General features: G+C 29.1%; 4 protein-coding genes across 5 annotated transcripts; 3 read left to right on the forward strand and 1 right to left on the reverse strand.

Annotated features, from left to right (window-relative positions):
* The first annotated feature begins 22,926 nt into the window (after positions 1-22,926).
* On the forward strand, positions 22,927-51,883 carry LOC129916457 (uncharacterized). The gene is made up of 6 exons (XM_055996432.1): positions 22,927-23,143; positions 44,559-45,270; positions 45,332-45,445; positions 50,973-51,098; positions 51,167-51,554; positions 51,630-51,883. The coding sequence occupies exons 2-6, from the start codon at positions 44,607-44,609 to the stop codon at positions 51,841-51,843; spliced, it is 1,506 nt and encodes a 501-aa protein (XP_055852407.1). The 5' UTR covers positions 22,927-23,143; positions 44,559-44,606; the 3' UTR covers positions 51,844-51,883.
* Positions 51,884-64,701: 12,818 nt separating this feature from the next.
* On the forward strand, positions 64,702-92,379 carry LOC129914945 (uncharacterized). The gene is made up of 5 exons (XM_055994396.1): positions 64,702-65,014; positions 84,183-84,588; positions 84,651-84,797; positions 91,657-91,790; positions 91,871-92,379. The coding sequence occupies exons 1-5, from the start codon at positions 64,702-64,704 to the stop codon at positions 92,356-92,358; spliced, it is 1,488 nt and encodes a 495-aa protein (XP_055850371.1). The 3' UTR covers positions 92,359-92,379.
* A 7,864-nt stretch (positions 92,380-100,243) lies between these two features.
* Positions 100,244-107,069, forward strand: LOC129916458 (uncharacterized). 2 transcript variants are annotated; one of them, XM_055996433.1, is made up of 3 exons: positions 100,244-100,411; positions 106,005-106,180; positions 106,255-107,069. In XM_055996433.1, the coding sequence occupies exons 1-3, from the start codon at positions 100,340-100,342 to the stop codon at positions 106,811-106,813; spliced, it is 807 nt and encodes a 268-aa protein (XP_055852408.1). In that variant the 5' UTR covers positions 100,244-100,339; the 3' UTR covers positions 106,814-107,069. The 2 variants fall into 2 exon arrangements, with proteins under 2 accessions (XP_055852408.1, XP_055852409.1); XM_055996434.1 differs by lacking the exon at positions 100,244-100,411 and adding an exon at positions 105,595-105,710 and having other exon boundaries at positions 106,255-107,067.
* A 6,230-nt stretch (positions 107,070-113,299) lies between these two features.
* On the reverse strand, positions 113,300-114,460 carry LOC129914947 (uncharacterized). Its single transcript, XM_055994397.1, has 3 exons — positions 114,030-114,460; positions 113,705-113,950; positions 113,300-113,618 (listed from the first exon to the last, which is right to left on the reverse strand). Exons 1-3 carry the CDS (start codon positions 114,458-114,460, stop codon positions 113,300-113,302), a joined length of 996 nt encoding a protein of 331 aa, XP_055850372.1.
* Between the last annotated feature and the right edge of the window lie 29,719 nt (positions 114,461-144,179).

Below are 144,179 nucleotides of genomic sequence, written 5' to 3' on the forward strand. Positions count from 1 at the left end.
AAGAAAATCGTCAAGTTGCTCGATTTGATTCGGTTAAACTTCTGCTTTTTTAATACAACAGACAGAATTTTGGAACCAATTCTTCATGCTTGGCTGTTTTCTGAAGTTCGATTTACCAAAGAAACCCTAAAAATCCACGAAACATGAGAGATTTTTTGTACACCCTTTTGTACCTAATATGAGATTTGAATAAGTGCTTAGCCCCAATTGTAGGAAATTTAAAATTATTTCTCATTTATGGTACCATATCTATCAAAAAGCAGAAAGAAAGCAATTTAATTGAAACGGGGAAAACACACTTTTAATGGGATTTTTTTTTCAAACTTCAAAGTCTTATGAAACCAAAAGTAGCCATTATTATAATCTGTCAATAAAGTGTTAATTAAAATACCACCAAGCTACTAAAAATTAATTAGCGAATATATTCGGTATTGCATTTGCATAATATCTCCAACGATGCTGGATTAGTATTTGGCTTTGAGCCAAGTATGTTGATGTAGCTGACAAAGGAATTCAGGTCTAAGGAAATCATTAGAAGCTCACGTGTTAATTCGAAGAACTAATACCCAAAAGGATATCGGTTCTTGGAATTGCTAAAATTTCTAACAAATAGTTTTTTGTAGATTTGGTTAAATAGAAAACCAAATCAAAATCAAAGACCAGTTGAATTTGATATTGATTAGATTAGTTCTGATTGAAGGCGTTAAGATTTCGTGAAAATGTGATTCAATTGTTAAGGGTTTAAGGAAATTGGTTTCAGTTATGTCAAATAAAACCTAAGGTTAAAATGTAATAGTCGAACAGGTGACCGTTACGTTGCTTAGATCATAAGGTCAAAGGTGGTAAATGAAAGGTAAGTTGAAACTGTAGATGAAAAAAAAATAAGGTTGCCACTTAACTACTATATGGCAACCCTATTTAAAAGAGTCTAATGATTATTTTTTCATACTTTGTAATTTAATCATGCAATTAAATTATTAAAATACCACGAAAAAAAATTCTAAAAAGTGCAAATTAATAAGAAAATGTAGGCCTCCAAATAAGGCAACCCTATTCAAATAAGAAAAACAAAAAAACGCTACAAAAAATATTTTTTTCGACAAATTTTTATTGTTTACTTAAATTTATTTTTTGTGCAAGTGCCAAACTTAAGCTGATCTAAAAAAATATATCTAAAAAATGTCATATGCCTTTCTTTAAAATATAAGCAAGTATGCTCGGGAACCCTAGTCAAAAACTAAAATATAATTGTTTTTAGCATTTGAATAAGGTCGAACTCAATGTTCATATTGTGCCTAGTAAAAAAATCCAAGAAATAGCCTGTTTTCACTATTTGAAAATTAAGCAGAAATAATCGAGATGTTATTGTTGCGACAAAAACAAAATGCACGACTGGGTCGTACGTGCTTCCCCTTATGGGAAAAGTTGCTTAAAATTGTTAAAATTTCGTATGCAAAAATCATAAAAGATTCATTTTAATTTTATTAATTTAAAACAAGTAACCTAACCTTGTATACTAAGGAACTTGATTTTTTTTTTGAAAATTGTTAAAACGGTCTTTTTAAAATATTTTACTATTATATAAAATCCTTTAGGTATTTAAAAAAATTAGAATGACATTCTTAAGAAATTATTTTTCGACACTTTTAAATAAAATTGAAAAAAAAAATGACTGGCCTATTTTCGAAAATTGATTTTTCAAAAAAAAAAAACAAAAAAAAAATGCAAGAATTTTGTTTAAGTGTTTTTAAATTCTAATATTCCAGCTACTCAAAATTTTACAGAAATTTTCGTTGAAATCAAATAAGTCATTTTGGAAAAAGTCAAAAATCAAGACAACAGGTGATATCATCTGGAAGCGTCCAGATTCAGAGGCCTTCTGAAAGCGTTTTTTTTTTCACAAATACATGACAGCTACAACGCTTCTCAGAAGAAAAATTCTCTAATCGATTTCAAATAAGAATCGACTCAAAATCACTACGTAGAAACTGAAAGTCAAACAAAATTTTCTCGTGCAAAATTAAATAATTTTTATTTGATTATTATTCACTAACACCGATACAAACTTTCAGAATTGAGTGGAAACGATTCAAACTGTTTCATTGGATTTCAAAATGAGTGAATCCTTGAGTGAAACCAATCGAAAACGACATTCATTTTGGCACAAAAAATATGTGTCATAATTAAAATTGTATTTAGATAATTTAATGTGCAAAAAAAAATTAAATGCACGACTGTGGTCGCACGTACTTGCTCTTATGGTAAAAGTAACTTTAATAATAAAGTTTTTTATTGAACAAAATTAGTTTTTATAATTAATTAAACACCTTTTTAAATGATCTTTTAAACAAAACCAAGTATGCCATTTGATTTCTTGTATATAAGAGAGTTTTAAGAAAAAAATTTCGAAAATCGTTAGAGCCGTTTTTTTTAAATAATTTTGTATAATATAAAAATTTAAAAAAAATTGAAATATTTTTTTAAAAATCCAAAAATGTGTTTTTTGAAATTTTTTCAAATTTTTCCTATAACGGTTATTTTAACGTCTGTGTATAAAAATTTTGTCCTCTAGGGAATTACTACCAAGTTTGAAGTTAATCGCTGCAGTAGTTTAGGCCGTAGCTCGAGATACAGACATAATAGCCGGATCCATCTTTTTGGCATTCTCCATCATCGTAATGTCATCTAAAGTTGTTATCTCGAGTTCGATTTTTTTTATCGAATCCTAAACTTGTACCTATATCGCAAGTAAAAACACAATACAAAAAGAAGATTTTTTTGTTCAAAAAATGAGCGTATCAGTGAACGAAAATTGTTGCTATTGATTGTAATGATTTTTCTCACTATATCAAGGGACACGGTAGTGCCCAGCCAAGTTCTCTAGCAACTTTGGCACTACACCCTTATTTACAGGAAACAACTCAGGCCATTTTCGACCCCCCTCTAACTTCTACACCAAAGATGCTAGAAATTTCAAACTCACTACATTTGTTGAGCTGGTCGAAACCAAACACCTCACAAAATTTCAGCCTCCTACGATGAGTAGTTACTGAGATATAGGGCTTCAAAAATCGCAAAAACCGTAACTGACTCACTGACTCACCGATTCACTGACTCACTGACAGATCATCAAAATTATGGAGTACTTCCCGATGTCGTAGAAACTTGAAATTTTACACGGTGATAGGACTTGTGGTGTATACAAAGGAAAAAATCGAAAATTTGAGATTTTCAATTCAGGGGGCGTGGCATCCGCCCATTTCCGCTGAATTTTCACCAAATATTATAGAGCACTTCTGATAGTCGTAGAATCTTGAAACTTGGTAGAATGGTAGAGCTGGTAGTTTATACAAAGGAAAAAATTTAAAATTTGAGAATTTCAGCCAGGGGGCGTGGCAATCGCCCATTTCCGCTGAATTTTCATAAATTATTATAGAGCACTTCTGATTGTCGTAGAATCTTGAAATTTGGTAGAATAGTAGAGCTGGTAGTTTATACAAAGGAAAAAATTTAAAACTTGAGAATTTCAGCCAGGGGGCGTGGCATCCGCCCATTTCCGCTGAATTTTCACCAAATATTATAGAGCACTTCTGATTGTCGTAGAATCTTGAAATTTGGTAGAATAGTAGAGCTGGTAGTTTATACAAAGGAAAAAATTTAAAATTTGAGAATTTCAGCCAGGGGGCGTGGCATCCGCCCATTTCCGCTGAATTTTCACCAAATATTATAGAGCACTTCTGATAGTCGTAGAATCTTGAAACTTGGTAGAATGGTAGAGCTGGTAGTTTATACAAAGGAAAAAATTTAAAATTTGAGAATTTCAGCCAGGGGGCGTGGCAACCGCCCATTTCCGCTGAATTTTCAAAAATTATTATAGAGCACTTCTGATTGTCGTAGAATCTTGAAATTTGGTAGAATAGTAGAGCTGGTAGTTTATACAAAGGAATATATTTAAAATTTGAGAATTTCAGCCAGGGGGTGTGGCAACCGCCCATTTCCGCTGAATTTTCATAAATTATTATAGAGCACTTCTGATTGTCGTAGAATCTTGAAATTTGGTAGAATGTTGGAGCTGGTAGTTTATACAAAGGAAAAAATTTTAAATTTGAGAATTTCAGCCAGGGGGTGTGGCAACCGCCCATTTCCGCTGAATTTTCATAAATTATTATAGAGCACTTCTGATTGTCGTAGAATCTTGAAATTTGGTAGAATGTTGGAGCTGGTAGTTTACACAAAGGAAAAAATTTAAAGTTTGAGAATTTCAGGCAGGGGGCGTGGCAACCACCCATTTTCACTGAATTTTCATCAAATATAGAGATTTTATATTCTACAGCCATACCTTGCAAAAAGTAGTGAAATCACAACAAAAACATTACTGTTAAAAAAAGAGCCAAGTTCTCCTATGTTGAAATTATGCTGGCACAAAAAGTACTGAGATGTAAAAGTGTACTAAGTTCTAAAGTTTGGGTTCAAATTCGTATCAATAAAATTTTGATTGTTTACTTGGCAATTTTTGAAATAACTTTAAAAATCGATAATTAAGAAAAATTGTCAAGAGAACAATCAAAATTTTATTGATACGAATTTGAACCCAAACTTTAGAACTTGGTACACTTTTACATCTCAGTACTTTTTGTGCCAGCATAATTTCAACATAGGAGAACTTGGCTCTTTTTTTAACAGTAATGTTTTTGTTGTGATTTTATTAATTCTGAAAAAGGTTTTTAGAGTTTCTATGTTTATAACATAAATTTTCTTAAAAAAAACTCAAAAAATCGAATTTTTTTGATTTTTTTCTTATGTTTGTTTTGACTGTTTTGGTAAGGAAATTTTTTTTATCAATTTCTTAAAAAAACATTTTTGTTATGGAAAATTTAATTCTCTACAAAATGTGTTAAGTGCAATATCTCAAAATTTTGCTTTGTTTACGAGATGTATTGAAAAAATAAAAAAAAGGGCTTTTGCTCCCCTATCTTCGATTTCCATCCTCTCATTTAATAGCACTACGCGGTTTTATCTTCTATTATAACCCATTGAACGATTCCTGCAATAAAAACCCGTGAACGTCTTAGTTCCTTTCTGAAAGACATAATCAATAGCCTTTAAGTCGATTTGTTTATTTTAAGTACACCTTGACGTATACGTAACTAAAAATATATAATACAATTTTCATTACCATGAAAAATTAAAAAAAAGAAATTTTCTTACTTTTCAAATAGTGGTATACTATATAATATACCATTTATATTTTTATTCAATATAAATAATTCATTGCATTAAAACAACACAATATCTCCAACTATAAATTCGTGAACAACAATAAATTCCTCTTCTTCCAAATGCAGTTTAATTCCTGTTTTGGAATTATTAAAAGGGTTAAAAACCATCTTTTATGGATTCCCCGAAAATATTAATCAACTCACGACATTACCAAGATTGCGTGTCTAAGCAGAACTTTCATTGTCAATAACGCCACAGCACATCTTGTGTGAAAGTGTTTTATTTGCCATCCTCACGCTAAGTGGTGGCTTTTTATTTTTATTTGTCAACGCATCATAATGAGACGTTACACAGCTACATAAGTGGCTGTCTTGTCTAAGACGGTCTTCAAGCTGATGGTGTGTGGCATGTAAATTATTGTTTATTTAAATTTTTATTTTTGGTGACTGTGTCGCTCCCACCGCAGTGTTTTTTTTTTTAATTTAATTTTTTTTCTAAGAAATTTTTTTTTTACTTTCTATCTCCATAATCGTATGAGATGTAAAGAAATAAAAATTTTGGTGATGCTTTCACTTGCAATAGTTTTTTCGTGACGATTTGACGAAGACATGTTAATTAAGGGTAGTGCGGGATTTTTTGCTTGTGTTTGTTCAAGCAACGACAAAACGCTATGCAAGGTTGGGCACATACTTTTTTAGCCATATTTAGATCAAATATAACTTTTTTCTGTTGTAGTTGTTTTTCTTTTTATTTGTTTATGGAAATAAGTTTCACTTTTATTTGATTTTTGTTTGAATTTTATGTTATGCAATAAATTTTGAATGGCGAAAATGAAATATGACATTTTTTGTTGATGTGACAAAGATTATACTTAGTCAGATAAAATTTATTATTGCATAACTGACAACTTCCTTAACAAGCTTGTTAGTTGGTTGTGATGATTTAGTTCATGCGTCGGATAATCATCATAATTTGCGTAGTTAGATTAACATCTAAATGTTTGTTGTTTTATTATTTTGTCATAAAAGTGTTAAGTTAAACTATAAATGGTCAACAAGTTTACACTCGGATTTTGAAGAATAAATTGAGGAATCAAAAGATAACTATATTTTGATGTGAATCAAGTTGTAAGTTGAATTACCTTAAATGGGGAAACAACTTAATTTAAAGTTCAAGGAAAATTATATTGCGTCAAAAGTTAACACATTATTTTTGTACGCTCTTTGAAAATTCATATTGCGTAGTTTTTGTTTAGAAATTAAATAGCAATTTAATAAAAGAGCGGAATTAACTATTGTTACTGATTATATAATTGAGGATGGATATCTGTTAATAGCATAACATTTTTAGTTGATTAAGACTAAATTCACTGCTAATAATTAAAAAAAAAAAATTATCAGCCGCATAATCAGTCATAAAGGACCTCTTATCGAAAAAAAGTTGAATACACAAGATGTAGATAGTAATAAAATCTACAACTTTTACTCGAATACACAGTAAAAAAGTAAATGTCAGTTTTTTAAAATGCAATGATTAAACAATGTTCTATAATCCCCCTTCAAACTAAAAATAAAAAATAGTTAGACGGTTACACCTTTTTTTCATTTCTTAATAGCCATTCAAAGTCAATATATAAAAAAAAGTACAGTAAAAAATTGTGGACAATATTAAATTATTATGGATATTAAAGGAGAAGGTTAATACTTCCTAAAAACATAAATTAAATTTTTAAATAACATTATAAGGCTTCTTGTAATAAGGCTCGTAAACGAAACAATTGCAATCATTTTTATTTAGCTTAATTTCCAGTAAATTGGAGATTCAGTTGATTCTTCGAGTGCCTTCAACAATTTAAGTTCTCAAATAAGGAACACTGTCCTACCTTTCGAAATAATAGCGCAGTTTTTTCCCCTTTTCGAGTAATACGAGTTTAAATGACCCTATACTGAAAAAAAAAAAATTCAACTTAAAACTAAAAGATTGCCTTATTGGCACTATTATTTTTATAAAAGACTGACCTAGAGGGTAAGGTGCACGACTGACAGTCAGGTTCGATTCCCGGCATTAACCATTTTTTTTTTATATTTTATTTTTACTTGCTCTATAGGGCAAGTATTGGTTTCGTGTCAAAAAAATAATTCGAGGTTTTAATCAAAACTAACATTACGATAATGGAGAAGTCTGAAAAAGTGGTTTTCGTCATGACGTCCGTCGGTCTGTGCGTCTGTGCGTCTGTGCGTCGTCAAAAAAAGGTGTACAAGAAGCTGCAGCCTAAACAGGTGGACGAATTTTCTTGAAATTTGGCACAGATGATTATTTCGTAATTTCCAAGGTTGTTTTTTTTTTTGTTTTTTAATATCTCGCCTAGAACGTATACCTCCCATACAAACTTTTCGAGGTATTGCAATTTTCTCGAAAACGGCTCTAACGATTTTGATTAAATTTGACACAAGTAATGCTGTACGTATATCTAATATAACTGCGTTTTTAGTTTTTCTCAAAAAATACGGATAGTGGAAATATGACAATTTCTTTTTCGCTAATGTCGGCTCTTCCCGTGTATCGTTAATGAGTTATTGCAATTTTCTCGAAAACGACTCTAACGATTTCGATTAAATTTGGTATTCTTTGTAGTCTTAATGAGTCTAACAAAACTGCGTTATTATTTTTTCACAAAAATTTCCTAGAACGGTATGGCGTTGCCGTTTTCTGCCAAATTGATGCATTTTTTAGTTAATGTCGTATATTTCATCAAAGGCTAAGCCAATTTTATTCAAAATTTGCAGACAGATATTTCTTGTCATTTAGAAGTGTAAAATGTAAAAAAAATCTAAAATGTTTTGAAAAAAAAAGTTTAAATGGAATTTTTTTACTTTTATTTTTTTTTTTTTTAATTTAACGAAAATCTTTATTTTCCAATAGTTATCTAAGATATAGATACTTTGAACTACAAGAGCAAGTACGTGCGGCCCCAGTCGTACATTTTATTTTTTTTCAAAATAACAAAAAATTAAAAAAATTGACTTGATGTATTATTTTGCAATAATAAATCATATAAAGTCATAATACAGGCGTTTCATTAAACAAAAATGTTCATTATATTTTTGACCGCACTTTGTATGGGAGGGTACCCACTGTGGAATAGTAAATCTCCTATAAAGGAGAATGGGCCAAGAACGATTTTATTATTTTTTGATGTAGTTAAGTCTTACATATATTGTGCAGAAGTTTTATCCTTTTAACGTTCTTCACAAACCGATAAAATGCATTTTTGTATTTAAAAGTAAATGCAAATTGTCTCAATGTTTAAAATTGAACGTGTATTTTAAGTGCAAGATATGATAATCTGTCATTTTCCCTGAGCCTGAAGACCTTTATCTTGGATATCCAACCAATAGAACCCAAAATATTGGCTTTTTAAAACATTAATTTCGAGTCTACTTTAAGACTTTTTTCTCAATTTTTTATTTGTTTTTTCCTTTTGAAAACTCAAAAACAAAATCTTGAAGTGGTTGGCTTAAAAAGCTTATATTTTGAGTTCCTTTGGTCAAGATTGAGGTTTTAAATCATAGAAAAAATGACATAAAATCATATTTCATAATTTAATTAAAATAGTAATTCAATTTGCCCTTCGCATATTGCTCGATGCATTAACAACACTAATATTGCAATATCTTCCATTCCAAATGCAATACAACGAAACGGCGATAGTAAAAATTTTTCCTACGTTATAGTTCTTTCATTTGATACCAATTTCATTACTGGCCGCCAAACTCCAATATGCCCATACTCCTTTTTTAACATTTAAAAAAAAAAAGTTGGTAGCTAGATATGCCATTTTGAAGAATAAATTTATTGACAAAATTTCAAAATTTTTCAACAACCCATTTTAAAAAAATTGATTTTTCAAAAAAAAAAAAAATTAAAATAAATATTTTTTAAAAATCGAAAATGCATTTTTTGAAAATTTTCTAAAATTTTAATATTACCTTTAACTTAATGCTTTTGTATAAAACTTTTTGTTGAAATCGGGTTAATGTTGTACGAGATATTCAAAAAAAAAAAAAAAAACGTTTTATGGCAAGTACCGTTAATAACGGTACAAATTTTTTTGTTTTTAATTTCAAAAGTCGGCTTTTATGTGTAATACTATACACAAAAATTTTAATCAAAATCGTTAGAGTTGTTTTTGAAAAAAAAACAAAATAACTTTTCTATTTCCGTTATATGGCAGGTATACCGTTAGTTTTGGCCATACAAAAAAATTTCAATTTTTCCTGTAGGGAATCACACAAAGCTGCTAACTGCCAAGTTTGAAGAAAATCACTTCACCCGTAAAGCTGTAGTAGCACAGTCGAATTAAACATTTCAAATGGAAAAAATTAGATCGTTCAATTTTTTTCATAGGACGGTAGAGGGAATCACTGAGAGCTTAAAATCGACTTTGAGTCAAAGCCTTGAGTCTTGGATTAAAGGTAAATAATTCGCCCATTTTTGATTTCTTACAAAAATTATATGAGTAAAACTTATACAAAAATTTTCTATAAATTTAATATTAATAAATTTTTCTATAATATGACCCATATTTTTCGAGTGGGTTGGTGATGAATGACCAAAACCCATAATCCCAAAGAGAAAATCCCCAAAGCCAAAACTGGGTATAGACAAAATCTCCAGGAAAAAATCTCAAAAAAAAATCTCCGAGCGAAAATCCCAAAATTTCAGATGCGCAAGTTGTGTATCAAGCAATCAAATCACGCGCGCGATTTTTGGGGATTTGGAGAAAATGGGAGAAAAAATTATTTATTGGAGATTTTGTCCATTGGATGCCTTTCCCCATGGAGATTTTGTCCATGGGGTCAAAAATTTTCTGGAGATTTTATCCGATTGAGATTTTATTTTTTGGAGATAGTGTAGGTTTCCCTTTTCGAGTTAATTTGAAAAACTATACCCCTACTCAGCTTAAACTTTATAACCGATTTGGTTTATAGATATTAAGATCAAAGCAATATGGGAGTGTTTTTATATGTTTTTGGGCATGATAAATCTAGCTGCAATGTTAGTTTTTGCAAATGTCTGAAATTTTATAAACAAAAGGAACTATCTCAAAATCGGTAAGTGTTATTTTAAACAAAATGAGTAAATATTATAATTGATGTCTATCAAGACAATATGACCAATTGTTTATAATAAAATATTAAAAGAGAGAGTAAGTTATAAACAATTGGTCATATCTCAGGCATTAATGAAGCGATTCTTGTGAACCGAGACTAAGGGTTTCGCCTCTTTCATGTTAATGAGAGAACAACTCCGGAAGTAATTACACATTTGTGTACTGTTACTGTTTCTATTATTGATGTGCTGTATCTAAATTAAGAATAATTTTCGCGAATTTTTGTAGAATTTATAAATAGGATTCACTGACAGAAAATTCCTCTCCTCTTTCATCTATTTTATTTCAATACAATTACGAACAGAATCGGAAGTTGTAATTTCTATTTTTAGAATTTTACCAAGCCTCTGTAATTAATCCTTTCTTTTTCCTGATCAAAATTTTGTAGAATTCAAATGTTTCATTTGTTTGCTTCTGGCATATATTTTGTTTATTTTTCAATTTACCAGGAGCTTAGTGCTTTTATGAAAAGAGAATTTAGTATTTCGTGGAAAATAATAATAAATCGTTGTGATATTAGTTGTTGATGAATTTGATATGTTAATGTGTAAACGTTGATGTTGGAGAGATAAAGAGATAAGAGTTTATATTACTTTTCCCTATAAATTGGGCATAAGGGCAGCATATAATAAAAATAATCCCGAAACTGTAGATAGTTTTTGGAAATTTAATCTTTTAAGTTCCAATAAAGTTGATAGAGCACTTTGAACAAATATTAGATTTATCAGCATGAGAAAGCCAAAAGCCAGCTAAAGAGAAAGAAAGTAACTATTTAATAATAAATGTTATTACTTCATTGGAAATCTCCTTAAATTTTATTCCTGGATAAATAGACCTAAAAGTCAATTTCATATTTCATAGGAATGACTTCAAGTTGAGACCAAAAGTTAGAAAACAAAGTTTTAGAATTTTATTAAAATTTTTCCATTCCATGCTTATTTCCTTATGAGTAATAAATTTCAAATTCTTGAGTTTTTAAGGTTTTAAAAAATTGTTGAGAATGAGACCGATAAATTCGATCCTTATAATTGCTATAAATACTATTTTTCCAGAAACAGGAATATCACATTTTTAAAATAATAAAAAACAAATTAAGAAATTTTCAAAATATATATTCAATTCTTTAATAGATAATAATAGGTAATTTTTTATTAATTAAAAAACTAAAATAAAAATATTATACATTTAGGTACAGCTTTTCTTATTTTTGTTTTCATTATTGTATTTTTTTGTTTAAAATTTGAATTCTATTTTGTAATCTCTTTTTTTTATACTTTTTCCTTATTTTAATTTTTTATTTCAGCAAAATAATAAGCTTTGGATTTTTGAAGAATTTAATTTGAAAAGTTAACGAAAATTTTTTACTTTGAAAAAATTATAGGTACATAATTTGGCTTCTATGGCAAAATCTGATTTACAAATGTTACTGTCATTTAAGACGAATAAATTGAAAAAAAAATCTTTTTTTTTTCAACTTTTTCCAATATTTTCTGAAAAAAGTTTACTTTTCTAAATATTATTAAATAAAAGGTTTTAATCTTAAACACGGCATCCCAAAGTTTTCGAAATCAAAAATTTTGTCAGTAAACTTTTTGATTTAAAAATTAAATAATAAATAAAAAAAAATTTGTCAAAAATCCAAAAATTAATATTTTGGTGAAAAAAAAAATTAAAAATAAGTAAGAACCTAAAAAGTAATTTTAACCAAATTTTGCTAAAATCCAACAATTTTTTTGAAAGATATACCTAAATAAAAAAAATCCGTTTTTTTTTTTTAAATATTTTTGAGGATATATAAAAAATTATACATTTGATCAGAACCTTTTTTCGATAGAGGGTCTACTTTTAACAGAAATCGTATAAATGTTTGTCACCCACTCAACTTTTTGCCCGTCCACCTTTCCCTACTAACAATTTTGCAGCAACAATTGCATCTGTAAAGCTTTATAGAACCTAAATTGTTGCTAATTTCTTATTATTATTATTTTATTTATTTTTTTTTTTTTCAAAAATTATTGGCAGTGGTCTAGAAAATATTACCTCAAAGGTTTTTCGACTTAAAAAACCCATGGTTCTCGTCTGTGGGTGTGAATATGAAACACCCTGTATATTAATTGTTTTATCAAAAATCCAATAAAAAGTGCACCTGAAAAACGAGAATATTTGAACTGTTTTTATTCACAACACTCAGAAACGATTGCATGTATCTTTACTTTTTTTCACTGAAATTGGTGGTAAGTTTTGGTTAAAAAGAGTTTCTTTTTCCGAATCTGTTGATTTTGGGCTATATTGCACCATTTTAAGTATAGCAAAAAATAGTTCACATCACTTGATATCTTTTATAAGTAGCTTACTCTATTTTCCATTTCCTTGTAACTACTATAAGAAGTTGTTTTTTTTTTATTAAAAAAGTATAACCTGACCTTGACAGCATTTCACTTCTTGTTTCTATTTACTTACGCTTAAATCAATTTGATGAAGTTTTTTGTCTTCAAATCCCCAAGTGAAACTCATTAAGATGTATCGAACTTATAATAAACCCTTTTGAATCACAGCGAATACAAAAGAAGTTTAACTTTTAAGACAACCTATTCGAGCCGAGAGTATATATAAAAAATAAAATATCATATTCACACCGCTGCACATCTGGGTGATGGCTTTATTACCATTCGCTCATCATCAGCACAATATCACTGTCACTATCCGCAAATCATTGTCATCTTCATCCATCACAATCACAACATGTGCATCAACATTATTTATAACAAGCACGCATGTTGACGTTTTGGTCTTGGTATATGACAGGAATTACCAACCGAAGCGAATTCAATACACAGACACACGCACACGAACCGATAATAAAGTCACCTTTATGAAAATAACAAAAAAAAAACATAAAAAAAAATAGGAGAAATTCTCTTGCTCCAGTTCCAGTTTGTTGTCCAATTTGTATGGACATCAAAAAAGCACATATATCTGGCTGTCAATTAACCATAGCAAAGCCTGTCCACATGCAGTCAGTCAGCCACACGCATATTAAAGTCAAAAAGGAAAACAATAGAGGGCAGCTACTACCAACAATTATTGATTAATTTGAATTTATTCGAAATAATAAAATAGTAACTCTTTTGACCTCGTCAACTAACTTTCAGTAACAGACACAATTATCGCCAAAACACAGTACAATTCCCAAATAAGTCACATTATTTCCAAAGTTTCGAACTTTTACACACTTTTTGATATCATGTCGATTTTGAACAAGTGATATGGGTTTCATACGGTCATGGACAAAAGTGTGCCTTTTTGAGAATTGAAAATCACTATTCACAGCTCGTGCAGCGAGACATTGACAGGAAACAAAAGCTGTTTCGATGCCTCGAGCTCATCGTCATCAGAATAATGAATAAAGAAAAAAAAAAAAAAACTAAACATTATATTGATCTGTTTATAATGAATTTTTCGCTAAAAGAAAATGAGAACATAATAACTAACGAACCTTGATATCAAGTTGCTATTATTTGCTTTATATTCGTAGTTTGTTTCGGTCTTATGGTCGTGGTTTCGATCTCTTTGTCGGTATCAGACAGTAAAAATGCGGAAATTAAATTGATATCAATTACTAACTACGGTTGAATAAATTAGGACTTGAATAATCATTGATGCGAAAAAAAAATAATTCAAACGCATTTTGTTTTATTATTTTTTGTGAAGGAAGTTTTTTCAAGATGATTGAATATGTACTATAAAACACTATTTTTAAAAAATAATCTTGGTCCCTGTGAAATCGATAGGTATAACTCCAGAATCTACACATTTTATCAAATATTATAGATCAATAATTTAGTATCTTACAATTCTCTTATTTTTTTTTTAATATAATAAAAATATTTAAATTTTTAAACAAACTTTTAAACTGGTTTGTCAAAATATCAAATTAATTATATAATCGCTAAAAAGGCTCTCAAAGATTAATTATTATTTTTTAATTTTTATAATTTTAAGAGAATAAATTGATTTTTTAAAATTAAAACAAAATGCTAATCAATACGGCATTTTTCTGAATAAAATGATGGTAACGCATATACGAATAAAAAAAAACAGATTACGAGAAAACTATTAGATGAAGAGGGAAAATGGTATGAGACAAGTTTAAAATGTAATTAGTTCTTATTCGAGAAATAAGTTGCAGTTTAGGAAGAGCTTTTGCCATTAAATCAACCCAAAAAATATAAAAACTAGGAACTCGAAAACGAAGCTCAAACGGAAAAACTACCTCGTAAGTTTTTCGACTTACAATTTCCTGTAAAAATTTTATTTAAAAATAAAAATAATATGAATTTCGGTTTAAAGTTGAAGTTACAAAAACATCTTTTTAAGTGTTTTTGACCTCCAAAAGTTTAGAAAAAAAATTGATATGCCATTTTAAAGGAAATATGAAATGACACAAACTTTCAACAAAATTCATTCTGCGTTTTGAAAAACAAAAAAGCTCGATTTTTTTTGTAAATGCAGTTAAGGGCAAATTTATAAAAAAAATTCGTGTCAGATCAATTCATTACTTTAACAAAAAAAAAGTATTAATAACCTTTTTTATTTATAGCCATATAAAAAAAGTTGTAAAGTTGTAGAGCGAATTTTAAAGTGAACAATCTTTTTTCGGAAGGTTTTTTCATAATTTTGATAAAAAGTGTTCAAAACTTTAAAATTGTCATTTTTTTTTTTGTTTTTTCTTTTTACTTTTTTGGCTTGTAACTTGTTTAATATTCAGAATATCGAAAAAGTTTTCTTAATAGGTATAAAAGACGCGAAATTTAATTTTCTACGTTTTTTGTATGAACAACTTTTATGGAGGATAAATAGAAATCGAGATTTTTAATAAAAACTAAAATCCAACATGGCGGCCGAAAGGTGAATTTCACAAGTGCGAAAAATCAGGGTAATGATATTCAGCCAATGCTCTATCGAATGAGCAAAAAAAATTTGGGAGTGCCCATATATGAACATCATAAATGCACTGGACTATTTGATCTTATGCTACTTGGATATGGATTTAATGAATATCAATTGGGTGTAGCAGAGCATTTCAAATGTCCTGTGGTCGTGTCTTGGGTTTTGCATTAATGGATCCAAAACCAATGGATTTCACTCGAAGAGTTATAGGTTTCTTAGCCAATATTGTTGAAAGAATATTTTCTGAAATATTTGGTATTTTGATTGAGCGGGCTTACAAGTGAGTTTTTGAATGAAAATTATGTAAATGCATTTGAATAATTGTGTGTGTCCTTTTTGGTGAAATCTATCCTTCTGACAAGTATCCGCCTCTGTCAGAACTACAAAAAAAAAACAGAAAAATAGAAAATAAGAAGAACATTTCGCTGATCCTCTTCAATCATCACTTTAGTGAAGGCCCCGTTAGACCTCTTGTTCCAGGAATGGTCGATATCGGAGAGATTCAAATCAAAGACAAGCCAGATCCATTTCCTGATGTAAGTTTTTGAAATAATCCACAAAATCTCTCAAAATACTATTAATTCTTGCAGGATGTTCAAAAGTTCTTCGAAAATTCATCCAAATATACAATATTTTTCAGTCTTAAATTAAAGGCTGATCATTAAGATCCAAACTTTGTACCAATTGTTTACAAAACATTGTCAACCCTATCGAGATCGTCCTCTTACAGCGAGGCAGAATGCTGTTTATTGGATTGAATATGTAATAAGACATAAAGGAGTTCAACAGTCTTATTAGAACATTTAAGACTTTTATCTTAAAAGTGCATTGCGTATATCTCGAAATATTTACATTTAAATGCAAACATGTCAAACAAATTTTTGTTTAATTTTTCTATGAGAGGTTTTTTCAAATCTCATTTTCTCCGCTTTTTTTTCAAAATATGTTTGGAAAATTTAAATTATTGCTTTGACGCTCCCGTCCCATACAATTTTTTTCTTGCCTTGACTCAACCTATACGCTCTAGCTTTTTATTACGTTCCTCCCATATATCCTTCATCTCAATGGTTGCCAACCCAAAAACCACGTTGCAAAGCTTTGGTGTTCATAACTCTGGTTTTTCAAAACTTTGGTTTTTCGTAACTTCGGTGTTTCATAACTTCGGTCTTTCATAACTTCGGTTTTTCGTAACTTCGGTTTTGCGTAACTCCGTTACTATTTCATTCTGTGAAATTTACTCATGTTGTGCGGTTCAGAACGTACGGTTTAACGAAAGTAAATGAATTGCGCATAAAATGTACGATATGGTAATTTTTTGAGAATTGTGTGTGCTTCAGCACTAGTAGTAGCAATATGGAACTTGCAGGGTTGCTACAAAGCTCAAAAGTTAGCTGAGCTCAGCTCACAGCTCAGCTCAAATTTTGAGCTAGCTCACTTTTGAGGTATGTACCATAGCTCACCTCATTTGAGCTGAGCTGAAAGTGAGCTTAGCTGATGGTTGAGCTGAGCTATTGGGTGAGCTAAGGTAAAGTGAGCTGAGCTGAGCTGTGATGGGTGAGGGGATACATTGATTTTTATTTGGAAAGTATAATGAAATATGAAGATATTTTAAACTTTTATAAACACCATAGCTTAAGATGTTTGGTTCTAGTTATTAATGGAATTATTTTAACACATGATCTTTTTTCTTGGTTTTTTTTATAGTAAATATATGTCTATTTTTTTACTAAAATATTTCTTTTTTTATTATACAAAAAAATTCCGGTACAATCCGGTTTTTCGATTTTTTGCAAAATTCCGAGAAAATCGCGTTTGAAAGTTGGGGTAAATTTTTTTTTTCGAAAAATCCCCGAATCTTTGAACGCTCCTGGAAGCTAAACCGCTTGAGAGCAATTTTTGGGAGTGATGCCAAATGATAGCTTGTGTCATGGGCCTACGCTTTGCACATTATCAGATTTTTAAAAAATCGCCTTCCATGTTAAACCGCCACATCATGCCTATTTATTCAGAATCGTGCCTACTTTTTTTTTTACTTTTAAGTTCTCCCGGTTTGAGAACGCGTGGACCTACATTGATGAGAGTTGTACCCAAATGTAGGTTAGAGTCCCCGCTACCTTTTGGCATCAAAAATTTTTTTTTTCATTTTCTTCAAAATTTCGAGATATAGGCGTTGGAAGTTGGGGCGCTCACTTTCAGCTCAGCTCACTTTCAGCTCAGCTCAAATGAGCTGAGCTATGGTACCTAGCTCAAAAGTGAGCTAGCTCAAATTTGAGCTGAGCTGTGAGCTGAGCTGAAATGTGAGCTTTTTGCAACCCTGGCAACTTGCCACATGGAAATTACCACATGCAACTTGTCACATGCAACTTCCCACATGCAACTTGCCACACGCAACTTGCCACATGCAACTTACCACACGCAACTTGACACATACAACTTGCCACACGCAACTTGCCACATGCAGCTTGCCACATGCAACTTGCCACAAGCAACTTGCCACATACAACTTGCCACATGCAACTTGCCACATGAAACATGTAACTTGCAACGTGTTGTGTGTTTTATGTTTGCCGTACTGCGGCGTACTGCATTTTTAAATACTAAAGTACTGCCTACTCTAAAGGTGAAACGACAGCCCTGCTACCCAGGGTGATCGCGTCATAATCCCTTTGACATTCTTGTCAAAAAGTAAATTTTCATACTCACCCTCCCATAAGAAGTATAACTTCAAAAATGTCAGGTTTTATCTCTTGAATAAGGCAACCCTATCTAAATGTTACACCAAAAACAATTATTTTTAAGCCAAAGTGTATAAAACTTGAAAGAGCATAGAGTATGTATATTTTTTAAAGTATTCGCAGTAATATTTGCGATAGTGAAAATAACAAAGAGTAATGCAATAGGGAGCCTTATTTTTCAAGCCTAGATTTTTCAACAAGTTTTATCACTGGCCAATTTCAAAACACTGAATTCTTGAAATTTTGCGGAAGAATTTTTTTTCGAAAGGAATTATCATTACATTAAATGATTAATGATAATAATGATAATATGTTTTCGTTTTCAATAAGATTACAAATCTTTTCACCATGAAATAATATCCAACTTAACATTTTTCGTACCATATATTTTTGATATATGCACAGCACACTTAAGAAAAATGGGGAGAACAATTTAAATTTAGAACTTCCATACGTTGGTTTTTGTATAAGGTAAAAAAAAATAAACTTTTTTAAGAGTTAAAAAAAAAAATTGCAAGAACTCAATACATCCTGATTCCGACCCTCCCAAATGAAAAGAAAACTATGCAAATTATTTTTCTGCGAGTATTTAAATGTAAAAATGACAAAGGTATTATACCATACCTATCAGTGAAAAAAAATAATTAAAAGTTCTACGAAATACGCAATGAGTTGAATTAAATGAAAACAACTTGTATGTGAAATTAATATCAATTCACATTATAATAAGGATGTGCACTGCAACTTATTGTAGCAATTATTATGTATAAATTTCCTTGAAAAGCTCCATTTAATGACTTACCTTTAACGATTTATTGAGCATTTAAAAAAGAAAATATGTTATTATTTCCTTTGCAACCTTATGAGGTTTCTTGTATTTATTTATTGTATGAAACTTTTTTGATGTTTTTGTTTCAATGTTAACTAACTGTTTGATACTTGGAACCAGAAACGTTAATTTTTTTAAAGTTTTTAACTCGAATAAAAATAACATCGTACTGAGAATAAGCTTTTGAAAATTAGTTTATTCATCGTCATCACCATCTTTGTAGGTAGGAGAAAAAGTGATTTACTTTTCAGCAAACTGGTGGATCAGATTGTAAGGGTTTTAGCAAGAAAGCATTTTTTTAAAAGTAAAAGTTGAAGGAAAATTGATAGGGATATAAGACAGCCTAATTTAATTTGATAAAAGTGTTAATAGTGTTGTTAACAACTACGTTTTGAATCATTGAAATTTCAATGTGAAAATGTAAGTTATGGTGTCAAATCTTTTCCGCACATAAACTATCCGCAAAAAAAAAACATATTTTCATTGTTATAGCAAATGTAGAGTTCTAGCTATATTTTATGACTATGATATGTTTTAAACAACTAAATGCAAACTAAAACACATAAATTGATATTATGACTGTGTTCTATTTCAACGAATTTTTAAAGTGGCAAAAGTGCATACTTGAAGGAAACTACACCTAATTCCCAAAATAAAATTAATTTTTTTGTGTTAGTTTCTAAATTTGTAATGGATTGCAAGGATAAACTGGAATGTTTAATGCTGGTCTAATTACACTAACAGAATTTTGTGAAATAGAGAAATATAAAACTAGTGTTGTTGTCTTCAAGTATGATATAGGTATTAATACACACTTTGTATTGCATATGAATTTCAAAATATGGTCACTGTGGTGTATGTGTACTTTTTTGGTTTAGATTTTATTTTATATTAATGTATTTTTAATTTGAAACAGAGTATTGCACCAAGCAATATTGCATTATAAATGAGGCTATTTGATGTTTTAATTTCCAATACGTACTATAAGACACTGCTTCTGAGCAGGGTTGTAAAAATTAATTTTTTAATGCATTTTTTCCATTACAAATTTAAAAAATATATTTATTGCAAATATAATATTTTTGCATTAAAAAAAAAATTTATTGCAACTGAAAAAAAATTTCTTTAAAAAAAAAATTTGTATTGCAACTAAGAAATATTTGCATTAAAAAAAAATATTATTGCAAATGAAAAAAATTTGCATTAAAAAAAATTATTGCAACTGCAAAATAATACCTACATTAAAAAAAATCAATGCAAAATTTGTGCATTAAATAATTTTTTTTAATATTCCCGAATTTCTTACATTTTTGGCTGCCTGGCCATACATTATATTTGAAATAACTTATTAATGGTCAAATCTCCAAAATTGTAAGACAGTTGCAATAATTTTTTTTACTCTAATGCAATTTTTTACAGTAGCAACAAAAAATATATTTTGTAATGCAATTTTTTTATTTGCAAAAAATAATATTCTTTTTACTTGCGGTATAAAAAAAGTTGAGATAACATATTTCCATGACATTACGATGATAGAGAATGCAAAAAAGTGGGTCCCGGAAGTCCGTCTATCTGTCTGTCTATAAACGAAGCTACAGCCTAACGGATGGACCGATTGATATCAAACTTGGTATGTAGCGTTATTTGGTGACTCTCCAGAGGGATTTTTATAATTAATTTTTTTGGACCAAAAATAACGGTACTTGTCATATACCGATTTAAGTAAAGTTGAAATTGCTCAAAAACGGCTCCAACGATTTTGTTTAAAAAATTCAAATGTTAGTTTCAAGACAAGGTCTATCTTTGAATGAAAATTTTTTTGTTTTTGAAAATCATTATTAACCGTACCTGCCATAGAACCGTTTTTTTTTTTTTTAAATGCGATTTTCTCCGAAAGTACTTATACAATTTCAACGAAACTTTTTGTGAAGAAGAATTTATATAATTTTAATATAAGCCAAGAATAAAATTTCAAAAAAAAATAATTTTTGGATTTTTTTAAAAAATTTGGAAATTTTTTTTTTGAAAAATCAAAAACATATCAATTTTATTTTTAAAATTTTTTTCAAAAAAATTATTTATAAAAAATTAGTTTTTTATAATTGATATTTTTAAAACCCTGCTTCTGAGATTGGTTTTCAATAGAGACATTTATTGTAGCTCGTAGCTCCTTGTTTCGCTTTTGGAACAAAGATAGCCTACATGAGTTCAAGATTGTGTGTTCGTTGGAGTTAAATGATGTCTTTGGTTAAAAATAAGTAGGTTAACTGAAAAGTTTTCCAGAAGTTTTGAAAATTGGTGACTTTCCGGATTTCAACTTTGCCATCTCATGTGAAATTCGCTTGCACCGACATATTGGAAAAATTGAGTCTTAAGAAGTTTTTTCACCAATTCTGACTAATTTAAATGCAAAAATTCTTAGTGATAAAACTTGAAAAAATTCTCTACAAACTATTTGTCATAGGTAACCATTTGTTTGTAAAACAATAGTTTTTGTAAATGGGTACTGCAAAGTTCATGGTCTTATCCAAAAGTTTTTGGAACCCCCTTGAAAGTTGCCATAGGAAAATTCAACTGGAAGGTAGCATCTTGATTTCTTCAAGTTACAAATTTTGTTCAAAAATTAGGTGTAAAAGATGTATTCTCTCATGTATTTTTTACGTAAGAAATATTTTTCTTAAACTTTGTTACATAATTTATCAAAACATTCATTATTTAAATTTTTCTATATCCAAAGAACAATAATTCCTTAACCATGCTTTGCCTTATATTTCTTTAGTTGATCTTGATTAATGACTATTTTGGTTATGGTAACATCTTGAACTAACTGAACCTACTTCTTTTGTTATATAACCAACAGAACAGATGGCACCTAACACCCAACTCTAAACAACAAACTATTAAGTCTGACCCCAAGCAACTCCAAAGTTATTGGTCAATTCCTAAAAAAAAGCAAAACAAAAAACCTTTTATAAACCGTAACTGGCCATAAAGTCTACCAAACCACCATGTGTTACAATTTCGTTAGATAAAAGAAAAGAAACCTTGAAAGAATCTTAAGACCAGTCTTTCAAGTATAGGTAAAATCACCATGCGTTTGTGTCTTACGATCTACCATTTACGATATTACAATCAAGTTCCACAAAAACCTCGAAGTAAACAATACAAATTTTCTATGCGCCTTCTCTTCTTCATTCGAAGAAATTGAGAGAGTAGGCTTATACAAACAATCCACATCAACACAAATTCGAAGAAGAAGTTTGATACAAAATGAAAAGAAAAAAAAAAGAAAAGACATAAAAATACCAGTAACCCAGTCCACCATCATCGACTACGGCAGCAAACGGTAAGACAAGCCAAGCAATGCCAAACCAAGGCATCCACTTCAATGTCACACTCAAAGAATCCCAGATACATCCGATTCCCCCAGAAAAGATTTAGTTCGAGCGACCAACTACCATCATCAGTACCTGGCATCAAGCCATCGCCAGCTCACAACAATTTCTGCTCTTGATATTAAAAATCGTTTTTCTTTTCCCCATATTACAACAATTTTGTATTACCTATCGCTCGCTACCAACAACAACAACATTTATCTGTTTTGTATCTGAGTATCTTTTTTTTTTTTTGTTTTTAATGAATTTTATTTTTTTATGAAACCGATCACGTACCTACTACCACCATTCGTGCATATGTGCGCTTTCGCTAAACTCTGTAATGATTGCCTTTACTACCTGCTGATTTTCATTTTTCGTCATTTCGGTCGGTTAGCCATATAGAAAGATTGTAAGACAGTCTTGCGGAAATGCTAAGATACTTTGGTTGATTTTGTTCATTCAATTAAATATTTAAGAAATTTACTCATCAATCGAAAAGAAAACAAAAAAAAAATTCAATTTCGAAAATTCCAAAGTATCTTAAAGATACAAACCGCGCCTTTCATTTTTTTTTTTTGTAACACGAAGAGATAACGCGGGATACATTTGTTTGTTTTATTTTTTCGATAGCTTCGGGCTAAGTGAAGTTTAAAATACAAATAAAACCAGTTTAGTGTGAAAGAGATAGAAAATGGTTGTATGATGTGATGGCAAAATATTAAAAATCAGTGAAAGGATTCAACGAAAAATTTCCTTAGAAACAAGTGTGAAAGTCATCAATCAATACAAAAGCAGACTGCTGCCGGATTAACATCTTTTTTTCAATATTATTGTGGATTATTTAAAAAGAAATTTTACAGTGAGTATCTATTTACATTATTGTGGTTTGTAATATTTATTTGTCTGGTGAAACATTTGTTTTGGATTTTCTCTTAAAAGGCAAATTCAATGGAAAATTGTCTATATACACAGTCCTTCCAAGAAATACAAACAAAATATTTGAATAGATAAACAATATTTTTGAGTTTAAAGCACCGATTCAGATGAAGTTAAAAGCTTTGAAGGATTACTCATTAGGTTAGCATAAGTATTATATATTTATTTGTGCATTCGGAAATAGAGGTTAAGAACAATAAAACATGGCCTTATAATAGGCAATACAAAAAAAAGTGTTTGTCTGTATTAGAATTCCGTTAATTTCAAACTTGACATGTAATATCGGTTTCGGAGGTTGTGCAAAGAGTATTTTAAATTATTTTTTTAAGGACAAAAACAACGGTAGGTACCTGTCATACCTATACCAATTTTAGACAAATATCCTTTTTTTTGTACAACAACCTATAATAAATTTTATACCACCTGAAAGCTTATTTCTTTAGCTCAAAACATATATATCAATCATATTTATTAGACATCTACAAAAAGAGCTAGAATTTTTTGAACTCGATCAATTTTCATCAAAAAAGCAACAAAAAAAAAACATATAATTTTATCTTCTCACGCTATTGAATCAATTTTTTTCAATGACAACCTGTACAATATTTAATATCATGTGAAAGCTCATTATTTCACCTTTCATTTGGCGTTTCAATCTTATTTCTGCGATGCCTAGAAAAAAAAAAAGAATTTTTAAGGCCAACCATGTCGAAATTCCAAACTGAGATTACGGTACTTCCCACACTGGTGGCTGTTCATGATCAACAGATCTACACAGGTGTTTTGAGGTATTGATTCAAATTTTGCACAGATAAAGTCCTGTCTATTATCTATCTACAATATAAATTTCGTTCATTTATTTGTTGAAGAAAAAAAAATAAAAATAAAAATAAAAAACTATTAAAAACGGTCAGCAACTTGGGGCAAAAAACTTTTTTTTTCCCGCTATTCGGTCAAAAATCATTTCAAAAAATAAATTTTTGCACATGTATGCGCACGGTCATAGACTACATGTTCTATAAGTTTTCTGAAAGCTACGAAAAATTTAAAAAAATAAAAAATCACCCAAAAATACTCCAAAATCAGTAGGTGTTTTTCAAAAATTCATATTTCGAAACGCAGAGACTTAAAAAATAATCCGTATTAGACCCCTAACTTTTTTTTATTATTATCTTTCGAATGACGTTTTTCAAATTGTGAACAAAAAAAAAATTTCCCCTACCTATAATCACTACTTTGTCAAAGGTCTACTTCATGTTTTAGTTTTAGAAAAGCATTTATTACTTGGTTTTGAAATTTTTTAGAATTTTTTTCAATACCATTGTAAGTCTTGCAATGAATTTATCTATCGATTAAAAAAAAAATTAACTCTTTACATTTTCGGGTCTAGAAAATACCCAATTTTTTTGCAATTTTGTTTTACCTCTATTTATCCTATTAAATGGCTGAATTTTTAAAAATCCTTCATTTGTATTAAGCTTTAGGTAATTATCTTTTAAATAAGCTATACAAAAATATTAGTATCTCTAATAGTTTATTTTTAATTTTTAATTTTTAATTGAAATTTTTGCCGCAATGGCGTCACTTTTTTGTGGTGGCTGCCATGATTCATCGATTTATAAGACGTTGAAAAATTTCAACATTTTTTTATGAAAAATCAAATTTCCGAAAATGGGTTTGAGTTTTTTATAACATTGGTTTATGTTTTGAGCAATATGGGATCGGGTCAAAATTCTGGCTTCAAAATTCTGCTTTTCAAAATTCTGCTTTTTCAGCGAAAATTCTGTTTTTCAAAATTCTGCTTTTTTTCTATTCTGTTTTTTAAAATTCTGCTTTTTAAAATTCTGCTTTTCAAAATTCTGCCAGCATTATATTTGAACAAAAAAATTCTGCTAATTCTGTTTTTTTTTTATAGCATATGCGCTGGCTAAAGAAAAATACACCTCATTAATGTAATTCAACATTGGTACTTTCCTAAATTTTTTTATTTAAGTGTCGCAAATATTTTTTGAAATGCATATACTGACTTTCTTTCAAATAAAATATGTATACTAATTGGAACCGATGTTGTACATTCCTTTTCTTATTCAAAATTTGAATATTCATCTTTATTTGATAAATTAATAAATTTTTAGTTATTTTCGGAAATGTTTAATATTAAAAACCTTTTCTTAATATTTTCAAAATTATTCATTTATAAAACAAAAATTAATTCGCATTTAAAAAATGACAAATTATGTAGGTAAGTAATCAAATAAGCAGATAATTTTTCAAAAAGATGTTTTTACAGAATTCTGCAAAAAATTAAAAAAGGGTTTGGAAAATGTTAAAAAGCGCGCGCTTTTTAACATTTTCCAAACCCTTTATTAATTTTTTGCAGAATTTTGAAAAGCAGAATTATGAAAAGCAGAATTTTGAAAAACAGAATTTTGAAAAACAGAATTTTGAAAAGCAGAATTTTGAAAGCAGAATTTTGTAAAGCAGAATTTTGAAAGCAGAATTTTGACCCCGGCAGAATTTTGACCCCAACCCGAGCAATATTAACTACAACATGAAATAATAATTAATTTTTTTTTTAATACATATGTGTACAGTCGACTTCCTCTAAGTCGAATTTTCACGGAACACGAAAATTGGTTCGAGTTAGAAGGAAATTCGATTTAGAGATACTAAGTTAATGTTTTTGCTTTCAACTTTTTCTTTAAAAAATGCTAAAAAAAAGTTGGAGTTAGAGAGAAATTCGTCTTATATGAAGTTTGACCTAGAGGAAGTCAACTGATTTTATGAAAAAATTGATTTTGAATTTAATTTTTCTAAAATCTTAATAAAAGAAATCAAATCGCATATTTTTTCTAGCTAAATTTTTTTATGGTATTGTTTCATATTTTATCATTAATTCTTTACAATTTATAATTTAATCTAAGAAAAAGTCAGAAAAAGCCAGAAAAGAAAGCAATAGAGCTCTTCTTTGTAACCTTAGAATTTTTCAGCTATTCTTCTGAGTGTGACTCACTTTACAAGTAAATCATTATTGACCCAGCTATAAATCAACTTGGATAAAAGGTATAAAAAAAGTTTAGTACGGATTCACAAGTGATATTTGTCTTAAGTACGGTGCTTTATACTTTATATATATAGCTGAAAAAATCCAAACCGAATTTTGAGCATGTGTCATATAGCCGCCATTTTGTTTTTAACATTATATAGCAAACTTGTAGCAAATTTAATTCCCCACAAAAAACATTAAGTATTTGCTAGCAGTTCAGTGCATTTTCTTAAAAAAAAAATAAGGATTCATTTTGTTCTATTCTATAAATAGGTAGCTCTTGCAGATTCTGAAATTTACTCTCATTTTTAAAAATACACTGAACTCTCTCAAAACCTGGTTTATACTATATGAAGTGGACTAAAAACGGTTCAATATTAAAGAGTTAATCAATAAAATACTGAAACAGAAGTTAAACTGAAACTACAGTGCCCAAACTCGATTTTGGCTTTTTAGCCCAATAATTTTGTGTGTGTTTTAGACTGCGTTTTCCAATTATTTCTTTTGGGAAAAAATATTTTTTGTTTGATTTTGCATGGAAAACTAACGGTTTTGAAAAATATACAAATATCTATGGCTTTTTCAAAACATTCTATGAATTACTTCTTCATTTTTTTCCGATATTTAACTCAAGACAAAGATTTGGCCCAATAATTTCGTGACTGACTGTACTTCAATATTTTTTTCTCAGCCAATTTTCAACCGATTTAAATAATGTAAATAACAATAAAGAGGGAAATTTTAGTCAAAAAGTCATATTGTGGTCCACTGTTACCATCCACATATAATTGTTTTCATTTGCTGTATGTCTTCGTAACCCTATCGGATTCAATACGTAGTAATTCAGACATCCACTTAATATTCAGCTCATTCATAACTCGCTTAGTTTGTTAGGTCCAAGAAATATTTGGTGCGTTCTTGTGCAAAGTCTTACGTACTGTATATTTGAAGCAGTTGTAACTAAGTGAAAGAATTCCATTCAACTCCTCGCTGATAATGATGATATTGACATCACTAGAAGAACAGATATGGTAAAATTTTCTATGCATAACCAATTACTAAAAAGGTTGTGTTGTTATTTCCTTGTCAAGAAGAGAAATTGAGCAAAATTCACAATAGACTTAAAAACGCATCACTATAATCCCCTTAAAATTAATTTGACATAAGCCTGGTCAAAAAGCTGATTAAAAAACCTTATTCTCTGAAATGAAATTGAAAATGACAGAACAACGGAAATGTGTCTCCTGTCCTGTTGTCTTGACAGCAGAAAAATACCTATGCTGTATGCTGTAATCATCGTAAATACTATTTGCTTTTCCTGCTAGCAAAAATACCCATACTGTATGCCCTTGATACCCATGTTATACTCAAGTTTAAATTACATTCCGTATTAGTGAAACAGAAGTAATTCTCCTCAACTCTCCAGTGAGATGTGAAAGTTATCGCTGCAGCAGCAGTCAAGTTGCCTAGCAATTAAGAAACTCAGAATAGTTATTATTCTCACTTCCTTTGGTAGTTTTTCTTTCATTCCAATTATAAATATAAACAAAAGTGTTGTATATAGTCGTACAAAGTTGTATTTTGAAAAGGAACAACAGACTTTTAAGTCTCTAATGAAGATGTGGACCTAAACATAATGACTTGCTCAAGAGAATTATACATCGAAATGTATTCATTATCGTCTTCTTCGTTTGTTGTCGTTGATTGCATGATGGTATGGTGTCAGCTTAATTAAGGGTACTTAATTAGCTCATTTTGTTCACATTATTTTTTAGTTGTAGTGCTAAATGATAATGATTACGTTCATGATAAATGAATCGTTAGAACCATATGACAAAGATAAAAGGCGATAATGTTAGAGTCATAAACATTGTTTTGTTGGTCATTTAGTGATTTTGTTCTCATTAGTCTAATGATTGATTTTTGGTATTGAATTTAGAGGTAACAGTTAATAGAGTTTTTTTTAATCTGTTAAGTTGTTCGGCAAATAATGACTTTTTTAAATTCATAAAATGCAATGGCATATCTACAATGTTCCAACATAATCCCGAATAATTTCGTTAATTCAAAAAACTAAGAACATAGGTACCTAATAAGAGTTTTTTCAAAATCAGGTGTTTTTTTTTCTCGTTTTTTTTTTTACAAAACAACGACATTCGACTATTGAGTTATCAATTTTGTATTGGATTAAGATTCATTTAATGAAATTATCTTAAGCAGATCATACAATTGGAAAATAAAAAAAAGAGTCACTATGGCGTATACGTAACATTTTTCTATAGAAAAACTTGAAAAGTTAACATGCATACAATTTCTATTGCTGATCACATAATTTAACCATTTTATTTGTTTATTGATAATTTTCTTATAAATTCATTGGATACTTGAAAACAGACAATGTGATGTAGAAGTACTATTGAAATGGTTACTACCTGCCAAAAAAAAAAAAAAATCTCCAAATTAAAAATCTCCGTGGGGAAATCATAAAAAGAAGGTTTATAAAGCAATTAAAAAGAGCGTGCAACATTTTTTAGAGGAATGAAAAAAACATACAATAAGATAGTGTGAGAAAAAAATTGTTTCTTGTCCTTTGGGCGACTATCTCCCTACAGATTTTATGTTTATTTCCCAAATTGAAAAGACTTAGTTAAACAAAATTGCATTGTTTAACTGACCACCTCTTGAGTTTTTAAGTTAAAAATAAAGTGGTTCAAGTTGTTTTAGAGCAGTTTTCATGAGAGCAATTTAGATTTAGAAAAATAAAAAAGTATTTAAGGGAAGAGTTAAAATTAAAGAAAATAATTAAAATTAAACAGTCGCACTCGAAAATCATATATTTCATTTTAAGCCTTTTCACTTTTTCTCTTCTGTATTTAAAAATTTACTAAAGTCACAAGTAAATACTCTCAAATCTTCTTAGTTTTTTGCTAGGAACGTGTGCAAAATTAGTAGATATCCAAACAGTGTAACTTTTTTTAAGATTTTACAGTAAGAAATTGAGTTTTGTTTTTGAACTTGACACTGTTAATTATTAATTTGCAGCAAAAAATGAAATACAAAATATTGTTTTTCTTTTTTTATAAAAAGGTTTTAGAGAAAGAATTATAAAAAAAAAAACAAAAATCAATTATGGGTGGAGGAAGCAAAACACTATTGCAAAAAGTAACGATTTTTCGAAATTACACAAGACCTTCATTTAATCGAAAACCGCAAAGATTTAGGATGAACAAGTTACCAAATTCTGAGTTAGCCTTTCAGCATATTTTGTTTGACACCCTGTATAAATAGATTAGATTCGATTAGATTCTTCCTTTATTCATTAGATAAATTAAAATTTTTTTTTCTATTGGAAATACGGACATGACAATGCTGCCGTCTGCCGGAAATGACATTTCAGTAAAAGAAATAAAATTATATAAAGAGAAGATGTATCAAAAAGATTAACAATAAATTTGAAATAATAAATTACATAAATAAATATTACACAAAATATTAGACAAAAGTTTATATTAACATAGATATGAGGAATAAATTTGTATATAATTTTAAATTTTAAGTATTAAATATTAAATTTTAAAATTTTAAATTTTTTAAATTTTCAATTATTTTAAATTTTTAATATTTTTTAAAATTTTTAAAATTTTTTAAGTTTTTTTTTATATTAAGAATTTTTTTTTTTTTTTAATTAAATTAAATTATGGGAGAGCGAGAAACGTTTGAGCAATTTTAATGATTTGCAACATAAAAACTAGTAATTTTAATGATTTAAAACATAAAAAAAAAATAAAAAGAATATCAATTTTAATGATTTGAAACTTAAAGATTTGATTAAAAGCAATAATTTGCAGCTCTTAAATTGAATAGAGACTTGTTGTAAGAACTAATTTAACAAAAAACTATTACGATAAGTCATAGCATGATTGCAATATTTATACAAGGTGAGCCAACCACGGGCGCCATTTAATATTTCGTAAAGACTATTTACGGACAGAAAACTTTCTTGGAAATGTAATCTTCGGATTTCTTGTAGAATTGGGCATACAGCAATGAAGTGGTAAATATTTTCAGACTCTCTCCTGTTGCATAGATCACAAGTTTGCTGAAGATCGACTCTATGTGGCATGAAATTCAAATTTAATAATTTAACTAAATTTTGACGAAAATTTTGTGTTAAAATAGCATTCAATGGTTAACATTTGGTGGTTAAGGTTGCGGTAAATAAATCTGGAAGGTGAAATAGATATTCCTTGTGAACATTGAGAATTCAATTCATTAAAAAAAAAAAACAGTAAAAAATTGTTTTAATTTTAAGTTTTTTCTCATTTTTCTTAGCACAATTTAATGAAAGAATAAAATTTTAAACTTTTACTTAATATACAAGCAATTTGAGGAACAAGACCAAATATAAAGGCTTGACCACACCGAAGGGTATATGTGGTAGCGGTACGGGTTGTTGTTGCAGTCTGGAATTTTTTTTCATACAATTACCCGTACCGTACGCATATACCCTTCGGTGTGGTCAAGCCTTAATACATGTGACCTAGTAAAGCTTATTTTTTAAGGCTTTCATAAATCTGAAATAATTGTTTCTCAGAAATCGTTTTAAAAATCGTTGCTTTTTAATGATATAATTCAAGTTAATGCACTTTTAACTGAATTTTTAATTAGCAAATTGTTCGCGGTAGAGCTAACTTTCAACTTGGTTCAAGGGTGCCTTTACGGCTTTTACGCCGTAAATTCCTTTGTGCATATTATTATACTCAGCTGCTGATAAGAGCAAATTAAAAATTTAATGCAGTTTATTGACGTCCAGTAAAAACATAACAATTAACATGACTGATGTGAAAGAGAATTTAATTTTCATTTATGAACAACAGCACCTACTATACTGTTATTATTTTGATGAATTTCCATATAAATAAAATGCACGACTGGGTCGCACGAACTTGCTCTTAGTGTTGAAGTTGCTTAAATTATTAAGACTTTTTATACCTATAGAAGTTTTGAAAAGTAGGTACATACATTATAGAAATCACTAATAAACATCTAAAAACAAAATTTCAAAAGAATACAATGTCCCGTTTTCGAAAATTTTTTTAAAAATTCAAAAATTATTTTTTTCAAAATTTTATTTTTGGCTTATATTTTTTGAGTTATATAAGTGCTTCTGCACAAAATGTTTCGTTGAAATCGAATAAGCCGTTCCCTAGAATATCGGATTTAAGAAAATACGGTTCTATGGCAGGTACCGTTAATAATGATTTTCAAAAAAAAATTTCATTAAAAGATAGACCTTGTTTCAAAACATACATTTGAATTTTTTAAACAAAATCGATGGAGCCGTTTCTGAGCAATTTCAACTTTACTTAAATCGTTATATGACAAGTACCGTTATTTTTGGTCCAAAAAAATTATACCTATATCGCAAGTAAAAATATGCATATGGGAGGAACAAAAAGATATTACATAAAATATGTTGACGTTTGCAATGTTTTTTTCCATCTTTAATTCCCATCATAAATACAGTTCAAACACCAACATTGATGTTAAAAGTTAAAAAATCATAATGAATGCTTGAGTTTTAAAATAGAGATTTTTTTTTTTTTTTTTTTGTTAACCTTTTAAAAATTTTAATTACAGAGCAAACAGTGTGAGGATTTTATGAAATATGTAGTTATGTAATTAAAGTCAGCAAATTGAATTGTAGGCATAGGGAAATGTTTATATTTCCCAGCAGTTCACTTCAAGCAACTAAATATTCCAAGAGGCGACCGTCGAGTTACTTATTGAAAATTATAGTGAAAATAAAAATATTGATATAAAAATGGGAATTTCTATGTGGCAACCTGACTAAATTTGTCATATCTTTCGAGTTTATTCAAATGAGGAAATATTTAATATGCCAAACAAGAGTCTTAACAATGACAAAAACTAGTTAATAGTTTAAGGAAACTGCAAACATATCTTCTTAACAAAAAAGTATGAATTTTTATAGGGGAAGTGGGTGCAAAAGCGCCTGTTTAGTGTTTTACCGTCTTAAAAAAAAAAAAAAAAAAAAAAAAAACAATAAAAAAACATCCTTTGATTTAAATAAAGTCTTTATTTATTAATTTTAATATTTTTTGTAGGAAATCACATCATCAAAAATAAATAAATGCTTAACAAAAGATAATACGTTTAGACAATACGACAATACACCCTATCAACTTCTTTTGATAATAAATCCGTTTCAATCTTAAAATGTGTTTTTTTTTGCAATAATCACAAACGTATGTTTTATTTTCATCGGTTTCTTACTTTTTTTTACAAAAAAAAGAATTAGTTAAAACTTTTAAATATTTCATTTAAAAAAGTACAAGGACGATTTGATGAAAAATCATAAAATTTACTATAACTTTTCGGGATTTCAACCAAAGTTGCTCATACTTACAAACATAATCAATCTTACCAGAAGCCATTTATTTTATATTACAAGTCCTGTTAATTGAATTTTTTTTCATACAACATAGTACAAAAACGGTCTTGCCCCACTTCCCCTTTTCATTCATCTAAAAAAAAATATCGGGATTTTACTCTGAAATACGAGCAAGTGCTAGGCAACCCTACTTAACTGCTGAAAAAAAAAACACCAAAACACTTTTTTTTTTTTAGCCAAAATGATAGTTGATAGAGTTAAAAGCTAAAACATACATATGTACATACTCGGAAACCCTATTCAAACGTTTAAAAAACACCAAAAACACTTATTTTTTAGCCAAAATGTATGATATTTAAGGGAGTTTAAGGCTGTTTTAGATGAGACCCTTTTCTACCTAAAAATGTTGAGTACCAACTCAAAAATACAAACAAGTACTCGGCAACCCTACTCAAATGCTAAAAATACTAAAAAGACTTATTTTTAAATTGAACAACCGACAGTTTTTAGACAATTTTTGTTCGAAAAAGATTTTTTGTAGTTTTTTTTTTTCATTCAACTATAATTATATGAATTATTTAAGACAAAAAGAAGTGCTTTAATGAAATGTGTTTTTTTTTTCACCCAAAAACAAACATTAAAACTTAGACCTTAGTAGGTACACTTTCTAAGAAATAAGTCTACATCTATACATTTTAGATAAGGTAATAAGAATTTCCAGACAGTCATTGCTAGTCTTTCTCTCAATCAAAAGTACCAACCTCCGAGAATTTTTTTTTTTTTTTTTTTGCATTTTCTTAAAAGAATAGAGTCTTTATTAAATTTGATTGGAATTTTTTATTTCGTTTTTTTTTTTTTTAAGTCGCATTCGTAACATAACAATTTTTATATTTCGATAAACATGCCTTTTTACTCTTTTTTATGTTGTATATATTTATGCGCACGAATTGGTTTTCAAGTATGTTTATTAATTGGGTTCCTAGAAATAAAAATGTATTTTTCCTTGCGACGACGTACGAGTAGGTACACTGACAAAATGAGTGAATTTTTGTATGAATATGGAACAACGATGTGACTTGAGAACATTCAATATTGCAATTTCGGTTTTCTCAGAATTTCTCTGAACTGAACTGAATGATATAATATTACATTAAATATTCTTATACCAAGTAAAAAAATACTTCCAATATTAACAAAATAACTTGTAAAATAAAATGCATGACTGAGTTGCACCTTGCACGTACTTGGCTCTTGTAATTTAAGGTAGCTTTATATTTGCTTGCCATTGGAGCTTTTGGGAAAGTTTTAAGAAGAAAAGTAAGAAAAAAGAAACAATATCGATACTAAAAAAATATTTTGTTGCACCACTAAGATTCTTTTTTAAATGTTAAAAGAAAAAGGATATTACACCAATATTCTACCTTTAGAATTTAACACAAAACAGAATTAGATAATAAATAACTATTCAACGAAATAGACTTACTTATTTATAAATGCAAATTCCTATTAATCCTTTTATTTATCTTACATATTCCTTATTTACGCCCTTGATTTTCTTTCTTTTATTTTTTGATTTTCAAAAACTCATCGAATGTTAAAAAGGAACAAAATAAATAAGATTTTAAATTGAAAATTGATACTCGTCATATAGTTGAGTGCTTTTTAATAATTAAAATAATAAACGGTTTTTACTTTTCGTACTAATTTGCTATAAATATGCACAAGAAAATAAAATGAAATTGAATTTGAACTGAAATTCTGATAAAGTTGCAATTATAATTATTTCAGTTGCAGATTTCAAGGAAATTTGTATTAAACAAGTTAATGCGTTCACTTAAAATTATCCCCTTTTACCAGAATTGAAAAACCGAAATCAGGTTGAAATTTTAACAGTTTCATGCATAAATATGTGCCATTTATAACAGAATCATCGTTACCATAATTTTCAAAATGAGGTTTTTTAATCGAAGCCAACATTAATATTAAAAAGAGTTGTTTTCGTTATGCCTTCCTTCGGTCTTCAAAGAATCATATAATTACTGTTGAAGTACGTTTTAACTACGTTTCAACTACGTAAAAAATGTATCAAAAAAGAAAACGCAAAGTGTAATCGCATTAAGGGCATTGTGTTTGCACCTTGCATTTTCCGATTCAATTCGGCCTGTTGCATGTTTCATTCACTCAGATTCCATCATTTAATCATTTGCACTTTAACTTTGCAAATTCTTTTGCACCAAACTCCAATTTGCAAAGAGGAAATTATTTTTTTGAAAAGTAAAACAAAAATTCCTTCTTTGCAAATTTTGTTGCACCAACCACAAATTTGCAAAGCACAAAGTACTTTTCTGAAAAGTGCAAAGTTTTGCCAATTTGCAGAGAATTCTTCGATTTCGTTGCACCAACCAAAAAAACTTTGCACTTTCCATATCAAATTCTGCAAAGTTTTGCAATAATATGCAAAGACAAAATTTTATTTGCGGATGGCAAATAATTTAAAAGAATCGTTTTGAACGACTTTTTGAAGATGAAGACGAAGAGTATAGTAATAGGTACGTGAGTGATGTAAAATTAAGAATGAATTTTGAAATTAGGAATAATTAAATATTGGGAATATTAATCTATGGTTAGTATTTGTGAAAAGAAGTTGAAGTGGCATTATTAGAATTTGTTGTGTTCTTTTTAAAAATCATTTAGGAACGATTTGTTGTTAGATAATATTAAACTGTCAAACGACCAATTTTTTTTTAGAATAATTCCAATTCCTTTATTATAAATAATAACATTTTTTGAATTGTCATAAAAACCAAACATCTTATTTCTTAGATCAACAACTCACTAAACTCGTATCATGGAAGTGAGTTGGAAATAGTTAAGTATCGTGACTATTTGACACTATTTGACAAAGGAGTCTAGGAACGATGTCAAATAGTTACAAAATTTAACTAAACAATAGACCATTTAGTTCGATATTATAAACATAAGTAAACTATGGTAAAATAAAGAACGCTCCTCTGCCCTCGCTTCATGGCCATATAGCCTCCTCTAGAAATGCCAACCACCTTATTAAAAATTATCCGTCATTCAAAGAATGATTGCAATTTAAAGTTAAAATAATGATATTATATTGATATAAAAAATTCTATTATTTTCTTCTTAAAATAAATTACAGAAAAGCAACAGTCTAAGGAACCATAACCAACCAAAATAACCAAAATAACAAATGATAGAGTAAAGTACAACAAAATTTCAAAAGATATCGTTGTTTGAGTAAAAGCAGAAGATTTCAACCTTTTTTAACAACGAAAAAAAGTTGAAACTATTTATTGCTTTACTTTGCAAATTTTCAAATTACGCAAAGTTCCATTTTAAGTTGGTGCAAAGTCTGCACTTTTTGCTTTGCAAAAAAACATCAAAAATTGCAAAGTGCAAAGTGGGGAAGTTTTAATTTTTGGTGCAAAACTTTGCACTTTTACTTTGCAGAAAAGTATTGTTTTGCAAAGTTGCAAAATGCAAAGTGCAAAGTGGTTGGTGCAATAGGGCCCTGGCCTTTTATAAAATAGTGTTGATTCGGGACCAAGCTAATTTCGCAATATCTGATAATCTGGCTATATTTGTATAACTTTGAAGTTTCCCTTTCCTGTTTTTTTTTATGAAGAGAAATTATTATAAATAATAGAAAAATACGAGTTCAGCACTTTTACATCAATTTGTAAAAAGTGATAAGAAATTACTTTCAAATTTTCTGAAATATTTGTGTAGTATATTACGACCATAAAACTTCGCGCAGGATAGTGATTTTTTTCTATGTTAAACAAACTTTTGGTAGGCAAATTATAAAAAAAATTTCATTTGCTCTTAAGTCAAAAACTGCATTTTTTTTTAACTTCTTCGACAAACCGAAGTTTTTGTAAAATATTTCATGACAAAGAATGACAACCCAATTTTCTCCTTTTATCAATTCTGTTAACATTTTTTGCAAAGCACATGTGCCAAGTGATGACCGCAAAAGTAAGAACTACTAACTCTTGAATCACTGAAACAAATCCAAAAAGAAAGCAGGATATCGTGTTGAGGTCACTTATTTTTTTTATATTTTAATTTAATTTCATTCGTTCTGCTTTTAATTCTTTTTCTTCTTCTTTTACTATAACATTGAACTAGATTAAGATCGATAATATCACACAAGTAGAAAACCATTGCTATAGTTTGCCTAAGAACTCGCAGACTTCACATATTGTCATCGATTAGCATTGGTAATTGTCTTTGCTTAACATATTCACACGCAACTATAGAAAGCTGCGAGACATTCAACTCACCCAATGAATGAATAAATACAAAAAAAAAAACAAATATAGTATTTGTTAACCGGTTTTGATTGATTAAAAAACTTCTTGACTATAAGCTTGCTAACTTGCGTAATAGAATTACAAAGTTCATTCAATCATCAAACTATAAAAAAGTGAAACCAATATTAAAAGCGCAAATTTATAAGTTTTTTTTTTACTTTCACTTAAAAGTCTCTAGATTTAAAACTTAATTTAGTGGGATTGAATTATATCACCAAAACTGCTTCTCTGCGTGGTCTCAAACACGAGACTTGATGTGTGTCTGCATGCGTAGGTGAATCATATAGAGACTTAAAGTCTATCTAAAAAAAAAGCCTTTTTAAGAGAACCTGATCCAAAGACATGCATTTCCAGTTATACAAACTTGGTTATACTATATCCAGCTTACTAATGCGAAGTGTTTTGGTTTTAATTTTTATTGCGCTTGTCGCTGCATTTCTGCAATAACTACAAGTGTAAGCCACACATATTTTTCTTAGTCATAATGTCGAATGGCGTGGCACAACATAGCGAAAAGTTGATTTTTTAATTTAATATATAAAACGAAACGTTTACCATTCAATGCTTTCACCTGAATTATTTTACTCCAGCGTTGCCAATTAAGGAGAAATAAAATTGATAAAAAAATGGTTATAATTTTACAATGGTATTAAAATTTTTGCAAAAGCGAATCCTTTTTAAAATTTGTTCCAAATTTCATAGAAAAAACAAAAAAAAATACACCTAATAATTTAATCAACGGCAACGCTGAAATTAGTATTTCATATAAAATGTGTAGAATTAAAAATATATAACATATTTTAACCAATTCACTCCATTAAAACAATTACTGATTTTTATTAATAGACAATTGAAGTCAATTTATATTAAAGTAGAGTACCTGTTGCAGGTACTTGACCATCAAGAGAAATGTTAATAAATACAAAATTATTTAAGTGGGTAATCTTCTCATATTTTTTTATTATTTCCAATTTAATCAATTGCCGGTTAAAATAATATACTTTCCAAGTTTAAAAATTTTTTTAACAATTTTGTGTTCTTGCTATGAGAGAGGAATTATATTGGATTTCACTTAATTTATTATTCAACAAAAAAGGTGAAGCACTTTATTGTTATTTGTAAAAACTGAAGGTCGTTAAGCGATGAGCTAATTAAAAGGAGATTTTTTTTTTTTGCAATAAAAAAAAGAGAAACATTTTTTTTTTCGGAGAATGAAAGTTTGAAAAAAAAAGGTTTTGCTTTACTTTCACTTTAAAGGTTAAGCTTGAATGGGTGTGTTTTTTTTTTTTTTTTTATTTAGTGTGATTTGATTGAATTGATGATAAAAATTGTGACTTCCTTGTAGATTTTAATTTGTTATTGCTTTTTTTTTGTTATTAGGTACCGAAAAAAAAAACAAATTATATTGCTAGTTGAACAAAATTAAATGAATTGTACTTAGGTTCTTTTCACTTAGTTAAATCGGAAAGTTTATTCAGTAAACATTGAAAGTATAACCTTTTGATTAAATGGAGTTTTCAAAAGGAATGTGAAAATAAGCCATAGTGAAAAATAATTTTGTTGTAAGATTTCGTTAAATTTTTCCTTAAAAATATATATATTATATTTTTTTTTTTTTTTTGTGAATTTTTGAAAGTATTTTGTTGTTTCATAGTTATTAGAGGGTGATTTTAGAGTTATCTTTTATTTTGTTTCAAAAAATGATTTTGTACAAAGTTGGTTTTAACAACCATAATTGATCAAGTGCTTTGAATTTGAGTTGTAACATTTTTTTGTTTTAAACATAAGTTGTTAAGTAAATCAATTTGATTTTCAAAAGTTAAACAGGGAACCATTTATGAGACTCAATCCACACAGGACGGACCGTGACTTAGATATTCCATATTTTACAGACGTTGAAAAAGAAGAAATAAAAAAAAATTCGTAAACAAATTTATAATACATAATTTATTCCTTAAAGCAAGGCTTTGAAAGGTTTTAAATTAAGGAGAGCTTATAAGTATAAAGTTTTTATTGTTGTTGAATGCATTTTTTTTTTTTTTTTTTTTTTTTTGATTAAAATTATTATTTATTAATGTAACCTTTTTATTTAAATAAATTGTTTTTTTTTGTAGGCTTTTAGTCAATGAAAGGAATGGTTATTCCCTTCATCAGGCCTTAAATATGATGGTTAAAATAATATTTATAGTTTTTTAGCTAAAGTACAAATTTTACTCTAAATTTATAAGGTGTTTTAAAAATTTTTAAAAATGTTTGATTTATTTTTCAATTTCAATTTTTAAAAAAACTTTTAAATCATTAATTTATTTTGTATTAAATTAAGTATATATAATATCTCGTTTAGGTTATTAAATGTTATATTTAATTTAATAAAAAAAAAAAAAACAATTTATTTAAAATAATTATGTTTTAAAAGTTTTTTGGTGGTTTTATCGGAAACAACTCAGGCCATTTTTGACCCCCCTTTTAGAAATAAGATAAAATAAATATTAAAGATGAGCTTTGTTTGTTCATCTAGCACAAAATTTCAGCTACTTAGGATGCTTTTAGTTTCTGATATATAGGGCTGGAAAAATTGATTGACTTACTCATCACTGACCTGACCAATCATCAAGCACTTATACATATATAAAAGTGTACTTTACAATTTATATCAACTTAGTAAAAAAAATGTGCCAAGTTTGGTAAAGCCGGTTATAAGTTAATCATCGAGTAGGCAAAATGTTTGGTATAATGAATCACCCACGACCCACCTCCATTTTAAAAAATGTCAAAGTGCCGAAAATATTTGTTTTTCAAATTTAACTCTTGAACCGGCATTACATTGGAGAAACAATAACAATATAACGATAGATTTGAAGACACAGGAATTCATTACAAAAAACTATAGCAAACAGTGTTGTGTTCTAGGTTGCATCCTTAAAAAAAAACACTTGTCAAAAAACAGTAAAAATTAAAAATGATTTCTTTGTATTTCATTCACATAACTTGGTTTAAAAAAAAAAAAAAAAAAAAAACACATTTTCAGGATATTAATCCTGGTTAAAAGTTTTAACATATAGATATTTAATCTACAAACATAAAACTTAAAACATGTTCAAGAATCTGGTTTTTGAATCTTATGTCATAAAAGGATAAATGCTTACAAGATATTTATGGCTTTGCTCAAAAATTTTTTAATTTTTATCCCCAGCATTATCCATTTTAAAAATTGTTGGGAACTTAAGAATTTACCAGATGCAAAAATAACGGATTTGCGGAAATGTTGAAAAAAAAAATAATTGGGGTGCTTTTGGTATTCAAAACGCATAAGTCCTGAGCGTCAATTCTATTCTGTTTTAGCTTCATTTCAAACAAACAAAACGCGCTACAACAAAGTACGACATTTTACAAAAAATGCTTTTACAGTACCTTGCCATATTATTAGGGACAAACGAGCTTATTTAAGAACGTCACTTTATTCCTCGATTAAAATATTTTAGGAACACACCGGACTAATAATTCTCTCTGAAAGTTGAGCCACATAATAGAGCTGTAGCAAATCGTATGTATTCGTTACTAAAATGCGGGTATTCACTTCAGTAACGATTAACGAAACGTTACTTTCTAAACAGTATCGTTACTCGTATGTTCGTTACTGGGTACTGAAGTAACGAAACATACGAAACGTACGAGATACGAAACATACGAGTAACGACGCGATTCCAGTTTCAATACTAAATCCGATGTAAGAGATACGAAATGAAGTGATACACTCAATTTGTCGCATTTCGCATCTCGTGTCGGTATCGTAACCATAGTCAGAATGCTAACTGCAGATAATTATCTGGAGTTTACTTTTGTCTCGATTAAAACAGTAGTGCCAAGGTTCAATAATCATTGTGTTATCGATAATTTATACAGAAATATCAAAAGAGACGTTTTTGTATTTTCTCTATTTGGCCGAAATATGTATATCCACGACGCAACCAATCTGTTTATGGCCTTGGTGTTAATGGTATTGATATTTAGCTTAAGAATGTACAAAAGTTTTTTGGTTTTTCAAAAAATTAGTTAATTTTCTGTGCAAAATTTTCAACACAAACAAAAAGCAGAGAAAACGAGGTTTGAAAATCACTCTCAATAGAAAAAATAAATGAAAAATTGTTCGACATGGTTGTATTGAAGTGTTAATATTTCGAGATCTGCGCGTTGCACTTTTGAAATAAAAGTCTCTAAAGAATTGTGATAAGATTACTGAAAGAATATAAACAAAAAATTACCAAAGTTTTGTCTAAAAATTTGGAAAAAAATCAAAAAAGTTTCCACGTTTCATTAAAAAAAAACGAAAAATATTCAATACAGCTACCTTTAAACTCTTATTACTTGAGAATGCCGCAACTAATTTTAATGTTTATGACCTTAAAATGTAGCTTAGATTATAGAAATTGTTTTTGGTTTTTTTCAAAAAAAAAATTTTTACACCCTTATACACAGAGAAAAATATGACCCACTAAAAACTAACAGATTGGCATATTGTTTTACCATATGAAAACCATAGAGAAATCTTATTGTTTTTGTTCTATTTTATGTGGTCTATTTTTCTCTGTGTACCAATGTAGGAAACATACTTAAAATACCAAACATACGAAACGTATCAAATACATGAAATATACGAAATGTACGAAACACACGAAGCATGCGAAAGTAACGAAAGTAACGGAACATGCGAAACACACGAAACATACTAAATATGCGAAAAATGCGAAACGTACGAAAGTAACGAGTAACGATATTATTGATGCGGGTACTAGTATCAAAAGTAACGTATACATACATGCGGGTACTCATTTTGTCGTTACTTTTACAGCCCTACCACATAAACCAAACTGATATGCATTTTTTCCACTTGGGCCATGTGAATTGGTGGACATGTTAATAACTTTGTCTTTTAAATAATTAAAAAATTATTCCATTAAAATTAAATGAATCGTTTATTTCAGAAACAGCATAAGTCCACTTTTTCCAAAAAATTTTTTTTTGAAAATTTCTCATTTATGTATAGTTATTCATCTTCTGGAAAAAAATTAAGTATGTCAGACCCCCCAAAATACGAAAACTGAAAGAAAAGGGTTCAAAATATATGGAAAATTTTCACCCGGTGACAACATTTTTGACTGTTAAATACATGACTTGTTCCCAGTTTTAAATTATTTTGGCAGCAATCTTGACACGCATCCCCTTTTGTTATATATCTATAAAAAGGTAAAGAATTACTCTATCTATATCTATTAAATTCATTAAAATTGTACTCAGGATTCAAAAGTTATAGCCAGATTTCTGGTGGTGGCAGCATTTTTAACTCTTGAATAATATGACATTTTACCAGTTTTAAATTATTTTGGCAAACATCATGACACGCAAGCCTTTAAGTTATACATCTATAAAAAAGGTAAAGATTTACCCTATCTTCCGCTATTTAATTTATTAAAATCGAAAGTACGGTTCAAAAACTATAGCTAAATAAAAACAAAAGGTTTACCAAAAAAATTTCGTTTATTTCAGAAACGACATAAGTCCACCGACTTTAAATGCTTAAAAACCCGCAAAGACCATCTTAGGCTAGATTTTAACTCGGCATACTCTAAATTTGAAGTGTTGTGGAGTTTTAAGTAAAAAACAGTTGTTTGTAGCTCCTGAAAAGTTCATGCTCATGGACTTATGTCGTTTCTGAAATAAACGATTCAAATATGAAATTATTTAATATTCTTTTTAAGCTCAAAGTAATTGAAAATGCTTTCCATACAATTTTTCATACCTTTATATCACTCCTCTTGGTTTCTGAAAACCCGAGTAAAAATAGAAAAAAAATCTTGACCGCCGCACCACCCACCGCCGGCCGCACCACGACTGCAGCACTTCCGCACTATTTCATTATGTATGAAAAAAATTGGTACAGCGATTTTTTTACTTGCGATATAGGTACTATATATCAAGTTATGCATTCGTACAAAAAAAAAAAAGTTGAGATAACATTTTTCCATGACATTACGATGATAGACAATGCCAAAAAAGTGGGTCCCGGAAGTCCGTCTGTCCGTCTGTCTGTCAGTCTGTCAGTCTGTCAGTCTGTCAGTCTGTCAGTCTGTCAGTCTGTCAGTCTGTCAGTCTGTCAGTCTGTCAGTCTGTCAGTCTGTCAGTCTGTCAGTCTGTCTGTCTGTCTGTATAAGGAGCTAGAGCCTAAACGGATGGACCGATTGCCTTCAAACTTGCTATGTAGCAGTTTTTGGTGACTCTCCAGAGGGGTTTTTGGAATTAATTTTTTTGGACCAAAAATAACGGTACCTGCCATATAAAAATTTCGGAAAAGTTTGATTTCTCGAAAACGGCTCCAACGATTTTGTTAAAAATCGTTAGTTTTTAGTTTTTAAATAAGGTCTATCTTTTGATGAAGAAATTTTTTTTGGAAAATCATTATTAACGGTACCTGCCATAGGACCGCTTTTTTCAAATCTGATTTTCTGCCAAACTGCTTATTGTATTTCAACGAAATTTTTTAAACAAAAGCATTTATATAATTTAAATATAAGCCAAAAATAAAATTTTGAAAAAAAATAATTTTTGGATTTTAAAAAAAATTTTGAAAATTTTTTTTTGAAAAATCAAATTTTCGAAAACGGGACATTGAATTTTTTTGAAATTTTGTTTTTAGATGTTGATTAGTTATTTCTAAAAAATGGCATACCAATTTTATTTTTAAACTTTTTTTTCAAAAAATTATTTAAGAAAAATTAGTTTTTTAAAAAACGGCTCTAACGATTTTGAAAATTTTTTTCTAAAAATGCACCTTAATATATCAAATAAAACTGCATACCTGTTTTGTGGGGCGATTTGATTTCAGATATTGTTTTATTTTTTTGAAAAATTAATTTTTTTTTTTTATATACCTACATTTCCCAAGTTTCTATATAAAAAGTCTTAAAAATTTAAGCAACTTGAACTCTAAGAGCAAGTTCGTGCTACCCAGTCGTGCATTTTATTTTTTCATATTTTTCATTTTTTCAAAATGAAACGGTGCGGACGTGCTGCAGCGGTGCGTGGTGCAGCGGTGCGTGGTGCAGCGGTGCGTGGTGCAGCGCAATAGAAATTTCTGATAATAGTGCGGACGTGATGCAGCGTAGGTGCGGCGGTCATAAAGTGCTGCGGCCGTGGTGCAGCGGTGTTACAGCGGAATTCCATTTTTACTCGGGAAATAGTTAAAATGTATAAACGTGCTTTTTATTTCTAAATTCTCACTAAACGTAGTTTCTATAACAAAATTTTTGAACGATACCTTACCTATAATTATTAATTGTATAAGGAATTTGTATCATTGTTCAACGTATTCTCATAAATGCCAAATGATGATAAAAAAAACGAGATTCTATTAATTTTTAGGAAATATAAAAAATGGTTCCATTTGTTCAATTGAAATTTAGAAAAACAATTCCATATTTTGCCTCTAACTTGATTTCAAATAAATTGTAATATCAATTTTTTGTTCAATTTTCAGTGTCACTACAACAGAACCAATAGTAAAAGACCAAACTATTATGCAAATATGCTTCAAATAAGAAGAAAAAAACCAATGATGAAACTCGACTACAGAAACTGTGATATAAAATGGACAAGGAAGGTGATAGGAATTTTAGTTATATTTTGTAGTTTTAATTTAGCAATAAGTAGCAGTAGCAGCCATAGTGCAAAATATAGTGCACCTTTAAATAATAATTCGGAAGATGACTTCAAACCAATAATCTTCACACATATGGATTCAGAGCTAATAGCGAGTCAACAATTTACAAAAACTGGACAATATCGAATATTTGAACCTATCGAAAGTGATTTACGGCTAAATCGTAAAGAATTTACTAGAGAAAATGAAACTGACAGTAATTCAATTAGTTCTGAAGCAAGAAAAGAGACACATCCTTTTGACGAAAAAAAGAATAAATTTAATAATATGCTTGATAGTACATTAAATGCAGGATTAAAACATATCGAAGATCGTCTTTCATCTTATTTGGATGAATTTTTCGCTCGAAAAGAAATTGAAAAATTTGGCATTGCTGTTAAAGTAAATGGCAATTCTATTGAGGATAAAAATCAAGAGTTGACAAATGAAAACAAACTGGGAAGGAATTTAAAAAGACTTGTCAGAAATACTGTTGTTAATGTACCTCTTCCTCGAGCTGCTGAAACTGGAAGATTTTTCTTATTTGCTGGTAAGTAGCTGAAGTTAAATTAAAAAATTAAAAATTTATATGAATTTCCTTTTTTTTTTAGGTTTGAAAAAAATACTGTGGCCACTATTTATTGGGGTACAAATCATCAAATCATTGATTTTTGCATTATTTTTACCAAGTATCATTGGGTCGATTGGAAAAATTGCTACACAAGGTGAGATATTGACAAAAATACTTTACTTTAAAAATTGATGGATTTAGACAAACTTTAGCCTAACAAAAAGGGGGTAAAATATGACGCAATGGAATGAGTAGAATCACCTTGGTCCTTCATTTCTTTACTACTCTAGAACTGGCCGTTTGTTCATGCTACTTGATGGTGTTTCTAAAGTTTAAAAAGGCTTTATCAAAAAATTCCACTAAAACCCCGATTCTTCTCTACATTAAAAACTTTTGAAAGTCACACTAACTTGCTTTTGTCTTTTAAACCTGTAAACGAATTTATGCCGCTTCCATTTAGATGCTCACAAAATCGTCAAATTGTGTTTTTTCGATTATTTCAGTATTGTCGGTATATCAAAGCAGCTTGACGGACTTTTGAAAGATGTTGCCTCTCGTGTTGGCACTAGAGTTCTGTATTTTTCTTTCAATAATGATGTTAAAAAAGTCAAATGACATCGTCTTATCTGTTATATATATTTTTTTTTTTTCATCAAAGGTATCGTGCCTTGAAAAACTTGGCAGTATTGCCAAAACTAGACATGGCTCTTTACAGCTCATCTCTGTCAACACTGTCATACACGGCCTTCAAATCGATGAAAAGGTGATGGGTATCTATTTGATGATCCTAGGTTTTTCCATATAAGATCGCGCGCACTTTTTTACATTATCAAACCGATATTTTTTACAGCATTTATACAGAATTTTGAAATACAGATATATTTAAAAGAGGGTTTACTATGAATTTCTAAAAGATCAACTTAATAAAGAGTCAAGCTTCTAATGCTGATTAATCTAGGTACTTTATTAGGAGCTACGGAAAAAATAGAGAGAAAACTGAACTACACTTATTTAAAAAAAACAATCTGAATTAAAAGACGTTGCATACCTAAAACGGATTGAAAAAAAAATTAAATTTTTATTGATTTTGACATTTTTTTTTGTAAAATGTATTTTGTATGTTTAAGAAAAGTTTGATTTGTGTTCCTAGAAGGATTTACTTTTTTACTTTAATAGTTATGTTTGTATAAAATTACAACTTTATTATTAATAATTATATTTAAAGCTAGTATTTAGTGTTTTTTTATCAAAGGAAATTTCTTTAAAAATACTGTATTGAAAATACATTATTTTGCCGTACAGAATTTTACAAAACAGAATTTTGCAAGTCAGTATTTTGTTCATACAGTAATTTGACGTACAGAATTTTGTATTTACAGTATAATGACGTACAGAATTATGGTCTTACAGTATTTCGACCCCACAGAAGTTTGACATGCAGAATTATGACCCGCTCCCAATTTGTTCTTTTGTTTTTGTTGTAACTTTTTTGATAAAATTGTTTATAACAGCCATACTTAGATAGGATACTGAGTAAAAATACCGAAAAATGCAAAATTATGAGTGTAAGACTACATTATTTATTCAGATTCTAAGAGCGTTCCCGGAAATGACGTTTTGACCTTACCTAATTTATTTTTATTTTTTATGTAACAAAGTAAAACGAAATATTTTTGAGATTATATTTTAGTGGCATAGATTTTTGATCATAATATCACCAAAAAATTAAAATTTCAATCTAGCTATACCCCAAAACAAGCGTTCACGGAATGACGGTTAATTGATGTACGCTACTTAAAAATGAAACTTAAACTAGTTTCTTACATACATTTTATATATTTATCGATAAAAAACGGTGTGGAATGATAAATCTATATAAAATTAACTTTAAAAACTGCTTGCAGCACCCTTTTGTACATTAAATGATTAAAATATTGATATATTAATAAATGTTGGTATTATGCGTCATTTTTCTTGGGACTTTTATCAATCTATAAAAAATAACAAAACTTAATTTTTTACTTGCTCAATAGGGCAAGTAATGGTTTCGTGGAAAAAAAATGATGAGCAAATGAGTGAATAGAAAAATAAAACCACGACATATTCTTATAGGTAATTTAATTCTCTACAAAAAAGGTCTCATAGTAATTTTCCCTAAATTGAGTTCTGAAGAAGTTATTCACGATTTAAATCGAGCAAAAAATTAAAAAAATCAATTTTTAAATCGTGAATAACTTCTTCAGAACTCAATTTAGGGAAAATTACTAGGAGACCTTTTTTGTAGAGAATTAAATTTCCTATAAGAATATGTCGTGGTTTTATTTTTCTATTCACTTATTTGCTCATCACAAAATTCCAAAGTGAAACAGTCAAATTGAAAAAACACTTCGATTTAAAAAGCTTAGTTACTCGGATACGGCTCGTCTGACGAAAATTTTCAATCAGATCTTTTTTGTAGGAAATTTAATTTTATATAAGAAAAAATGAACAGAAATTTTTTTTACTTTGATCGTCTAGCAGTTCTGTTGTAACACATCATATCATGTATAAAAATAAAAACCACCGATGATAGACCTCTTAAAATTATTTTTAACGGCTCAAATTTTCACAAAATTTTTTTTTCATCATCCTGAACAAGATTTTCGAAGTAACTTTCAAAAAAAAAAAAAATATTTTATTTTTTTGGCCCAGTCTAATGGAAATATGACTTTACATTTTTTTTAATCTTTGATGTCGGCTCTTCCCGTTCACCGTTAATGAGTTATTACAATTTTCTAGACTAAATTTGCTAATTGCGTTTTTTTGTTTTTGTCAAAAAAACACGAGTGACAAAAATATGGCGTAAGAAAAACTAAAAAAAAATAATTTCGTATTTATGCATTTCTTATGAAATTCCTTAAAAAAAATCAAATTTTAACTAATTCAAAATATTTTTTTTTAAATCTTTGACATAAAAGCTACTTTTATCATAAGAGCAAGTGAATCGGTGATTGTTAAAACAACATAAGTAACATTTTAATTTTTTTTCAGGAGAGACAAAAAACTGTGTATTTTTGACGACGCGGCCGCATTGACAATTTTAGCTTTAAATTCGGTTTAGAGGCCTTGTTGGGAGTTGAAACTAACTAAAAGTTCTAAAAAAATATCTTTATCAAAGAAGATTTAACAAAAAATAAAGATTTTTTATATGTTGTTTTAACACCTAACGTTTTGTTGGGAGTCAAAACCACTTAATTACTTGGAAATAATGCTGTTTTGACACTTATTTTACATCCAAAGTATTAGCAAATTTAATGGGAATGAATAATAGACCATCATAATTCAGCAATTTTATTAATACATACATTAAAAAACAAGAACATTAAACAAATAGGCGAAAATGGACGTTCCACGGCCAGCAATGAATTTGTTATTTTTTGAGGTAGTTAAGTCTTACTAATATTGTGCAAAAGTTTTATCCTTGTGACGTAGGTACTTCAAAATATTTGTTATTTTCCCTGAGTTTGATTTTGAATATCAAACCAATAGAACCCAAACTAGAAGTCTTTAAGACAAGATTTACGAATTTTCTTTTAGTTTGCATTTTCAATTCTTTGCTGGTATTAATAGCTTGAAAACTCTAGAACAAAATGTCAAAGTTAATGGCTCAGGGAAAATAACAGAGCATTATATTTTATATTCAAAATAAAAATTAAATTCAATATGTCCTTCACAAATTGCAAGATGCATTACCAATACTAATATTGCAATATCTTACATTCTTAATCCAAATGTAGAGAAAAATTCATAGTAAAACTTTTTCCTAATAGTAAAACTTTTTCCTAATAGTTTTTTTCATTTGGTACCAATTTAATTTATTAACAAGAACATTTTGAAAGATGCAATTCCTTTCGAATCACCGCGAACAACTGACTGACACTAAATCATCGAAAAACTGTAAGAAACAACAGTTTACTTACTTCGTTTTTCCAGCGTTGAATGTAAAAAAACAAATTAATATGAAGTACTTAAGGTGTTTTAACACTCAATTTCAAAATTGTCAGAAGAGATATGTTGTTTTAGCACTAAATGCGTATTTTAACCTCGAAATTTTATATGATCCAAATATCAAATCATGTTGGTTTTGCTCTCAACGCTAGCTCTACCCATAAGCAATGCAAAACAGTTATAAAAGTGGTTTCAAAAAATTTGTCACTTATGTTGTTTTAACAATCACCGATTCAAGTACGTGCGGCCCCAGTCGTGCATTTTATTTGTAAGAGATTTACCAATTAATAAAGAGTATTGTGTATATGTAGTGTTAAGAAAAGAAATACTCAAAAATAACTAACTTTTATGTGATTTTAACTTTTAAGCCATTTGATCCTCAGTTTTTCAGTTATGGACATGTCCGGGAACGCTTTTTTTTTGGGTATATTAGATGCAATAAAGAAATGGAAACTTTTCTAACCGAAACAAATAGGTATATTCTTAGATGCTTGCCAACTATTTAAATTGTTAAATGAGAAAAAAGCTTTAAATAAATGTTATTTTGATTAAAAAAAAAAATGCCTGGAAATCAAATTTTCGACCTCCATAATATTGACCCATATCTTATTCTGGCGAATTCAACCATGAATTCAACCATGATGATGAGCAGTTAAATCTCAAAAATATTTTGCGTGAGTCTGCCTCCAACGACAAGTTCCAAATTTTAACTGTTGGTTGTAGTTGTCGTAGTGCATGCCATGGATATTTAATTTTCACTTGCCCAACCGAAATTGATTCGAGATTTCAAATCTGTCATCTTTAAGGCCTACCAAATGTGTTTAACTTCAAAACTATTAGAATAAGTCATCCTGATGTTGGAAAAGGAAATGTTAGCTGTTTGCTAGTTCATCCTAACTGGAATTAAAAACGCTTGATTTCTTATAGGAAATTCATTCACCTGGCCTGGTTGGCAGAAAAATTCTTTTAGTGAAAATAGTTCAGGAGTTTTGCCTCCATAAAAAATTAGACATATTGCAATTTGTGTTAAACTGTTTGAATTTTTATTCACTTGAAATCATGTATTATTTTAATGATGCATCAAAAATTTCAATTGCTTTATTCGCTTACTCATGTTATTTAAAAAACCCTGCCACCAAAAACCATAACATAAAAATTTTTTATTATTAGATTGGATTCAGGTAGATAATAACAATTTTTGTTCATGGAATTTAATTTATTCTTACATTTTGTTTTGATTCTAGGTTAGGTTAGCTTCAAATTATTCGAAATGCACTCATCTGTAAAAATTTTACTTGACATTAGTTCATAATTTCCATGTTTTTTTTAATCGCAGATGTTGTTGCAATTCGTAGAACTTTCAAGTTCAATTTCTGAAAAAAAAAAAAAAATAAAATAACAAAGTTTTTAGTGAATTTTCAATTTAATCGCGTCAAATAGAGTAGGTAAAAATTAATTTAGTTTTTCTGAAAAAGTTTATCAACATGAAAGTTCTAAGAATTTCAACGCTCTTCCCTCTGAAAGGTCCTTCTTTGGATATTTTCACGATTTGAAATCATACAATCAAAAAAAAAATCTTTGAAAAGTGGTTATTCCATTGACTCAAATTTTAATCTTTTTCGAATCCTTTCAAAATAAACTTGATTTGTTTTGTTTATTTTTACATATCGACTTTTTATTTTCTCTCATTTCAGGATCTTCATCGATAGCTGGTTTCAACAAACCATCAGAAACGGTCAACGATTTGAATTTCAAGGATAATTTTGAAGATGATAACAAATATATGGTGGATAATGCTGGTTACGCTTATAATCAACCAGGTTTGCTATTTTAAATAATTTAAAAATAAAAAAAAATTATAATTTATTTATTTAATTTCCTTTTTTAGAACCCTCAACAAATCACTTTTCAACACAACTTTATGACTCAGCTGCACTCAATAATAACGCCCTATCAAGATTTGGCATCAACAACAATCGAAATAACTATTTGAATACTTTTGGTTATGATGAGAATAAAAAAGCCAATTTGAATCCTGATTCACCATCATTAGCACAGCTTTATCAGTCTTTTAAGAAACTACCATCGTCTTCATTGGTTCTATCGAATTATGATCCTTTCTATAGTCCTTTGCTATCTCGATTAGATGCGATATTTGAACAATTGGGACTTAAATCGAAAGATGAAAATTGCAGAGAAAAACTTATATGTTTTATGTATGCTGACCCCCAAAAGTATGCACCTTATAGTAATTTGGTATCGGCACAGTTAAGCAGGTAAGAGAAATTGGTTTTTCCTAAATTTAATGGAACACTGAGATTTTTAATTTAATTGATTTATTTCAATTCTAGGGAACTTGATGAGCTGAAAAAGCCTACATCTGAGAATCCAGAAATTCTTAGATTCTTTAGATACATGAAAGCTGCCAAAGATGGTCAAGATGGCGATAAGTGTGACGAAACTTACTCGATGTGTGAGAATTTCAAAGATTTTGATAATCCAGCAATGATAAATGCATTCCATGATATCAACAAATTAGTCGAAGCACGAAAACTTCTTAAATAATAAATTTTTGTCAGTTTTATTAATATAAATAACGATAGAACTCAATTATTGTAAATGGGCCCAAGAAAAAAAAAAAGTGATTTTGCATTATACTTCTGAATCTGATGTTATTTATAAAATGTGCGATGTGCTATGTTGGCACAATCTGAAACCACAAATTCATATTTTGGCGGATATGAATATTTAAGTTAATTAAGATGTAAAAACTAAAATTTTGTAAGTTAGATTCATATTATTATATAAGACTTATTTTAGGTATTGGTATTTATTTATTTAATTTATTTAAATTATTTTTATTTATTAAACAAAATTCAAAATAAAAGTAATTGTCTCAATTTTATATCCAAAGCACACCTGTAATTTTTCGAAATACCAAATTGAAGAACAATCAAATTTGGTCCTGCTTTATTTTCAAGGGACAGAAAATGTGGGCTTATTGCCAAAATAAAAAGTGTCTATAAAAATATCAAGGCTGAAAAGGTATTTTATGTATTGAAATATTTTTTAAACTGTCATTAACGGTACCTACCAGGATTCTATTGCAGTTTACTTTATTTCCGACTTTCTCGTAAACGTTCACTCAATTTTTTTTTTTTGAAAACGGACCTGGTTTGTTTTAATTTTTCTTTTCATGTTTCAGTTAATATTTTCTTTTAATAACATTCCAAATTTCATTTTGAAATATTTTTGAAAATTTGTATTTATACAAATTTTCTTTTAAAAAATTACTGGTTCGTAGTGGAAATTTGGACCAAAATCCAAAAATACTTGCCTAGGCCTTTTGATTTCATATAGCTATTACAAAGAATTTTCGGAAAACAAATTTAAATCTTTACAAATAATAGCTTTTTATGTTTTATATGTATTAGGGTGCTTCTTATATGGTCGAAAAAATCTTTTTTTCGATTTTTTAATGGGACACCCCTTCATTATGTTCTACCATATAAGTATATTTTTTTCGGATTTTAATATTAAAATTTAGGGGTCGCTACCATTCACTAAAGATTTAAGTAAAAAAAAAAGATCAATTTCAACAAATTTTTTGTTACAATACAGAGTACGTTTAAGACCCAATTTTTCAATCTTCTAATAAACAGTCAGTTAACTGTCTGTCGAATAAAGATATTAGGCTCATAAACAATCAGATAAAATCATTGAATTTTTCAATTAAGCTTTTCTACAGAATAACACAAAAAAATGTCAAATTCAAAAATATTCAAAATTAAACTTCATTTTTATTCCGGTGTATTTTTATCAAAACTTCTTTCAAAACAGTTAAAGATTTAATGTAAAGTACTTAATTCTGATTACAAATTTTTAAATTTTCTGAGAAAAAAAAACAAAATTTGGTGTATTTTTCAAAACTTTGAGTTGTGGTAGCGACCCCTAGAACGTGTTTAAACTGGACCAAATTTTACCCAATTTATATTTAAGGCAGGAAGAACAAAATGATAGGGTGTCCAATTAAAATTTCGAAAATTGATTTTTAAGAAGCACAATAATATGTATTGTATAAGTAATACAAAAAAATAGAATTACATACTTTCTGAAGATATTATTTATTAATTTACTCACAAAAAGAAAAACTTATTTACAAAAACATTTTTACGAACATTTTTCCTTGTATTGTATTTCCATTGCAATTAAATTGAATTATTTTGTTAAGGTTCATTTTGCTCTTTGTTCAATTTAGCTTCAGACTATTTCGTCTCCAGTTTTATGAATCAATTTGGTTTTTGGATAAGTTTGGTGGAAATTAAAGCAATTCTTTTAAATTTAGAAAATGTATTGCATTGAATTATACTTATTTCGATTTTTAGGCTTTTGACATCCACAAAAAAGGAAAAAAATGATTGCGAAATAATTTAAAAAAAAAAAAAATGAACAAAAACGAAAACCAAAAACGAAGTTACATATTATTAGAAGCGATTTGTGAAAATAAAAAATGAAAAATTAAAAAAAAATATAAATAAATGAAAACACAAACAATAAAAATACAAATAACAAAATAACGAAACGACTGAGGTGAAAAAATAAAAAAAAAATGGGGATTAGAAAAAGGAGACAAACCGCATGCATCGTAAAAACAATGCAGTTGTTCTTTACATTACTCCTTTAATATCTTTTAATATACGAGTAAATATCTGGTTCATGTGTTAACCTAAGCCTGACAAGTCTCTAAAATTCCAGTTTCTTACAGTGAACAATTTCAACTGTAGGTACTTCAATAATATTAACTGTCAGAAAATGATCCACATAAATTGAATGGTTTTTCTGTTTGTTTGGAAAAAAAATTTCTAAAACGAAAAATAGGGTAAAAAATATTCCACATACACCAGAGTGTCCCCTTACTTTAAAATTTTGAAAATTGGTCCTACACTCTTTTGAAAAATAAGAGAATGACTATAATTTTGTTTGAAGGCAATTGAAGAAAGACAAAGCATTTAAATAGAATAGTCTTCATTTTTATAAAGTAGGAGACTGTGGTTCCATCCAAGATATTTATTGTCATCCATAGGTAAAGGAAAAAAAGGCAACAATTATAGCGATTTTTTTGAAAAAGGAAAATTGTATATCTAATCTATTACTACCACCAACCGTCACGTGAGTTCTTATTTGTCCTACACACCATTTATTCCGAAAATGACTTATATTTCTGCAATCAAAATCGTCCTATCTCTTTTAGTTTTTGAGATAAAATAAAATTCACGACTGGGTCGCACGTACTTGCTCTTGAAGTTCACAGTATCTTTATCTTAAATATCTAGAAATTTAAGATTTTATTTAGTGTGAAGAAAAAAAAATCAAAAAAGAAAATCGAAAGTTTAAAAATTAAATTAAAAATTTTTTTTTTTTTTCAAAAATGTTTAGGTATAAAATTTTTTTTTTACATTTTATACTTCAAAATGATGTATGTTAATTTTAAATAAAATTGACTTATGTATGCTTTGATGAAATATATGAACTTAAAAAATATGTCAATTTTTGAAAAACGACAACGCCATATTTCCGTTCTCCGAATTCTATGAGAAAAACGCAGTTTTGTTAGAATCAATAAGTCTATTACGTATACCAAATTTAATCGAAATCATTTGAGCCGTTTTCGAATAAATTGCAATACCTCGAAAACAAATTAAAAAAAAAACGGGTCTAGGGAATAACGTCATCATCATCATCATAAATCCTCTGTACCAAGTTTCAAGCAAATCCATCCATTCGTTTAGGACCTAGCTCGATGTACAGATGGACGCACATGACGACGGACGACATGACGGAAACCACTTTTTTGATCTTCTCAATACCTGCCCTATAGAGCAAGTAAAAAAATGATTTTGTCCTTTAGACCAAATTTGTTCGATGAATTTTATTATATTTTTGTATGCATTAGAACAAATTTTATACTGGCTTTAGATATAATTATGCAAAATTTGTCCTTAAATATCTTATATCCAATGAAGTTATATTTTTCACACAAAATAACTGTGCGTAAGTTCAGTTGCGCACAGTTTTTTGTTATTATTACTATTATACAAAAATAATCAGAACCTGGTCATTCTATGATACAAGAGATTGATGCTGTCCAGAGCACAATAGAAAGGCATTTGCGAAATGTAAAATAATACAGTCCAGTATCTTTAATTGAAAAGTAACTGTCCATGGACTACGAAAACGTTAATTTGAAGGTATTAAAGTTCCTGAAGGACGACCTCAAAAATTATAACCAAGCAAGTTTAAATTTAAACTTTGTAGAAATCAAGTACAGTCAAGCAAAATTAATTATCTACAACTCCAGTAATCTTACAAGCGTTAAATAGAAAACTGATTATGGAGAGTATGCTGACTAAATAACAGTCGCCATATCAGCTCCTTCTAGGAAGAGGCGAAATACTTAAGTTTTGAAGTCATTACCATAAGTATCGTTGCTTAATGCTAATGTAACCATTCAGTATAAATGAAAAAATGAAGGATATCAGGACAGCGAAGATGTCCAATTTTACAAGCCTATTTTAAAAATTTACTCAAAAATAATATTAGACAAAAGACAATAAACATAAATATAAGAGTTGCGAGAAAAAAGTAGGTAGGTACCTAACTTTTATTTATTTTTACTTTATAAACACGTTAACTAATAATAATATTTTCTATTTTATTTGTTTTTTTATGTTGAGCTTTATAATTATTTTATTTATTACCTTCTTTGTTTTGCTTCTTTTAGTTCAGATAAAATTAAAAACGCATCTTTTTATTTTAGAAAATTATTTATTTCTGGCCTATATATTTCAAGGTCTTACTTGCCTCATCTTCAGGGTCTAAAAAATTACAATATATGTACGTTTTAATAAATTATATAAACAAATAATTTGAATTAAAAAATAAATTACCATTGAAATATTTTTAAAAAAGATGAACAATTTTCAAAAAATATTATAGAAAGTTTGAATTTAGTTACTTTAAACATTTCTTTTAACTATAAGATTATAATAAGTGTTTGTATAATCCTTTTTATCTGTTTTATAATTACATACGATTTGTTCATTTTTAATAATTTGGTTTACTTCTTGAATTTGTAATTTAAATTTATTTCTTTCAAACTTTAGAATTCTTGACCCATCAAAATCAAACGAATGTCCATATTGTTTCACATGTTCAGCCAAAGCAGCAACATTTTTTGTATTTGAATTTGAACCCTCTATAACTTTTTTGCATTCATTTTTGTGTTGGTCAATTCTCGAGCCTAATTTCTGGATAGTCTCTCCAACATATAATTTAGTGCAATCATTGCATTTGATAGAGTAAACTAATCCACTATTATCAATTTTGTTAATTTTCTTTTTAGTATTGACGAAAAATTTTGAATTTTGGTTTTACTCCAGTCAAAGCGTCATTTGACCTTGCGATGAGAGGCACTGTCTGTTTTTATTTCATGGATCGATGGGGGTATATTTAAAAGGCTTAAACCCCATTTCTCACCACCCGATCATTCTTTTTAGCGGAGTTGTTCACAAAAATGCATTTTTTGGGATATTTTACTTCTAAGCTAATATCTTTGCTCCAGATAATCGTAGATCAAAAAATAAACATACATTCTCTTCCTTATAATATTTTCTATCGTTGTATGTAATTTCATTGTATTTGAGTGAGTAAATATAAAATGGCAGCCATTTAAAGTCAAATTCTTGTTGTTAAAAAACACATTTTTGTCATTATTTCGAAAAAAGCTTATATTATGATTGACATTTTTCTAACCTATTTTGTAGCCCTGTTCATTTTCTGCATTTTACAGAAAAAATGAGCTCTTTATCACCAAAGATGGCCGAGCTATTGATAAATGAACGCATGCAAAACCGGTGCGAAAACACCCAAAAATATCGTTTTTTGGGAATAACTCGACTTCAGAATGTCCTACGACAAAAAATAAAGCAATGAATTGTTCGTTACAACATTTTCTATCAATTTAGTGCACAATCTTTTTGTTGAAACAAATAAAAAATAAGTAATATTAAGTCAAAGTCGTTTTTTTGTTTAGCAAACTCTTGCCTTATTATTTTGCAAACGGTGCGAGTATTGGCTAAAAAAATAAAATATTATTGTAGTCCTTTAAATTATCTACAATTTAAAAAAAAATTAGCTCTCTACGACCCACACGAGCCGAGAAATTAATTTTTTAAAAAAGGTCCAAATGACCAACGAAAAAACATAAGACAAATTCTCTTATAACAAGAAACAATGAAAACAACCCTCTCACTGAGAACTAGTATTCGAATCATAAACAAGGGAAATTTTTTTGAATTTTCGTACGGATTAATGCTTTCTTAAAATTATAATAACTCGGCTCCCGTGGGTCGTAGAAAGCCAAATTTTTTTTTTAAATGTAGATAATTTAAAGGACTACAATAATATTTTATTTTCTTAGCCAATATTCGCACCGTTTGCAAAATAATAAGGCAAGAGTTTGCTAAACAAAAAAACGACTTTGACTTAATATTACTTATTTTTTATTTGTTTCAACAAAAAGATTGTGCACTAAATTGATAGAAAATGTTGTAACGAACAATTCATTGCTTTATTTTTTGCCGTAGGACATTCTAGTGCAAGTGCTTTGAATTAGCCGGCTTCCAATTTGGAGTGAGATACCTTACACTCCTCGCTTACTGGGTCATCAAGGAGTGAGTCATCTATGCCTATCTGCCTACCTACCACTACATGAAAAATTAATTTTTTTTTTAGAAAGGACGTTATATTTAATGAGTGATTTTGTCTTCTTTTAAATTATGTTTTTCTTTATTGTTATGGTATATTTTTTGACCAAATCATCACTATGAATTTTTTAAATAATAGGTAATAAATGATTATGAATCTTACGCCATTCCCAGTTAATGATTTTAATTCTTTAAGAATATCAATGAGAAGACAGAATCCCTCAAAACCTAGCTTTTTCGTCATCATATCACACATATGTGTGATATTATTTTCATTTTTTGTTTATTTCAACAAAATATTTGTTTTTAACGATTGATTGAATAAGTTATTTGCTCAGTATGAGTAACACCAAAACTTACTTAACTTTTATCGCAACAAAAAACTTAAACGAAATAAGATTTTGTTTGACTAAGATCTTCAATCCCATCCAAAGCTTTTATTGATTACTTAAACAATATCAAGCTTATAACAAAAAAAAACGTACAATATACAGCTTCTTATGAAATAACGGAGTTATAATTTTTTTTTCTTGGCACAATCCAATCTCAAACCATAATAACACAAACCTTCAGTAAATAGTCGCAATAAAAGCCAGTTAAATGGGCAATAATATCGAATTTACTCCAGCATCTACTCACCTTCAAGAGTTCGTTCTTTCTTCTTTTGAATGAATGAAAGAAAGTGAAAGTAAACAAAATAAAAAAAAAAAACGCAATTCAATACATCGTCGTCGTCGTTGTAGATTGTGATACTGATGGTGTTTACTGCTTACCTTTTACCTTATTTCATTGTTGTGGGTAGGTAATAAATGACAAGATATTTTTCTTTTTCTTTTTTTTGTTTACTTTTTCTTACATATATTATTATTATTTTTATTTGCTTAATGCTATAATAGTATTGTAAATGTCTAAGGAATTGGATTTTATTGCAATCTTGTTGTGTCGTTTGATGTCTTTTGGAGACATACATACATACTTTTAAAACTCTGTAGACGAAACTAAATATTTGTATTGAATTTGGATCTTATTTTAGTATCACGTACTTAAAAGATCGTGATAGAAGTAGGTAGTTGTTAAAAACAAAACGAAAACACCTGTCAGACGGAGAACTGATTAAAAAGGAAGAATTAAACATTAACTTGAACCTATTCTTTTATGTAAATATACTTTTGGCTGTATTGAATGAACTAAGGCCATGTGTAAATTGGGCTCAATATATTTTTAGCCAAGGATAAATTGTTGACACTATCCTGCTGTGAGAGCATGTTCTTTAGAGGAAATATTTTTGATACAAGTTTTTGTGTCTTTTTTTTTAATTAATAGCCAAAAACTGAAAATTAAGAAATAAATTTGAAAATCAATACAAAATTATGATTTTTTAAAACATTTTTTCTTAGAGTCCTAAAGGAGCGTGTACACGTGAAACGTCCACACAAAAGATAAGTATATAGCCAACGAAGAAGATAAAATTTATTTAGTCCTATCGAAAATATGAAAGATGTACAAAATGTGCTAATTTAATCGAAAAATCCAAGAAATAGCATAAAAAGGGTATACAAGTGTTTTTTACTACTTTGGTTTGTTTTGGTCTTTGTTTTAAATTTTTTTAATTTTGTTTTTCATTAAATATGAACAGTTCTAAACAAATCCAAGAGCGAACATCTTTTCGATTTCGAAAATTCTATGACCGCTTATTCTGTCCGCCATTTTGGAACCACCATTTTGAAAAAATAAAATTTGGAAGATTTTTCGTATTTCTCATAGTAATATGCTTCAGTGTCCCAAATTTCATGACTTTTCGTCAAGAAATGGCCGTGTAAATGATTTTTGACGCCATAAAGCACCACTGTGCGACGAGGAGAAAGATACATAGTCAAATCCCTCTTGACCGACAGATTTTCAAATCTTTAACGAGTTCATAGCATTCACTGACAGGGGCGGATCCAGGATTTTTTTCTGGGGGGGGCACAAGGGACGGATTGGCAAAAAAAACAGCAATAACAGTTAGAAATAAAGTGAAGTACCATACGACTGACTAACAAGCAGAAAATTTTAACGACCCACAGTGGTCTAAAACCTGGCCAAAAATATTTAGGCACATTTCCCACATCAAATAGGTACCAAATGACCAAAAAGTTATTCGGAAGGAAAAATTTTCATTTTCTTGTTACAGTAAAAGCCACTTAAGTGCTAACCCTCTTACTCCTGGATTAGTCGGAAGAAAAAAAATATGAAAAATCAGAAAATGCACGTACAATTCTGTGCTATATTAAAGTTAGTAATCTATTATTTGTTTAATTTTTTGACTTAAGTTGTTTCAATAAATAGATTTTGAGAAATTAAGTTTTAAAGATGAAATTTTGAAAAAAAAAATGTTTACGTTTATTAATTGATTTTGTATAAAATTTTGCAATATTATGGACATAATTATACCATTAGTTAATGACCTAGTAGTTTTTAGTCAAATACTAAAGACTTCATTCTAATAAATATTAAAGTTCCTGAGAATAATAACAAAAAAAACTGAATCCTACTTTTTTGCCGGGAAACCCAGTTTTTTTTTTTTTTATTTGCATTAACCTTTTGTAACCCAAGGTCGTAAATTTAAAAATTAATAAGTCAATCGATTGGCCTTTATCTTTAATAAAACACGTATTTTTTAAAAATTCAACAAAGTCATTATTTACTTAGTTATTTCGATATTTTGGGAGTAAAAAAAAAGTTTAAATAATTTATTTTTATATAAAAATTCAAAAATTCAAGCAAAAAACTATCTAATATTAATTTTTAGGCACTTTCCTAAAATCCAAAAATAAAACCCAGTGGGGTTTACTAACAAAAAGTATTTTTTTTCTGAATTTCGTAGTTTTTATACAAATTTGCTTATTTTCAAAAAAAGCCCAACTTTCAACATTAACTGTCAATTAAAAACTATTGGTGCTATTTATTAGAAATTTGAAGTACTATTTCGATAAAGCAATACTTAAAGATTATAATATTAGAAGCTTCAAAAGAAAAAAAAAATAGTTTGTAGAGTTTTTATGCAATCTTTTTCGGTTTGTTACAGAAATGTCACATGGGGCTACAAGGGGTTAAATTGTTTTATACCTCAAGAATATTGTGTTCAAATCGTAGGTCTCTTGGAGCCAAATTGACCAAGTTATAAGTATTTTAATACTACCCTTAGGAACGTTTTAGTCTTTTAGTCCAGAGTTCAAAACTTTAAATCGTTATCCTCACAACTAATGTTTTCAACGCCGGTGCTCCTCATAACTTCAAAACTACTGCACCGATTCTTTTGAAATTTAGAACACTATTATTTTTACATGTTTTTAGAGGTATCCTTGGAGAAATTTTCTCAATAAAATAATATTTATAAAAATCTATAAGTAAGGGTCGCTTTTGAGGAGTTTTTTTTCAAGGGGTCTTTATTTTCGGGGTGCAAACTTGGGCAAATTTCCGAAATGCAAGTTTGTTCTACATATATAGCAGTTCTATAATGTATAGTTTATGCAATTTTGTGACGTGTTCCGCTATTTTAAAAACACTAATGTTGAAAAAAAAACAACGAAAAAAGTGCAAATTTTTTAACCCCTCTGTATGAAAAAATAGAGTTGCATATACAATTATTTTTTTTATATCATTCAATGTCATTCGATGTCCATATCAAAATTTTTCACCAAAATCACTTTGAAAATTCACTTTTTTTTGAATCGAAAAATCGTTTATTTATTTGTGAGGTGGAGCTTTTCATGGGAAAGGGATGAAACAATCAACAAAATTCGCATTTTCAGCCAGAAATAGACAAGAATTTCACTCAAGTTCTTTCTGTTATTATTCATATATTTTTAAAACTCTTATAGTTTGATTTCCTTTAAGTATGAACTTTAAGTTCTGGGGGGGGCACGTGTCCCCGTGCCCCCCCCTGAATCCGCCTATGTTCACTGATTGTGCCAACTTCATTTTTACTTCAAATTTGGTAAAAATAATAATTTACCAAATAGTCTAAACCATTAAAAAAAATTCGTAAAAATAGGAATTTTGCCATATTTCTACTTAGTATTTAGCTAATACAAAGGTTTTCCAAAGCTATTTTATTAAAAAAGAAAAAGATGTTAGGGGTTTTAAATTTTTTTTTGTAAAAATACCATTTTTTTAATGGCTTTAGAGCCGATGCGCGGATTGAAGATATTAACCGATTTTTATTATTTTTTAACCCCTTCTTTGTCTTCACCATTCACAACTTTTCCGCGCTATAACGATTTGAAATTCGAAAAAAACACAAAACGACCCACCTTACTGATTATGTATTAAGGGAATATAAATATTTTTTTCACTTTCCTTATGAAGAAAATATTTGTTGTGAATTGTAACCAAAGATAAAAATACACAGGGCAACGCGTATTTAAAGTACTTTTGTATACACTAATTCTTTGTTTTGCTGCTTAAATAAAATTTTTAACCATGTCAAAAATGTATCCAAATTCACAGAGCTAAATTTCATGTTAAAGCTTTTTACTGAACAAAATTAGAGAAAATTTAATATAATATGATATTTTGAAGGAAATTTTTAAAATAAAAAAAAAAAATGTCTAAAATCGATAGAGCCGTTTTTTGAAAAAATAATTTTTTTTTTTATAAAAATTTTCTAACATTTTTCAAAAAAAAAAAAGTTGGTAAGAAAATTCAGCATGCAAAAACATTCAATATACAAAAACGAAATTTCGATAAAATTCATCAACCCATTTTTTTATTTTTTTTTAAATCCAAAAATGTGTTTTTTTCCAATTTTTAAATTTTTTTATATAATGTTTATTTAAACGATTCTGTATAAAAAAGGCAGAGATCTGCTTTGTCGCTTACGAGAAATTCGTAAATAAAAAACAAAAACCGTTCTATGACAGGTAGGTACCTACCGTTAAAATGGTACAAAAAATATTTTTTCTTATTTGAAAAGGAAAGCTAACTTTCCGAAATATCGTAGTGGGGTCATGTAAATTTTTTGAGTACTTAGAGTTTGGCAAAAAAGTGATATTTGCTTTAAAACTGATGCAGCTGAGTTAAAATTTTTGAATGCACTTGTTAGCAGGGTTAAAGGTTCGGTAGCAAAAGAAAAAATGAGAAAACTTAATATTTGTAGTTACGGCACATGTAAGACCGTCACAGGGTGACCATTTGTTCGATTTTTTTTTTCGAATGCCCATAACTTCTAAAATATATGGCTGCGATTTTTTTTATTATTTTTCTGATAACAGTCACCACCTACCCTATCTACTGTTTTCGTTTCGACGTTGACTTTTGAGACACCCTGTATATGTCAAGAAAAATATAAGATAGTAGTTTTTCATAAACTTTAGAAAAATCAGATAGTATAGAAATCGCACTTTATTAACATTTTATTAACTTATTTATGCTACTAAGGAAGTTTAAAAGAAAAACTCCTTCTTTTACACAATAATAAATATAGCAAAGAATATCTGAAAAATATAAAAAGCAATAAATTTAAAAAGAAAACTTGAAACACACTTGAACATTAAAGTGGGAAATAACTTAATAATGATCCCACCTTAAGTTTACAAAATAAATGTGTGAAGTCGCCGAATTTTGGAACACGAGAAAAGTAAGGTAAATTTAGTCAGTATATACCTCTTCTTCAACACCACTAAAAAAAATTTTCAATAGCCAGATAAACTCCCAGTTAAAGCCTAGTACATACAATTTTTTTGTTTTCAATTTTCAAATTCATTTTGTTCAAAAAAAAAATATAGAGGGGAGAATCTTCACGAGTGAAAGAGCTTCCCGTATATTTTGCACGTCAACTACTTCACTTCTCCAATTTTTTTTTTTTTTTTTTTCAAACGAAAAGGTCTACAAAAACTTTCACGAGTGACCAAAAAAAAAAAAAATATATGGATTTGCTTCACCAAATATGTACTATAGGCTTAAGGCTTATTCCTACGAATAAAAGTTGTTTTTTTATATTGGCATTTATTCTTCTGATAGTGTAACTGACGATTGACTATGTATCTGCTTTTATTTAATACAATGCATCAAAAAAAAAAAAACATGAAGAATATCCTACAACAGCTTTCATACAAATACGGGTCACTGTGGTGTATGCGTAATATTTTTTTCTATAGAAAATGTTGTTTTAACTTGTTTAATTTTTCAAGCTCAAAAGAACTGAGGACTTTGAAACACTTGCTCTTTTATAAAAATAAAGAGTACATGTAAGTAAGCCAACTCTTTCTTTTATAATGTTCCTAAAACATTTCTTCTAATTATTTTTAAAGTTTCTTCAAAATAACTTTTTTATTTATGAATTCTTGTGACCCAAATCGACACCAACGCAATGAACCTAATTTTGTTGCACGCGAGTTTATATTGATTATATAATTTTTAGAGCATATTCGAATGAGTAGGTGAGTTAGCAAAGTTTTATTTTGTTGTTTTTTTTTTTTTTTTATTTTAATTAAGTTACCAAAAATGATGAATTTAAACATATTTATATGTTTTTTTTTACTTGTAGACACAAACGTACAAAAATATTTGCATAATAAAACATGCACGTAGCAGACGCAACGAGCCTCACAACTCTTCTTTCATTGAGATGTACTTTTTGTTTACATTTAAGTGCAAAAACCTTTATGCAAAAACAATGCGTCATCCTCATCGTCATCACTCACAACATACAATAAAATCGACCGGCTCGGTGTCGGTATTACCAACAAAAAAAAGTTATGCAACAAACGCATTAATACCGGAGACCGGACTTGCTAATGGCCAACATGTTTTCTTAAAAAATAATAATATTAAAGCCCTCGAACGTGGAATTGTTGGAGAGTGCTTTTACTGCCTCAAACTATCACATCACAATATCATGATGATGGGGTCGTCATCGTCGTATTGTAATAATGTGAATGTAGTTGAACAAACTTTGACTTTGCACTTTGAAAATATGGTTCGGTTCGGTAATAGTATCTTATGGATTTAATTTTGTTGTAACAACAACTTTTGATATTGTGATGTCGTCGTCTTTGCCTGCGGATGGAGTATGTCTCAAAATGTATGTCTCTCGCTCTCCTTGCATAAGTTTTTGATTTTTTTTTCTTAGGAAGCACCGACCAAAGTCGGTCGATGGTGAGTGTTTTTTCGAAGGATTGCCCAACTTTGGGTTAATCCGCAAATGACAATGATTCAGACTTTTTGTTGGGCTTGCATTGGTTTGAGGAGCGAAAAATTCAATTCGAGAGAGATGTTATATAGAGGAGCTAAACAAAATAAAAAATAAAAATAAAAAAAAAACTGGCAACGTAAAAGTAATCTCAAGGCTTAACTGGGGTTTTCTCAAGGTGTTGGTTTTGGATGGATGCAAAAATAATAGTGGTAGGGTTGGATTTTAACTTGGGTTGTTTTTGGCTTCTTTCTTTGTGTAATTATTATCTTATTTCTTATAAATTGTTGGACCACTCAGCTAGGGCACCCAGTAAGAGATTTGAATTTAGGTGAAGAAGTGTGTGAACGACTCCAGCTGTGAGATAATTTGTGTTAAATTTAAAAGGACACACGCAATCGGCTGAGGTAAATTTTAAATGCAGATTAAATATAATTTTATGGACGAATTTTGATCTTTGAAAGTTTCAAGTGAAATAATGTGATTTAATAATAATAAATATGAAATTTAAACAAAAAAACTGCACAAAAATTTGGTTAACGAAATGTGTAACAATCTAGTTTACTAGAGATAGTGGACCAAGAAAAAAGTGACAAAAACCTCAAAATAGTGTGAATTTGAGAATTTAAACATTATGTATAACAATTTGTGATTTCGTGATTTAAGAACAGTTTTCGGGGGAAGTCTAAATGTCCATGTAAATTGATAAAGATTTTCGAGGCATAGAAATTTTATTTTTTTTTTGAGCAAATAATGATAAAAAACAGGATATCCTTAATTTTGTCTTATCAAGAGATACAGTCCAAATTAATTTTTGGAAAACGGATTGTGATAAAATTTTCAAAAAATACAATTTTTTGGATTCATAAAGAATAAAAATGTTTTTGAAAAATTAATTTTTTTGTAAAGAGCCCATACATTTTTTTGAAACTTTGATTCGTGTTCCCAAATTTAAGATGTTGAAATGATTGTTGTTCTACTTTTCAACATTGCATTTTTCCAAATTAAAATCCAATAAAATCTGATTGAAGCATATAAAAGGTACCAAAATTTTTAATAACATGGTTGTCTTCTCAAGACTTACAAACCTATTAAAATTTTCTCGAGTTTTCATAACGATGAAGATGTTTTTAAATTTTTGAGCCTGTCAATAACAAAGTTGTAAAAAAGTTTCAAAGTAAAACCGACTACCTTTAACCTGGATAAACATGCATAATCGCTTATTAATTGAACATAAACAAAAAGTTATAACAATCCATACCTTAAAACAAAATTCCTTTAACAATTTTATTTTCTTTTTTCTTTTCAACTCTGAGTATGCCTTACAAGGAAAACAACAAACAAAATTCTGTTTATGGTTAGGGTTTAAAAAGTTCCACATCAAATATCAATGCAGATGTTTCAATCTTCTTGATGTACTTATACTCTTTTTATTATACTTTCTTATGGTTTATTGAGTGGCTATTATATGAAATATGAATTCCATTTTCAATTTCAAAAAAAAAAAACTTGTGATTTTAAAGAAGGATAGACATAACTAAAAATTTTAAATTAATTTATAATGTAAACTAAAATGGATCAGCATTTCCATTTCAAGATTTCAGCATGGTTTTTTGACAAGAAGTATTAAATTAAACGGACAGATCTTCTTAATTTTTTTAGTATTTTTATTTAAAAGAATCCATTTATTTAAAATAACAAAACCATTATATGTTAAGATGTCAAATCAGGCTAATTTATGTGAAGACATTTTAATGTAAAGTTAATTTTCATTTAAAAATGAAGGACACTTAAATTTAATACATTTTCTGGTTAAATCTATCTAAATCACTTTTGTTTAAAAGTGGGATCTTATAAAAATAAAATGCCATAATGAAGTCTATAAAAAATGAGTCTTTTAACTATGAGTTGATTATTTTAGCTTAAATTTTTAAGTACAAAATAAGAGCACTCTGAAAAAGAAATGCAATACAATTTCAAAGGTTTAAGGTTCCACCTTTTTTGACCACCGCTCGCTGTTCCATTTGGCGAAAAAACTTATTTGTAAACATTACTGCAGATTTTCACATACATTTTTTTTTATCATTTAATATCAATTAGTATGTACATGCAGAGCACTTGAGCAATTGAGCTTAAAAGAATTTAAACGGATTCTATTTATTTTAATAAGAAATCTTATTATTTTTAGCAGATGATATTTAAAGTGAGCATCATCTTATTTAAAAGTGCCTTATTTTTCTCCTTGTAGATAAATGCAATCAAAAAAAATACATGACTGGGTTGCATGTTCTTGCTCTCATGTCAAAATTTACTTAAAATACTAAAGATTTTTAAAAATACATTAAAAATTATTTTAATTTAATTTTATAACATTTTTAAAATAACAATATAAACTTTATTTGGCTTCCAAAAAAAGTATGCCATAAGATTTCTTGTATAACAAAAAAATTTAGAAACGTTTCCGTTTTTAAAAAAATAGTTTTTTCATAGGTATAGATTTAAAAAAAAATGTTTAACAACCAAAACTTAAAAAAAAATTATTTTCCATAAAATTGATTTAAAAAAATTTAAATTATTTTTTTTTCATTCGTCTTTATTTTAACATTGAAACGTTCTTGTACATTTTTTTTTTTTTTAATTTAAAGTAGGGCCTTTTTTTCAGTACACAGGATATGCATGTATTTTTTAATCTAAATCTTTAGAGCCGTTTAAAAAAAAATCATATTAATTTTGGTCAAATGACGAGTTCCGTTAATTTTATATTTTTTTTATTTTCTTTGTTTTCTTAAAGTGATAAAAATATGGCATTTCGGGTTTTTGAAAAAAATGATATATGACAGCTCCTCCTGTATGCATATTATTTCCACTAGTGTATCTTATACAATCACCTTACATTTTTTTGCATCTTTGGCAAAAATACAATTTGAATTGGATAAAAAGTTTAAATATTTCATTGAAATATATAATCTCGACCTTATAATAAAAATATAAGTAATTCTGTGATACAAAAATGACAAAGGGTTGACATCTCTATATATTAAAAATGAAAAAAAGCAAGGAAAATATTCCTTTTGTAAGATTTGTGAATGGTTCCTGGCTATTTCCATTCTATTTTTTTTTCGTGTTGATCTACAACAGCAAAAAAAAAAAGGATGAGAAAAAAAAATTAAAAGCAAGTGAAAAAAAATATGAAGTTTTCCATAATCCTAGCGAGAGGTTGTGACAGTAACAGCTGAATACTGAACTCCTCATAAATGTAATATAACTGACATTTTTTATTTTTTTGAATTTTAATTCAACAAAGTAGAAGACTGCGATGAAAAAGTTTACAAATTCTAGCATACTCTGAGGCTTTTTATATTTTATTTCCATACATTTGCTGGGTAACCTTTATAAGAAAATAAATTTTTTTGTGGCATAATCTTTTGGGATGGGTTAAGAGAGAAATCCTAATTTTTTTTTTCAGTTTCTTTTTTTTCGACTCTTTTTCAGTTTTATTTTAAATTGCAAATTAGAAAGAGTGTCTTTTATTTTTTATAACAAAATGTCATGGAAGTGAATGAGGGTTGGTGAGCTTAAATATTTTTTTTTGCGTGGAATTATATTCGTATATAAGCAACACACTTTAATTCATAAAATATTCAAGATATGCTGCTAATTTGAATGTAAAGTGCCAGGAACGTTAGCTATGTACCTTTGTGAAAAGAACGTGTGTTTATTTACACATAATGCTTTTTTTTCCTTTAAATGACTTGCGGCATTTGGGTTTAAGAATGTAATTGTGTTTTTTTTTTGTGACTGCAAAATAAGAGGTATAAGGTAATACACACTTCCCTGATTTTTTTTTTTTTTTTTTTTGAAAATGGTAATAAGCTTTTCAATTGAAAAAAGCATTTTTCTCTGTTATGGAATCTCAGCTAAGAACAAAAATGGTTCCATTTACTTTAAAATGTTTTCGTCTTTTTAAATAATCACTAACTGTATGGTTTTATATTCTCGGAGGGCATTAAAGGTAGTTCTTTTAATTTATTACGAATATTGTTGAAATGTTATTTTTGAAATAAAAGTGGCTAGTGGCAAGTTAGAAGAAAAAAAAAATCATTTAATTTTGTAGCTTTCTTCTAATTTGGTTTATGGGAACTGTATTCCGAGAAATCGTGAAATGTTTTTTTTTTTTGTTTTTAATTTTCGATTGAAAATGAAAATTATGAAGCTTGTTCATCTGTTTCATGCAGCAGGAAACAATTGATCACTCACAATCTATTACCTTATTACAATGGACTCAGAAACAAACTTACAGGACTATTGCAACTCACTATGAACTAATCTCATTAATTTTTTAGGTTTCTTTCAAATCCAAAATTTTTTCAAATACAAAATGAGTTAAACATACATAACTGTATGCATAAACAATTCAATAGCTATTTTTAAGGACGGAAATTAATTCTATCAAAACTGTTCTTAAAAAGTACGTATACATACACCACAGTGTCCAGAATGATATTATTCCTGATTTCTTTTATTTATGAAACAAAATAATTAATTTACTAGGTAATAGTCCTCGCAGCTAGGCTATTTACACTATGTATGAGCTAGTTACTTTTAAGTGGTTGTTAATAAATAATAATTAAAATAAATTAGTAATTCATTTACTAATTCGATATTTTAAGCTTCTATGTCAAGGAAACTTCACAGAATCCAATTACTCGTACCTATGAAATTTGACCGCAAAACGATAGCCCTTCACAATATTGGTAGCAATAACATGTAAAAATTTGACCACTAACCGATCATAGTAACTTAATTTCATAAGAATCAATGGCAAGTTGTTTAAATTTAAAAAAAAAAATATTTTATAAAAATTTGGTATGCTAATTTAAAAACAAAATTTAAAAATTAATTTGTTTTTCATGTTGAGTAAATAAGGCAAAAACGTATAAATGAATTTTAACTAAGAAAAAAGTCCTTTCGAGACCTTTTTTGAAAAAAAATATCAACATTTCTAGAGTCGTTCAATAAAATGTTTTAAATAAAATAGTAGGGCATTGCATTTTGTTACGATTGTTTATCAACACCCAAACCAAAAATAAAAAAAAAAACAATAATTGAAAAATAAAATTGTTGAAAAAAATTCTCATATTTTTGAATTCCAATTTGTTTTTTGAAAATTTTGTATAATATGATTTATATTGTACAGTAAAATTCGTTGACATTGAAAAAATTTTCAAATTTTTTTTTTCATCAAAAAAACGGGATCGGGTCAAAATTCTGGCTTCAAAATTCTGCTTTTTCAGCGAAAATTCTGTTTTTCAAAATTCTGCTTTTTTTCTATTCTGTTTTTCAAAATTCTGCTTTTTAAAATTCTGCTTTTCAAAATTCTGCCAGCATTATATTTGAACAAAAAAATTCTGCTAATCCTTTTTTTTTTTTATAGCATATGCGCTGGCTAAAGAAAAATACACCTCATTAATGTAATTCAACATTGGTACTTTCCTAAATTTTTTACTTGCTCTATAGGGCAAGTATTGGTTTCGTGTCGAAAAAAAATTGAGGTTTTAATCAAAACCAACATTACGATGATGGAGAATTCCAAAAAAGTGGGTCTCGCAGTTCCGTCCGTGCGTCTGTGCGTCTGTGCGGTTGTGCGTCCATCTGTACACATTTCCACAGCCTAAACGGGTGGATGGATTTTCTTCAAATTTGGTACAGATGATTTTTATGGAATTCTGAAAGTTGATTTTTTTTTTGTTTTTTTATATCTCGTTTAGAACGTAAAAAAAAATACGATATTACGAATTTCTCGAAAACGGCTCTAACGATTTTGATTAAACTTTGTATACGTAATATTTAAAGCAGTGGCAATAAAACTGCATTTTTATTTTTTCTCAAAAAAGTCAAATAACAAAAAATGTTTTTCTTCATTTAACATAATTTTGCCCTAAATGTCGGCTCTTCCCCAATATCAATTTTTTTTTAATTTAGATCCAGCTTTTAAAATCTACAAGTAGACTAACATAAAAGTGCTTTGAGCTGCAAGAGCAAGTACGTGCGACCCCAGTCGTGCATTTTATTTATTTAAGTGTCGCAAATATTTTTTGAAATGCATGTACTGACTTTCTTTCAAATAAAATATGTATACTAATTGGAACCGATGTTGTATATTCCTTTTCTTATTCAAATTTTTGAATATTCATCTTTATTTGATAAATTAATAAATTTTTAGTTATTTTCGGAAATGTTTAATATTAAAAACCTTTTCTTAATATTTTCAAATTTATTCATTTATAAAACAAAAATTAATTCGCATTTAAAAAATGACAAACTATATAGGTAGTAATCAAATAAGCAGATAATTTTTCAAAAAGATGATTTTACAGAATTCTGCAAAAAATTTAAAAAATGTTTGGAAAATGTTTAAAAGCGCACGCTCTTTAACATTTTCCAAACCCTTTTTTACTTTTTGCAGAATTTTGAAAAGCAGAATTATGAAAAGCAGAATTTTGAAAAACAGAATTTTGAAAAACAGAATTTTGAAAAACAGAATTTTGAAAAGCAGAATTTTGAAAGCAGAATTTTGTAAAGCAGAATTTTGAAAGCAGAATTTTGACAAAAGAATTTTGATCCCGGCAGAATTTGACCCCAACCCCAAAAATACACCTATTCCAAAAATGTAATATTTTTGTTTTTATCGAAATCTTTAGAGCCGTTTTCGAAAAAATTGCTATAGGCATATGGGAGGTTGGTATTTTTTCCATGGTATTAAAAAACAAAACAAATAATTGCTTTTAGAATTATGTATATAAAAATTATGTGTTGAAAATTTGAGGCAAATCCCAAACTCATAATGTCCGTTTTGACGGTGAAAATTTGTGCAAATTGAGGCACAAACAGAAGCCGGATGGCTTGTCAAAATCACTTATTGAATATCTATTGTTATTTCTGCTTCTTTTGCTGTAAGATAATAGTAGCCAGCGATTTCAAACTTTATAAAATTTTCCAAAAATTATTTAGGGAAATAATAATATTTAGATTCAGTAATTTAGCAAAAAAATTAAACTAAGAGCCGATTTTTTTCAATCCCCTAATAAACAATCAGTAAACTGCTCGACGAATAAAATTATTAGACTCATAAGCAATCAGATAACAATATTGAATTTTTCTATCACCCAGTTAGCTGTTCTACAGAATAACAAAAAAAAAATGTCCAATTCAAAAATTTTCAAAATTAAACGTCATTTTTATTCATAATTGTTTTTGTTTTATGGAAATTTCTTTCAAAACAGCTTTGACAATTGACACATTATTTTTGTTGAGATTATTCCTTAGAGTAATTTTTATTCGTCTCTGAAAGAAGCAAATAGTCTTCTTTCTAGGAATAAGCTTTATTTGACTGTTAAATAAGTACTAACTGACTGTTTAACTGACTATTGAAAAATTGGCCCTAAGAAAATTAAATAAAACAAAATTTGTATGAATGTGTATGTATATGAATTTATAATAATTTATAATAATTTAAAAACTAGAGCTGGTAGAGAAAAACTTGTCTTATTTTCGGAATCAGCACTGTCCATTGATTGATTAACAACCGGGTGTAAAATTTGTTTGTATCAGCTCGGCTAGTGTTAGTTGACATGAATTGAGTGGAGAACTTTTTAATTTATTGTTTTTTTTTTTTTAATCCTGGATTTCTGCATCACATTTTGTGGGTTAAGTGTGTTAAGAGATTAAAAACTTTTTTTTTTGTTAAAAAAAGTTAAAAAAATCTTCTAACCTTTAAAATGTGAATAAATTAACCAAAACAAAAAGTTGACCTTTATTTTACACTCGTAAAGTTTGAACGCATAAAGTTTGGTCCTGTAAGGTTTCAAGACAACGCTGTATTGAAAATATAATATTAATGCTCAGAAAAGAAAAATATTTTGATGGAAAAATCAGAAAAGCAAAATATTGCATTTCATTTTTTATTGATGGCAAGTTTTCACAATTAATATCAATTGTTTCAAAAGCATTTTGAAATGAAACAACTCCTATACAATGTCAAAAATTTTGCCTTTTCAGTTTCCTCAAATGAAAAAGTAAATTATCAGCAAAACTGGACAAAAATGGTGCGAAAATATTTTTACCCCAATCCAATTAGCACGTTTATTTCCTTGTTGAAATAACTCAAATAACATAAAAAACATAACCAATATTGGTCAGCAAAAATAAAGTAAAATATAAAAGTGCTGATATAAAATCACAGATTTCACTTTTCCTTTCTTAATGGACCATTTACAGAATAAAGTCCCACACCAAAAAAAAAAAAATCCACTTCGTATCGGAATTGGATTTTGATTGTTAAATTTTTAGCTCGATAATAGCTTAAGGCTAACATCGATGGTTTTTTTTTTCTTTTTTTTTGGAAATTAAGTGTGATGCTGTAAAATAAATTTAAACATCACCCGCAACCAACACCAAGACATCAAATTGAGGTGAATGACTAGAAAATAAAGATAGAAAGTTTTTTTTTTCTTCTTTTCGTTTTTTTTTAAAAAAAAGCAACAAACCAATCAATAAAAGAACGAAAACACGAAAGAAAGTGAGAGTTGTACGTGACTTTGAACAACAAACACAAAAAACACAGCCAGCAGCTCAGCTTTGAAAGATAAAACTTGATGGTACAATTGTGAATAATAGAAAAATAAATAGAAAGATGGTATATTTTTCTTCTTCTGCCCACTAAGCTATAGCTTGAATCTGGTAAAATTGATGAAAATATCCGTGATCTTGAATTACCCATGAACTTGTGTTTACAATTCATGTTTAGATTTTTGATTTAGTTTAGACTGTGGCCTAGTCTAGTCAATAAATTTATACAGAAAACGTACTATCGATTGAGAATGGTACCAAGTGTGTCAAGTTATATGGAGAAGGAGAACTGAATATTTATACTCTAGATACAAGATTCCAGATGCAAGTTGCAGCTGTTGATGGAGTAGGGATATGAAAGTAGTTTAGCAAGTCGGTTAAATTTGACCAAAAAGAAATATATGTGAATTTGGATGAATGTGTTTAATGTCATATAAAAAAAACACCAATTTAATCGTTTTATTTGAATTGGATTCCTAGGAGAAGGATTTTGAATTTGAAATTTTATCCCATAGATTAAATTTTAGCCATTTTTTTTTTTTTTTTTCTAAAACGTAATATTTTGAATTTTATTCGCAACTATCAGCATAAACTGAAAACAAAAAATGAGTAAAACTAATAACTATTACAAAAATTGGAAAAGATTTAAAACAAAGGATTACTAATATTCATTTGTAAATTAATAATGCATTTGATATGGAAAATAATGGTTGATTCCTAGAAATGCAAATATTGCAATTTTATTTTTTTATGATACGAAACGCAATATATAAATTCTTTGCAAATCCTTTTGAAAACCGAAATGAAATGTATTTGATTAATTATTGACAGCATATGTATGTACGTACATTGCAGATATATTTGAATTAAAAAATGTAAATTTTACTTTTTGAGATTATAGAAGCTCTAGGTAAAAAGCCTAAATATACCTACCTCATATTTTTAGTTGAAAAGTTTAAGCACGTCAGCAATTTCTATTAATATATATTTTTATTTAAACAGAATGAAATTCAAAGGGAACGTATCAGTTTTCTTTAAAAATTGAGTTTTAAAGGAGCGGGTCAAAATTCTGAGTTAATTTGGGTTTCAAAATTTTGCTTTTTTCAAGAAAATTCGGGATCGGGTCAAAATTCTGGCTTCAAAATTCTGCTTTTCAAAATTCTGCTTTTTCAGCGAAAATTCAGTTTTTCAAAATTCTGCTTTTTTTCTATTCTGTTTTTCAAAATTCTGCTTTTTAAAATTCTGCTTTTCAAAATTCTGCCAGCATTATATTTGAACAAAAAAAATTCTGCTAATTCTGTTTTTTTTTTTTTTACAGCATATGCGCTGGCTAAAGAAAAATACATCTCATTAATGTAATTCAACATTGGTACTTTCCTAAATTTTTTTATTTAAGTGTCGCAAATATTTTTTGAAATGCATATACTGATTTTCTTTCAAATAAAATATGTATACTAATTGGAACCGATGTAGTATATTCCTTTTCTTATTCAAATTTTTGAATATTCATCTTTATTTGATAAATTAATAAATTTTTAGTTATTTTCGGAAATGTTTAATATTAAAAACCTTTTCTTAATATTTTCAAATTTATTCATTTATAAAACAAAAATTAATATGCATTTAAAAAATGACAAATTATGTAGGTAAGTAATCAAAGAAGCAGATAATTTTGCGAGATGATGATTTTACAAAATTCTGCAAAAAATTAGAAAAGGGTTTGGAAAATGTTAAAAAATGCGCGCTGTTTTTTGTAAAACAGAATTTTGAAAGCAGAATTTTGAACGGAACATTGAATTTTTTTAATTTTTTTCCTTAGGTATGCGTTTATAATTTTTTTAATGAATTTGCAATTTTTTTGCTTATAAAAATATATGTTCCAATGATAAAATTTTGTTTCTACAAATTACAGAAAATTTCTCGGACATCATTTAGTAATTAATATTTTCAATTTATTGTATTACATCATAGCTATGTTCAAAGATTTGGTTTTGAATTGACCTTAAAAATCTCTTTTCTTGTAGACCAATTTGCACGTGTCCCATCCATGACAAATAGTTGTCTTTTTATTTTTATGTTTAAATAACATTTTGAAATAAATTTGCAGATAATCACTTTGGAAAAATCACTTCACTCGTTACGAAAAAAAGATCTGAAAGAAGGGTATTAGAAAAGCTTAAGTCCTGGTTTTCGGGACGCCATCCCCCTGGCGAAATCCGCCATTTTGAAAAACTCGAATCGCTCTATATCTCCAAAACCGTGTGTCCTAGAGAAATGGTTATCAGGCCAAAGCTCTTGGAAATTTAATTATCCTTTTCTTTGTAGTACATTATTTTTCTGATCGGGCAATAGTTTTTAGGTTATGTTGTTTTAAATTTTATTTTTTCGGTTTTTTTAATTTTTTATCATTCCCGGTAATAGTACACAGAGAAAAATAGACCACATAAAATGGAACAAAAACAATAAGATTTCTCTATGGTTTTCATCCAAGAAGGAAACCTTATTAAAACAATCGGGTTTTCCTTATTGTTTTAAAATCTGCAAAAAAATAAAAAAAAACGAAGACCAGGCTGGGAATCGAACTGGAGACTTCAAATCATTAGTCGCCCACCTTACCACCTGAACCAACGTGCCATGAAAATATTGATGGCAATTTTTGTTCTAGTGCTAAGTTGCAAAAAAAAAACAACTTTTCAGTCAAATTTTAATAAGATTTTCTCTATAAAAATAATAAGAAATCTCCTTAAAAAAACCTTATTAATCGTTGATTTTAATAAGATTTCCTTATGAAATGTATGGACGGTAAAACAATATGGCAATCTGTTAGTTTTAAGCGGGTCATATTTTTCTCTGTGTAATATAATTTTTTAAACAGTAAAAGTTATAGACCATCAAATTTCCAATAGTTTGGTATATTTTTGAAAGTCATGCGATGTATGAGTCGAAAGTTATTGATCTGAAAACAATAGTCTAAGTACAGGAAAGTTAGTAAAAAAAAGGCATTTTGTGGAACGAAATATTAGGGAAGCTGATTTTTTCAAATCTGAAAGAAGGGTATTAGAAAAGCTTAAGTCCTGGTTCTCGGGATGCCAACCGCATTAATAAATCCGCCATTTTTAAAAACGTGAATTGGTCTATATCTGCTACACTATTGATTTGCCCGAATAAGCTACCCAATTAAAGTTGTAGGTAATATAAATATCTTTTCTTGTGCATTCACTGTTTTTCAGCGAGGACAACACTTTTGAGGTTATGTTGTTTTATTTTAATTTTTTTTTTGTTTTTTTAATTTTTCTCAGTCTCTATGATAGAAACAAAATTTTTTAGTATCATAAAAGTTGGATGTTTGACTAAAAACAAAATATGTGTATCACAATAGCTGCGTTCCTTTGGAAATATTTATCTACTTTTTAGTACTTAAAACTACTTTGAACTACTTTTGCTATATTGAAAAAGTAGTTCAAAGCAGCTTTAAGTACTAAAAAGTAGATAAATATTTCCAAAGGAACGCAGCTAATATTAAGTTTCATCTTTTATTATATATTTTTTGAAAATATTGAAATATTATTCCGTATCTTTGGTTTGAAAAGTCATATAATCTTCAAAAGGATACCAAATTAATGGAAATTTGATGTTCTACAACTTAAATGATGCTAAAAATTACGTTTTATCATAGAGACTGAGAAAAATTTAAAAAAAAAAAACGAAAAAATAAAACAACATAACCTCAAAAGTGTTGTCCACGCAGAACAAAAGTGAATGCAAAAGAAAAGATATTTATATTACTTTGTTTAAGTAACTTATTCTGTCAAGCCAATAGTTAAGTGGGTAGATATAGACCAATTCGCGTTTTTTAAAATGGTGGACTTCGCCATGGGGTTGGCTTCCCAAGAACCAGGACTTAAGCTTTTCTAATACCCTTCTTTCGGATTTGAAAAAATCAGCCTCCCTATATTTCGTTCCACAAAATGCCTGTTTTTTTTTACTAACTTTCCTGTACTTAGACTATAGTTTTCAGATCAATAACTTTCGACTCATACATCGCATGACTTTCAAAAATATACCAAACTATTGGAAATTTGATGGTCTATAACTTTTACTGTTTAAAAAATTATGTTACTATAACCGTTAATGATAAAAACTTAAAAAAAAAACGAAAAAATAAAATTTAAAACAACATAACCTAAAAACTATTGCCCGATCAGAAAAATAATGTACTACAAAGAAAAGGATAATTAAATTTCCAAGAACTTTGTCCTGATAACTTTTTCTCTAGGACACATAGTTTTGGAGGTATAGAGCGATTCGCGTTTTTCAAAATGGCGGATTTCGCCAGGGGGGTGGCGTCCCGAAAACCAGAACTTAAGCTTTTCTAATACCCCTCTTTCAGATTTTAAAAATTCAGCCGTCCTATATTTCGTTCCACGAAAAAGTCTATCTTTCCTGTACTAGTTCATTAATTTATGAACTGTTCTGATAGTATTTTAAATGTCTATTAATGGATAGAAATAGTTAATTAATTAATTTTATTACAAAATAAATGAATCACTTGATTATTCATTAAAATAAGTAAATTTTAATATATTTTTACTTTTAACAGTTAAAAAATATAATAAGTAAAGCCATAATTATACAAAAATTTGGACTTAAACTGAAATAATTTTTATTGTTATATTTTTTATAATGAATGCAAGTGGTATTAGTCCATTTGGGGGTGAAAACCCGTTAAATGTCTTGGAGTATTTTAATAATTTTGATTGTATTGTAAATCAAAAATGCATTACCTGAATTCCCTAACATTTATACCTTTATTTTTAAACACTTAAAAACGAAAACAATAAAATATCTTTAAACATAAAAAAATGGACTTATTCCACTTTTAAACAGCTCATTTGTTACCTACAATTGTTGCCCTGTCAAATCATATAAATCTAATTTTAATCGATGCTGTTTTTTAATGCAGTTTTCGAAATGTCAACCCAAAAAAAAAAAGAACATTAATGAATAAAGTATTTCCCAGAAAAGTCTCTTTTCCATTTAATTATATTTATGACTTTGATTTGTATTATTATCAATTTTTTTATTATTTCATGAGAAGAACATTTTATAAACTCATGTATCTCCATTTGATTTATCTCTTTGAAGAGTCCTGTCATCTGCAAAGCTCCATCATCATCATAAATGTATGTTGTATAGATAAATGCAGATCAAAAAAATTTGAATTTGTTTTTTTTTTTTTTTTATTCTATTGAATTATTTGACATTCAAATGAAATATTTATGTACACAAATCTATTTTATTGTCAAATATGTATAATGTTGAATTTTCTGAGAATATCCTTATAGAATTAAATTTATCTTTATTTGATGAGAGTGATACTTGAACTTTGCGTTTGACATGTGATTATGATGGAGAGAGTATGGTTAATGCAAAGTTTATTTAAGTTGTTCAATTTTTCTAATAATTTTAAACGTTTTTTTTTTTTTTTAATTATTTTTATGACTTATGTGCCTCTTTAACTACGAACCATATTTTAAAGTTCTTGACATACATCAGTAAATAATTTGGTTTTTCATGTTAATTTTCATTCATTTCCTTAATTAAAATTATTTTATCTGGGAAACTGACAAAATAGAAAGTTCATTTATGACATTCCTTATAAATTGAATTTTCTTTTCTAACCTTTCTTATTCAGTTAAATTTAACGATTATTTCAATAGTTCTGAAAATTTATGTTCAACTGAATTCATGAAAAAGAAAATCATTTCTTAAAAAGACATACATCTTTTTTTTTTAAATGTTTGAAAATTTTTATGTACAAAAAATTATTTTTTAAATCAAAGCCTTCGACGAAAAAAAAATTCCAAAAATTCCTTATTATGAAGAAGAAATTAAATTGTATTTCCCTTGAAGCTCTAAGATTTTAAAAAGTTTTGATTTAAGACTAAAAACAAAGTGGGAGTCAGACGTCTATTTATACTTTTATAATAAATTATTTAATGAAAAAATGGGAAAAATGTCATCTTCTACTTTTAAGTTAGTGTTCATTATTTCTACCTGAAATTTGTAAAAAAAATCTCTATAATCTTTTCTTTTCTTTCAACTTGGATGACAAGAAATGCCATCTATAAACCGAAGAGCAAAAACAAAAAATAATAATTCTTTTCAAAATTCACTCACCCTTTTACGTTCAACAAGATGCTTAATTTATGTCTTATTTTCTGTACGATTTGACATTTAAAAAATGTATGCTTTGTTTTTTTTTCATGAAAAATTAATATATTCCACGTTTTATCTTAAAAAAAAAAAGAAATAGAAAATAAATATTTCAATTCGACAGAGATAAGGTATTTTCTTTTAAAAGATAAAAATAGATTTTTGATAATATAAACAAAACATCCACATCCATCTTAATTTTACACATCAATAGAAAAATGAAATTATCATCAGACCAGGTTGAAGAAATAAAATCCTTGGAAATTGTACTGCATAAGTGGGTGGAAGAAATGTACTTTTATGAACCCTTATAAATTATAGGTACAGATTTTATTTTCACTTTTGTTTTTCTTGTACCTTGTTTGAGTTTTAAATAGGAACTTTGGTCTTGTGTGAAACCTAAAAATACTGATTCTATTTTGAATTAAATAAAGAGATGATGATACTGAAATTGGAATTGCTGACTATCAAATTTAAATACACTGTACAGAATTCCGTCGCACTAACTTGATGTAAATGTTCAAATAGTACATATTCATTTTTTAATACATTTTAAATCAAATTTGAAAAATATAAATAAAAAACACATCTTTCAAACATTTTAAGGTCCAAAAATGTACTAAACTTGAATAATTTCTATCTTCGTGACCTTTTTCTTAAAATATTATTCCCTAAGCTGGCTTTAGGTCTTTATTTAATCTCAAATCTTCGTCGACGTTTCGAACGTGTCTACGTTCGAATTCAAGAAATATACAATATCTATTTAAATTTTAAGAGGTTTCTTTAGATTAATTTTGTTGGTTTTGGATGCTTTTTTAATTTTAAATATTTCAAAATTTAAAAACTCAAAGGGCTTGAAAAAGACGTTTTAAATTTTCGAATGTTTTGAAATTTCGATTGTTTAGAATGTCTCTTTCAAGATTTTGAATTTTGAAATATTGAAAAAGCATCCAAAATAAATAAATCTTAAAAAACCTCTTAAAATTTAAATAGATATTGTATATTTCTTGAAGAAGAACGTAGACACGTTCGAAACGCCGACGAAGATTTGAGATTGAATAAAGACCTAAAGCCCGCTTAGAATTTAATGTATTTAACATGATTTCTTGTGTTAAGATACACTTGGCAAAAAAAAAAAATTAATAAAAATCGGTTAAGAAAAAAAAATAAATTTATAAAACACTTTTTTTGAAAAATTTAAATTAACATCTTAAACAAAAATTTAACGAGAAAATTAATTTTTTTTTTGCATTCCAAATTCTTTTCTGATAATTTTAAATTCAATTTACAATTAATTTATATAAAAAGTTTCTTATGAACTTCTCTCTTGTCTGACAAGAAAGTACAAAATTGAAAAACAAAAATGGCTCTGTGGAACTTGTTCATAAAAAGATAGGAACAGTTGAAAAATCAGACATAAACTTTGTAGAGTCAGATCGCTCAGTGGGTAAGAACGCGCACTTCTCCCCATATTAAACTTTTCTTTTTTCAACAGGACAGAAACATTTGAAACTTGAATTTTGAAAAACGAAGGCTGTTATTCATGAATTCCAAAAAAGAAAGGCCGTAATCTTCTAATTTTTCGAAATATTTTTTTGTTTGTTTTGTTTAAGTTTTTGTATTTGAACTTAATTTGTTTTTTCATTAACATTTTCATTCATTTGAAAACTTGAAAGTTTTGAAATAAAGTTTTGTTTAACTAAGTATAACATTAAGTTTTAAGACATTTAGTTGCCGTAAACTATCAAGATTCCTATTAAAATTATGTGCGCGCTCTTACATAAGATTTTGCGCGATCTTACCCTGACTTTGGGCAAGAGTGCGCACTTCGACTTCATTTGGTTTTTGTTTTTAATCATATGAAATATTTAAACTAAAAAACTTTTTTCTGTGTTTTCTTGTTCCCAAAGTATAGGTTTATCAAATCTAAAAAACATTATGCTGATATCTCTTAAAGAACCTTCAAAATTTCGCCTTAAAGTAAAAAGTGCGCGCACTTACCCCAACTGACTCTATCAAATTTATTTATTATCGATACTTCTTCTAAAGGTTTAAATAGTATGTAAAAAAAAAAAAACTTACAGAGTTCCATAATGACGAAAACCACTTTTTTGGAGTTCTACATCATCGCCATGTCGGTTTTTATTAAAAACACGATATTTTTCGAAAACAAATTTTAGCAAAAGAGATTTCAAAAATCATTATTTAAGTTTTTTTGTACATAGCTTTGCAGTTCCCATGTCTCAAAAAAGTAGGTATACTGTGACGAATTTCAAATTTGTACTCCCAAGCCGTTTGAAATGTTGGTGTTTTGAAGTTACGGTTTTCATAAGAAACGGAAATGCATTTTTCATATTTCCTCTCTTTTTAATGCTAACTTTGTTGGAGTTTTAAATATTTTTATTAAATTTTCTAAATCTTTTTTTACCCAAATGAAAAAAAAAAATTAAATTTGTTTTCCTTGAAACGAAGTACGACCTTTAAATTCTTGTACAATAAACAATTTTAACCCTCTGTCGGCACACACGGCAGCAAAGAAAAAATAAAAATAATACGATTTTTCAAAAAAGTGGTCACAAAAAAGTCTCTTTATGAGGGTAAAAATTTCAAGAACATTCAAAGACCTGTTTTCGAAAAAAAAATTGATTAAAACGAAAATTACATTTCCCAAAATATATGTATCTTTAATATTCAAAAGTGTTCTTTGAAATTTTGTTAGATTTTTAATATCAAAGCTCAAACGCTTTTGTACAAAATTTTCGTCAAAAAATGACTCTTTTGCAAAAAAAGTGGGACGAAAACGTTTAGGTAAATTATATTTTTTTTTATTTTCAAAAGTTGGATCTTATTTGTTACACTACTTAACATATTTTTTTTTAACCAAAATAGGCTATCTCAAATTGATCATGTAGCAACCACTTTTTTTAAGTACATAGTTTCTTATAGTGATTGTACACTGCAAATCATAAATTAGTTTAAAAGCGATTAGTATTTTTTTTTTATTCGGGCCCTTAAAAACTCCAATCCACCCCAGCTAGAAATACTTTTTTATGCGGGCAGATACACCGCATGAATGACGACAACAATGTGTATAGTGTATGCGTGCCCTGAAAGCATTTTTTTTTTTAAACATTTTTGGATTTCTGCACTATTTTCACTGTTTTTTGCTTTTCCTTTTTGTACTGCTGCGCTGCATTGTGCGGGCCTGTGTGGTGATGGCCTCAATCCGAGTTAAGACAACTTTTTTTGGTCAGAAGACTACCACATGGCATCGAAGCCAAAGCACAAATGCTTGTGAGTGAAGTGAAGTAAAAATTTTATTTTCTATATTCTCTTTTTTTGTTTCTTTTTTTGTATCTGTTTTTGTTTTTATCTCTTCTTTCAAACCGGGTTCTTGTTGTTAAAAAAAAAAAACAAGCAAAAAGTTTTGCATTTTTTTCTGACAAAGTCTGTTAGTGTTTAACTTCTATATCAAAGAATTTCAAAAAGTATGCAAAAATCTATTTGAAACTTTATCGTGTAACTTTGAAGTCTTTTGATGGAATGTGTCTTGAGGAGAATCTTTTAAAAGCCTTCAAGTGTCGTCGTCGTCGTCGTTATTTGAGTGTACATCAGATTTACTTTAAGAAATAAATTACAAATAATTTAGTATGAAGTTGTGTCTGGTCCATTTCGGATGCAAGTCTTTAAAGTCTGAAGATCGACGACACAACTCGGCGCGACGTTAAAACGACAACGATAATGGTAGTTAAGTGAAATCTGACGTTTCTTAAAGGCCTAGAGGCAGACGCATTGCCGACAAACAGTGAGGAGGGATCGAGAGATAGCGTAGCGCGATGTTATTGACCAAAGATAGAATTTCTAGAAAGTATGCCAGGTGATTGTAGTTGAAGCCATTTGTGATGCTTTATACGCGACAATTTATTAATCGAAGTGAAAATAGTAGCGAGAGTGCTTCATTTGGTCTTTTTTAACAGATTTGATGATAATAATTTTTTTTTTTTTAATTAATTGACAAAAGAAAAGATTTCATTTATAATTTTTTTGTTTTGTTTTGATGTATCTTTAATCCGGTTTAGACGAATTTTTAATAATATCTTTTGCATGTTTATTTTTTTTAGAAATGGACCTAAGAAATAAGTTTACGTTGGCATTTGTGGTGGTAACTCTGTTTTCATTGATTGATGGTGACGGATTGCGGCTGCCAGATCAACAATCAAGTCCAAATATTCATCCTCTACAACAATTACACCAGCAACAACAACAACAACAACAAATACCACAACAACAACAACCTCAAAACATCAACATAAACAATAACAATGGAGGAGGAGTTCCAAATTTTGGTGAAGAACGTGGTAGACAAGGCAAAGGACTATTGGATTTATTCGGATTGGGAACTGGAGCTAATGTCGATCCTTACATTGCCAAGACAAATCAAAATTGTTTAACTGGTGATTTGTCGGAGTGTTTCAAAACACAAGCATTGAATAGTTTCGATGAGATATTTGTTCGAGAAGCATATACGTGAGTTGAAAAGTTTTTGAAAAGTGTTTTTTTTTTATGGAATACATTTTTTTTGTTTTAAGACTTTCAGATTTTGCTCGTGTTGTAAGGACACCAGAATCACAACAAAGATCACTTTTTAATGAACCATTTGAATTTTCATCAGAACCTAGAGATATTGATAGCGAATGGGATCAATTGGTTAAATATGCATTGAGGAGGGCTGAAAGGTAAGTTTTTGAAAAGATTTTTGTTTTGATAATGAAATTTTTTGCAAATTATGGTCTTAAAAGAAATACTTAAGATAAAAAAAAAATTTCAAAAACGTTCCGTACCGATTTTACTGCTATTTCTGTGCAATTTTCTTAAAAAATTGATAGTTAACAAATTTGGGTGATTTTAAAGAGGGAAAATTGAAATTTGTTTGAGGGCCAAAAGTAACAGTAGCGAAAAAAACCATGGTGGTACTTTTGTGCTAGAAAAGACCAAAATTTTAAATTTAACACAATTTTCAAAATATGCATTCGTTGATTTTTTTTTTTATTTTTTTGGAAATTTTGTTTTTGAGTGTTGATTAATACACTGAGGGAAAAAATAAATTGAAGTTGAAACTTCTTTGTTTCAAAGATGAACTACTTTGATTTATGTGACTTTACGATACGAAACCATCAAAAATTAACCTTTTTTCCACGTTGATTTTAAAATTTTCATCTTCGACGCAAAATCATTTCGAATAATAGTTAAATCAATGTGGTTTTCATTGATTTTACGTTGATTTATGGTGACTTTTCCCTCAGTGTAGCTAAGATGGTATAGGTACCAAATTTTTTGGAAAATATTAGATGCTTTTTATACATACATAGGTAAAAATTGATTTTTTTAAACCGGCTATAACGATTTTCAAAAAGTTCATTTTTTTTAATAGTTTATATCATTGCGTTACTAAATATACATACTTTCTTATAAACGTTACCAAATACATACTTACTTACAAACTTTAAATTTTCTAAAACCGTAAGAAATAAGATGATAAATCGTAATCAACGTAAGAAGCTAAGAAGACGTTTTTAATAAATAAGGAAGACAAATATTACCAAAAATGTTTTAAGAAAAACTGTTAATAAAAAGTAACGCAGGGATAATCTTAGTAATAGAAGTATCTAACCAACAAATAATTTTTATTTTTTATTAAATTGTTTCTACTAGATTGGAAAATTTATCAATAGATAATCTGAATTTAATTATTTTATTTGAATTTTGTTCAACTTTATAACTTAAAAATAGATCTGATTCTACTGCGTTACAAATTTAATAGCAAAAATGATGTCACTGTCAAAACTGTTAGCATAAAAACTCTAAATAAGAATAATAAAAATTCCATCTATACTTGTCTCATAAATGCTGTAACTCAGTGGTAACGCAATAAAAACTCGCACCTCTTTTACTTGTTTAGTTAATTTGCCCTAACCAATTGCTATCATTTATTAAAGGAATACAACATGCCCCCAACTAAATGAGGTGCATTAAATAAAATTAGCGTAACTTACAGTTTTTTTCACAGGGTAACGCACAGGGTAAAGAATTGAACTATCAAAAAAAAAGAGTTATTTTGCTTAATCGAACAATACATTTCTTGAAAATTATTGAAAGTTTTAACATAATGTAAATAATGTAAAGTTTTAACGGTTACTTTGACGCAACCGTTTACGAGAAAATCAGAAAGGAAAACAACTTTTATCCTTTTAGTTTTGATTTTCTTTGCGAATCACTTAATTTACTCAGTTTCTGTTAGTAAAAGCATTGAACCACAAACCAGACTGGTTGGTTGACAATGTTGGTATAATCTGGCTCTTTAAATAACATCCTAATGAAGGAAGTTCATTAAATCTGTGTTCGTGACAATGTTTTCCCTTTTTCAGTTCTTAACACGAGTATGATGAATGTGCTTGTGCATGTTTTTAATCAAATTCAATTCCTCTTCATATAAATGACATCAACTACTTCAGATTGTATAGGATGTTTATATACGTATATAAGGATAATTAATTGTTTAAGGCGTTTTCCTTTGTGTAACGCATATATACATTTCATGCAATAACCACTTAACCAAAACACTTGAAGAATTGTTTATTTTTCTGTGTGAAATAGGTAATAAATATTGGTAACTGAAGTGCATAAAAGGACAAGAAACAAACAAATGACAAACGCACACAAGTTATAGTGTCAAGTAGTTGGCTATTTATTTCCAAGGAGATTATTATATTTCAAAAAGTCAAGAATTCTTTAGAAAAGAAAAAAAAAAAAAAAGAGATGGGTTTTTATCCATACAAAAAAAAATTTATTTTTTATTTTCTGAAAGGATTTGTATTCTTCTTTGAAAAAGATAGGTTCTTCTAAGGACACAATTATTGTTTTTAAGTGAATAAAAAAAAATAATAATATCAACTTGAATGACATTTTTTTTTTTTGTTTAAAATCCTGCATTAAATTAAATTGCGTTTTATTTGCTAAAAGATAAAAGCATAGGTAAATGTTGTTTTGAGACACTTCTAAAAGGAAAAAGACATAAATCCTCGAATTAAAAACAAAATCTTTTATATAATTCCAAAATATTCACATAGAGCTCAGCAAAGTATAATATAATTTATTCAGAAAAGTACTTAAAGCATGCCAACAGTGCAGCAGTGTGTATAATATGGACAGGATTATTTTGTACTGCTACCGTAGATAATTATGAGAACTAGAAAGTCAAGACTTCTCTGTTTATTTTAAATGTAGCTACTTGACAATTTTTATTCGTAAACACTACTTTTTTCATTAAAGGAAATTATATTGCTTATACAACTGCATTTGCAGGACTTCTAAAGACGAATTAAGAAGAATTAAAAACTTTCGTCTAAAAACTTAACATCATAAAAGCTGAATATTTAATGTACCCTTATTCGGTATTTATTATTAAGTCAAGAGAAAAAAGAAAATACAAAATCCTGCAGAGGATGAAAAAATAAAAAGTTTCCATTTTCGCGATCTTAAACAACACCTACTACCAAGGTTTTATAAAAAAAAAAGCAAACAAATGACTGTGGGTTTCTTTTTAACCTGAACTATGTGTGGGAGTAAAAGGCAGGGCAAGCAAGAAGAAAGTCGTCATTTTAACATATGTAGAAGAGATTATGATTCTGCCACACATTATATGATCCTATCATAGCTTACTTCCACGACAACATAAATTCCACTTGAAAAATTAACTAACTCCCACCAAATTATTTGGTGAAATTTAGTTCAAAATTTTCGGACAAAAATAAAACAAATTATTTTTTTGAAGGTTTTTATTATTTATTTATTTATTAATTATTTTTTTAACAACTTAAAAAAAGAGATAACTTATTACTCTTAAAGAAGCACTTAAACAAGTTCGACATGTCGACGAAAAATTATATTCCAATAACGACCTCAAGCCCGCTTAGGAAAGTACATAGTTGCAAGGATATAGGTAGAAAAAGGTTTCCTTTTTTTAAATCAAATTAATTAATTAATTGATTTATGAATATTTTAAGAGTTCTACATCTAGTGGAGTAACTAAAGCTCAAAAATTGGCAATATTGGGGAACCCGGCCGAACAGCTTAGATTGTGATGATCTTTTTTTTCAAACGTCGGTAATTAAAAATACTTTAAAGTCTATAGATTAAAAATTGCCGGTGTTGCCGTTTTGAATTTTTAAATTTAATTGAAGATCTTTGTGAACAAAAACAAATTTTTTTCAAAAATTTTTCTTAAATTTCATAAATTAATTGATGCCAAAAGATTGTCTAGGAAATTCAAGGAAAAAAAATATATAGGAGTGAGGGACAATCTTCCATAGTTCAAGCGATAGATGCAATTTTCTTATTAATTGACTTCAAACACAAAAAAAAATATTTGAATACAACGGCAACACCTACAATATTCAAATATACATTTTTTAAAAGCTAGAAGCTTAGTCATATATGTAAAATTAAAATTAAGTTAATTGAATGAAAGGCTTTTGAAAGAATGGTAATTGAACTCAGATTTTTGAAAAAAAAAAATTATTGAAAAAATTTTAACATGTCGTTTTTTAAACTTGGTCGTAATATAAAATGCATTTATTTTCAAATTTTTTTTGGCCGCATTTATTATGATTTCAAATTATAAAAGGAAATGTCAATATGTATTACGGTTTATGAAAAAAATTAAAAAGTATTTCATTTTCGAAGAACTTTTTTTAATAAAAGTTTTGAAAAAAAAATGTAACTTATTTTTTTTTTTTAAAGTTTAACATCTTAACATAAAATTATTTTTTATTCATTTAATAACCCTTACTGTTGAAAGTTAAATAGCAAAAATTTACCACAGTCTTTGAGAAAATTAATTAATTCAATGCAAAAATTCAGTTTTAATAAAAAAAGCCATTGAAATTGAAGTAATTTTTCATTTTTTTTTTCAAAAGTGTGGTATATTTTACCTTTTTTGCTTCGAAATTCAACTGATAATATTTATGGCCAAAAATTTTTTTTTAAATAAATTCATATTTTATTAGAAAAAGTTTGGAAAAAAGTCATTTTAAATTTTTCTAATAACATTTTTTTTTTGAATTCTGAGTTTGAGGACCATTTTTTCAAAAAGTCTTGATTAAATTTAGTGAATTTAATTTTAAGAGATAAGAATGAGCTTCTGGCTTTTTAAAAATGTATTTTAAAATATTGTATATGTTGCCGTTGTTTTCAAAATATTTTTTTTGTGTTTGAGGTCAGAATGTTAGAAAATTGCATTTATCGCTTAAACGATGGAAGATTGTCCCTTACTGCCTTTTATATATTTTCCTTAAATTACCTAGAGAATCTTTTGCTATCATTTGTTTTATGAAATTTAAGCAAAAAAAATGGTTTTGTTAAAAAAAAATAAATTTTAATTTTAAAAAACAATACGGCAACACCGGCAATTTTTAATCTATAGACTTTAAAGTATTTTTAATTACCTACGTTTGAAAAAAAAAATCGTCAAAATCAGAGCTGTTCGGCAGGGTTCCCTAATAATTTGCTTCAGTTACTCTTATAAAAACCTAGTTCAAAAATATTTTTTTTTAGTGAACCTTTTAAAAGAGAATACTATTTTAATTACAATTATGAACCATTTTTTTTTTTCAATATTGCAAGATTTGTTTGATTTTGAGTTGAGTTATAAAATATACCATAAAAGTCCATGGGCTAAATGCAATTGAGATTTAATCTTTGAACATTTCTGAAATATGTATTTACTAAAAAAAATCAGGTGCTACTTATTGCCGATTTGAATTTAAAAGTGACTTTTTTATTTAAAAAGATTATTTTTATTCATTTATAGCTAAAACTCGAAAGCTTTTTTTATTATTGTCTGCTTAAAAATGCAAGTGATCTGTTGTTTTGTGGTGCATAGCAAAGAAAAAAATCATTTTTGCTGAATTTTCATCAAATATTACAGAGGCACTTCTGTATAACGAAATCTTGAAAAATAACACCTATTACGAAACCCTTCATTTTAAGTAAATAAAGGCTTTATTGATATTTTTACAACAAATTGCTTTCATTGCAAGAAGCAAAAACGAAAAAAAAAAAATAATTTCAAGACGAAATTCTGAAACACCCTGTCAAAAAATTCTATTGAAACTTATCAAACTCATAGCTGTATGTTTTACGTTTACTTAAAAAAAAATTTCAACAACTTGAAAAGATTTGAATTTAGCAACAAAATGAAAATCTTGCTCCTGCGAAGCGTTTGGCGGAAAATTGCACCGCAAAGTACAAGTTTGAAATTTCGTCCAGTAATATGACTCATCTAAAGTATTCTATCTCTATTTGCAAAAATTTCGTTCGTGTGAAATCCTTGACTTCCAAAGTCAAAAATTGTTGTTGAAAATTTCAAATTGATTTTAATTCAACCTTGAATTCGTCTTAAACTCAAAACATAATTTTTAAATCATCAATTTTGTGTATAATTACGACGAACCCTTTTTTATACAACTTCCCAAAAACTCCTATTAAATATTATAAAAACGAAAAACGGCCTAAAGTAATTTGTTCTTGTCATTTAAAATAGTTTAACCTCAAAAAGCAACAAAATATCTTTCAGATATGGTTGGTTAACCTTCTTCAAAACAAAAACCAACAAAAAAAAAAAAAATACCAATTTCATTTTTAAACTTTATGTTCATAAGAGAGAACAGAAAACACGCATACACTCTCTCTACACGTGTTTGATCTCTGATGTGTGCTTCTATGTTGTCTTCACATTACAAAAAAAAAAAAACAACTTTTTTGTGATTAAAGAAAAGTAACAAAGTCTATCTCTTTTATGTTTGTTGTGTGTAGAATAGTCCTTGTAAGAGTACCTACTTCAAAACATTTATCTTCTTTAACTTTTGGACATTTTTCACATTATACTAGACAACATGATGTATGCTGTTCGGAATACCTCTAGATACACAACACTTTTATAGGTTGAATTCTACTATCCTATTTCGTCCTTAATTGATGTATTGTGGTCAGTTGCCAGTTCTGTTATGCCTCTGTTTTCCTCTACACAAGGACATGGATCCTTTTTTTTTTTGAGCCTCTACAAAAAAGTATCCTTGGCAATGTCAACTTCAGTGTGAACGTTAGTAATGACTTCTTTGAAGGACCTTTTCATCAATAAGACTCAAGATGTTCATTCTGCAGCTCCATAATCTAACAATCATGTCGTATCAACGACAAAATTCTGTTTCAAATCGCATTACTTCAAGAATCTTAGGCAAATCCTTTCAACCATTTCATTTTTTTTTTAATTTAAATAAAAAAAAGGAAAATATAAACAAAATAATTGAATTAACGGTTTTTTGAACAAAAAGTGTACTCAAAGGACCTCTGACCGTCTGGACCATTCTTTTTTGTCAAAAGAAATCTGTTTTTTTTTTTTTAGAAAAAACCACTACAAAAGATAGCGAAATCCTTTTAGGGAGATGATTTCTTTTTCTAAGACAATTATTCTTTCTTGTTTGCAAAGAATTTAAATGACCTTTTGTGTTTTCTTTTCATTTTTCATTTTTTGTTTAGATTCATCAAGACAACCGCTTTGGAAGTTCAATTGCCTGAAGAGATAACCGAGGGTGGAAGGTATCAGGCGCGTTTCATTGGAGATATCGACAGTGAGCTTGATGTCATTGAAGACAAACATGCCCCTCTTTTAAGTAAGATTAAATTTTCTTGTCTCTTTGTAAAAAAAAACTTTCAATTTTTCTTTTTTTTTATTTTTTCATCTTCTTGATAGATCGTAAAAAGTTGAAGAAACTTTTTATTCCATTGTTGTTGGTTTTGAAGATTTTCAAATTGAAACTTCTGCTTTTCCTGCCTTTCATCTTGGGCATTGCTGGACTTAAAAAAATACTCGGATTGGCTGCTATTATTTTGCCAGGACTTTTTGCTTACTTTAAATTGTGCCGGCCTCAGGGTTTGGGCACCGGTGTTGGTGGATTTGGTGGACTATTCAATCAGAAAAACAATTTCCCAGAATATAGTCAACAAGGAATTGGTTCGGCAAGCTATCATCATCATGAGCATTTTGATGGAGGCAATGGCAACCCCTTCTATCGGCAGGAACCATCATTTGCGAAGCCTTATACAGAGTATTATAGTAAGAATACCAACACAAATGGTATTAGTTTTGGAGAGCCATCACATCAGCAAGATTTAGCGTATCAGGGCTATTCACAGCAATATGGTAGGAGTACGAACAAGGATATTAAGAGCACAAACTAAAGGAATAAGTTGTTGATTTTCTTTTTATTATTATTATTTATTCATTTTAATTAGCTGCCATTCTTTTGTTTGTTGTTTTTATGTTTTTATGTATTTATGTATATGCCTAGGTATAAGTTTAAGAAAAGTCTGTTTATTATTTTTTTTTTTTAAAACATTATGTTTACAGTTATTGTATTTATTTAAGAAAAAAAAAATAAAGAAGACAAGTAAGAAAAAAAAATTAATTGGGTTTTTGATAAATGAAGCAGCACTTTTTAGAAGAGAATGGGGTTTTAGCATTTTTACTACTCTTCTCTCTGTACAACATAGAATAAAAGACAGACATTGTAGTACTTAGACGTTTAAATTAAGCTAATTTTCTATGATTTTCAAAACGTGAACATAAACTAAAATGAAAAATAAGTTTAAACAAGAAGAGCGCTAAGTTAAAAAATAATGCAACTTCAAAATTTTATAAAAAAAAAAACGTTTTCGCATAGACTATTTACCGGGAAATTTGATTGGGAAGATCTGTACACAATTTGTACTAATTATACCATTGATTTTTTTTTTTACTTATCGCAGATTTCCCTTGTTTCTCAAAATACACCCTTTCCTTTCACTTAAAATGCTTTTATATGCTGCTTGATAATGATCTTTATTGTATTATTTTTGTTACAATTTTTTTTTGATATACTAAAATACTAATTAATAATAATGTTTACAGAACTTTAAAGATCCTACGCTTTGCTTCATTTAATACCTTCGTACCGATTTTCAATAGTGTGTCAGTATCATGTACAATGTACGATTAAAGCAATCGATTTAATAACATGGACCTTTTTTTTGTTTTTCGCCCCTATATGTAAGAATACATCTTCCTAATTTGATAATAATGACTTTTCTGCGAATAAGAACATTTTGAATATTTTTATAATTTTTTTTATCTTTGACCTCGAATATCTTTCAAATGGTTAGATTAATGAAAAAAGTACTGAAGATTTTTTCTGTTTCTCAAAAAAATATGAATTGTTCATTTGATTATTATAATTTTTCAATTTGTAACAAAATTAAGAAAAAAAAAATACTTATTTTCTAATGATTTTCACAAACTTTGGATCTCGAATATCTTTTGAACCTTTATAAACGAATAAACGAAACGGAATACAAACAAAAGAAGTGTTTAGGGCTTTTTTTTTATAGAGCGTTCAATTTCATACAAGAATATGTGAAGAAAAGTCAATTGATAAAAAAAAAATTGCACGACTGGGGTCGCACGTACTTGCTCTTATGATTAAAGTAACTATAATGTTAAAGCTTTTTATTCAAGAAATTTAAAATTTGATATTTTGAAGAAATTTCATAAGTAGTATAAAAAAATTAAATCTGTTTTTATAATTAATTAAACTCCATTTTAAATTATCTTAAAAAAAAAACAAATATGCCATTTTATTTCTTGTTTAAAAAGGTATTTTTAGAAAAAAAATTTCGAAAATTGTAGGACCCGTTTTTTAAAAAAATAATTTTTTATGTATAAAATTTTTTTAACATTTTTCAAAAAAAAAAAAATTGGTATGCCATTTTGAAGAAATAATTAATTTACACATAGAAACTAAATTTCAAAATTTTTCATTGATCCGTTTTCAAAAAATTGATTTTTCAAAAAAAAATTTTGAAATATTTTTTTAAAAATCCAAAAATGTGTTTTTTGAAAATTTTCTAAATTCTTAATATTATCTTTACTTACACACGTTTGTATCAAAATTTTCATTTAAATCGGGTTAATGTTGTACGAGATATTCAGAAACGAAAAAAAACCGTTCTATGACAGGTACCATTAATAACGGTACAAAAAATATTTTTTTTATTTTAAAAGTTGGCTCTTATGTGTAGTACTACACACAAAAATTTAAATCAAAATCGTTAGAGCCGTTTTTGAAAAAAATTAACTTTTCTATTTCCGTTATATGGCAAGTACCGTTAGTTTTGGTCATAACAAAAAAATTTCAATTTCCCCTCTAGGGAATCACCAAAAACTGCTAACTACCAAGTTTGAAGAAAATCACTTCACTCGTTTAGGCTGCAGCTCCAGATAGAGACAGACACACAGACAGACAGACAGACAGAATTGCCGGACCCACTTTTTTTGCATTCTCCATCATCGTAATGTCATGTAAAATTGTTATCTCGAGTTCGATTTTTTTTACGAATCCTAAACTTGCCCTATAGTACCTATATCGCAAGTAAAAAATGATTTTTTTTTGTTTTAAATATAAAATTGGTGTAAATATGCTAAACTGATGATCTTCAAATTAATGTTAAGAGCTTATATTTGGTGAGTAAATTCTAAAGGTGGTTAGCAATCGATTTTTTGGAGTATAAAATCAAAAAAAGATATTCGATTATTTTGACCCTGCGTTGAATCAGCAATAACTTTTTTATAAGCAATCGTATATGGAATTTATATTGATATCATTAAATTCAGCATCAAAAAACAACTTTCAACATGTGTCATATTATTATGTTCCACAGACTTCTATTAAATGTCTTGCTGACCCCCTCCTTTTGCCTGACTAAAAAAAAAAAAACACCTTAAATATTTTCATAGACTTTTCTATCCTTGCTTATTTTGCCTGTGTACTAGATTTTAATTACCTTAAGAAATATTGTCAATTTTTAGTGTCAGTCAATTTAGTGAACATATGGTCCAGAAAAATAAAGAGTTTTCTTAGAAAAAAAGAGGTTCGTCAAGATACAAAAATTTCCAAAATCTGGTGAATACTGGATTTTGATGCTAAATTGTTGCTAGTTTGTTTACCATAAAATCTGCTTCAACAGATGCATTATTTTAGATACTTTTTATCTATAAACTTTTTCAATAAACTAAATGTCAAATAATTATTATAAACATGCTTTTATTAGGTACTCTGCAATAAGTAAACTTCAAATCAATTTACATAGATGCACCAATTTAAAAAAAAAAAATTGATGTAATTTAAATTTACTAGTTCAAAACTAAGAGAAAACTTACTGTATCCCAAAACTGATGCTTTGTAATAGGCTAAATTTCAAATATCTAATCTTAACTTTTAAGCTTCATAAGCCTTAACAACATTTTTGATATTCTACTGCGTAAAATCAAATTCATAAAAGTCAACATTTTCGTGGAGTTTGAAAACAAATAAGAGCATTGAATTTTGAAAACTTAATTTATACTTAATTCCATACAATATTGAAATTAAAAAGAGGTTGTCTGTAAAGCCGGTTTACGGACGATGATTTTACGTGATAACGTCGCCATCAGAAAACAGGTTGTGTGCTTTTGTTTAAAATGAGTCTATTGAAGCGTTTACTTTTTTCAAACAATCATAATTTACAAGAAAAAGCTAAAAAAAAATATCTTTTTTATTTTCTCATTATTATAATTTTTTTATTTTAAAAGCTTACAAAAAAAAAAAATTATGCAATTTAAAAGCCAAGTATTTCTTCTTAAGAATAAAACCATTTTTAAATGCGCAAAAAGTATAAAAATAATTTATTGAAAACAATCATTTTCATCAAAAAAAGCAAAGAAAACATGAATTTTTATCTTCTCACGTCATTAATTCCATTTTTTTTCCTAACAACCTATCCAAAATTTTATACCATCTGAAAGCTTATTGTCTTAGCTCAAAATATATTTATCGATCAGGTCTATGAGACATCAACAAAAAGAGCTAGAATGTTTTGAACTCGATCATATTTCATTAAAAAAGCAAAAAAAAACATTTATTTTTATGTTCTCACGCTATGGAATCAATTTTTTTGTTTGACAACCTATAAAAAATATATACCATGTGAAAGCTTATTATTTCACCTTTCATATGACTCATAAATCTCATTCAAAGATGCCTACAAGAGAAGTTAGAATTTTTTAAAGTCAACCATGTCGAATTTCCAGACTGAGATTACGGTACTTCCCACACTGGTGGCTGTTCGGGGGGCAACAGATCTCCACTGGTGTTTTGAGGTTTTTTGCAAGTTTCTTGATTTAACATTGTGTAGCTTGTAGTTAGTCTACCGTTATGTGTGATATACCAAATGAAAGGTAATTGTATCAGGATGCTCATAAAATAAAATTTCTATCTGCTCTTGGTCAAAAGTTATAATCTGTTGAATTCTACTTCTCACACATTTAGTCGTGGTCATGGTCTATCATTATTTTATATACTTTATTCCTGTATCTATTAAAGAAAAAAAGATAAAAATAAAAAACGATGAAAATCGGTTAAAAACGGTCAAAAATCGTGTTTTTTTAAAACTTGTTTCTTCCGTTATTCAGTCAAAACTCACTAAACCTACATGTTCTATGAGTTTGAGATTTTTTGAACGCTCCAAAAAAAAGCTAAAAATCATAAATTACCCAAAAATACCCCTAAAAAACAAGGTGTTTTTCAAAAATTCATATTTCGAAACGCAGAGTGTTGGAAAAAAATCCGTATCAGACACCTAATTTTGTTTTCTCTGCTATACTATTCGAAAAATGAACATTACATAACAAATGAAAAACAATAATGTTTATTTTAGTAGAAATGGTGAATTAAACGAGTTATAAAGTTTAAAAACACGTTTAAGAAAATATGTTATTTTTAGGAAGGAATGCTGTTATATACTTTTCGTATAGATCGTAACCCAGAAAACTGCAAAATCATATCTAAAAAAATAATGTTTATACAGGATGCCCAACAATCATCATGAATTCCTGAAATCATTTTAAGTCGAAAAAATTAAGAGGTAATTTTTTCGTTTCCGTCCCGTTTTCGAATTATAACGGTTTTTATGCTTTTTGCTCTCTTTTCCTTTAACCTGTTTTATCTTTGCTAAACTACGTCCGATTCTTAAGAATTTTTCTGTAATCAATCAATCAAGAATAATTCTTGATCATTTTTTCTCTTAGATCAATCTTCTCATATCAGTTAAATTATTTGAATTAATTTTGTATTTAAAAATTAGTTTTTTTTTTTAATTCACTTAGTTTCTTTATTTTTGTTAATTAGTGAGGTACTTTCAGTATTCTTTTTTATGAAAAAAGAAATATATTTTTTTGTGAAAATAAACTGAGCCTAGGATAAATGAAAAGAACTAATTTGATAAAAGAAAAACAAATGATTTTTTTTATTTATAAAAGAAGTCAAACTTTTCGGTTATAAGAGAGAAAGTTTAATTGGTTATGGTTTTTCAAACAAATATAGCTACAATTTTTGGGGGAATGCTAAGCCACTACAATACAATTCAAATTGTGCACAAAAAAGACTAAAAGTCCATGAATTCGCTATGTAATTGACCTTGCTTTTTCAGCTGGCAATAATTTATTTATTCATACAAGATAACCACAAAACTGAACGCAACATTATTGCATTCGTTCCAAAAGATCAAGATTTATAGAAGTAGAAAAACTCAATGTCCTATGTAATTTATAATCAAATCATCATCTATTTACCTTACCACTTAACCTAATGATTGGTTTCATCGCTGACTTGCATTCATGTATTCATGCCGGTATCACAAATAAATAGCATCAAACATCAATCAATACCTTTTATTTACTATTAAATCGACAAACAAATTCCGATGTGAGAAATTTACACCAAAGTCCTGTTTAACTGGCTTTAAGGCATCATCACAGCTATATATTCCATGCGAAATCAAGCCAGGCGAGGCCGCATTTATTCAATAAAAATGTAAAAAAAAAAAAAAAAAACTGGTACACGAGTTGAGCACGTTTCCATCGACCAAACTGCTTCCAAAACCATACCACATTTATATATCTACTCGCGTATATGTAGCATCTCTCTCCTCTAATTTCCAATAGAAAGCGCTCATTTTGTTTGAAGCAATATGTGAACCCGAAAAGCACCAGATTGCGATTTTCGCTCCATCCATGGTGGCGGTTTATGCGGCGGCATGGATATGGAATACATTGCTAACCTACATTTTATAAAAGATAAACACAACACACAGAGCTAACAGCAACAACTTCCATATCAAGTTCAGGTTCAATTGGAATGACAACTTATTGCGATATACCAAAATGAACAAAACCGATTCAACAGATTTATATCGCAAATGACGAAGACATAGAGGAAATTGGGAGAATTTCACAAAGTTTATTTGTTGGTTAAGGATGCTGACAGACAAGGAAGGTATTTAGTCTCACCAATCCTTGTGTTGCTGCTATAAATGTTGGGCAAAAGAAAGTTAAAAGCCACGACACTTAATATGGCGACTGCTCCACCCAACAGAGCTCATCTGGGTGCAGATTCATCGTAGCTGGCAGACTCACCCGCATCGGTGACGATCGGCATTAAGACTTATCTGGCCAACATAAGCCTAATTTGTGCCTACTCCTCCACGGAAGAGTAAGAGGATGTCACCAAAGACAGCTTTTACGAGCTTACAAAAAAAAATTAAAGGTATATCACAAGCTAGGAAGAGAAGCCATCTTTGGAAGCATAAAGAATTTTGTCTAATCGACTTTTCTGCGAAGCAATATGTTGTTATAGTCAAAGCACGATTCCCACTATCACCGTTCACAAAAAGGCATGGAAATCTCCAAATTAATCAACCTCCAACCATGACTTTATTTTGATTGACGCTAGACATTCCTCCAGAGTCCAGACCATCGAAATACTACAATCAGTTTTTCCGACCACTTCTCGAATACCCTCTTAAGAAGTCCTACGCTGCTGCTAGCAACAAATAAGTATAGAAAACCAGTGGCAGCATTTCCAAGGAGCCCTCAGAGATGCTGCCAGTGAAGTGCTGGGTAACACAACAAGCACATGGAGCCAAACAGAAATGGTAATGAACAAAACGTTTCCACATAGTTTCCACACCATAAAAATATAGGGAAAGTGGGGGCAAGACCGCCCACTTAGTGTTTGACTGTCTTAAAAACCAATAAAAAAAAACATCTTTTAAATAGAATAAAGTTTTTATTCATTAAGTTTAATGTTTTTTGCAGACACTCTCATTATTATAAAAAATATAAAAAATACTGAACAAAAGATAATACGTTTTGAAAAAACATCAAACAAAAAACCGTCTTGCCCCCACATGGGGGTAAGTCTGCCCTATCAAATTTTGTTGGTAGAAAGACCGTTTCTATTGTTTTAAATGCAGCCTATTTGTAATAATACCTAACACAATTATGCTATATTTTCATTAGTTCTCACTCCAGCACAAGCTTTTTGGTACCATTTGGTGCACATTTTGCACTTAATCCAACAATACTTTGGATTGGATCAAGAAAACAGTTGCAAATAGAAGGCACAAATATACAATCTGCAAAGTCCTCTTCATCAGAATCATCAATTACAGTATTGTTTGGCGCCTGTTGCTTCACTTTCACTTTGTTCAAGCTACCACAGCTTCCAATGATTTCGCACATGGGCGGTCTTGCCCCAGTCATATCATATTTGATGTTCTGTTTTATTTATTTTTTAATTTATCTTTATGACTCCTTCTTTCGCAGAAAATACTTTTTAATATTCACTTTCTATTATAAAAAAAGGAAAAGTTAAATATTTTAATTATTTCAGTGTCAAAAATACAACTGACTTTTCACATGAACGATACCAATTTGATGAAAAATCACAAAATTTACCGTAACTCTTCGGGGTCTTAACCGAAATTGCTTAAACTCTTAGACGTTATCGATCGTACCAAAGGGCACCTATTTTATATTGCTAGTGTTGCCAATTTTACTTTTTTTCATACAACATAGTACGAAAACCGTCTTACCCCCATAGGCCGGTCTTGCCCCCACTTCCCCTATATAGTTTCCAGGTAAGAAGGGACTTCTTCTACATAAGCTCTACATAAACAATAACAACAACATTATCAGCGCTAAAAATAACGAAGAATTACTTTTGCAAAACCGCTACCTTTTCGGTCTGTGAAAGCCTGCTCTCGAAGAACTTAAGGGTCCCTATACAAGGCTCTTATCATAACTTTCCTCATGAATTATGCAGATACAAATCAAAATCATGGAGATGGGAAATTTCGAGGACCGAATTCTCAAAAAAATCAAGTATGTTTTATGATAAAAATTTCATGCTGAAATGTTCGCTTTCGCACAAAATTGTTTATTTTTCAATTTATCGCAAAACCCCAAAAAATTAGTAAGAAAATACTTCCTCGAAATGGTGCGGTGATCTCATCAAATTTTTTCTTCTGTTTTTTTGGTAACTTTTTTGATAAAAATGTAATTTACAGGCATATTTAGATAGGATACTGATTAAAAATACCCAAAAAATGCAGAATTATGTGTGTTAAACCACATTCTTCATTCAGATTCTAAAACCGTTCCGGGAAATGACGTTTTGTCCTTAATTTATTTTAATTTTTTATGTCAAAGTAAAACGAAATACTTTTGAGATTATAATATTGTAGTGGCCTCGATTTTTGATCATAATATCACCAAAAAATTAAAATTTTAATCTACCTATACAACCAAAACAAGCGTTCCCGGAATGACGGTTAATTGATGTACGCTACTTATAAATGAAACTAAAACTAACTTATAACCTACATTAAAAATATATTTATCTAAAAAAATAGTTGGATGAAAAGAGGATTGAAAGGCAGATTTTTTTTTTGGATTTGGAATAAAACAGGCTTAAAAAGCTGATAGTAGCACCATCTTAAGAAGCTGGGTCCTAAGTAAGCAAATAAAGTTCATCAGGCTTCAGAAACGGTGCTATACTGTTTTGGCTTCGACATTATTCACAATAGCTTAGAATACGTTTACTTTGCCTACGAACACCATTGCTATCATAGAACAAAATAAAAGAATTTGAATCAAAATTAAATTTGTTCAATAAAAAAAGTTACTCATACACCACAGTGACCATATAAGATTTTAATACAAACTGCACACTACTAGTAAAAAAAATTGGGATGATAGGGAAGCGTTTTCATTTGTACAGTGCATTGAAAAAGGTTGATTAAAATTTCATATAATCACAAGCAAGCCGTCAATTTGACTCTGACAAAATATTAAAGCGAGGCTCGAAATCACACTTCTGAGATAATAAATCAATATTTTTAATCTACATTAAGTATGTTTATGGTGAAATTCTGTAAAAATAAGAGAGACAAAAAAAATTGGAGAAGAAAATCCCAATGCAGGATGAATAAGTTGTACAACTTGTCTGTCTTCTATCTCCTTGTTGGGGGTCTAGAGTGTGTATACAAACTACAAACATCTGAAAGCGAAACACTTGCATTGGGGTTAGTGATGCTCTTTCAACAAGCTGAATATCCAACAAGATTTGTTTGATTTGTGTTTTTGTTTTTTTTTTTTGCCTCCTTTTGAAGATTGTTTTTCAGAATTTCTCTTCAAATGAACCAACAACGTTGTCTTCTCTATCGTCGTCTGTTTTGTATTTTGTTGTTTTTTTTTTATGATTTTTCATGTCATCAATCCCTCTATATGCGTGCAATGTTATTCCGATGCTACACAGCCAATCAAGCAGGAGATTTATTCAATAAACGCTGATCCAACGTATGGCATAGCACAACACACAACACAGAGGACAAGACACACAACCATCTGTATATATACAAGTCATAGATCTGGTTTTCACCTGGAGGCTGGAAAAGTTGGGGTGGCATGTAATCAAATGGAATCCGTTGCCTAGAGTCCATATAAACCTGAAAACTATTCGCACAGTTCGCATTAGGTTTTCTTATATCACGACGATGTCATCAGCACCTGCAACGTCTCCATCAAGGTTCACCACTTAGCGCAGCAGCTCTTTTTTTGTGGATATCCCTTTTTTTGTTTGTTTCTTGTTTTTTTTTTAATTTTGTGAAAGTGTTTTAACTTTGTGTAATTTTTAATTAAGTGTTTTAAGGACAAAAGAAAATTGAAGTAATTGACCAAAGAAAATATAATTAAACAAATCAATTGTCCTTGATCCTAAATTAAAATGAAGAAGTTTACCCTCTTTTGGATTACAATCACAATTGCAACGATTCTTGTGGATAAAGTGTATTCTGCCATCAACTCAAGTGATAATACGGTAAAGAAAACAAAAATGGATTTTTCAAATTAATTTTTACCTATAAAACAAAAAATACTGTCAAAATTTTCATGAAAATTTGTGCATATTGATATAAAAGTTGTGATTCGAAAAGAAATAAGTTGATATCATTATTTTAAAATTAGATCAACTAATTACTTTCTTCAATACTGAATCATTTGTGTGATTAGCCTCTGTGAAATAACTGGCAAGTCAAATGACCCGCCAAAATAAAAATTAAGCCTCTGTTGTCACAATTATTATTTTATCAATTAACATTGTTACAAGGAGTGAGTCGAAATGACCCAGTTCATTCAATCGTTCACTATTTTGAAAGAAATATATAAAGAAGACTGGATGTTGCTTTAAATATTGCGACAGAAATTTTTTTACTGACAAAAGATCTTGAAAAAAAAAAAAACCTGACAAGAGGTTTAAAAATTCTTCAATTTTGTGTTAAGTAAAAAAAAATTTAAACTTTTTAACCAACGAACATTTTTGAGTGAGAACGGTTTCAAAAGCTAAGAGACGTGTCATATAAACTATTTGGTACAGCTTGTTTTTATCAAAAATAGCTCTTACGATTTTGATAAAAGAAATCAGTTGGCTATAAGGCAAATAAGGTCCTATTTTCGAAATATAAAAAAAAAATATACCTATTTTTCGAACTAAAATTGTTCATTCTATTACTATTTTTTTTTTGACCTCCACCTAAATGAGTTAACTGTTTATAAGCAAAATATTTTTACAGAAGTTCTTGATAGACGTTAAAAAATTGAAAACACCATTTTTTTTTTTTGTTTTTTTTGTTTTGACGGATGACGGATCGATGATTTGTCTTGCAATTTTACTTTCATGTGTTGATAATAGTTTCTTAAGAATGCTTCCCTAAATCTAATATTTTTTTTAAACAATAGCCCTTAACTTAACTTCTTTTTATAATTTTTGCGATGCATCGTTGGTTTTCGCCTAGTTCAAAAAAGCTTTTTTCTCGTTTAAAGACTTTTTCGAACTCATTTTCGTCTTTATATGCTAAACACAATTAGATTTACTGTTTATTGAAATTTTTACTGTTGATTCTATTCAAATTTGTTGGAATACATTTAGTCTAGCTAACGGGTGAGAATAACGATAATTAAATATGTTATTCATTACATTATATATACAAAAATGAGTCATTGGCAAATGTTAATCTTAAATCATTACAATATAAAATGTTGAAAAAAAATTTGGTATGCTATTCTTATGAAATTATTATTTGATACATGAAACAAAATTTCAAAAAACCCGTTTTCAAAAGTATATTAAAAAAAAAAAAAAATTGAAATACATATTTCAAAAAAAAAAAATACGAATACTGAGGGTTTTGAATTTTTTATATACATTTTAGTATTGCGGTTACTCAGATGTTTTGGTACAAATATTTTAATCCAAATCGGTAAAGTCATTTAAGAGTAAGTCAGAAAACAAGAAATTGTTACAGGTAGGGGAGAAGTGGGCACATTTGACATTTAGTTTTTAAAGGTCTGTATTTTTGGAAACTGTTAATGTTTTCCAATGTTTTGTTTTGTATATGATTTATTGACTATTCAAGATTATACTAACAGTAGGTACATTTTTTTACTTTACAACATTTCAACATTTAAAAAAATAAAGTCATTTTGTCAAAAGTGCCCCGGGACGGGGCTCCGAAGGAGCCTCATAACTGTTTTTCTTTTTTTTTTCATTAACTAATACTATTTTTTTACAAAGCTGGTTTTAATTTACTTAACTTTAAGCAAAGTGCTATCAAAATATTGATTCACCATTTAACATTTTTTGAAGTGAAAACTTCTTTAGTATCGTAGTGATTTGAAACAAGATGAAACGAAAACGCGACACGACTTCAACTTGTTATAACTTTTTTGTTTTAATAGATAGATGAATGAAATTTGTATACTGTAGATAGGTAATTAAACAAATAATTATAATATATTTGTATATATTATAATATAATTGTACAAAATTTCAATTAATTTCATGTTAAACATTCGGAGATAACGGTAAAAAGATGTTCTTTTCCAACACACGGTATATCTTTTGATCTAATTTTACAAATTTGATTTAACTTTAATACGCATGCTGATAACATAACCTTTTATTTGATATATCACACATAACGGTAGGTGCTCTATAAGTAACACAATCTTAAATTGAAAAAAATTTAATAATACCTCAAAACACCTGTGGAGATCTGTTGGCTGTTGCCGATGACCAGCCACCAGTGTAGGAAGTAACGCTTGCATTTTGTAATTCCCCCAAAAAAAGTCCACCAAACCGTTTTTAAGGTGTTATCAATTTTTTTTTTTGGAAAGTATGGAATATTTTTGTGATTTGGAGTATGCATTTTTCGTAACATTTTTCTATTTCTTTAACTAAAATTTCAACAAAAACATCCCCTTTTTCAAAAAAATACATTTTCTTAGCCCGAAACTGTTTATTTTTTAAATCTCATTTTTTTCTATTAAAACCATTTAAATGCTAATGTTTAGAAAAAATCGTTGAAATCAAATTTTGTTGTTGTTTGGGAAAAAATCTGAAAATAATCAATACTTGGCAACAACATAACATCAAAATAGTGTTTTTTTATGGAAATTGATAGAAAAGTTGTCAAAATTTTTGCTAATTTATAAAAAAAAGATACTAACCGATCTTAAAAAGCGAACCATAAGGCACACAGAAATAATCTCAACTTAAATTATTTTAACCTTTTACAAAAAAAAAAAAAATATAAGTTTTTAAATTGAAAAATTCTGATACCATTTGACATACTTTATTTTTCGTTTCTGGTAATGTTTCGTTTGCTCAAAGCTACAATCACTGTAAAAAAAAAGTTTTCTAAAAATTCTTTTAAACTTTTTTGAATTTGATCACTTGTTATAACCTTGAAAACAAGAACCATCTATCTGAATCCATGAATGTCCCCCCATCTTAATTCCAAATCTATGAGGGTGTTTTGACTAGTTAATTTTGATCTTTTTTGAAGTACCTAATCGCCTCACTTACTTTTTCGACTGTGACATCGAATACTTTCCTAAAATTTAATGAAGCTAATGAAAAATAAAGTGTTCATTTAAAAATTCGTCACAATCTGTCGCCATCCAGGGAATTATTTTATTATCTTTTTTTATACTTGAATTTCGACAAACGTTCCCTGAGTTTTGAGCATAGTCAACAGCACTAGCACTCAAACAGTAGGGTTGGAAATTTTCTTCCAGCTCTCAGTATAATGTCCTTTCAGAGACATCACTGAACTCCAAAATGGCCAGTAGTAACAAACTCTCATGAATGAAACAGTTTGCTATCACTCCTTCCAAATAACCCATTTATCTGATTTTCTTTCATCAGTTTCTCAATACAAACAATCTTTTCAAATGATTCTTCTTTATTTTTTAATTTTTCCCCAAAAAAAAAACCTTTTCACAGCCGAAGAATAATTGAAGTCCAATGTCCCACTGGAAAAATATATATTTTTCCAACTTATTTTAAGAACCAACTTTTGATTAAGAGTTTTCCTTTCATGTCGCCTTTTTCAAATACATATATACTATATTTCAGATACAAGCAGTTAACCGTAATCAATTGGAAGAGGGTTTCTTACGAAAGTTGAATACAAAATGTAGCCAAAGGGACAATCACTCGTGCATGATGCTCAAATTAATCGTCTATATGAATCGAATATTCAAAAAGTCATCCATTGACGTCAACGAAAATGTCAAAGTTACCGAAAATCGGTACGAGTTTTGAGTTTTGAAATTAGAAACACGAAAAGTAAGATTAATTTTAAAATTAACCTTCCTTCTTTCAGAGGAGTTGATATACCGGATGATCCTGATGAGGATACTCTGCTGGCTCGTGGATTGCAGTCGGATGACGAAACTTTGGGTCTTTTGGTTGCAGGCAAAATATGGCGTTTCATTCGCAGTCGAACCCTTCGCTACAAAGTTACAGACAATGCTGAATTCATTGTGACCACCGAACCGAAGGGAAATATCAATTTAGGATTGTCGGTGAGTCCGACAGATGTTTTGGAGGAAGGTCGTGGAAAGATGAAAAACATGGGCCCTCTGATGGCAATGATGGCCACTAAAATGGGTATCATTGGTGCTGTGTTAATCAAGGGCTTGATTCTGCTCACCGGCAAGGCATTGATTGTGTCCAAGATTGCATTACTCTTGGCAGTAATTATTGCTCTAAAGAAATTGCTAGGTCAAAAGCATGTATCGTATGAGGCGCCTCATCATGAAACTTCATCAGGTTGGGGTCGGGCATTTGATGGGTTTATAGATGGCTTTGCTGGTGTACCTGCTAAAATGTTGGATGTTCAGGAAATGGCTTATGCTGCTCAAAAACCAAATCCAATTTAAATAATTTGTTTTTCTTCTTTTAATTTATAAGCATTTTGTTAGCGAGTGGTAGTGAAAATAATTTAATTTCATTTTTTCCTACTAAACTATTTATTTTTAGATTTAAGAGTTGTTATGTTTTTTTTTTAATACAAACCATGCCATTTGTTAGATAGGTATACTTTGAGGCCCCTTTTTCCATCCCTTCTACCACTGTGATACAATTTAATACAAAAACAAATAAAATCAAACAGAACTAATAGCAATTAAAAAAATAGACTTCATTGACATACTTTTTTTTAAATTTATTTATTTTTGTTTTCATATATTTTTTAATGTTAATTTATTTTTAATTATATTTATTTTAATAATAATAATAATTTATTTTGTATTTCTTACTGGCAATTAATTTAATAAATTTAATTACAAAAAAATAGATAAATAAATAAATAAATAATTTTTAATTTCAACCTAATTTATTATTAATGGTGACTCGATGAATTTGCATTATTGTTTGACATTATACATCGACCTCGTGGGTAAATAATTATATAAAAATGGTTTCGCTGCACCTGGAAATAAAAAAAAAATAATGATTATTAATAATATCTAAGCCCAAAAGTAAATATATATTTTTTTTATGAATTTAATGAGGAAATAAATCTATTCCATATCAATATTATAAATGATAATAATTTTTAATACATGTGGTAGTCACTATTAGGTAAAAACCTTGGTGCTAATCTATGAAACGCAAATAAACGAGTGCAAATAAATTTTTTGAAAAATAAACAAACATTATTGGGAAAAAATTAAGTGATGAGGAAATTAAGGTTTTAAAATTACATAGTAAAGGATTACTAGAAAAATCTACTGGATCGTAACAGAATAGAAGTGGGCTTGGGGAAGAAAAAAGAGGCTGGGGTTAAAAACAAGTTTTTTTTTTCTAGATTTCTGACAAATGTAGAACTCCTATCAAAATTGTTTACAATTTAAACGATCTGCAAAAATGTATTTCAGTCATATTTTTAGCTTACCTCAAAAATATTAAGAACAATTTCAAAAAACAAACTTTTCTGTTTTTAACAAAAAAATCGTTTCACTTGATAATTTTATGAAATAACATTATCTTCATTTTAAAGTTTCAAAAATAAGCTTTTATTTTGTTTGTTATGAAATAATTTTTATGAATTTTTTTCATTCAAAAATTATCTAATTTCGAAAAAAAAATTAGTTTTCACTGTTTTAACTTTCTTTATTTTAACATTTTACTAAAATATTTTTGTTCAAAAACTTTCATTGAACTTGATTCAATCGTTTACCAGAATTTAAGAAAATATTTTTGCAGGCACTTTTAGTAATTATTATCGTTATAACGATTTTCATAGCAAAATCATTTGTGTCGTTTTAGATAAAAAAAAATTCCTTTTACATTTTGGTCATATGGCAAGTACCATCAAGAACAAGAAATACATATCGCTCATTTACTTCAACAATGTCATAACTCAAAAAAACTTTTTTTTTCATATACTTAATGCACTGGATTTTTAATGATAAGACTCTAAAATACAAAAAAAAAAAAAATACACGAGTAGATATCTATTTTGTTTATAAGGCTTGTCGCACTGATTACAAAATTATACATACATAATTTGTGAAAATTTCACTAAACCCCCAAAATCTGGATTAAGGGGCAAAAAATTTTCTAGCGTCGATAACAGAAAGAAGACATTTAAAAGCATATCCTTGACCTGAATCATGTTATTTTCAATCGGTGGTGGATGCCCCAGATATAATAAGAAAAAATTGCAGGATTCAATGTCATAACAAAAGTTATAAATCCAAAACATAATTTTTTTAAATTTTGATTCATATTGAAGCTACATAAAATTTTTATACAAACATTTTATTTGAAAAAGAACAAGCGTTTCAAGAGAAAGTAAAAAAATAAAGGAAAATGATTTTATAATCAATTAAAAAAAAACTCTTTTCATCAAAAACTAGGCCTTGTTTCACAATTAATTTTTGAATTTTTAGGTATATCATTTGAGCCGTTTTTAGGAAAATTAAACTTTTTTTTAAATAAGTCTAGTGAGGTAACGTCACTTTTGGTCCTAAAAAAATAATTCCAAATACCCTCCGGAAAGTAGGTATCCAGCAAATCCTTCAAACTGTTTTATTGTGTTTGGGGAAAAATTTTTTTTTTTAATGTCAGTGGCTATACTTTTTACATCAAAAACCTACCAGGGTACAGTGTTGCCAGAGAATTTTAGAGGCAAGGAGCAGAATTTTAGAAGTCTTGGAGCCAAAAATCGCCAATTTCAAAAATTGTTCATAAAAACTCATAATAATGTATTTTGTACCATTTTTTTATTTTTTTCATCATTTGGGCAGGTTCAGAAACGTTAGGGACTAAATATTTAGGTAATTTCGCGGTCTCTAATTAGTCAACTGTCAAAAAAAATCCTTCCAATTTAGGTAATTTTATTGGAAAGCTAACTGGAAAGTCAGGCAAGCAATTTTTCCCTAAACATTTAGGAAAGTTTTTTTTGTCAACATGAGAGCTGATTGTTTTTAATTTTAGAACTTCGTTAACAGAATTAAATTTATTTGTGTGAAAAACGAGTAAAATGTGTTATAATTAATGTTATTTATTTATTAAAATGAAGTTAAATTTGGTGTCTGCCCCATGCGATCTATAAATTGTTAAGTAGATTTCGAAATTTAATAGCTGCGTTCCTTTGGAAATATTTATCTACTTTTTAGTACTTAAAGCTGCTTTGAACTACTTTTTCAATATAGCAAGAGAATTTCAAAGTAGTTTTAAGTACTAAAAAGTAGATAAATATTTCCAAAGGAACGCAGCTAATAACATCACATCCAAACTAATTTAGAGAATTTACTCAAATTTACGTTCAGAAAATGACGTTGCCTAAATATCTAGTCCCTAATATTTCCTGAACGTGCCCATTGTGGAAAAGTGGAAACAAAATATGAGGCGTTCAGAATAATAATGGGTCAAGTCAATTTGAAATTTGTGCATTATTCTGAAATTTGAGAAGATTTTTCTCAGAAACTAAAGGAACTTTTGAAATAAATGTTTCACAGATAGATAGCTCCAAAATGTCTTTCTTTAATTTTATTTGACATAAAACGAAACCCTTAATTTTTAACACCTTAAAACATCCAACCTAAAGAGAAGTGGACTTGACCCGTTATAATTCTGAACGCCTCATACCTATATGAAAGAAAATGGAAGTAGGTTAGGTACCTTTTAACAATTCACAATTGCGCTTTTCAGCAAGACGTCAGATTCCACTTCGAAAAAGTTTGGTTCTACTTCGAAGACTTTTAAGGGGGGAAATCCCTCTAGACGCCACCTTTTTCAATATTTTTTTATGAAAAACTGAAAGTACTTATTGAAATTTGGAACAAGACAAGATATTACTGACATTATTAAGTATTGAAAAAAAATTTTTTGAAATGAAAAATAACAAAATGGCGGCTCTGGAGCCTTTCAAATTTGACGCCTCTAGTTTACGCCGTGCAATGCACAGGTCCAGGAAATCATCTTAAATCAAAAAAGAAAATGTTTTCCGTTAGATGATATTAGTAAGCATTGCATGAACCTAAATTTTTTTTTTTTTAAATGAAAAATAAAAATTAGAAATCAAAAAAACGAAAAAAAAACATGTTTTTCTTACAAAGATGTAGTTAAAAAAAATATTTACTGTACAAATTTTATTCAACTTTATGTTGTGGCCAATAAGTTAAGGAGTAATTTGCTTCAAATTTCAAGTCGATAGCTTCATTAGTTTTTGAGTTACATTGCACGGCGCGGAAAAAAACTAGTTTTGAAAAAAATGCGTTTAAAGTTTTCGTTTTCGTACTGTGGTAGGTTCGGAGCGCATTGGTTTCGGGACTATCTAGGCACTTTTGAGGCTTCATTTAAGGCTAAGACCACTGAAAATAGTTTCTTCGGTTGATAAATAAATTTATTACGCAAAAAAAATATAATACAAAAATAAAAAAGTTCCAGAGGGATTTCCCCCCTTAAGGCGTGATCAGAATAAACAAGTTCTTTTATTATAAAAGTTTTTAATTTTAAAGGAGCCAAAAATCGCCAAATTGAAAACTTAAGGAGCCAAATTTTGATAAATCGGAAATCAGAATTTAAAGGAGCCGGAGAAAACTTGAAGGAGCCGGCTTGGCTATAAATAGCCGGTCCTGGCAACACTGCCAGGGTACACAGAGAAAAATATGACCCGCTAAAAACTAACAGATTGCCATATTGTTTTACCGTCCATACATTTCATAAGGAAATCTTATTAAAATCAACCTTTAATAAGGTTTTTTTTAAGGAGATGTCTTATTATTTTTATAGAGAAAATCTCATTAAAATTTGACTGAAAAGTTGATTTTTTTTGCAACTTAGCACTAGAACAAAAATCGCGATCAATATTTTCATGGCAGGCTGGTTCAGGTGGTAAGGTGGGCGACTAATGATTAGAAGTCTCCAGTTCGATCCCCAGCCTGGTCATCGTTTTTTTTTTTATTTTTTTGCAGATTTTAAAACAATAAGGAAAACCCGATTGTTTTAATAAGGTTTCCTTCTTGGATGAAAACCATAGAGAAATCTTATTGTTTTTGTTCTATTTTATGTGGTCTATTTTTCTCTGTGTAGGTAATGCCGCATTTGAAACTTAATTTTTTGAATACCCTAGCATCAACCTCTATATTCTTTTATGATTTAAAGTGGTTGTAATCCTTCACACTAAAACCGAAAATAATGCATTTTTAACCTCCCTGAAACCATGAAATGCAGTGAAACGAACCTCAAACACTTTTGAATTATATATATATATCAGGATAAAAACCTACACATACCCATTTTCCCAAAATCTATTTGGACAGTGGAAATGTATACAGGTGGACGCACAAGCATACCAAAAACCACATGTCTAGATTTCGCCATCTACCAATATTTGTTTTTATTAAAACCACGCAATTTGTTCGAAACCAAATAACTTGACCAATATAGATCAAATAAAAACAATGGGAATTTAAATCTATTATATGGCCTAAAACAAAATTCGATACCTAATACATAGTTGTTATGATTTTGAGTGAAATTTATTTAGGTGATGTTGATGAAATAAATTTAATTTTCAAAATATTACATACAAAATATTCGATCCGAAAGATAAAAAATCATTTTTTAGGAATTTTTCTAAAAAAAATCTTATCTTCTTTTTCTTATTTCGTATAATAAAATAGGGTTAAGGACGTTTTGCAATTTTTTTTTAATTCTCATGTTATCCCTGTACCTGTAGGTACTTATGGAGCATATTCAAAGACATTCAGTTCTTTTATCAAAATCGTTTCTACATATAAAATTTCTATCACTTTATTGCATCACTTTTGTAGGTAGATACATCTCATCTGCCACCAGTGCCGGTTTAAGCACTTCCAGCGCCCCTGGGCAAGATTGCAAGTGGCGCCTCTAAAAAAAAATCATTTTAAAACGAAAACAAAAAATCCCGAAAACCCATCACTGAGGGAAAATATAAATTGAAGTTGAAACGTCGTTGATTCAAAGTTGAACTACTTTGATTTATGTGACTTTAAGATACTAAACCATCAAAAATTAACCTATTTTCCACATTGATTTTAAAATGTTCATATCTTCAACGCAAAATCATTCCGAATAATAGTTTAATCAATGTGGTTTTCATTGGTTTCACGTTGTGTTTTCGGGATTTCGGTTTCGAAAACAATCCTAAGGTCCAATTTATTCACACTCCATTAAATTTAAAGTCGCTATTAAAAAATGAAAATTTAAAAATTTTTATGCGATTTGACAGATTTATAATTTTTAATGGGGACTTTAAATATAATGGAGAGTGAATAAATTGGACTTTAGTGTGTAATTAAGGTGTTAACACGTAAAAAACAATAAAAGTGTATGATTCCGTTTATAACTCTTTTTTACATGATTTCAAGTTCATATTGCGCTTTCAGCAGTCTTTTGTTGTGATTGAGTTAAGTTGGAAAAATCGTTGAACTAAAATCGAAAGAATTATGAGTTTTAATAATTAACTTATAATAATTGTAGGTATGTTTAAATTGTTATTGAATTGGTTTTAATTTTGTGTTTCAGTTAAAATTTCATTGAAACACAATTTTGAAGAGTTTTTTTTCTGTTTTACTTTCGGGTTTTTGGGTTTTCGGGGTTTTGTTTTTCGGGGTTCTCGTTTTTCCGGATTTTAGGTTTTCGGGATTTTGGGTTTTCGGGATTTTGGGTTTTCTGGTTTTTGAGTTTTCGGGAATTAGGGTTTTCTGGATTTTGAGCTTTCTAGATTTTGGCGCTTTCGGCGCCCCTCAATTCTTGCGCCCCTGGGAGACGGCCCAGGCTGTCCACCCCCCCCCCCCCTAAAACTGGTCCTGTCTGCCACTCAAAGAGAACACATACATATTTTTCACACTTCTTTCAGTTAAAGAAAAATATTAAATTCTAAACTCACCCATCCACGTATCAGCCCGTTTTATCTTCTGTTGATGTCCAATTTGCTTTGCTAATCCAGCTAAAATCTGTGTTCCATTTTGCACATCCAGCAATTGATGCAAATTACTTTCAGCTGCTACATTCTCCATCCCTTGATGCTGTTGCCCACCATTTCCACTGGCAGCAGCTGCTGCCGCTGCAAAATGCATCGGATACATTTCTGGTCCACCTAATTCAGGACCTTGCAACGCATGCATTCCATAATCCATATTATAAGGCATTATAAAGGGTTGTGGCTCTGCATAGTGAGGATACATTAATCTGTGAACAATATACCCTTAACCATGTAACGTAACGTAAAACAAAAAAAAAAAAATTAAATTTAATTAAATGCAAACCCATCATACTTCTCGGATGCGTTATCCATGAGTTTCTTTATGATTACCATAGCAGCAACAATAAATGCCAACTTAGATATTGCCAAAGCCTTGAGAGTTAACATTCCAACAGCCTTCACTGCCAACATTGTCCAACCGAATGTCGTAGCAGCCAAGTACATTGGAATGAGCATTTGAAATTGCTTCTTGTCCTTGTGACCGTGTCGGTTTCTTATCCGGTTGCCAATACCAAGTCCTCCTCCTCCTCCTCCGCGCCTTGCTTCAACATGGATATAAAAGTCAGAGATTTAAGATGTCTCCTCTTTTCTTTCTCTATCCTTTCACTTTATAATACTCACCTTCACTCAATGTCGGCTTTGAAATGGCAATTTCAATGAAGTCTCCCTCGTCCAAGGATCGTTGAACACTAAACACTACCGGTCCAATTGGCACTTTAATCGAATTGCCGCTCAAGAAGTCTGCCAACCCCAAGGACCTGCCTCCTCCATTCGAAGGGGTTCCTGGTCTATTAACTTTTTCCACATCGAATAGCCCGAAACTAATCACTTCACCTTGCTTATACGAAGTAAGAACACTATTGGCAACTGAATAAAGGCAACTCGCGTTATTTGCACAATTCCAGGACATTTTATCCAAAATAAATGAATTTTTTCCGTTTGAGGTGTCATTGTCACTAATGTCACTAGTTTCTGCATGACTTGAGGCAACACTTAGAAATGCTATTATGCTTAATGTCAATAAGATATTCACTGCTGCGTTAGCCATTTTGAAGGATTTTTTTTTTTTATTATTTTGCACTTTTTATAGTTCACTTTTATCCTTCGAAAAAAAAAAAGGAAAACGGATTCACTTTTTGGACGCGGTCTTGAAGTCAGTATGATGGCAAATGCAAACGAATGTGTCGGTCTTCGTCTTTAGAAGGCAATATAATATCGACTAATTACTTGGTTATAAGCGTATCGCAGTTTTATTGTGTCTCCACATCTGGATGCACACAATGTGCAGTGTGCAGCCCCACTTCTTAAGAGTCTTTTGATGTGTCTTCTAATAATAACAATGCGCTCTTGCATCAGTTAGGGCTGTTTGAAGACTTTTCATTTTTTTCGCTATGGCTTTATTTGCGCCACACGCAAGAAAAATTAAAAAAAAAAAAAAACTCAAACACCTCTTCTATGAGATGGACGCACGGATGTTGTGGATATATAGAAGCTTTAGAATCAAGCAATTCATCACCACAACAACACCGTCCTCCGTCCATTTAGAGTAGATATTCATTGGCGTTGAAATTCGATACTATTTTTGCTTGCATGGGTGACGATTAACTATTATATAGAGAGTTGGGGTGCTGTTGTACAGAGGAGATTCACTTTAGGAATCATGAAAGCAAGACTTTGAGACTTCATGTTTTTGATTTTTTTTATTATTTTTTTTTTAAGAAGGTAAAAGAAAATGTTTGAAAGAAATTGGATATTAGTCGGCAATTTCTTAGTCTCTAATGCTGCCTTTGTTCGTTCCACACATTTTTGAGGTGTCCCAATGAAAGGAGACTCTTTGACATTATTGAGGACTGTTTGATGACACCGAGCTTTTATTGTGACTGTTGCCCTTAGATGTTAGACGGATAGCCTACACACTTAACGTGATTATTTTTTTTTATCTCGAAGAGCCTAAAGCAAAACACCAAATATACCCAAGCAACATAATGTTTTCATCCCTCTCATTAGCATATGTTGGGGTGGTGATAGATTATTTTTGATGTTGTCGGTCGAAGAAGTGTCATATTCAGATCTTCAGGATTTTTCTCCCAAACACTTTTAGCTACTTCATGCTTAATGGCTGTTTTCGAGATGTTATACCTACTATACCAACAACCTCAATTCAATCATTGATCAAAGAAGCTTCTTGTAGATAGGGGCCCTATAGTTCATTAAAGAAATTAACAAAGGCAGATTGCACCATTCAACGCACCAACATTTTCGTCACCCAGAAAGTCATATCCAAGCATAGGTCCAATTACAACATGGGATATAAAGCAGCATGCGATAACCTGGTTCTCCTGAATATGGATGGAGGAAGGCATGCCCGCAGAATGAAACCTCAGTTTTTTCTTCCCAATCCTTGAAAGGAGACCCTCTGAACTGCACCAACTACAGAGTTATCAGTATTCTTTACATCGCCAATGTAATCTTTTCTGTCGTAATATGTGCTTGAAGAACTTTGTGAACAATCTTATAGGTCCTTGCCTTATTAATGTTGTTTTATACCAGGAAGGTAAAATATCGACCAAATATTCACTTTACTGTAGATCCAGGAACGATACCGATACCTTGCTGTTAAAAAAGTGTCTAGACAAGGTGACAACGTGACGTGCTGTCATCCGAATTAAAATCAACCTTGAATGAATAATACAGACTCTAAAGTCAGTACCCAAATCGACCATCTTGCTTAAAAGTCCGTGCAGCTACTTGCTGAGCCGACGATATTTTTTACACAATCGGAAGAACACATGGCTTTAACGTTCAATGAGGGCAAAACTAAGTATCTATGTATGTATATGCTGTCTTCAAAAAAGACACCCATCATTGACATGCTGGAATTTGGGGTACCTAGTTAAGAACTTCGCCTATCTTTTTGGAAATGCTATTAATCAAACGAAGGTTTACTCTTTCCAACCACTGCTACATTATTTTGACCAACTCCAACAAGTAAGATGTACTTATCATCCCAAAGGCCGGTCTCATTATGTATAAGTAAGTAAGTAAGCTTAAAAGTTTACAAAATACTATACTATGTATAATCTTAGTAATAGCATTCTTTTTAACTGCAAGACGATAGGCAGTGTTAGCAGGTTGTTGTGTATCTGGCATACTTCCAGTGGCGTATTGATGGGGGGGGGGGGGCTCAGGGGGATCAAGCCCCCCCCCCCCCCCCAAGCCTCCAAAATCATGTTACTATTTAGCTGATTTCATCTACATGATTAACTGAAACTTCTTCGTAAATCGGAGAGATTTAGAGGCAGCTCAAATGATCGAGCCCCCTCCAAATTCTTAAATAGTTGTTTGTGTTTGTTTGAGTAAGTGCCTTAGTTGACGTTGAGGTTTGGGATTTTCAGGATTTTAGTCCAATTCAGAATTCTTCAAATAATTTGTTTGTTGTTTTGACGTCGAATAACATCACCGTTAAATTTTGCAAAGCTTCACGTCGTATTTTATTGTCTTGAGTATATTACTTTTTTTCAAAAATAATATTTTTCTCAAAGATATTGGAAATACAAATTTTTTATATCTCAATATCTTAGTGGTCAACATAACTAATAATTTATTTTAGCAAATTCCAGTTTGTGCTTCTGATTTGTATTAAAAAAGGAACATATTATTACAAAATATAAATTTCGGATTAAACATCAAAAGAATATTTCATTGAAAATTAGTTTTTGAGACTTTTACGTTCTGCATTTCACTTTTTGGGCATTCACTTGCGTTGCCGATAGTGAAATTAGGTGTTCTACATTTTTTCGCTCCTTTCGATTTTCTGATCGAATTCAATTCGCTTTGTTTCTGCTCGTGAACTTGGTATCTTTTTCAATGAATCTCCAATTTTTGGACAAAATATTATCAAAACTTTAGAAACAAAATAAAAATGGATGACCCTTCAGTTTTGACAGTTCGAAGCATTTTCGAAGTTTTCGAAATCGATCGAAGATCAATTTCACGTGAAATTGAAAAGTGATGCCAGTTCACTTTCGGTCGAATTGCGGAAATATGAGCATTTATACCGAAAAAAGTGATGAGTATAGCTCAAAAACTAGACGTGATAGAAATAAATCTGTAAACAGTTTTGAATTCAGCACATGAAAAAGTTCGAACGAAAAAGTGTTTTTTTTTTTAATGATTACTAAACACCTTGCTGTTTGTGTAAAATGTTTGGGATACAAGAACTTGGAAAAACAGCTACTTTGAATGTGAAAGGAGACAGTAGTACGAAGTTGTCGGGAGCAGTAAAATGCTACTATACGACTCTCAGTACCGCCTCAAGTAGCACACTGGTGTATAAATTGGTGTAAATTCATTAATTTTGGTGTAAAATTGAGGAAATTGAAAAAATATGGTGTATTTCTCAAAATTAGTGGTATAAAAATTATACCACTGTCTTTTCTGTAAAAAATTTCAACATTTTTTTAAGATTCCGTGCAAAAAATACACCGATATTCAGTTGTTTTTATAATATACCATTAATGGTGTATAAAATTATTCGATTCTGAAATCAACCAAAACGGTACATTTTGTAAACTCTCTTTGGTGTAGAAAGCACACCCTGTGGACATAAAATTCACCAGAATGCATAAGTAGGAGACGACATATTTTTCAATGGCCGCCATTTAAAAAAAAGTAGACAGCAATTAATTAGTTTTCTATAATAGTATATTTATCGACCTAATTATCCCACAATTTGGTTTTTTCTATGCGGTTTATTATATTATAAAAGAACTCTTCTAAAAAAAATGTAAAAACAACAAAAAAAAATAAAATTTTTGAAAAACTGATTTTTAAAATCGAACAAAAAAACTAAGAAAACCAGCAATTGGGTGAAGCTAACCACGTGGGCGAGGTAGCGCAGTGCGTAGTGTACTGGCTTCTGAACTCGCTTGGTCTAGGTTCAATACTCAAGTGTGACGGAAGAAGTTTTTCAAATCAAATGAAAAAATTACTAGACCAAGCACCACACACAAAATGGAATTAAAGGAGTCTGATGATCGGATTGGCATCCGTGAAACAGTACTGTAACTCTAGCCATAAAAACACTTGGTGGTAGCACCTTCAAGATGTTGTTGTTGTTCAAAGATTATAAAAAAATCATTAATTCACTGATATTTTTGAGGCGCTCTATTTTTAGAGGGGGTAGTATGTAAAATTAGTAGACAGAATGTGTTTCGTTTTAAAATTAGGCAAACAAATTCATATTTAACCATTAGTTTCTTATGGCAATATTATGAAAGTGAATAAAAATTCATTTACATTTATTTCATAACAAATGGTGTGAATTAGAATGCATATCACGAAAGTGCAAAAAATACACCAAATATTTTGGTGTATTTTAGACTTTTGTGCTACTTGAGCGCAGCACTGCGCTTTTCTCTCGATCAAAGATGAATAAAATAAATTGCACGACTGGGGTCGCACGTACTTGCTCTTATGCTTAAAGTAACTATAATGTTAAAGCTTTTTATTCAAGAAATTTAAAATTTGATATTTTGAAGAAATTTCATAAGTAGTAAAAAAAACTTAAATCTGTTTTTATAATTAATAAAACTCCGTTTTAAAATATCTTTAAAAAAAAAAACAAATATGCCATTTTATTTCTCGTATAAAAAGGTATTTTTAGAAAAAAAATTTTGAAAATTGTAGGAGCCGTTTTTTAAAAAAATAATTTTTTATATATAAAATTTTTTTAACATTTTTCAAAAAAAAAGTTGGTATGCCAGTTTGAAGAAATAATTAATTTACACATAAAAACTAAATTTCAAAATTTTTCATTGATCCGTTTTCAAAAAATTTATTTTTCAAAAAAAAATTTTGAAATATTTTTTAAAAAACCAAAAATGCGTTTTTTGAAAATTTTCTAAAATTTTAATATTATCTTTACTTACACACTTTTGTATAAAAATTTTCATTTAAATCGGGTTAATTTTGTACGAGATATTCAGAAACGAAAAAAACCGTTCTATGACAGGTACCGTTAATAACGGTACAAAAAATGTTTTTTTTATTTAAAAAGTAGGCCCTTATCTGTAGTATTACACACAAAAATTTTAATCAAAATCGTTAGAGCCGTTTTTGAAAAAAATTAACTTTTCTATTTCCGTTATATGGCAGGTACCGTTAGTTTTGGTCATAAAAAAAAAATTTCAATTTCCCCTCTAGGGAATCACCAAAAACTGCTAACTACCAAGTTTGAAGAAAATCACTTCACTCGTTTAGGCTGCAGCTCCAGATAGAGACAGACGGACAGACAGACAGACAGACAGACAGACAGACAGACAGACAGAATTGCCGGACCCACTTTTTTGGCATTCTCCATCATCGTAATGTCATGTAAAATTGTTATCTCGAGTTCGATTTTTTTTACGAATCCTAAACTTGCCCTATAGTACCTATATCGCAAGTAAAAAGAGACAAATTTGTAGTACATTTACCTTATCAAAGATTTTTGAAAAATTTTCAGCCCCCCCCCCCCCCCCCCAAATTTTTTTCTGGATACGCCACTGCTTACTTCCACTTGAGTGAGGTGGTTCCTCGGAGATCTATTTTTGGACCGCTTCAGTTCTCAGCATACGCCAATGATTTACCATCGGTATATTGAGGCACTTGTGAAACAGGCATGTTTGCGGATGATCAATTGAAATTAAACATTTTCATGTAGGTCTTGTTGAGAACTGTGTTGAAAGCAATATACTGAACGAAAAACCATTTTTTTCAAGGTCCAAGACTAATGGTCTTTTTCCAAATTCAAACAAAACTAAATTCCTCGTTAACTTAAAGAATAAACTTGATTTGTACCCAGTACAAAAAGTGATAAATATCCTCTTCATTTTATTGTTTCAAACTCATTTTTTTTAACAAATGTTTACATTTTTTTTAAAATGACTTTTGTCATCTATGATAAATTATGGTTCAATGAACATTTTTTTTTTTTTTTGTTATTTGACTTTTCTGAGAAACAACATAAATGCAATAATATTGAATATTACGTTAGAGCGGTTTTTGAGAAAATTACAAAAATTTAAAAAAAAAAAATTGAATGGTTCCAACAACAGTCTTTTACAACTAAAACGATTACACTGGGCAACAAGGATTTTGGAACAAGAACTAAAATATATTTTTCTAGAAAAATTTTTGATGTGCTGAACTCGATTCCGAAGTCAGAAAATTTTGATTGGCCTCCGTTTTGGAAAAATTACCAAAAAATCAGGTAATATTTTTATGTGGGGTAATTCATTATGAATAAATTTGTAACAGTGCCTATAAGATTTGGTTTTATTCTTCCAAACAATTTGTTTTTAATCTTCCTGATATTTCCTTATTTTAAATTGAAGTAAGTCTTTGACTCAAAAACAGCACTATTCAAACAAATTGAACATTTTTTTTCCACAAGAACCAAATATACTTTTCTGAAGGTTTTGAGGTTGCTAAGCTCAAATCTGAAGTCAGAAAATTTCTATTAGCCTCCGTTCTTGAAATATTACGGTTATAAAATGAAAAGAAAAGGGATTTTTTAAACCGTTTACATTTAAAAAATGGAGGCTAATAGAAAATTCCTGACTTAGGATTCGAGTTCAGCAACCTTAAAACATTCGAAAAACAAAAAAGTATATTTTGGTTCTTGTGGCAAAAATTCTGTGAGCAGGATAAACTTAACTTAATCTTTCATCATTGGCCATCATTTCTTCATTGGCCAGATTTACATTTAAGCATTACGCACGAATTTAAGTCAACCGGGTTGACAGTGTTTCGTAGATATGGTTTCCATATTCACTATTTTATTATTAAGTCATATAGATATATGTTTTATTGTGTTCCGTGGCACCATGGTTAGTGCCAGTGGCGTACGTTGAGGGGCCGGGGCCCCGGGGCAAGACTTAATTTTGAGGCCCCTTTGATATAGAAAATAATCCCTACAATTTTTCTTTAAATTGCAGATTTTTAAAGCATATTTCAAAAATTGCCAAGTAAACAATCAAAATTTTATTGATAAGAATTTGAACCCAAACTTTAGAAATTGGTACACTTTACATCTCAGTACTTTTTGTGAAAGCATAATTTCAACATAGGAGAACTTGGCTACTTTTTTAACAGTAATGTTTTTGTTGTGATTTCACTACTTTTTGCAAGGTATGGCTGTAGAATTGAAAATCTCTATATTTGAAAAAATAAAAAAGTGAAAATGGGCGGTTGCCACACCCCCTGGCTAAAATTCTCAAACTTTAAATTTTTTCCTTTGTATAAACTACCAGCTCTACCATTTTACTAAATTTCAAGATTCTACGATAATCAGAAGTGCTCTATAATATTTGATGAAAATTCAGCGGAAATGGGCGGATGCCACGCCTCCTGAATTGAAAATCTCAAATTTTTTCCTTTGTATACATTACAAGTCATATCACCGTGTAAAATTTCAAGTTTATACAATATCGGGAAGTTCTCCATAATTTTGATGATCTGTCAGTGAGTCAGTGAATCAGTGAGTTAGTTACGGTTTTTGCGATTTTTGAAGCCCTATAGCTCAGAAACTACTCATCGTAGGAGGCTGAAATTTTGTGAGGTGTTTGGTTTTGACCAGCTCAACAAGTGTGGAAGTTAGAGGGGGTCGAAAATGGCCTGAGTTGTTTCCTGTAAATAAGGGTGTAGTGCCAAAGTTGCTAGAGAACTTGGCTGGGCACTACCGTGCCCCTTGATTATTTTTGTATCTTTAACTTTTTCCTAAAAGACGATCTTTGTTCTTCATCAAGTCCGTTGCAAATGTGTTAATTTTCTTTTGGTGTCACAATTAAGAGCCTTGCCTTGGCTTTTGATTTCAATGGGCACAAATGTTATCTAACTCAATTTTTAAACACCTAGTTCTTCATCTTCTGTAACATTTCCACCATACTAAAATGTATTGCTGACATTACACATAGTTTACGACAACATGTATGGAACTATTTTTCGAGAACATCAGTCGCGATAGATGGAAACGCAGATAATTCTATAGAAACATTGTCGCAGAATCTTGCGTTTTCCATGAATTTTTTTGTTGAACCTTGAAAAGAGTCTAATTTGTGAAGAATGTGCCATAGTTTTATCTAAAGACATAAAACAAACTCTTGCTAGAAGCTCATTCTTTCATTTCTATCGCAGAGATTTGTACTAAATCAAAAACTAAGATGCCATGACGCGACACTCGCATGCAATTATTTATCATGCAATCGAATGCAATTTGTTTGTTTGACAAGTTAGTTTGTTTGTTTTTCATAGTTTTATCGAGAGCAATAAATCGCATTTGATAAATTACTTTTATTCTTAAAAGAACTGAAAGTATCTCTCTCGTTAAACTTTTTTATTTACGGATCTTTTCTTTTTTGTTTAAAAGTTTTCGATTTAATTATATTTAAATTCACGCTTCAATTCGACTTGAATTTGTTTTTAATAAGGCAACAAGGCACGCGATCTAATGGCTGTGAAAAATAGCATCAGTAGCAAATTATGGCGAGGAGAAAACTCTTTTTACTCGATAAGTGTTATGGCGTTATGTCATACCTGCAATTAATATCGAATTTGCAAACTATTATATTTTTTCTTTTTAATGTTTTTCATTTTGTTGTTGTTTTTCTTGTGTTTTCTTTTTTGATTTATTACAAAAAAAAAAGGAGATGATGAATTGAGAATCAGTCAGGGTGAACTCATTAATTTCACTGACACATATTTTTGAGTTAATGAAATAGAGATGTTAGTTTTGCATCGTCTCGTCCAGAAAGTATCTTTAGATATTGTGTCATGCAAAAGTTATGTTTTTCAAAAATGCTAATTTTTTTTGAAAATGTTCTTTTAAATGCATTCATATCTTGAATAATTACAAAAAATATTTCCTCGCTTCAATTCATTGCAAAACAAAAACAACATTGCAGACATTCAGTCAGCTTGCTTTTTTCATTTAATTATTCAGACATGTTTTTCGTTTTACCATCAGAATAAAAAATAAAACAAATTTATATTTCTTTTCGTGGTTTTGTATAGAAATCACGTACTAACGAAAATTAATTCTCAGAAAAGAATAGTTTGAAGGATTTGGAGAATAAATATAGTCATGACGGTTTAAGTGCCAGGACCTCGTTAATCTCATACTTTTCTCAGAAATCACAAAAATACTCTTAGCAATTGAAGAACTTTATGGTAACGAGGGTCAGTTTTCTTTTTTATTTGAACATTTCAAAAACGAAATAAACTAAAACAATTTGTACCAATTAAATTTTGACTTAAATTTTACTTGGAAATTATTTTAAATAAAATCTAGTTTGAAGTTCCTTTATGTATCTTATATAACTGTTGAAAATAAAAGATTTAAGCTATGATTACACGGTCAACGAAATGGGTCAACGCGTTGACTCTCTGACGTAAAAATGACGTCACAATCTGTCCCAAGAGTGTCACGTCGTGTGATCGTCAACGAAAACTGCTGTCATTGCATTGACGGGTACGATGACACTCGCGTTGACACACATTTTTGGGTCAACGCATTGACTATTTTCGATGACCGTGTAATCTCTCTGTCATTGCCATTGGAACGCTTTGACAGGGTTTTAGGACTGGGTGTCATCGCAATGACCCTGTCCCAGCGTTGACGCGGCAGAATTTAATACCGTGTCATCGTTTCAGATTGACATTGTTTTTTGTATAGAAATGTGATGAAAGTTGGATGGGGAAAATATTTTGAAGGGCGATTTTTTGAATCTAGTACCGTTTTGGAGGGAGGGCGGTTCTCATTTCACCTTTTTGTTATTTTTTTTACAAAAAAAAAAACTTTTCGGTATGGCCATGGCATCCATGTGGGATGCAAAAAATTTTTTTTTGCAAAAAACCAAAAACCATTTGTATATTCCAAACTACATTTTAAGAATATAACCATTAACATTGGGTGCGGCGTTCCTATGCTATAAGCGTTTGAAGGTGGCCATATTGATTTTTATTCGATTTTTTTTAAATCAAAAGTCGAAACTTTTTTAATTTTTTTTTCTAATTTTTCGACAAAACTTTGGTAATTTTACATTTATATTCGTTCAAGTATCTTATCAGCAATCATTTAAGATTTTCATCTTAAAAGTGCATTGCGTATATCTCGAAATTTTAACATTTCAATGCAACCATGTCAAACTAATTTTTGTTTAATTTTTCTATGAGAACTTTTTTCAAATCTCATTTTCTCCGCTTTTTTTTCAAAATATTTTTGGAAAATTTAAATTTTTGCTTTGTGTCAACATAGTTTTGCGAGTCAACGCGTTGACACTGCTAAGTAAACGTCACGTTGACACACCTGCGCGTCAACGTAATTTAGGACAATATTGACGCAATAGTGTCAATCGTGTGATAGTCAATGTTTTAAGCATTGACATTGTGAACGTTGACTGTGAGATGACAGAGAGAATATGGATTTTTTCTTGACGTCAGAGATGCAACGCGTTGACCGATTTCGTTGACCGTGTAATCATAGCTTTATTGTGAAATTTTAGGAAGAAAAAAATAAAGCAAAAAAATGGATAGTAAAAAATCATAAGAAATTTCCTAAAAGATATTTCAATTTTCGGGAAAAAACAGCCGAATTTTTTGAAGAGAAACTGAAAATGGTGTTCTGTTATAACAGCTAAAATCATTAGTTACACCAAGTTTAACCGAAATCGATAAAGGATGCGTAAAAAAGAAGATATTCAAAAAATTAAAAAAAAAACTCTTTGAAATTTGTAAAACTCATTTTACTGATGCACTAATAAGCAATTTAGTCAGTCAGTTACGGTGTTTTGAGATTTTTTAAATTACTATAACTCAGGAAATTTGATCACAATGTTTCTGAACTCTTATCCTTTTAATTGCTTCGTTGTGCGTTGTCTGTCTTGAAAGATAAAATTTTATGAATTTTTGAATATTTTTTCTATTGATTTTTCAAAACCAAAACTTACGTGAATAATTACACCGGCACACAAACATAGCCGTATTTAGGGGGGGGGGGGAGGTTTGGGTGTTTAACCCCCCAAGTTTGAAGTTAATTTTTGAGAAAGTTACATTTATCGCCTAAACGATGGAAGATTGTCCATGACTCTCAAATAGTTGTTTTCCTTTAATTGCCTAGCCAATCTTTTGGCATTAGTAAATGTATGAAATTTAAGCAAAATTTTTGAAAAAAAAATGTTTGTTCACAAAAATCTTCAATTAAATTTAATCGCGTTTTTGGGTTCGTCTGTCGTTTGTTTGGGCGCGGTTAAAACGTCTGTCATGGGTATTTTTGCAATCAGGGAGTCAAGGGCTACAGAATCCAATTGTTTTTAGGTGGTTACCCCAATCCCTAAAAACGCGTAAAAAAAACGCGTTTTCAGGCTCGTCTGTCGGGTGTTTGGGCGCAGTTAAAACGTCTGTCATGGGTGTTTTTGTAATCAGGGCGACGAGGGCGTCAGGTTCCAATTGTTTCCAGGTGGTTACCCTCACTAAATCAATTTTCAGAAAAAATGTACTTTTGATGCACTTTTTCTCAGCAAAGGCGCAGACACATGCTGGCAGACGTTCGTTTTCGTCATCACCATGGCTGGGACTTACTCTAATATTAATATGAAACGGTTACCTCTCACGCAAAAAATCTGCTCTCAGCTCTCGGTCTAAAAAAAGTACAAAAAGTTTCTAATTTTTCAAATAATTTAAATTTTTAAATGTCACATCAATAAAATTGTTTTTGTTATTTTGTACTTTTGTTCACTTTTTATACTTTTTTTGACTTTGTGTTTCGATGTAGCTCTAGCTTAAATCTATTTAAATCTTTCAGACATCTTTTCTACTGTCCGAGATATCTTCAGTTGCTTATTACCCACTTTTGTTCTATGTTAACCTTAAATCCAGTATGTAAGCGAAAATAAATGTATAGATTTATTAAGAGACTGTAGTACCTACCAACGCTAGGAAATAACCTCGAAAACTGGTAAAAAGCGGGATTTTCGATTTTCTAACGGGAATATCTCAAAAAAGCGATGTGATAGAATTTTTCTGAGTTCGGATTCGAGCTCAGCGCATAAAAAACCTTTAGAAAAGTATATCTTGGTTTCTGTAACAAAAACCTTGTTGGCCATACTCAAAATAAAAAAATTGCGATTATACTTTTGCAATGGAAGAAAAACTTGTTTTTATTTCTAAAAATTATAAGAGAAAGTAACGGGACATTTTGTTCTTCTCAATATTCTTGTTTTTTGATCCCCTTTAATAAAAAAAATAGTAGGGTGTCGCTGCAATACTCGGTTTTATATAAATAGCATTTTTATATGGTGCGATTATACTTTTTCAAAGCACTGTATTTACAACATTTCGTTATTCTTTTGTTTCAAATTATAAAATTAAGCAATTTCAGTTTATTGTTAAATTTCAAAGTGAAGTATAACACTGGTCAACAAAATTAAACTTCTTTTTTGTTACAGAAACCAGGGTATACTCTTCTATAGGTTTTTTGTGTGCTGAGCTCGAAACCGAAGTCAGAAAAATTCGATCACATCAAGTTTTTGAGATATTCCCGTTAGAAAATCGAAAATGCCGCTTTTTACCAGTTTTCAGGGTTATTTTTTAGCGTTTACTTATTTTTTTTTAAATTGAATTTGTAACAGTTTCTGAAAGAATTAAGTTTTGTCTCTCTTATTCCGTTTAAATCTTTTAAATATCTATTTTCTTCCTCGAGAAATCATAACTTGAAATCAAAGTGTTTGGGGCATCTCATATTTATTTGCTTTAAATAGCAAATATCGAAAAGTTCTGTACCAATCGCTTTCAAATTTTGACACAATTCTTTTAGAAACTGTTACAAATTTAATTTAAAAAAAAAAATAAGTAAACGCTAAAAAATAACTTTGAAAACTGGTAAAAATCGGCATTTTGATTTTCTAACGGGAATTTCTCCAAAACGTGATGTGATAGAATTTTTCTGACTTCGGATTCGAGCTCAGCCTATAGAAAAGTATATCCTGGTTTCTGTAACAAAAACCTTGTTTACCAGTGTAATTTGCTCATGTGAAACAACTTGGATTATTTAAAATTTTGGTTTTTAAGTATTGCTACTTTCATTTAGAACTCAATAGATAGAATGTACCTGTAATTGTCAATTTTCTACTACAAAATTTCAGTGCAAGAAAAAGTCCATTTTTCAATGTTTTATATATTAAATTGTACGAAATAATTTTTTATAAAGCCTTAGAATGGTTAAAATTTGTTTCTTAATTTTATTTGTATGTGTCGATTGTTTTCTTCAGAACGGTAAACCAAAAAAACGGTAAAAAAAAAATTTGTATGCAAAAAAAATTTAAATAAGCACTACCATCAATTTCTTATACAAAACTTTAAAAATTTTCAAAAATTCAACAAATCAAATGGCTTACTTATTTTAGAGGTTATAACAATTTAAAAATATGTTCTCGTTAGTTCACAAACAACTTTTTATAATTTTTTAATTACTTTAAAAATATGTATATTAAAATTAATTTATTTAGGTATATTTACATAAAAACAAAAACATATGAAAGCAATACGGAAAAATTTCATATTAAATGCTAAATGGTGAGATCTGTGCGGCCCGATTCATTGCATAAATAATTGGTTAATACTCAATTCACATCCGCTTATGAATGAAACATTTTTGGAAGCTTTTTTGTTTAAATCGTTTTATAAATAATTATTTATTAATAAAATATATTTTTTTGGTGCATATGATTTCAGTCATTTGTAAAAAAAGTAATTGTGTCACTGTGGAGTATGTGTAATTTCCTTTTTACTGAAAAAAATGTTAACGTTTATAGCAAAATGTTTTTATTCCAGCCTAAACAAATGGATTTCAAGTTTGTCATTTTTTAAAACAAAACCTTTAAGTTAGCACTACAACAAATTTAAACAAATGTTATGACACCTCAGTTTAGACATAATTTAGTTTGCAGTCTTGTAGCAGGATGCTTAGTCGGTTTGAGGAGTAGTCGTGGGGTCTTTTATTTTTAAATACTTTTTTTATTGAGCAATCGAAGTTTCTTAACAAAATAACAACATCTGAAACTACTTCTATTGAAAGAGTATTACTATGGTGTTCCTTCCCTTTGCTATTATGCGGTTGGTGTTTCACCACAGTTATTACAGAAGGCGTAAGGAAACACTATAATAATACACTCAGAAAAGTAGCCAAGGATAAGAAGCGGTAAGTGTTACCTTTGCAGTATCTTGACTCTTTCCTGGTCAAATCGAAAGTGATTTAATTCTAATTCCTTTTATAGCCAGAAAACATTGAAAAAATATTAATTAAATTTGAAATTTAGAAAATAAAAATAAATAATTATAAAAATTAAAATTATAGTCCAAGGCGATAAAGTAATCAAACAAAAAATATACAATGAAAATAACATAGTAAAAGGCTGCATTGAGAACTAATAGAAATATTTATTTGTATTGTTACAGTCTGCAATATTGGCATAACCAAAATGGTGTTTCAAGAGTCATTATTTTCATGACGATGACGGCCAACTCAATAAACATGCAGTCAATGATGAACTCAATACTTAAGTGACTCGAAATATTCTTAAAATTTTATTTCATTTCCAAAATCTCAAAATGAATAAAAATTCTTTCAATTTAATACAAAGAAACTTTTGTCGTTACAAATTTTTATTATTTAAAAAAAAAAATTAATAAACCAAGTACCACCACTTAAAAATTAACTGCATATTTTAGGGAGATTCACACAAAACTAAATCAACTTTGTTGAAATTCTTCATTTTCTATTGGTCTTTTGGGGGCAAAAAGCCCTTAAAGACCGGAATCGCTTTTAAAACTTCCGTCAATGACCTTCTTTTCAATTTTGTATTTTCCCTCCATTTTCATGGAAAGGACAAGGATATACCCAATGTAATCCTAAACCAGTAGTCAGATACATGACCAAATTAATTTCAAATAAATTATTTGTTTTTTGCCCCACAGGCTGTTTTTTATGGTTAAGACCAGACAGCAAAAGCGTTTATCTACAATAGGCTGGGATATTAAAGTCTCATTATGGAAATAAAAAAAAAAAAAACGGATTCTTAGAATTTATTGGTTTTTTTTTTTTTTTTTTTTTTTAACTTCCTTTTTCGGGGAAACTCTTTATAGATACAGCTCTTAAACAGTTAACACATGCGGTGTTGGTTGTATAGGCTATAAAATTGTGTAAAGTATTCATGTTTTGTGTTTTATGCTTTTTTTGTTGGTTTGGTGTTGTTTTAACTGCTGTGTGTCTTTACCGAAAAGTTGTGGAAGGATGAATATTTATCTTTGATTTTTTTTTCTGCAATTCAGTTAAGCAAGACAATTTTTAAAAAAAAAAAAAATACTTTTGACAGAAAATTTGTCTTAGAAAAAATAAGAAAACAAAAAGTGGTTACGGCCAAAACAACGTTTTTAAAGATTGTCAGCGAAAAACATCCTCTTTTTTTTTTTTAAGCTAAATAATGTTACGGATTTGTTTAAAGCAAAATGAAAATTTATTCAAAAGATTAATCGTAATCGATGGCAACTGAAACTTTTGTTTATGGCTTACTTTTTTTTTCGTTATAAGTTGATTTATTGAATGCTCATTCATTATCTTAACACGCATTAGAAGAATTCTCCTGGTAAATTGAAGGGATGACAAAGGGATTTTTAAGTTATTTAGAAGAAGTCAGATTTATTTATTCATGTTTTACAGATGGATTCAATGTTTTTTTTTGTTTTAAAATTATTGGATTATTTTGAATTTATTTTCAAATTCTTTGGAATGAATCTGTTCAAAAACAAAATAAGCAAGAATAAATCAATACCAGCTGCAAATTAAAACCTTTAATAAGTCATAAAAAATTTTGCTAGCTAGCTTTGGAATTTTTTACACAATATGAAGAAAATGAATTTGCATCAACATGTAAAATTTCTAGAAAATTTTCCAAGTGCCTTTTGGTTGCAATCCCACAATATTTTCAAAAAAAAAAAAAAATAATAATTACTTCATCCTCTGAGAATCGTTCAATAGCTTCAACAAAGCTAAGCACCCTTTCAATCTGTCTAATAGGATTTTTCCACATTGATACAAAAAGAAAAAGAAAAAAAAATCTTTTGAAATCTGATGAAATTCCAGTATAAGTTACTTCATATGAATTTTTCTGGGAAAAAATCTAAGAACTCGGTCCGCACTATAAAAAATTGTTTGTTCTACGAACGATTCCATTTCTTTTGGATTTCTAATTGAAATGTAAGAATTAAAAAAAAATTCAAACTAAGGGAGAGAGAGATTAGGTAAGAAAAAAGAGAAAACGGGTAGTCTTTCAGATTAAAACAAAAATTAAAAGTAGCAACTCTTTTCTAGCTTCATGTGTCGGATGATATTCCAGACATTACCTAATTTGTTTTTTTTTTGTATGTGAGATGCCTGAACTATTTCGATAGAATAATTTGAAAATTTTTGTATCCCAAAATCACAGCCGAAAAAGTAGCAAAAAAAATTAATTTTATTTTTATTAAAAAAAAAAAACAACGAAAAATTAAATAAGTTTTTTGTTTATAAAAAAAGATAACATAATTCAACTTAAAAAATGTGATATCATCATAAAATGTTAATCATTGCCATCCTCGTCGTTATTGAAAGTTAAAAAGTTTTTGCAGGATTTTTTATCAAACAAGTAGAGAGCTAATTGTTTTGAGCGATTTAACACTTCAAATTCGTCAAAACAAATTAATTTTTCATATTAACCCTCTGTAGACATACCTCTTTTTTGTGACATGGTAGGCACACGGGTGCCAATTAGGCTTTTACTTTTTCATTTCGCTATAACTTTTTTCGGTCTAAATATTTTATAGAGAATTTGTATATGAAAATAATGTAGAATTTTACCACTTTAATCACAGCTTGAAAAACCGATTCTTTAGAAACGTGAAAAATGATATTTTCTATACAATTTATTTAGAACTATAACAATATGACTTATTATAAGTGGTGAGGGTGACACGTGTATTACACAAATCATTCCGCTGCTCCATTTTTATGAATTAAAAAAATGAAAAAAAGTCGTTTGATTTTTTCAATATTGGAGTTTACGGTTTGGTATATTTATTAAATTTGACACATATACTTACGTTTTCGATGATAAAAATACATGTTTATAGTTTTTGTTTTGATAGCTTTATTGATATAAATGTATTGAGCGTCTGATTTTTGAAAAAAAAAAAAAAAAAAATAACAATTAAAAAGAAAAATTGGTCAAAAGCCCCACTATGATATTGCTTTCTTCAAAATCATGTAAAAAATGCGAAAAAAATTTTCTAAAAAAAAGATCGCCAATATCTAAGTTAAGAAATATCAAATAAAAGATGGAGTTGGGTTTGTTATCTGTGTAAAATATTAAAAAAAAATCTTTACTGTAAATTTCGAGGTAATTGAGCTGGAATAACTTTTACAGGATCACGATTCGCTTATGGACTTTCGAGTAGGGCTGTAAAAGTAACGACAAAATGAGTACCCGCATGTATACGTTACTTTTGATACTAGTACCCGCATCAATAATATCGTTACTCGTTACTTTCGTATGTTTCGCATTTTTCGCATATTTCGTATGTTTCGTGTGTTTCGCATGTTTCGTTACATTCGTTACTTTCGCATGCTTCGTGTGTTTCGTACATTTCGTATATTTCATGTATTTGATACGTTTCGTATGTTTGGTATTTTAAGTACCTACCTATGTTTCGTACATTGGTATAAGGGTGTAAAATTTTTTTTTTTAAACCAAAAACCATTTCTATAATCTAAGCTACATTTTAAGGTCATAAACATTAAAATTAGTTGCGGCATTCTCATGTAATAAGAGTTTAAAGGTAACTATATTGAATTTTTTTTCGTTTTTTTTTAATCAAACGTGGAAACTTTTTTGATTTTTTTCCAAATTTTTAGACAAAACTTTGGTAATTTTTTGTTTATATTCTTTCAGTAATCTTATCACAATTCTTTAGAGACCTTTATTTTAAAAGTGCAACGCACAGATCTCGAAATATTAACACTTCAATACAACCATGTCGAACAATTTTTCATTTATTTTTTCTATTGAGAGTGATTTTCAAACCTCGTTTTCTTTGCTTTTTTTTGTGTTGAAAATTTTGCAACGAAAATAAACTAATTTTTTGAAAAACCAAAAAAAAAATCAATACCATTAACACCAAGGCCATAAACAGATTGGTTGCGTCGTGGATATACATATTTCGGCAAAATAGAGAAAATACAAAAACGTCTCTTTCGATATTTCTGTATAAATTATCGATAACACAATGATTATTGAATATCGAGACAAAAGTAAACTCCAGATAATTATCTGCAGTTAGCATTCTGACTATGGTTACGATACCGACACGAGATGCGAATTGCGACAAATTGAGTGTATCATTCATTTCGTATCTCTTACATCGGATTTAGTATTGAAACTGGAATCGCGTCGTTACTCGTATGTTTTGTATCTCGTACGTTTCGTATGTTTCGTTACTTCAGTACCCAGTAACGAAACATACGAGTAACGATACTGTTTAGAAAGTATACCCGCATTTAAGTAACGAATACATACGATTTACTACAGCTCTACTTTCGAGTACCTACATATGAATAGTTTTTGGCAAAATTATAAGTTTATTTTAATTTAAAACCTTCAATTATTCCCAAGTTTGTTTTTGTAATTTGCCTGACCTTAACCGCGTATAGGTCAGCTCGCCTGTGCGTTCAACTAAACATAGATCTATTGGTTCAAAAACAAATGGATTGGTTTGCTTGAAAATTTGTACATTTGTAACCCAATATTCCACTTTTCGGTGACTAATTATTTCAGTGGATTGTGCGGTTTACAAACGTCACTCTGTTTTCAAAAGATTTAATTATATATACATAGGGTAGGATGGTATAAGAGTGCGCGGTTGATAAGAGTGCGCAAGGCCATTTTCTACGGTTTGAAAGGGAATATAAGACTGAATGCACTTATTTTGGAAAGATCTAAATGAGTTTGATCTGCTGTCAAAATTTCATGTAAATGTGTTTGTAAACAGAGGTGCTAGTTAAGTTTAAGTTTTTTAGCACTTTTTTTTCCAATTTTTCTTACCAAACAAATTAAATTTTCCGCTAAACAACAAAAAATAACAATAAACAAAGTATGGGATATTGAAAAGTAGACAAAAAGAAACATTTGAGGAACACGTAAGACTGGTCATAAAGTGCATTGTGAAATATATATATATTCTTCGATTACATGTCTGAGCGTGTAAGAGTGCGCACCATGATGATGTATAAGAGTGCGCGGGTTATAAGAGCAGTAAATGCTATCCAAGGCTTCAAAATAACTGGCATTTGTCCATATACCAGCAAACAGCAGCTAGGAAAAGCAATTCCAAATAAAAAGAAACCAACTAAAAGTTTTACAAAAAACAAGCTAATGAGAGTAACTAGGAAATATTGAAATTTCCTCGGAACCATTAATCGAAGACTAAATTGATTGTTCCTCATGCAAGGAGTGATGGGTTGAAAAATACTCTGTTTATTTAAAGATAGGCAATTTTATTTGCGACTTTTGTGCGAACTTACACCTGTGCGCAGCTGCGCACTCTTACAAACTAACCCGCGCACTCTTACACAATAGGATGTATAAGAGTGCGCAAATTTCCTAATGTGGTATTTTGCCTATAACTTTTGAATTAATACATTTTTGTTACCAGTTTTAAGTTTTTTTCGTTGCTTTGATTATAAACTAAAAACTATATATAAAAAAAGTAGTTAAATTCTTTTTGTTATTGTTTTATTTGGCATTTTGTCTAAAATGCGCACTCTTATACCACCTTACCCTATATTTATTTGCTGTATTCAGAAGAGTCAATATCAAAACAAAAAAGATTGACCTGAAGTCCACTTAGGATCATAATTTCAAAATATAATGTACCAAAATTGAGACGAACTCTCTTCTTTTGTAGGTCAAAATTACTTACTTACTGTTATACTTCTACTTAAAACAATATGGAAAAATATAAGCAAATAGTTCTGGCCAATTTGTTGTTTTTTTCATTTTGTAATTTGAGGACTCCAAAGAACTTCCCTAAATTGGAAGTAAAAGAGACATTTGCAAATCAAAAATTCTCTCCTATTAAAACAAAATTGCATAATTTTCTATGAAAATTGATCGCATTTAAAACAAATTACTATCATTATATCGCTCGTTTCTCCACATGCATGGTAATTACCAATAATAAAATGCTTATGTTTGTTTTTTTTTTTTTTTTTTTGTGCAAATAAAATTAAAATAATTATGTACAACTCAACTCATTAAGTTTTAAAAATGTGTTATACCGTTCCACACTTCTCATATTTATTTAGCTTTTTACTATAATTTATTATTCATTAATAATTTTATTTGCATTTTTTGAATCTATTTTACCAATTTAGATCATCAAGCCATTTATGGTATAACTTTCTTCTTTTGCAGCTGATGCTAAACGGTTATAAATATATCTTTGGACAGCGTGGTTTAGTGCTATCGCAGTTTCAAGATTCGATTCGAGGCCATAGATACGTTAGTTGTAAGCATGTGTGAGCCTTTGCTTAGACAAGATGCTGACTGGCTGGCTGGCATAGTTCTTATTTCTTTGAATTTCGTTCGATGAGAGTGAAAGTTGTTGTCTTTTCCTATACGTAAACAAATTTTTAACAATTTTTTTTATTTTCATACCAATCTTTCTTAAAAATGGTTTTTGTTTTCATTTTTTATTTTATGAAGAATTATTATTATTACGTGCTTTTCAGAAATCAATCTGTTTTATTTTATCTTTTTGTTTTATTTTAACTTAAATTTAATGACTGAATATATTTTTTTAATTTTTTGTTCGTGATTCTTTTCGAATTCGAAACTCATAATCTTAATTATGATGTAAATTAGTTTGAGGTCATGTTGCCTAAAATCTTTCTTTCACTTAAAAAAAAAAACATCAACTTTCGCTTTTCAAGTGAAGATGTTTTTGTTTGGGTTCAAAATCCAACAAGGGAAACATAAAGTGAACGACTGGGTCGCACGAACTTGCACACGTCCATACATAACAAACTTCCGCCTTTCTTTTGTAAATTATACGTACTCCTCTTCTGATCTAGCTACAATCTGCAAAAGTATTTAAGACCATAACTTTCATATCAGGTTTGGGCCTTTCTTCAACTCACTTAAGTCTTTTACGTCTTTTTTTTTTGAATCCCAAAACTTGTCCTAATATTATTTTTATCGCAGATTTTCTTAAATTCTTCCCATGAAAACAAGAATAACAATCACTATCAATTCCAATTCGAGTTTGTTTAAATTTAAATAATTTTTATGTTGTAAAAAAATTAGAAGTCCAAAGAAGATAATAAAATTGTGTTGCGTTGTCATTGTTGTAAGCAAGAAAAACCCAAAATTTTATAAATAAATGCAAATATGCAAGAATTTCAAATTCAAAAAAAAAAGATGAAAGTTATACCCGATTAGAAGAAATTTCACTTAACTATTTCATTTCACTCATAAATAAATATAAAACACTAACTAGTTAAAATATGGGCATTACAAATTGGGTTTGTCTAACAAGTTATTAAAATTATTGTTCTTGAAGAAAATAACTCTTCACTTGCTGACTTATTTAACATGGATTATGTTTTTTTATTTTTTTTTATATTTTATTTATTATTAGCTTATAAATGAAATGTACAAATAAATCAAAATTATAATCACCACGAACAGCTTAAGGACGTTGGGTCCTTAAAAAGTGTTGATTTTTTTTTCAGTAATATTCTAGGTTTTGAAAATAAAATTTTAATGTAAACCCTTATTTTTAGCTCATTATAATTTATTTTTTTTTTTTTTATCAAAATTAGCTCGAAATAATGTTTTGCAGAAATTTGAAGTATCCTAGAATCAGATGGAAAACTAAAGACCACTATTTTAAAGCTCGATTAATGTTCTTGTTATTCAAGATTCTGCTAAAATAAGACGAAATCTTATAAATATGTTATTCTTAATTTTTTTTAAGAAGGTTGAATTTAAATTTGAGCATCGGTAATTTTTAATTTTAAGTTGAAAAATTGGACTTTCGGTTCTCTGTATAAATGCAGAAAGGTTTAAAAAATTTCTTTTTTTTTGTAAAGTTTTTTTGCTTATACCTAATTGTAACTTTTCAATACAAAATTTTTTGTAGCTCAAACACTCCCAAAACATGTTTTTTCTACATCGGTATTTTGGTCTAAAACCTGGCTAAAAATATTTTTCACATCAAATAGTTACCAAATGACTAAAAAGTTATTTGGAAGGAAAAATTTTCATTTTTTTTGGGTATAGTAAAACCCACTTAAATGCTTACCTCACGATTAGTCGGGATACTATTTCTAGACCTCTTAAGTCGTTTTGAATAGATCACCACCATTTTGACAAAAATTTTTCCAGACAATTGAGACAATCCATTTTTCTCTTTTCTGAAAATAAGCGCACAGTTACGCTAGTTTGGGTCAAAACGTTTATTTCCCCGTCTGTGTCTTTTAATTTTGTCCCGACTAAATTAAAGCTGTCCATTTTCCTATACCGTAAAATATCACACAAAATCAGGAGTGTTATAAAAAGAGTGTATAACACAAAAAAATCTGGTTAGGGGACAGAACTTTTTTTACATAATATGTATTATATTTAAATGTTCTTTCATAAAAAAATATCATGTAATTAGAATTCCTTCTCGTTTTTTCCAATTTTATATTTTTCCGAAAAATGACAAAAAGTAAACAGTGAGACATAGATTAAAAAAAATCTATTATTTTAGCATGACTTCAATATGATTTCGTAGTGTTTTTTCTTTCGTTTTTTTTTTTGGCTTTTTGTTATTTTTTTTTTTTTTTTGAAAAAATGGGTTAAAGTAACATAAATTAATTAATTATATACTTGTCAATTACCTAATTATTTGACGTTTTCGTTAATTTGTTTCACCTAAGCCTGTCTCACTGATCGCACCCCTTGCAAACAGTGAGACGTTTTGACTTTTTCTACATTTTAGTCCAATGTGATGCTCTCATTCATTCTTTAACTACAACTTTTTTTGAAACATTACGATAAAACATGTCTTAAACTGACTTCAAAGTTTGGTTAGGCTATCTTGAAAACATTCTAAGATATACCAATTTAAAAAAAGGGTCCGCACTGTCCGCACCTCTCCTCTAGGCACTAATTTTTTGGGTTTTGCGGTAAATTGAAAAATATACATTTTTGTGCTCTGCCCGTTCATGAACCAACAAACTATGGCTAAAGCAAACATTTAAGCATGAAATTTTTATTATAAAACAAAGTTGATTTTTTAAGAATTCGGTCGTCGAAATTCCCTACCTCCATGATTTTGACCCTTATATGTTAAAAAAAAACAACAACGAAAAATTTTGTAATAGAAAAATAGAGTTGCATAACTCACTGCGCATCGTTGGAAAGGCGTAAGTTTGTCTTATTTTTAATAGTGCGGTAAATTTTGACCGACTTCCAAAAAGGAGGATGTATTCAATTTTTGTTACCTCATAACTTTGGACTGAGTGAACCAATTTTAATAATTCTTTTTGTATTGGAAAGCTGGTGCCCGCAGTCCCATTTCAATTTCGTTAAGTTCGTTTGTTAAACTATTAGAAAACCATTAAACCCAGTTTTGATCCAAGGAAGTCGGTGTTTTTTTTTTGTGATACAAATGATTATCTTGTTTTTTTCCCTATTTTGCTGCAAAACAGCTGGATGGGTCCCTGCAGCCACTTTAACCTAAACGAAAGAAAGAAAGTTTGTTCGTCCACAATATTTGTACTAATGTTATCACAGGTACATTCAATTAAACCAATTTAACTGACTTAGACCCGATAAGCTGCAGTAATTTTTAAATGCTTTCAATTTATCTTATTATTTTAATCAGCCCACATAAAAATAGCTTTTTTCAATTAAAAAGAACCGAAAAGCTAAAAGGCTTCAACAAAAGACAAGGAATATCTTTGCATCCAAAAGGTTTCATAATTGCTTTATGGTTCAGTTACGAAAAAAAAAAAATAATAACCACAAATTATACTCATTTTTTGATAAAGCCAACAAAAATTCTATTTGGCTTCCATATCAACGTCATTATTGTTCTTACCTCTTATGACCATGACCACAAACAACCTACTAAACTTTTTTTTTTTTTTTTTTTTTCATTTACAAAACAAACAACTTTACCCGAAACCAAAGATAAAATTATATTCAAACACAACTTTTATGGTATTTTTCCTGGTACTAAGAATAGACATTGCGCCTTTATCTCCTTGCTACAACCTACCACAATCCTCATAGTCTTTCGCCCGTTATGTACGTTTAATATTTCAAATGGCTTTAATTACTTACCCTCAAATAACGGTCTTTCGTATTTATATATTTTTTTTTTCTTCTATAATCACATTTTGGGCCAAGAAAAATAACTGTTAACATGAATATTTAAGCAAGCAATTGTTTCCATCTAATTGCTACTTCATATAATTTAACCAGGCAGAAAAAAAAAATGGTTTGTTAAAGAGATACCCCAGAAGAAAAAAAAAAAAAAAAAAACTAATAACCATCATAAAGCCGCCATGGAAACCCTCGTTTTGGGAATTAAACGCGACAATCAACAAAACTGACACCAGAAATTGGTAGAAAGCACACAAACACCATAAATACACACACACACTTGGACAAAATGATTATTATTATTATTATTTATTTTTATTTGTTGAAAAGAATATGATAATTTATTCAGATAATTTACCACAAATGGACTTACTTTCCTGATGAAAACGAAATCCATCGTTAGTCCCAGGCATTATTTTGAGTTAGTACGGTTGTTGCCATTTCTCCCATTTCTTTTTTTTTTAGAGGCTTTTATTTGTACACCACAGAATGAACTTATTTGAGAGCTTAAGTCCGAATAAGCGAATCCACCACAGGGGGATTTAGCCAGCTTGATGGCACATAATCCCCCCATTTGGGCGAGGAAAAGAGAATTTATGATTCATGGCTTTAACGGTCTTGATCTTGCACTTGAAGCCAAAGCCAACTCAATGTGAATTCAAAGCCGTCCACAACAACGCTGCCTGATACCAATGTGAAATGGAAGCAGCAACGGCAACTAGCTCTACAAACGGCCATGATACAGCCAACGGCGCGGTGCACAGTGTGTGTCGTGAAGAATTATGAAGCTAATATTTTATGGTCTGATTGTTGCTTGAAACAAGCCAACTGGGGAATACACTCTATGTTTTGTGTACCTACTCAATTCGTACAAAGCTAATGGGGAGGAAATACATCATCATCCCTCCCTGAGAGTATTAATGATGGTGAAATTCTATAATTTTTTTTTCTATTTTGAAAAGTGTAAGTTACCCCTCGATAATGATATTGGCAATGAGAAAGAAGTTTGAAAACATCAAAACCAAAGTCAGTGGATTGGAACAAGTCCGTCGTCATACCAATTCCCGACCTACCTTGATGGAGTATCGATTTATTTCAATTTTCCCTAAGGAAATGGAAACCTAGTCAAGATATCATAAAAAATTACAAAATAATATTGAGGGAAGTTGTTTCTGAAGAAAAGAAAAAAAAAAAACAAAACATTTATCAGGAGAATTATGTTTATTTACACATTGAGTTTGAACATAAACAACTCAAACTTAAAAGAATAAATAATCTTTTGATCGATTTGAATAAAATTTGAAAGTTAAGTTCCTTTGGAAAAAATAATAAAAAAAAAATAAGGAAAACGTTTTTGAAAATCAAATAATTTATAATTCAATTTTCGAATTCAATGAATATGATTTAAACAAGTTAACAACTTGGTTTACTTTCTTCGTCTTTTTTAAATATAATAATGAAGTAAGTGCTGTTCCGATCAAAAAACAAAATATTATTTGTAGACTGGGATAAAGGGACCAAATATTGTTTACGAGGAAAGAGGACAATCGGAGGATGGGTTAAGCGGAAAAGCGGAATAAGTTATCGAAGCCCTCAAATGAGAAGAAGAAAATATTATTCTTTGTTAGCTTTACTGTGGTAATCGCCAACTTAATTGAAAGATATTGGTATTTGGATATGATTTTGGGGTTTGTTGGGAATTTAAGGAACAATTCATAGGCTTTCCTGAAGTGAGTATGGAAGAATTGCACTGTATCAAAACCGTATGCCATCATTTGAACCTATAAATATTTATAAATGCTCAAATGATAAAAATAGACGTTTTAGTAAAAACATCAAAAATTTAGTTTTTTTCCCTTTTATGAATAGTTTTTCTTAAGTTTTTTACAATATTTCAATTCTAATTTTTTTCAAAAGGATACATCGATCGATAGGAAATTTAATTATCTACAAAAAATTACTTAATAAAAATCTTCAAATTCAGTTTGGTTTTCAAGTTATAGACAAAAACTCAAAAAGTAACAGAAAAAGTCGAAAATATTGATCGTTACAAAAATGGTCATCTATTATAAATATATTAAAGTTTGGTTTTGTGTACGTTCGCTAACCGGCCACACAGACTGACTCATTTTCTTAATTTTTTTTTGAAATCAAAGAGGCATAAGAGGAGAAGGTTTAAGGCAAAAAAAATCAAGATTTTATAGGGTAAATAGGGGTAATACGACATTGAAAAAAGAGGCTATTTTCTAAACGGTAAGTCGTAAAGAGTTGACTTTTTTTTTAAATGATAGACAAATTTATTCAATAGTTAAAAAAGGTATTGAAAAAAATTCAAAAAAAATTCAAAACCAAGTTGTGAGGGTTTTTTTGCAGTCATAGACCTTCGACAAAAGACTAATTAGAGGTACGCAAAATTTTGCACAGAAATTTGAGTTACACCATAAGAAAGATATTTAAAAAAAAATTAGGGGTCTAAAACGGATTTTTTTCATAGGCCCTGTATTATGTAATAAAAATGTTTGAAAAACAACCCAATTTTTAGGGACATTTTTGAGTAGTCTTTTATTTTTTTGGAATTTTTAAAAGTCTGCAAAAAATCTCAAATTTATAGGAAATATAGGTTTTAATCATGCGCATGCATGTACAAACTTTTGAATTTTTAAATTGATTTTTGCCGAATAACGGGAAAAACAATTTTTTTTGTCCCAAGTTTTTTGGCCGTTTTTAACAGTTTTTTATTTTTATCTTTTTTTCTTCAATAGATAAATGAATAAAATTTGCAGTGTAGATAGATAATAGGCAAGACTATATTTGTACAAAGTTTTAATTAATTTTGTATTGACAAATTTGAAATATCGGTAAAATAAAACTCTATTTTTCAACACGTTACATCTTTTGATCTGGAGCTTACAAAAATTTGATTTATCTTTATTGAGCATCCTAATATTACCTTTCATTTGATATATCACACATAACGCTACATTTACTACAAGCTTCACAATGGTAAATTAAAAAACTTAAAAAACGTTTTTAACATAGGCCACTTTTTTTTAAATTTTAAAAGTGAATATTTTAAATTATTTGGACGAACTTTTCAAGTTTTGATTTCCTTTTTGTATTGGGAATTATGACAAATTACAAAGTCGAAAATAGAAATAAATACAAGAAATGGCGGAACGAAGTCCGCCGAGTCAGCTAGTATATTTATAATTTTGAAGAAAACTATTTTTTTATCTTTGCCAGAAAGTGTGCTATACATACAAAATTTAAAACTATGAGTATTCGATAGATTTCGATTTTTTCTTTTAGTAATAAAGTTTTGTTTGCAGAAATTTTCTTTAAAACCTCGATTTTTTTTAAAATGTTTTAATACATTGCATTTAAACATCTGGAGTGAGAAAAAATGTTCTAGCGTTTGTTGCTTATTTCTGATACCTTTCAGTCGCCAGCTTTTCCGTTCAGATTAGTCGTTTATTACTCAAGATATAGCCCGAATACTAAACAACAACAAAAAACTTTGAAAAATCATATCTCGAAAACGTATCCATATAAATATTTTTTTAGATAAGATTTTCGAGTTTTCTGGTCTCAAATCTATACGAAAATGGCACTTGGTGTTTTTTTGTAAACTAGTGTTATTATTCTCTTTGCCGAATAGTGGTGCCTTTGTTGCTTTTTGGCGTCAAAAATCATTTGCATGGCCATTTCTTGATGAAAAGTCATGAAAGTTAGTACACAGAAGCATATTAGTACATACATATAAGAAATACGAAAAATCTTCCAATTTTTTTTTTATTTCAAATGGTGGCGGACAGAATAAGCGTCTTCTTTTCCCAAACTGTATACAAGCAAAATTTAGCTAAATTAATGCAAAAAAGATGTTCGCCATTGATTAAGGTACAACTTTTTATATTCAATGAAAAAAAAATTTCAAAAATTTGTAAAACAAAGTTCAAAAGTGCCAAAGAAGTAGAACGCAGTTTGAGACCTTTAATTATGCTATTTTTCGATCTTTTGTTTTTTTACACTGTACCTACACCTAATATGATTTCGAATTCTTCAGTGGCTCCAATTGCACAATGCATATCTTACTTTAGTTATACATGTCTTTAACTCTCCACACATAGGTTTCTATAACTCTTATTTTCCTTATTTCCAATATATATCAGGGGTCGAATTACGGCATACGTTCGTTAACAATTGGTTGCTATGTGTCCCTATCGTTTTCTAATAATTAAATAGAGACAGAAATAGTCAAAACGTTAACGTATGATCGTAATCGTGTGCCGTAATTCGACCCCAGATTTCAGGGTCGTCTATCGAATGCCTTTTCAAAATCAACCAATAGGTACGATATGCAAATCCTACAAGATTTCCCAATGTATATTTCTATGAACAAATCTTTTGAGCATTTCTTCTTCTAGCTCTTTTGAAGATTGTGGTGCCCTTATTCCTGTTTTGTCGTAGCTCTTGGTCAGCACCAGCTGTCGAGATAGAAATTTCATCAAGCTTATGATGAGGGACTTCTTTTTCAATTATTTCCTGTAGATTCTATAATATTCTACTTCGAGGCATGAATTTTCATCTTTATCGTCAGTTCAATTTTTTTTTGACGTGATAACGTCTTATAACTCGATGAACCATGGCAGCCACCACAAAAAAGTGACACCATTTTCTCCCTTTCCACTTTCGTACTTTTGCAGTGCGGCAAAAATTTCAATTCAAAATTAAAAATAAACTATTAGAGATACAAAAATCTTCTATAGCTTATTTTTGAAAGATAATAACCTAAAACTTAATCCGAATGAAGGATTTTTAAAAATTCCGTCATTTTATAGGGTAAACAGGGGTAAAACGGAAAGATGAAATTTGGGCTAAAATTTAAACGCAAAGTTGTAGAGAGTTGTTTTTTCTGCTATAGATATAGATGAGACTAATTTAAGAATAATTGCATTTAAGAAAAAATTCTAAAAAAATTGAAAATAAGATATAACGTTTGTTTGAACGTTGTACACGTGTTGGGGCTATGACAAAATGATGATTTTGGGTAAAGGAATTTTTTTTGACAATTGTAAAGATGAAAGGTGAAAGATGAGGGAAAAAAATTAGGCGTCTGATACGGATTTATTCCCAACACACTGCGTTTAGAAATATGAATTTTTGAAAAACACCTTGTTTTTTAGGGGTATTTTTGGGTAGTTTTTGATTATTAGCTTTTTTTTGAAGCGTTCAAAAAATCTCAAACTTATAGGACATGTAGGTTTT

This window comes from Episyrphus balteatus, chromosome 3 (assembly GCF_945859705.1).
Source record: "Episyrphus balteatus chromosome 3, idEpiBalt1.1, whole genome shotgun sequence".
In the NCBI taxonomy this organism is placed as follows: domain Eukaryota; kingdom Metazoa; phylum Arthropoda; class Insecta; order Diptera; family Syrphidae; genus Episyrphus; species Episyrphus balteatus.

Excerpts from the sequence above, each read along its gene's own strand:
- LOC129916457 (XM_055996432.1), top strand. The coding sequence starts at position 44,607 with ATGCTTCAAATAAGAAGAAAAAAACCAATGATGAAACTCGACTACAGA. Across the intron at positions 45,446-50,972 it reads TGGAAAAATTGCTACACAAG|GATCTTCATCGATAGCTGGT; the intron begins GTGAGATATTGA and ends CTCTCATTTCAG. Across the intron at positions 51,099-51,166 it reads TTACGCTTATAATCAACCAG|AACCCTCAACAAATCACTTT; the intron begins GTTTGCTATTTT and ends TTCCTTTTTTAG.
- LOC129914945 (XM_055994396.1), top strand. The coding sequence starts at position 64,702 with ATGCGTCATCCTCATCGTCATCACTCACAACATACAATAAAATCGACC. Across the intron at positions 84,589-84,650 it reads TTTGTTCGAGAAGCATATAC|ACTTTCAGATTTTGCTCGTG; the intron begins GTGAGTTGAAAA and ends TTTTGTTTTAAG. Across the intron at positions 91,791-91,870 it reads CAAACATGCCCCTCTTTTAA|ATCGTAAAAAGTTGAAGAAA; the intron begins GTAAGATTAAAT and ends TCTTCTTGATAG.
- LOC129916458 (XM_055996433.1), top strand. The coding sequence starts at position 100,340 with ATGAATTATGCAGATACAAATCAAAATCATGGAGATGGGAAATTTCGA. Across the intron at positions 100,412-106,004 it reads CGAATTCTCAAAAAAATCAA|ATACAAGCAGTTAACCGTAA; the intron begins GTATGTTTTATG and ends ACTATATTTCAG. Across the intron at positions 106,181-106,254 it reads GTCAAAGTTACCGAAAATCG|AGGAGTTGATATACCGGATG; the intron begins GTACGAGTTTTG and ends TCCTTCTTTCAG.
- LOC129914947 (XM_055994397.1), bottom strand. The coding sequence starts at position 114,460 with ATGGCTAACGCAGCAGTGAATATCTTATTGACATTAAGCATAATAGCA. Across the intron at positions 113,951-114,029 it reads CCGACATTGAGTGAAGGTGA|GCGCGGAGGAGGAGGAGGAG; the intron begins GTATTATAAAGT and ends TGTTGAAGCAAG. Across the intron at positions 113,619-113,704 it reads ATGGATAACGCATCCGAGAA|ATTAATGTATCCTCACTATG; the intron begins GTATGATGGGTT and ends TATTGTTCACAG.